This window comes from Bos mutus, chromosome 4 (assembly GCF_027580195.1).
Source record: "Bos mutus isolate GX-2022 chromosome 4, NWIPB_WYAK_1.1, whole genome shotgun sequence".
NCBI classification, from domain to species: domain Eukaryota; kingdom Metazoa; phylum Chordata; class Mammalia; order Artiodactyla; family Bovidae; genus Bos; species Bos mutus.
In genome coordinates this window covers 75,550,900-75,695,078 of record NC_091620.1, presented here as the reverse complement: position 1 = coordinate 75,695,078, position 144,179 = coordinate 75,550,900, and the positions used below count along the sequence as shown (strand labels likewise).

Genomic DNA, 144,179 nt, shown 5'->3' with positions numbered 1-144,179 from the left:
CCTATGCTATGCAGTAAACCTTTTTTGCTTGTGCACATCTATTTTTAAATTAGAAATGTAGCATTCTATTCATACTAAGTCAAAAGTAGAATCAAAATGTCCTAATTTGTTTATTTAGGCAAAAATTCCTGTTTTCTAAAATATATAATTATACATATTTTTATATATGTATACAAAAGCTTTTCTACACTTGATAAAGGTTTGAGAAAGAACATCCAAAAAAAAAAAAAGAAGAGATGGAGAAACTAGAGAACATAAACTAAATAAAATGGGAGCACTGAAAATGAAATAGAAAAAAGTGAGACAAACTAGATAGAAATAAAAGCTCATCATACAGTCCAGCTGTTTTTAAACATGACTGCTGGTTAGAAACCTAGCTGGAACATATCAAGATAATTCTGATATGCATCTGGATTTTAAAAAGTGATTACAGGTCTTTCTATTAGATCTTGGTTTTGGTGATACAGAGTACTATTATTTTTCTGTTAACAATGGTATTAAGTAATAGTTACTTAATCACAATAGTAAAAGATGTTTATCAGTTTTCACAATCAATAGCCAGACAAAAAAAAAAAAGATAGTTACAAGTGCAAGCCATAATGGCAACATGATTAACCAAACCTCTTGATGAAAGTGAAAGTGGAGAGTGAAAAAGCTGGCTTAAAGCTCAACATTCAGAAAACGAAGATCATGGCATCCGGCCCATCACTTCATGGGAAATAGTGGAAACAGTGGCTGACTTTATTTTTCTGGGCTCCAAAATCACTGCAGATGGTGACTGCAGCCATGAAATTAAAAGACGCTTACTCCTTGGAAGGAAACTTATGACCAACCTAGATAGCATATTCAAAAGCAGAGACATTACTTTGCCAACAAAGGTCCATCTAGTCAAGGCTATGGTTTTTCCTGTGGTCATGTATGGATGTGAGTTGGACTGTGAAGAAGGCTGAGCGCTGAAGAATTGATGCTTTTGGACTGTGGTGTTGGAGAAGACTCTTGAGAGTCCCTTGGACTGCAAGGAGATCCAACAAGTCCATTCTGAAGGAGATCAGCCCTGGGATTTCTTTGGAAGGAATGATGCTAAAGCTGAAACTCCAGTACTTCGGCCACCTCATGCGAAGAGTTGACTTACTGGAAAAGACTCTGGTGCTGGGAGGGATTGGGGGCAGGAGGAGAAGGGGACAACAGAGGATGAGATGGCTGGATGGCATCACTGACTCGATGGACGTGAGTCTGAGTGAACTCTGGGAGTTGGTGATGGACAGGGAGGCCTGGCGTGCTGCGATTCATGGGGTCGCAAAGAGTCGGACACGACTGAACGACTGATCTGATCTGATCCGATTAAAAAATCACATACAACTTGGGGGAGGGGGTCGAGCAGAGTGGTGTGCAAGTGGAAGTGCACACGTGCACACGTTTCATCCACCCAGCCAGTCTATGTCTTTTGGTTGGTGCATTTAATCCATTTACATTTAAGAGAATTATTGATATGTATGATCCTATTACCATTCTCTTAACTGTTTTGGGTTTATTTTCTTTAGTAGGGCTTTTCCTTCTCTTGTTTTCTGTCTAGAGAATTTCCTTTAGCATTTTTTGTAAAGCTAAGGTTTGGTGATGCTGAATTCTCTTAACTTTTGCTTGTTTGGAAAACTTTTGTTTTCTCCATCAAATCTTAAGGAGCCTCTTGCTGGGTAGAGTATTCTTGGCTGGTATTCTTAGTATTCTAGGTTATTTCCTTTCACCACTTTAAATATATCACCCCATTCCCCTCTGACTTGCAGAGTTTCTGTTGAGAAATCAGCTGACAGCCTGATGGGAGTTCCTTTGTATGTTATTTGTCATTTTTCCCTGTTGCTTTTAATATTTTATCTCTGTCTTTAGTTTTTGTCAGTTTGATTACCATGTGTCTCAGTGTGTTTCTCCTTGGGTTCATCCTTCCTGGGACTCTCTGTGCTTCCTGAACTTGGGTGACTATTTCCTTTTCCATGCTCAGGAAGTTTTCCGCTATTATCTCTTCAAATGTTTTCTCAGGTCCTTTCTCTCTCTTTTCTCCTTCTGGGACCCCTACAACGCGAATGTTGGTATGTTTAATGTTGTCCCAAAGGTCTCTTAGGCTGTCTTCATTTCTCTTAATTCTTTTCTCTATATTCTGTTCTGCAGAAGTGACTTCCACCATTCTGTCCTCCAGGTCACTTATCTGTTCCTAGAAAAAACTTTTGACAAAAATCAATACCTATTTACAAAAAAAAAATAAATCTCCAGAAAGTGGACACAGAGGGAACCTACCTCAACATAACAAAGGCCATATGTGACAAATTCACAGCACACATCATTCTCAATGGTGAAAAACTGAAAGCATTTCCTCTAAGATCAGGAACAAGGCAAGGATGTCCACTCTCACTATTATTATTCAACATAGTTATAGAAGCCCTAGCCACAGCACTCAGAGAAGGAAAAGAAATAAAATGAATGAATCCAAATTGGAAAAGAAGAAGTGAAAACTGTCACTGCAGATGACATGATATGATACATAGAAAATCCTAAATATTCTAACAGAAAACTACTAGAACTCAACAGAGAATCTAGTAAAGTTGCAGGATACAAAATTAAGGCACAAAAATCTCTTGTATTCCTATACACTAACAATGATAAGTCAGTAACAGAAAGTAAGGAAACAATCCCATTCACTACTGCAACAAAAATAAAATACTTAGGAATAAGCCTACCTAAGGAGACAAAAGATCTCTATGCAGAAAACTGTAAGATACAGACTAAAGAAGTCAAAGGCATCACAGAGAAATATATCATGTTCTTGGACTGCAAGAATCAGTACTGTGAAAATGACTATAGCCCCAAAAGCAATCTACAGATTCAATGCAATCCTTATCAAATTACCAATGGCATTTTTCACAGAACAAAAATTTTTACAACTGTATGAAACACAAAAGACCTCAAATAACCAAAGCAATCCTAAGAAAGAAAAACGGAGCTGGAGGAATCAGGCTCCCTAACTTCAGACTATTCCACAAAGCTACAGTAATTAAGACAGTATGGTACTGGTACAAAAACAGAAATATATATCAATGGAACAGGAGAAAAAGCCCAGAGATAAACACACCTATAGTCACCTAATATGACAAAGGAGACAAGAATGTACAGTGTAGAAAAGATACCTTTTCAATAACTGGTGCTGGGAAAACTGGACAGCTATAGGTAAAAAGATAAAATTAGAACACTCCCTAACACAAAAATAAACTCAAAATGGATTAAAGATCTAAATGTAAGGCCAGATACTATAAACCTATTAGAGGAAAACATAGGCAGAAGACTGACATAAATCACAGCAAAATGATTTTTTTTAGACCTATGTACTAGAGTAATGAAAAAAAAAGGGGGGGGGGGGTACCTAATTAAACTTAGAAGCTTTTGCACAGCAAAGCAAACTATAAACAAGATGAAAAGACAACCCTGAGAATGGGAGAAAATAACTGCAAACAAAGCAGTTGACAAAGGGTTAATCTCCAAAATATACAGGTAGCTCATACAGTTCAATATCAGAAAAATGACCCAATTAAGAAGTGGGCAGAAGACCTAAACAGACATTTCTCCAAAGATGACATACACATGACCAATAAACCCATGAAAAGATGCTCAACACTCCTCATTATTAGAGAAGAGCAAATCAAAACTACAATGAGGTATCCCCTCACACCAGGCAGAATGACCATCACCAAAAAAATCTACAAAGAAATGCTGGAGAGGGTGTAGAGAAAAGAGAACTCTCTAACACTGTTGGTGGGAACGATACAGTCACTATGGAGAACAGTAAGGAGGTTCCTTAAACTAAAAGCAGAACTACCATATGATCCAGCAATCCTACTCCTGGGCATATACCAGGAGAAAACCGTAATTCCAAAAGACACATGCACCCCAATATTCAGAGTGGCACTATTTACAACACCCAGGACATGGAAGCAACCAAATGCCCATCAACAGAGGAATGGATAAAGAAGATGTGGTACACATGTAACAATGGAATATTAGTCATAAAAATGAATGAAACTGTGCCATTCACACAGACGTAGATGGACCTAGAGACTGTCATATAGAATGAAGTCTGTCAGAAAGAGGAAAATAAATATTGTATATAACTCACTTATGTGGAATCTATAAAAAAAAATAGTACAGACGAACTTGTTTGCAAAGCAGAAATTGAGACACAGACACAGAGAACAAATGTATGGACACAAAGTTGGGGGGTAGGGGATTGGGATTGACATCACACTACTGTGTATAAAATAATAGATAATTAACGAGAACCTACTGTATAGCACTACAGAAGGAAATGGCAACCCACTCCAGTACTCTTGCCTGGAATATTCCATGGACAGAGGAGCTTAGCAGTCCATGGGGTTACAAAGAGTCAGACACAACTGAGCGACTTCACTTTCTTTCTTTCACTGTATAGCACAAGGGGAAAATGAAGATACAATCTGTTTGCAAGATGAATATTAACTTTAAAAACACATTATAGAGTAGGTGCAAACAAATACTACTTGATTTCACTTACACAAGGTACCTAGAACAGTCAAATTCATAAAGTCAGAAAGTACACTGGTAGATGCCAGGCGCCAGGCTTAGGGGTCAGAATGGGGAATGCGGACTTAGTGTTTAATGAAGACAGTGTTTCAGTTTAAGAAAGTGGAAAACTCAGTAGACGGATGATGTTGAGAGCTGCACAACAATGTGAATGTATTTAGTGCCACTGAAATGTTAAATATGGTTAAAACAGTATATTTTATACTATGTGACTTTTACCACAATAAAAAACATTTAAAAAATTAAAGTGATCAAATAATAACAGGGACACTGTCAAAAGAATAAAACAAGAAACAACAAGTCTATACTAGTATGAATGAATGGGCAAATAAATAAGAGAATGAAGTTTTTTCTGTGGCAGAAAGTCAGCCTATAAACACAGAAGAAATCAGTGAACTGGGGAAAAAGAAAATCACCAATTTTCAACCATCTTTTCTCCCCCCAATTTTAATGAGATATAATTGCCCTAACATTGCATAAGCTTAAGCTCCACAACATAATGGTATGATACATGTATACAGAGCAAAATGATTACCACAGGAAGTTAACCATCACCTCACAGAGCTACATATTTTTTTCCCTTGTGACAAGAACTTTTATGAAACTATCCTGATAACTTATTCGTACAAGAATCATCAATAGATATTAAAGCCAATGGGGAAGTTAAGGCAATGGCACACCACTCCAGTACTCTGGAAAATCCTATGGACGGAGGAGCCTGGTAGGCTGCAGTCCATGGGGTCACTAAGAGTCAGACATGACTGAGCAACTTCACTTTCACTTTTCACTTTCATGCATTGGAGAAGGAAATGGCAACCCCCTCCAGTGTTCGTGCGAGGAGAATCCCAGGGACGGCGGGGCCTGGTGGACTGCCGTCTATGGGGTCGCACAGAGTCGGACACAATCGAAGCGACTCAGCAGCAGCAGCAGCAGGATATTTACATAATCAAAGGATCTCTCCACAAGGTACTTATTAGTTGCAAAGAGTAAAATAATTACTTGACCTTGGAGAAACCTGGCAGATATCATCAGAACTAAATGATAAAAATTATCATCATCAGTTAATAGGAGAAATTGCAACATTTGCTTCTTGATATAATGTACAGGGAAGCAGTGGAAACAGGGTCAGACTTTCTTTTTTTGGGCTCCAAAATCACTGCAGATGGTGACTGCAGCCATGAAATTAAAAGACGCTTACTCCTTGGAAAGAAAGTTAGGACCAACCTAGATAGCATATTCAAAAGCAGAGACATTACTTTGCCAACAAAGGTCCATCTAGTCAAGGCTATGGTTTTTCCAGTGGTCATGTATGGATGTGAGAGTTGGAGTGTGAAGAAAGCTGAGGGCAGAAGAATTGATGCTTTTGAACTGTGGTGTTGGAGAAGACTCCTGAGAGTCCCTTGGACTGCAAGGAGATTCAACCAGTCCATTCTAAAGGAGATCAGCCCTGGGTGTTCTTTGGAAGGAATGATGCCAAAGCTGAAACTCCAGTACTTTGGCCACCTCATGCGAAGAGTTGACTCATTGGAAAAGACCCTGATGCTGGGAGGGATTAGGGGCAGGAGGAGAAGGGGACGACAGAGGATGAGATGGCTGGATGGCATCACCGACTTGATGGACATGAGTCTGAGTGAACTCCAGGAGTTGGTGATGGACAGGGAGGCCTGGCGTGCTGCGGTTCATGGGGTCGCAAAGAGTCGGACACGACTGAGTGACTGAACTGAACTGATAATGTACAGAAAAGAACACAACATTAAATCTTTGATATTCCTGTCAAAAGTATATAACCTGACTCTAATCTTGAGAGAAAATCGACCAAACTAAAACTGAAGGACATTCAACAAAATGAATGGCCTCAAAGCTTTAGAAAAATGTCAGTATCATGAAACATAAAACATAGGCTCTAGAATTGTTCCAACTTAAATTAGAGAGACATGACAATTAAAGGCAGGATGTGAACCTGCACTTTCTTTTGCCAAAATGGACAGTATTATGAGAGTTGGTGAGATGTGAATAATATCTACAGATTATAGTATTATACCAAAGTTAATTTCCTGACTTTTTTTTTTTAAATCATTGTACAATGTTTATGGAGGAATGACCTTGTTTTCAGGAAATAAAACTCAAGTTCATAGAGACAGAGGAATATCCAGACTCAATGAGAGGGCAATGTCCCAGAATAATGCTAAAATTAGCCTTGTATTAAAGGATGCTCAGGATTCATCCAACAAAGCTTAAAAAGCATGCTTTGAAGAACTGTTTTCAAGTAACTTAACTGTGTCCCAAAACAAATCTCAAAATATTGAAAAGAATACAAAAAAAAAAAAAAAAAGATAGCTCCAAACAACAAAATTCACAATGTCTGGCATCCAACAAAAATTAGCAGGAACACAAACAAAAAGGAAAATATAACCCATATAAGGAGAAAAATCAGTTATAAGAAATGGATCTAGAAATGACAGAAGTGATAATGACTAAAACAGCTATTGTACACAAAATACGATATGTGTATATATATGTTGCATGTATACATATACAGACACACACACACAAAGAAATGCATGTTCATGGATTAGAGACTTAATATGTCCATACTCAAAATAATCTATAGATTCAATGCAATCTCTATCAAAATTTCAAAGGCATTTTTTTTCCAGAAATAGAAAAATCCATCCTGAAATTCACATAGAATCTTGAGGGATCCCAGGTGCCCAAAATAATTCTGTAAAAACAAAAATTGGAGAAGTCACACTTTCTGATTTCAAAACATACTACAAAGCTACAGTGTACTACTGGCATAAAGACAAACAAACTACTGGAACAGAACAGAGCTCAGAGATAAACTCTTGCATATGTGGCCAAATAATCTTTGATAAAAATGCTAAGATCATTTAATGGGGAAAGGACAGCCTCTTCAACAGCGTGTATGCAGAAAAATGGATATACACACGCAAATGAATGAAGGTGGGCCCTTAATTAACACCACATACAAAAATTAACTCAAAGTGGATTAAAGACCTAAAAATAAAACCTAAAGCTATAAAACTCCTAGAAGAAAATTTATGGTTAAACTTCATGACACTGTACTTGGCAGTGATTTACTTGGTTGTGACACCTAAGGCACAACCTAAGACAGTAAAAGTAAAAATACACAAATGAGACTATATAAAACTTAAAAGTTTTGTGCATCAATGCATATAATCAATAGAGTGAAAGGCAACTTATGGATGAACGAGAATATTTGCAAACTATATACATGATAGTGGGTTAATATCCAGAATATATAAAAAACTACAACTTAAGAGCAAAAAATCAAATATCTCAATTTACAAATGGTGAAGGACTTGAATAGACATTTCTCCAATGATACAGAAATAGCCACCAAGCATATGAAAAGATGCTCAACATCACCAATCATTCGGTTCAGTTCAGTCACTCAGTCATGTCCGACTCTTTTCAACCCCATGAATCGCAGCACGCCAGGCCTCCCTGTCCATCACCAACTCCCGGAGTTCACTCAGACTCATGTCCATCGAGTCAGTGATGCCATCCAGCCATCTCATCCTCTGTCGTCCCCTTCTCCTCCTGCCCCCAATCCCTCCCAGCATCAGGGTCTTTTCCAATGAGTCAACTCTTCGCATCATTAGGTAAATGTAAATTAAAACCATAATGAGATATCAGTTTTATATCCATTATGATACCTAGTATCAGCAAAATAGAAAATAACAAGTGTTGACAAAGATGTGAAAAAGTCGGAAACCATGTACACTATTGGTGCAATGCTGAAGTGGCACAATCACTACAGAAAATAGTATGGAGATTCCTCAAAAAATTTGAAAATAGAACTACCAAATGATCCAGCAATTTTGCTTTTGGAAAGTAAAAGTGTTAGTTGCTCTGTCATGCCTGACTCTTTGCAACCCCATGGACTGCAACTCACCAGGCTCCTTTACCCATGGGATTTTCCAGGCAAGGACATTGGAACGGTTTGCCATTTCCTTCTCCAGGGATCTTCCCAACCCAGGGATGGAACCTGAGTCTTCTGCACTACAGGCAGATTCTTTACCGACTGAGCTTTGCTTTTGGGGATATATCCGAAAGAAGCATGGTCTTGAAGACATATTCACATATCCATGTTTACAGCAGTAATATTCATAACAGCCAAGCAATGAAAATAACCCACATGGCCACCAATGGATGAATGAATAAAGAAAATTATACAATAGAATATTATTTAGCCTTAAAGGAAATCCTGCCACACATCACAACATGGATGAATCTTTAGGACATTAAACTAAGTGAAATAGTGAAAGTGAAGTCGCTCAGTCGTGTCCGACTCTGCGACCCCGTGGACTGTAGCTCACCAACCTCCTTCGTCCATGGGATTCTCCAGGCAAGTATACTGGAGTGGGTTGCCATTTCCTTCTCCAAGTGAAATAAGCCAGACACGAAAAGACCAATGCCGTGTTACCCCATTAATTTGAGGTACCTAGCATAGCCAAGTTCATAGAGACAGAAAACAGAATGGCTTCCTGGGACTGGAGGAAAGAGTAAATAGTAGTGTTTTTAAGTTGTTTAATGGTTACAGAGTTTCATATTTGCAAGATGAGAAGTTCTGAAAAGCTGTTTCAAGACAACATTAATGTAATTAACACTACCAAACTGTATATTGACTGAGATGGTAAATTTTATGTACTTTTTAATTACAATAAAATAAAAAAAAAACCTCAGTATAAACTCCATGTATACAGTTGACCCTCAAAAAACATAGTTTGAATTGTGTAGTTTCTCTTAAACACAATTTAAAAAAATTACATTACTACATGATCTGTGATTGGTTAAATCTGCACATGCAGAACCATGACATGGAGTGTTATAAAGTTATACAAAGATTTTTGATTGTGTGAACAGTCACCATCACTAACCCCCACATCATGCAAGGATCGATTTTATTCAAGAAAGGAGAAGAAAGCCTGAACATATAAAGGAGAAACATTTAAGATACAGACAAGATTCAAATCAAACTTCTAGAAATGAAAATGCCTATTGAGAAAAATACCGTGGGGCTTCAGTGGTGCTTTACTGCTCTACTGGCCGACACAGGAGACTCAGGTTCAGTCCCTGGTCCAGGAAGATCCCAAATGCTATGAAGCAAGTAAGTCTGTGCTCCACAAATATTCAGCCTGTGCTCCAGAGCCTGGGAGCCGCAACTACTGAGGCCCCAAGTCCTAGAACCCATGCTGCACAACCGGTGACGCCACCACAATGAGAAGCCCACACACCCCAAATAAAGAGGAGCTGCTGCTTGCTGCGACCAGAGAAAAGCCCAAGCACAGCAACAAAGACCCAGTGCGGCCAAAAGTTAAAAAAAGTTTAAAAAGAAAATTTGCTGAATGAGATAATAGCAAATCAGAAAGTGAAAAGATTAGTAATCTTGAGGACAGAGCAAGAGACACTGTCCAAGTTGAAACAAGGAGAGAAAAAAAAAGGGGGGAAGAAAGCATCAGTTAGCTGTGGGACATTATCAAGAAGCATAATATATAAATAACTAGTACCAGAATGGGGAGAAGGCAATGGCACCCCACTCCAGTATGCTTGCTTGGAAAATCCCATGGACGGAGGAGCCTGGCAGGCTGCCGTCTATGGGGTCGCACAGAGTCGGACATGACTGAAGTGACTTAGCAGCAGCAGTACCAAAATGAGAAGAATGAAGAAACAAAAAAAAAAATATATCTGAAGAAATAATGGACAAATTTCTTCTACATTTGATAAAAACAGTAAAGCTGCAAACCAAGAAGTTCAACAAACCCCAAACCTAAGAAACATAAAGTACCTAGGTACATCTTACTACAAGTGCTTAAAACAAATGATAAAGAGATCTTAAAAGCAGCCAGAGGAAAAAAACAATTTCAGTATAGTGAAATAAGGATAACAGATTTCACATTGGAAAAATGCAATGAGATGACAGTGGTGCAATATTGTTATACTCCTGGGGAAAGAAACAGAAAAAAAAAAAAAAGGTTTTGATCTAAATTTCTATACCTGGCAAAAATATATTTTAAAGTATTTTTTCAGACATACAAAAGCTGAAAAAAATTTCATCAGTGATATAGCATTACAACCATTACAATAAATACTAAAGTAAGTACTTCAGGAAAAAGGAAAATACCAGATGGAAAAAGAATTCCAAAGGAAAGAAGGGCCCTAAAAATGGTAAACATGTGGGTAAATGTAAGAGATTTAAAAAAAAAAAAAAGTTCACTGTACTTAATTGGTCAGTCATGTCCAACTCTTTGTGACCCCATGGACTGCAGCCCGCCAGGCTCCTCTGTCCGTGGGGATTCTCCAGGCAAGAATACTGGAGTGGGTTCCCATGCCCTCCTCCAGGGGATCTTCAAACCCACGGATCAAATCCAGGTCTCCAGCATTGCAGGTGGATTATTTACCATCTGAGCCACCAATCCCCTTAAAAGACAACTGACCACGTAAAGCTGAAAAAGTAGAAATACACTGTGGAACTTTAAACACATGTAAAACCAAAATGTATGACAATAGCACACAAGCTGAAAAGAGAAAATCCAAGTGTACCGTTACAAGGCGCTTACATGAAATGAAGAGTGGCGTTTTACTCAAAGTAGATGTGATAAACTAAAGATATATATAGCCACTACAAACAAGCAGCAAAAATTTTTTTAAAGCTACAGATAATTAATTCTCCAATAAAGTATTTATTGAGTATCATAAAAATACTCAAATACAAAAGAAGGTAAAGAAAAAGAACAAAGAACAGATGTAACAAATAAGAAACACATTACCAAGAAGGAAGATTTAAACCCAACAAAATAATCACATTAAATGTAAATGGTCTAAATTAACAGCAGAGATTAGAAAGCTGGATTTGAAAGAAAGAAAAGAAAAAGCAAGGTCCAACTATATCCCATGTACCATAAATCCAGCTTAAATACAAATAGGTAAAAAGTTTTCAAATGGAAAAAGAGAAATAACACTAACACTACTCAAAACAAAGCTAGAGTGGCAATACAAACAAAGTAGACTTCAGAGAAAAGCATATTACCAAAGGTCCATTTCACAATGACAAAAAGATTCATCAAAAGATAACAATCGTAAATATGCATGCATCGAGTAACAGAACTTCAAACTACCAATATATGAAGCCAAACTGATCAAACTACAAGGAGAAATTGGCAAGGCCACAATTATAGTCAGAGATTTCAACACCCTTCTCTCAAAAATGAAGAGAACAAGCAGACATAAAATATGTAAGGATACAAAAGGCTTGAAAATTTTGTCAGTCAACTTGATCTGATTAGTATTTACAGAACACTCCACCCAACATTCTTTTCAAGCACACACGAATCATTTACCAAGAGAGATGATACTCTCATAAAACAAGTCTCAATAAATTTAAAATGACTCAAATCATGCCATGTACGTTCTCTGACCACAGTGAAATTAAATCAGAAGTCAACCTCTGAAAAATACCTCAATATTGGGAAATTTGTGTACATACCTTTAAATAACCAACAGATTCAATGAAGAAACCACAAACAAAATCAACAAGGATTTCTGAATTGAACAAAAATGAAAACACGAATATAAACATTTGTGAGATGCACTCCAATCACTATTTAGAGGGAAATTTTATAGCATTAAACATTTGTATTAGAAGACAATAACAGAATAAGTTTACATTTTAAGATTCTAACAAATCAAAAGCAAATAAAATACAAAGTAAACAACAAAATGGAAATAAGAACAGAAATCACTGAAACTGAAAACACAAAATCAATTAAAAAAAAAAAATCTGGCTCTTTGAGAATATCAACAAAACAAATTTGTAGCCAGACTGAACAGGAAAAAAAGTGAGAAAATACACAAATTAACAGTCAGGAATGAGAAAGAAAACATTACTACAGATCTTAGAGATATAAAAAATATAATAAATGAATATTATGAACATGTATGCCCCTGAATTTAACAATTTAAATTAACAAGTTCCTTGAAAGATACAAACAACTGATGCTTACTCAAAAGAAATAAATAAAAGAAATAAAAAGAAATAATCAATTAAATAAATAGAATTTAAAGGTAAAATCTTTCCTATAAAGAAAACTCCAGGTTTAAGTATGCTAGCCACTTAAATTCATCTTAAGTTTAAGATATCAATACATGGAGAGATCAGGTATTTATTAACTATCATGTACAAGCATTACAGATAGAAATTAGATATGGTTATGTTAGTATTTCAGTAAAATCATTCTGGAAGGAAGCTGTGTAGAGAATTGGTTAATATGAGGCCAAATTAAAATCAGAGAGACCTGGGACTTCCTTGGTGGTTCAGTGGTTAAGACTCTGCACTTCTGCAGGGGGCCCAGGTTTGATCTCTGGTCAGGGAACTAAGATCCTGAATGCCTCAAGGTCAAAAAAAAAAAAAAAGGTAAAGAGACTAGAGACCATAATGAAATGATGAGGACATGAAGTAAGTCAGTGGCAATGAGCATTTTTATTAACTCAGAGTAGGTGTTGGGATAGGGCATTAATAAAATAGATAACTAGTAGAGAGAATAAGCAGATGCAGTGACTGACTGGACATGAAAGGTATGGGGAATAACAGAGTAAGGATATTCCATGATTCCCGGCCTGAACATTAGAAAAGCCATTGACTAGAATAGACAATACAAGAGGAGAAAAGATGATATGTTTATTCTTCAACATATGGCACATTTACGACAGCAAACTCACTCACATACAGCCAGACATCTTGGGAGTATGAAGTCAAGTGGGCCTTAGGAAGCATCACTACAAACAAAGATAGTGGAGGTGATGGGATTCCAGTTAAGCTATTTCAAATCCTAAAAGATGATGCTCTTAAAGCACTGCACTCAATATACCAGCAAATTTGGAAAACTCAGCAGTGGCCACAGGACTGGAAAAGGTTAGTTTTCATTCCAATCCCAAAGAAGGGCAATGCCAAAGAATGTACAGACTACCACACAATTGCATTCATTTCACATGCTAGCAAAGTAACACGCAGAATTCTCCAAGCTAGGCTTCAACAGTACACGAACCAAAAACTTCCAGGTGTTCAAGCTGAATTGGAAAAGGCCGAGGAACCAGAGATTACATTGCCAACATCCACTGCATCACAGAAAAAGCAAGCGAATTCCAGAAGAATATTTACTTCTGCTTCACTGACTACGCTAAAGCTTTTGACTGTGTGGAAGACAACAAATTGGAAAATTCTTAAAGAGAGGGGAATACCACACCACCTTACCTGTCTCCTAAGAAACCTACATGCAAGTTAAGAAGCAACAGAACTGGACATGGAACAACAGACTGATTCCAAATCGGGAAAGGAGTACGTCAAGGCTGAATACTGTCACCCTGCTTATTTAACTTATTCGCAGTGTATATCATGTGAAATGCCAGGCTGGATGAAGCACAAGCAGGAATCAAGATTGCTGGGAGAAATATCAATAACCTCAGATATGCAGATGACACCACCCTTATGGCAGAGAGTGAAGAGAAACTAAAGAGCCTCTTGATGAAGGTGAAAGAGGAGAGTGAAAAAGCTGGCTTAAAGCTCAACATTCAAAAAACAAAGAGATCACAGCATCCAGTCCCATCACGAATAGGCAGGCACACAATGGAAACAGTGACAGAGTGATTTTCTTGGGCTCCAAAATCACTGCAGATGGCGACTGCAATCGCCATCTGAAATTAAAAGACTCTAATTCTTTGGAAGGAAAGCTATGATCAACTTAGACAGCATGTTAAAAAGCAGAGACATTACTTTGCTGACAAAGGTCCATCTAGTCAAAGCTATGGTTTTTCCAGTACTCACATATGGATGTGAGAGTTGAACCATAAAGAAGGCTGAGCGCCACAGAATTGAGGCTTTTGAACTGTGGTGCTGGAGAAGACTCTTGAGGGTCCCTTGGACTGCAAGGAGATCAAACTAGTCAATGCTCAAGGAAATCAGTCTTGAATATTCACTGGAAGGACTGATGTTGAAGCTCCAATACTTGGGCCCCCTGATGCAAAGAACTGACTCATTTGAAAAGACCCTGATGTGGGAGAGATTGAAGGCAGGAGGAGAAGGGGACAACAGAGGACGAGATGGTTGGGTGGCATCATCGGAGATTGAAGGCAGGAGGAGAAGGGGACAACAGAGGACGAGATGGTTGGATGGCATCATCGACTCAATGGACATGAGCTAGAGCAAGCTCTGGGAGATGGTGAAGGACAGGGAAGCCTAGTGTGCTGCAGTTCACTGGGTGGCAAAGAGTCAGACATGACTAAACGACAACCATGGTACATGTAAACTTTCAGAGGCCAAAAGGTAGACTCTTGTGTGTGTGTGTGTATGTGTGTGTGCACTCAATTGCTCAGTCGTGTCCAATTCTTTGTGATCCCATGCATTGTAGCCCTCCAGGCTCCTCTATCCATGGGATTCTCTAGGCAAGAACACTAAAGTGGGTTGACACTTTCTCCTCCAGGTGATCTTCCCAACTCAGGGATCAAACCCATGTGTCCTGCAGTTTCTGCATTAGTGAGTGGATTCTTACTGAGACACCTGGGAAGCCGAGCCTATTTATTTGCTCCATCTGGTTTAATGAGTCTGACCTACTTTCTTCAGAAAAAGATTGGGGAATGTGAAGCTCTCCCCCTACCTTTTCCCTTTTTTGTTGTATGTGGCTGTAATGATTCAATTCTTTACTGAATTCTGCTTATTACCTATGTAACATCCTTTGCCTCCTTTTAAAGTTTTCACTATTTGTCATTTTCTGGCTTTCCTGTTATTTTTTTACATTTTTAATATTTATATTATTTTATTTGGCTGTGCTAACTCTTCATTGCACCATGCGGGATCTTTACTTGGGCATGTGGGATCTACTTCCCTGACCAGAGATTGAACTCGAGCCCCTTACTTCGGGATTTCAGAGTCCTAGCCATTGGACCACAAGGGAAATCCCAAGAATTGTTCTTTTATTTTCTTAAGTACATCCTTTTCAACTTGGTTGAACTGCAGCAACTTTTTTTTTTGGCCAGTCTTATAAGCCAGCCCATGTATCAAGTGTTTCACATGTATCAGTTCATCTCATTTTCAAAATTTTGCAAAGTATCTGCATTTTATGATTAAATAAAACTAAAACTGTGAAGAAAGCTGAGCACCGAAGAATTGATGCTTTTGAACTGTGGTGTTGGAGAAGACTCTTGAGAGTCCCTTGGACTGCAAGGAGATCCAACCAGTCCATTCTGAAGGAGATCAGCCCTGGGATTTCTTTGGAAGGAATGATGCTAAAGCTGAAACTCTAATACTTTGGCCACCTCATGTGAAGAGTTGACTCATTGGAAAAGACCCTGATGCTGGGAGGGATTGGGGGCAGGAGGAGAAGGGGACGACGGAGGATGAGATGGCTGGATGGCATCACCGACTCGATGGACGTGAGTCTGAGTGAACTCCGGGAGTTGGTGATGGACAGGGAGGCCTGGCGTGCTGCGATTCATAGGATTGCAAAGAGTCAGACACGACTGAGCAACTCAACTGAACTGAACTGAAACCTGAAAAAGATTGCATAGTGAGCCGAAAATTAAGACAACTGGTGGACTGCAGAATTGAAATTAGAACCTAGATCTGTAGAGCACCAAAACTTGTGACACATAACTTTCATAAGCTTTCTGCTACCTTTAAGAGGCCTCTTGCTGAATGTTTGACCAAGGTGATTTCATTCATGAACAAATGTGCCTACTGCATGTCTTCAAAATTTCTGTAGATACACTTCTAATAGCCCCTTTCCCTACTGCTTCTAAAACTGGAAAGCTGCATACAGTGCACTTTTTCTCCTTTACTTCCTCTCATTAAATGTCAAATTTAATCATGTTATGATTATTATCAGGTAGTGGTTCAGCCACAGCCATTTCCTGCCCCAGTTTCTGTTCAAAATGAAGTCCAACATATTTTCTTTCCTAGTCTTCTAAAATTACCTGTTTAAGGAAGCCATTTTTTTCATCTGAAAGCTCACCTCTATTATTTTGTGTCATTTACGCATCCACATGACACTTAACAAGTTGGACTAAAAAGGCAGCTTTCCCAAACATCATTTGACTAAGTATTTTCAACTTAGTCATATGATTTTGGTTATCAAGTGATCCACATTTATAAATTCAACGTGAGTATTTATGGTTCTGTGCTGTCCTGAGGAGAAGACATAAGCATGGGAATTTTTCTCAGGTTTTCAAGGACAGTCTCAATTTAAAACATTCTGTTAGACTGTCACATCTCAAGTTTTGGGTCAGAAAAGATGGTAACATATATGCCAAGGGTAATGTGCAATATTGACTCTACATGGCAACGGGGTAGGTCAGGTTAAGGAAAGGCAATCACTTAATTAAGACTATTTTACTTTAATTTCTTTGGTGGCACTCCTCATCCTACAGAATCTTAGTTCCCAACTAGGGATACAACACGCACCTCCTGCACTGGAAGTGTACCACTGGACATCCAGGGAATTCTCAAGATTATTTTTCTTTTTAAAATAATCCCAAAATACTTCCCTTGAATTAGGCACAGCTGCCTTAGTCTTCTTTTACTGGTTAGGATGAAATATCATAATGAAATAATGAAATAGTTGCTTGCCTGAACACATTTGGAAATCAGTATTAGTAAGTATTAAAAAGTAAATATAAATATTAAATAAAAAAGTAACAATTCACACTCTTGAGATATTCTTATAAACTATATAATTTCTAACTACTAAAATTGCCCAGCCACATTTCTACACAATTATCATTTACATTTGGCCTTTGCAAATACTTTGTATACAGAGCCACAATTACTTGCCATTCCCATAACAATCCATATTCCCGTTCTGAGACCCTGCCTCTGGTTCTGTGTGTTCTATCTGTGTTGATGCCCTTCCTCCCCACTAATAAAAGTTATCAGTCACCCTGTAAGGCTCCAGAGATAAAGTTACCAGTCACCCTGGTAAACCTCCAACCCATCTCAACTCTTCAATTTATTTGTTTCTTATTCTTCATTCAGGACTTTATTCATCCACATACCAATAAGCCAGTACTTTACATATTTTGCTTAATATTAATACTCCCCTTTGAAGTATTATTCTCTCCACTTAACAGATAAGGAAACTAAACATGAATGAAATTTGATATCATGTTCCAGGTCACAAAGCAAAACAGGAATTCAAATGCTGGTCTGAACTTTAACTCAATTCTCCTTCCATGAAACCACAGACTTTATGGCACTCTCTTATAGTACAATATACACTGTATTGTATTACCATTATTTGTTCACATCTCTCTCTCTCACTAAAGGGATGTTCCTCAAAGACAGGGAAGGACTCCACCCTTACATTCCAGCAATAGTCAACAGTGCTTATTGTACAGTAATCGCAAAGTGTTACCAAATATTAAGTTTATTCTGCAGCATTATTTTCCACTGATCAGTCGCCTTCAACCAAATCTGTATGAAGCCATTTTTAGGCTTTGTAATTAGACTGCTTAGATGTGAATTCCACCTCTAAACTTATCTGAGAAATCTTGAACACGTGTTAACTACGTTAACTCATAGGAGGACAGTAATCACTGTAGCCACCTCTTTTAGGATTATAACAATTAAATGAGGCAACACAGAGGCAAATGAACTATTTTTTTGATCCTCATTTTTTTCTACATGCTACCCTAAATTTTCTTCAGCTCAGTCTAGGGAATCCTTTTTCATTATAAATTCTTGAAATGTTGGTATTACTCAAGTCATAAAGAAATAATAATTCCATTTGCAGCAACATGGATGGACCTACAGACCGTCATACTGAGTGAAGTCAGACAGAGAAAAACAAATACCACATGATATCACTTATATGTGGAATATTTAAAAAGGGTACAAATGAACTTATCAACGGAACAGAAATAGTTACAGATGTAGAAGACAACTTATGGTTATTGGGTGTAAAGGGGAGGGATAAATTAGAAAATTGAGACTGACATATAGACACTACTACATATAAAATAGGTAATAAGGATTTACTGAACAGCACAGGAAACTCTACTCAATACTTATAATAGCCTACACAGGAAAAGCGTCTAAAAAAGAGTGGATATATGTAAAACTGATTCACTTTGCTGTACACCTGAAACTAACAACATTGTAAATCAACTATATCCAATAAAAACTTAAAAAAAAAAAAAATTCCTTGCAATTTTGAATGAAATGGACTAGCCAAAAAGGTTCATGGCTTAAAAATTGGTCAGGTCACTTAACTTGACTTTTATAGCCAACTGGCCAGTGCCAGTTTGGATTCAAAAAAAAGTTTATTCTTGGAAGCTTGACCATGCAAGAGTGTCCCCATTGTATACTTTATTTGCTCACCTCATTTTCAAGCCCTACCAGAAACTTTGAAAATTAGAACACAGACACTTTCTACTTTATTACCACCTAACTTAATACTGCCACCTCATGCGAAGAGGTGACTCATTGGAAAAGACCCTGATGCTGGGAGGGATTGGGGGCAGAAGGAGAAGGGGACGACAGAGTATGAGATGGCTGGATGGTATCACTGACTCGATGGACCTGAGTCTGGGTGAACTCAGGGAGTTGGTGATGGACAGGGAGGCCTGGCGTGCTTCGATTCATGGGGTCGCAAAGTCGGACACAACTGAGCGACTGAACTGAACTGAACTTAATACTATCTAGAATGCACACAGACAACTAAATTGTGAGGGAGGCATGTTATTTTCCCAACAAGAAAACGCTCCTGGAACCACCTGTGTTCTGGCCTCAGACATAACTCATTCTCCCCACACCTGCAAGATTTCTCTGGAATCTAGAGGATAAGTCACCGCACCGGACAGGGACTATCCACTGCCATCCCTTAAACTTAGCAGCGGTTACTCCAAAAAGTTAGGATTTTATATTGTTATGCTATTTTTATGGATCTTTAGGCTAAAGTGTGTAATTTCCAAATTTTTAGAATTTCCCCCTTAAAGCTTTTAAAAGCTATCAGTTTGGGGGAAAAAAAGTTTTTAAAAATACATAACCTCTTGAAATAAGAGCAAATACTAAAGCTACAGCCACAATCTCAAAGGGGGCGGGGGGGACAAATTTTCAAAAGTCTAGTTGGCTAAAGCTAAACAAAAATTATAAAATCAAAGTACCACAAATACCAGACTAATATCAAAGTAAGCAGGATATACTATTAACAAACTAAGCAAGTGTAAATGACAAAACACTTAATACAGTCACACGAATTTTTAAATTACTTGGTACATGTCAACAGATACTGAGATTAAGAAATTGTCCCAGATTCTGTAGTTCCCTACTCAGTACATGTTGTTTGTTATAAAGCAGGTCCTTTTTTGAGGGGGAGGGGGACGACACTAAAAATTAAAAGGGTATCAGATTACCGACAGAATACTCTCCAAAGTTCTAAAAGGAGACACTGCATTAGAAAGCCATGACCTGAAGGAACAATACCAAAACACTGGCTGTCAATATGAGACAGAATAAAATAAGAAAATGTGAAGCACGCCGATGGACCGCGGCATTGTTTCCAGACAAGAAATACCCTTTAAGGCCCACGCCAAGGATTTCAGCACCCGCTCCGCAGTCAGTCCTGGAATCAGAAAACTGTTGCCCTCTCAGTGAGGGCAGGGCAGCGACCCCCGCCAGCCGGCTTTCAGCGCGCAGAGTCGCCCCCTTCTTCCGAGCTCGCTCCTCCGGCCGCTAGCTGGCCGCTCCCCTCTGGCCGGGACTCGGCCACCCGCTGGCCGCACACGCCCTCGGACCCGACGCGCCCCCAACAGAACGCCACGGGAAGGAAGCGAAGGAGAGGGGCCTTGAGAAGGGGCGGGAGGGGCGGGAGGGGCGAGAGGCGGCGCTGAGATTCGGGCCGTCACCATCCAAGCTCGAGAACTACCCGGGTTCAGGAGGAGGAAAACTGAGCCTCCGCCGCCGGCCAAATGATCGGATCCCGGAGCGCAGGTGCCGGCGGCTGCCCGACGAAGTCACGGCCGGGAGGACGATGCGTTGACCCCGGAGCCCCCACCTCCATCCCACTCGCCGCTCTCCTCCCTCATCCACCTTCATCTTCGGCTTATGTCAGAACCCAACGACCTCCACACGGCCCGCCCGAGCGTGGAGGTGATGCCGGCTCTTACCTTAGGAAAGGGCGCGGCGCCGCGCCGCTAGAGGCGGCTAGGGTGCGCGCGGGAGACACCGAGGCGAGCGCCACCGCCGTCGCGGGAGCCTGAGGAGTCACAACGAAGCTGCCCGCGGGCGCGCCGCCTCCAGATCCGCCGCCCCACCCCCTCTCCCGCAGGATTTAGCGCCGGAGCCTGCAGTCTCCGGGCTCTGACTGGTAGAGCCAGAGGAGGGGCGGGGCGCCCCGCGGGGGCGGGGCTGAGCGCTGCAAAGTCTAATTGGCATCTATAGGCCCAATGGGACCACGGACGCTCCCGGCTTTGCTTAGACTGACTTTCCTGCTAGCCCGTAGCAGTCAAGAGGCGGGCCCAGTGGCTTCTTTTATAGCCGTCATTTTGACAAACCGGATTGTACGAAAAAGTCGCTTGGTTTGCACTGGCGGCTGAATGGCCCAATTAATTCAGGGGAGGGAGCTTCTGAACTCTCCGATTGGCGTTCTCTCTACCTATAGGAGAGGCCCAGGCGGTTAGACCCTGCCCCGGATGTGGGCGCGGCTCTGAGGTACACCCGAGAGAGCCTGTACTGTGGTCGTTTGAGGAGGAGGAATTGAGGTCCCTTTTTCTTGACTATCATGTGATGGCTTCTGGATTTAATGGGGGGAGAAGTGTGGAAAAGGCCAAGGATCCAAACTGGCGAATTTCCTGATCTTCGATCCCCTCTCCGCTCTCCAGACAGCGGAACTGCCGGGTGAGTCCAGGGCTCCGACGAGCCAGCATACCCCGAAGTGCACTGGCCCCCCGCCCCCTACCCTGTGTCTGCCTCCCTCGTCGCCGCGCCCATCCCCTCACCCTCCAGCCCCAAATACACCGAAGTGGCACCAGGCTTCTGTTTGCGTTGTGGATCATATCGTACAAGAACTGCGTTCAACTCCAAAATGTATTGGGCCCGCAGTGCAGAATGGGGGAAGTTAGGATAGGGCGCCGCTGTCGGACCGTCGGCGTTTGAAGTTGAAGGGTAAGGATAGTTTAGGAACCCCCTTAGGAATGCCCTGAAGTTCTAGAGACAAGTAGGCCCGAAATCAGGTAAATGTAAGCAGAACGCTGTTCCTTTGAAGGATGGTCAGGTTGGCCAAGGTTGTTGAAGTAGGTACCTTTCGAAAGTGACTCATTATCTGGAGGAATTCTTTGTTGTGGGCTCATTAAGCAAAACTGTCTTTGGGATAGGACGAGTTCATATGGAAGTGTACTGGCAGTCGCGAGAAGGGAAATGCAAATAGTGTGGCAAGCACCACGGACAAGTTATCGGGTCCACCCACACCTGATACCGAGATGCTGGACCTGTGTGGGGGCAGGGCCCTTTAGATTTCCATTTAGGGGCAGCGCAGGTGTTAGGCGGATAGGCGGTATATACTTAACTGTCTTCAGGTGCAAAACATAATCACGAATGAAAAATACTTAAAAATTTTTTGGAGTATGCAGCTTCCCCACCCTCCTTAAAAGAGAAAGAAGAGAAGTAGTAGGAAACAAATATAATAAATTAATGGAGATTTATTAATAAATCGGAGTTTTTTGTCATCATTGTACCCCAGCACCCATGATCCTTCAAGCATCATTTAAATATCAATAGAGTGCTTTTAGTGAAAGTGCACACAAAACTTTGTTGCATCCCACATAAAAAAAACTTGCAGCCACAAGGTTGTGTTTTTTTGCAGTCTTTTGACCTCCGATCTTAAAGCACCTGTTTTGAATGCAGTTACCCTTATTGAGTTACTACTCAGACCTATGTTGAGGGGGGAGGCGGAAAGCTTGACTCATTTAATGGCTGGCTGATAGAAGTTATGTTTAAGCAAATGTATTATCATAAACTTTTTTAAAAGTTAACAAAAACGGCCAGAGGGATTGGAAACTGGAATTGAGCAAATTCAATTTACAGTATGAAACCCATTTGTAGTTAATAACCAGTACACACCTCTCCACCTCTTCTTCCAAATTTGGTTCCACATCCCATTATAGCAGCCTCTGGCCAGGAAAGGACCAGCACAGAAAATGCCTTCCTGGGAGCAAAAGCATCTGTTTTTCATACTGCAGTATGAAGTATCTTCAAGCTAAGTAAACAAATTGAGTGCAAGCAGATGGGTTGTATAGAGGAAAGAAGGGAGCTCGGAGACTCAGATCATTACTGAAATGAAACAGATATATATATACTCTTGCACCATGATAGCTACCCACTGTTTAAAGTAGTAAAGATGTAACAATCAAAGTTAGTCCTAAAATATAACTACTTAAAGATGATAGGCTAGGACATTTGATTTATCTAGCCAGTTTCCTCCCTTTTTCCTTATTTCTTATCTTCCTGCATTTTTACTCCTGTCACCCATACTTCTGTTACCATCCCCATTACCTGCTTATCTTTTCCTCTTGCCATCTCCTATGCTGTCTCATCCTCAATCTATCATTCCCCAGTGGCTTATTTCCTTTTGTTTATAATTTCTCTCCTTTACTGAAAATCTCTTCTTGATCCTTCATCATCATCATTGTAAGTCTTACCTTTCATTTTCTCTTCTCCTAGTGTTTCAGAGGAATTTATTCACCTGTTTGCATTTCATTATCTTCTGTTAGCTCCTCACCCAACTTCATGCAACCTTGCTTCTGACTTGCCATTCTGTTTACCCTTTTTCCAGATGGTCACAAGACTGATATAAAAATTGGAATAAATATGGAACATACTGTAAACCTGTATGTGAAGATTAAATGTGTTTATACTTAAGTATTACAGATTGATGGATTCCTATCAAAATTCCGAGTTTTTTAAATTTAGTGATTTTAGCATTGAAAACCTGGAAGGGCCAAATAAGAGAAAATATTTTGGAGAAGAAAATAGTAAGTAGATACTAGGCCTCCCAGATATTAGAATGTATCTAGTAACAGTGATACAGTACTAGTGCAAAACAGACATTGATCAGTAAGACAGATAGGAAGGTAAGAAATAGCTCCAATTATTAAACAATTTAGCATCTAATAATCACAAGTTTTTTAAGTGGTTTTGATTATTGAGTAGCAAGTAGTAAAAAAGCTATATACCACAAACCAAAAAATGGGTATTACTAAAAAGTTTTAGACTAAGAAAATAGGTATTCATAACAACTTTGAGAAAATTTGATTAAAAAATGTAAGACCCATGGATTAAGCTATGCGAAAATCCAGTGTTACCAATGTGTTCTATGTTACTTAGCCCAGTGAACTCTGTACAATCATAGTTCTACTTAATGTTGTAATTTTTTTTAACTGTTCCCTCCTTACTAAAACTCCTCTCCTGGCTTTATACCACCCTTTCTTTGATTTTGAATGCTTTTTCTTAGTATTCCTTGATAATGAAAATTAATAGGTGTGCAAATATATAACCTTTCTTTGAAAGGTTAATTAAGAACATCCCTGAGGTACAGGAAAAAGATCCTGAGTGCCTGCATTTGTGTGAAAAACAAGAAAAGCAGGCTGTTTTTAAAACATCTTGAATAGAACTTATACCCAGTGGATATACTAAAAATTGTATTTTGTCACAGCTGTATGGAATGATGGATGTGATGTTGTCAAAGATGGCTACAAATTTGATGGATTATGAAAGGGAGATGATAAAGTGTTTTCAAAATTAGGAAATCTATGAGAGAAAAAGAGCCAGCTTTGTAAACCAGGAATAGAAATAATTTTTTTTTTTTCTGGTACCAAAATTTAAGATCTTGACTTTTTTTTTTTTTCCCTTCTCTTAGGGTATATTTTCCTTTTTTCGACCCTGCAACAGCTTCTTTAAATTGTTTAAATGAGAATGTCCTTGGCTCAGAGAGTACTACTCACCTGGCTTTTCACATTACTCTTCTTGATCATGTTGGTGTTGAAACTGGATGAGAAGGCACCTTGGAACTGGTTCCTCATATTTATTCCAGTCTGGATATTTGATACTATCCTTCTTGTCATGCTGATTGTGAAAATGGCTGGGCGATGTAAGTCTGGCTTTGACCCTCGACATGGATCACACAATATTAAAAAAAAAGCCTGGTACCTCATTGCAATGTTACTTAAATTAGCCTTCTGTCTTGCACTCTGTGCTAAACTGGAACAGTTTACTACCATGAATCTGTCCTATGTCTTCATTCCTTTATGGGCCTTACTGGCTGGGGCTTTGATAGAGCTTGGATATAACGTCTTTTTTGTGAGAGACTGACTTCTAAGGACATCAGCTCATTTTATTGCTGTTCAGCAAGCTATTATTAAAGTGTACTGAATCTTTGCAAGCTTGAAGAATGCCAGAGAACTGAGAAAAATACCAAATGTAATTTTATACTGCTCCCATTAAAATAGTCTTGGTGACTTCTAGTTGACCCCAAACTTAATCATTCAATATTTGAGTTATTAATACCCTTATTGTTCTATATGAATAAAGTTTGTTTTGGATCTTATGTTTCTACTTGACTCTTGAATAATCTGTTTTAAGTATGTGGTCAATATTAAAAGTACGTAAACTAAGTAAAAGCCTTTAGTAAGTAAAGTAAAAGTAAGTAAAAGCCTTTAAAGTAAGTAAAAAGCCTTTAGGCTACACATTTGAATAGACATTTAATATATCATGGCCCCATTATGACCATGTAAATAGTCATTTGTGCTTCTCAATTATGAAGAAAACCTAGTTACTGAAATAACTGGGGTGCCACTTAAGGTTTATATTCAGAAAGAATCTAAAAGTTTTGAGTTTTTTCGTTTTTTTTATCTAGGCTACCTTCATTGTTATCTTCGCCTTCCATCTGGAACAAATAAATTAGAGATAGAATATTAAAAACTGAGCAGAAGCTTGCCTCTTCCTCATGTTAGGGGAACCATCCATCCCATTTATGTCAGGACAGTCCAGGTTATGCCTATTGGTCTGGGGTCTCAGGGACGTAGTTCCCCTTTAATTCTTACAAGTGTCTTGGTTTGAAAAATTACAGATGCCCCTACCATAGTACTTAAACAATTCCAGTGAAACATAGGTGGCAGTAGGGCTTCCCCAGTGGCTCAGAATCTGCCTGTAGTGCAAGAGCTGCAAGAGATGCAGGGTTGGATCCCTGGGTCAGGGAATATCCCCTGGAGAAGGAAATGGCAATTCACTCCAGTATTCTTGCCTGGAGAATCCCATGGAAGCAACTTAGCAGGCACATAGGTGGCAGTACTTAAAAGAATTCCGGAGTCCACAACCCTAAAGCAGGGTCAGGGTTATACAGCCCTCTTAGCTTTGGGAGTCTCTAAAGTAGTATTATGTTCATTTTAAAAATATCTAACAAGAAAATGATTTCTGGCTGTTAGTACTTGAGGGTGTTACTAGCTCAGTCGTGCCCAACTCTTTGTGACCCCATGGACAGTAGCCTGCAAGTCTACTCTGTCCATGGAATTGTCCATGCAAGAATACTGGATTGGGCTGCCATTCCCTTCTCCAGGGGATCTTCCTGACCCAGGGATCAAGCCCAGGTCTCCGCATTGCAGGCAGATTGTGTACCATCTGAGCCACCAAGGAAGCTTGAGAAGATTGCTTAGAGAATTGTGATCTAGTTCTCCCTGGTGGTTTAGAGGGTAAAGCGTCAGCCTGCAATGCAGAAGACCCAGGTTCGATCTCTGAGTCACGAAGATTCCCTGGAGAAGGCAATGGCAACCCACTCCAGTACTCTTGCCTGGAAAATCCCCTGGACGGAATAGCCTGGGAGGCTGCAGTCCATGGGGGTCGCAAAGAGTCAGACACGACTGAGCGAGTTCACTTTCCTTTCCTTTCTTCTTTGTGGACCGATAACGTGACAAAGTTTCAGACACAACACTACAAATTAATACTGCTTAACTCTTCATTTGAAACTACAGAGCTAGGTTAAATGAAAAAAAAAAAAAAAAACTGATTACAAATGTTTTCCTATCTTATAATTGGTATGTATTAGTATTTTGGATATGTAAAAATAGGATTAAGAAGGATAGTTAATATGGGGAACATAATGTTCCAAGACTTAACTAGGTATTCCTAATTCAGTTGAGAGATCTAAACTATTTGTCCCTGGAATCTATTAATTGGGTACATTCGAAGTAGAAGAAAGCTTTTGTGTATGAGAAACCAGATAAGATTTTGTAGTTTAGGAAAACCTGTATTTGTGAAAGCATCACAAAGTATAATCTCTCATAGAGAAAAGGAGAAGAAACAGCATCACATGCAAAGAATCAGCTAGGCCAGGAGTCAGTAAGGTTATTTTGTAAAGGGCTGTATAGTAAATACTTAAACCTTTTGTAGGCCATATAGGTTTGTCACACCTATTCAGCTTAATTCATGTGGTAAGAAAGCAGCCAGACCCTAGCTCTGTTCCAATAAAAGTTTATGGACAATGAAATTTAACATTCTATGATTGCCACATATCAAAATATTCTTTTGATTTTTGTTTCAACTATTTAAAACTGCAAAAACCATTCTTACCTTACAGGCTATACAAAAAGCAGGTAGTGCTCTAGATGTGACCCATGGGCAAAGTAGTTTGCTGACCTCTGAGCTATAGGCCATAAAATAAGCAAAAGTAGAAATTTTTATGACACTACTAAGAGGAGAGGTGGGGCTGGTCTCCAAGGAAAGGAAAAGAGGTTTAGGTAAGATTTGTATGTAAAAGGCAGCACAATAAGCAACTTGTTTACACTTAAGTATCAACCAATCTTAAAGTGTCTGAAAGAATCCCAGAAAGTAGAACTCCTCTTTCTTAATTTGCTCAGTCATGTCTAACTCTTTGCAACTCCATGGAGTGGAGGCTGCCAGGCTCCTCTGTCCATGGAATTCTCCAGGCAAGAATATTGGAGTGGGTTGCCATTTCCTTCTCCATAATTTGGTCTACTGCCACACTAAATAAGCAACTTGACATAGCAGTATTATTGATGTGTGCCTCCCTGATCTGGACACCAGATATTTTTGTTTTTTCCTCACATCACCAAGGAATTAACTCAGTTCTGACACTATGTGGAGATAGAAGATAGAATCATATCCCATAAGCTAAGGTTCAGTCTCAGAAGACTGCACATTTTCCTTCCCCTCCCAACTTCAGATGCCAATCACATTCAGGTGGTCACCTTGCTTCTGACCTACTTGCTCTAAATTGCAGGTTCCTATGACCCTCTCAAGTTTAATTAATTTACCAGAACAGCTCACGTAACTCAGAAAAACATTTTACTTACTAGAACACCAGTTTATTATAGGATATTAACTCAGGAACAGCCAGATGGAAGAGATTCACCGGGCAAGGTATGGAGAAGGGGTGCAGAGTTTCCATGCTCTCTGTGCACACTACTCTTCCCCCATCTCTTCATGTTCACCAACCTAGAAGCATTCTGAACCCTGTACTTTTGGGATGTTATGGAAGCTTGATTACATAGGCATGATTAATTAAATCATTAGCCACTGGTGATTGAAATCATCTCCAGCCCTGGGGGAGAGAAGGGGACTGAAAGTTTCAACTCTAATCACTAGGTTGGTTCCCCTGGCAACTGGCCTCAAACCTAGGACCTTTCCAAAAGTCTTCTCATTAACATCAATTCAAAAGACACATTATTTACAGTTATCACTTGGGAAATTACAAGGGTGTCCAATTCCTGTGCAAGAAACAGGGATGAAAACTAGATATATATTACTTCTTAAAAGTCATATCACCACAGTCTCAGTAATTGGGATATACTTTAAAACATTAATGAAAGACACAGACATGAAATTATACTTAAAGGAAAAGCAAAACTAATGTAGTAATACAGCAAGTATTGCAGAAAGCTATCTTCTAGATTTTAGCTACAGGATACTTTATAGTAGAGATGTTTACTGATGGTATTTATAAAAAGAACACACTTTGCTTTGAGAAAGAAGCTTGAAATAGTGAAGCCATTAATTACCAGGTGGTGATATAACAGGTTTGGAGAAGGCAATGGCACACCACTCCAGTACTGTTGCCTGGAGAATCCCATGGATGGAGGAGCCTGGTGGGCTACAGTCCATGGGGTTGTGAAGAGTCGGACACGACTGAGCGACTTCGCTTTCACTTTTCACTTTAATGCATTGGAGAAGAAAATGGCAACCCACTCCAGTGTTCTTGCCTGGAGAATCCCAGGGATGGAGGAGTCTGGTGGGCTGCCATCTATGGGGTCGCACAGAGTTGGACACGACTGAAGTGACTTAGCAGCAACCTAACAGGTTGGAATAGGGGTAGAGGCAGAGGACTGCAGGCAGCCTAGAACAGTTTATGCTATTTTAAGAATCTAGATGAGATGAAGATCTGTGACTGTGAACATCTACTATAACAAAGAGCAGACAAATTATAAACAGTTCTGGGGTCAACACAAGAAAATATTTAAGGATACATTGTAGAGCTGATCCTTGAACAATGTGGGGTTTGGAGCACTGACCTCCATGCTGGCAAATCCACCTATAATTTACAGTTGGCTCTCTGGCCCTCCACATCCAAGATTCCACATTCTTGGATTCAATAACAGGTTGTGTAGGAATATGGTACAGGTTGAAAAATGTGTATTAGTGGACCCTCACAGTTCAAACCTGTATTGTCCAAGAATCAACTGTACACAGAGAAAAAAATATAGAAATCAGATTACCATGAGATGACTGTGTAGAGTGATACAACAGCAAAACTAGGAGGGAATGAAACAGCTAATTCTTGGGGACAAGGGTAAAGAGAATTTAGATTTGATAGCATGGATCATTAGGTAGCTCAGATGGTAAAGCGTCTGCCTGCAATTCGGGAGACCCAGGTTCAATCCCTGAGTCGGGAAGATCCTCTGGAGAAGGAAATGGCAAATCACTCCAGTATTCTTGCCTGGAAAAATCTCATGGTTGGAGCCTGGTAGGCTACAGCCTACAGGGTTGCAAAGAGTCGAACACGACTGAGCGACTTCACTTCAAGAAACCAAGGCTGACTGAAGTCACGGTGTCATGAAGATAGTTCAAGGACATAACCTAAAGACCTAAAGGGAAGAATCACAGAGACCCCCTTAAATGGTGGTGGTGGTTTAGTTGCTCAGTCATGTCTGACTCTTGCAAACCCATGGACTGTAGCCCACCAGGCTCCTCTGTCCATGGGGTTCTCCAGGCAAGAATACTGGGGAGGGTTGCCATTTCCTTCTCTAGGGGCTTTAAATAGTAGTGGATAGGTAAAAGACGCCATCCAAAAAAACCAATGAAAAACCCCACAACGGGTCATGAAGAGTTTTACTGAGTAAATGATCGATAACAAGTGTTACAGGGGTTAAATGGAAGTATTAAGACATGGAGCCACTGGATTTGATAGTCAACAGTTGGGAGAATCACTTCAGTTGAACAATTAAGAGAATTAAAATGAAATTGTAGTGAGATGAGGAAGTGAAGCAGAAGATTTCCAAAAACGTTGTTAGGAAGACAGAGGGAACAAGAGCATAAAGTCAGACTCAAAGTTTTTTTTGTTTAAGACAGACTTGAGATTTTTCACATAAGAATCTAATACAGTTAAAAACCAAAATTTCGGGATTTCCCTGTCATTCCAGTGGTTGAGAATCTGCCTTGCAATGCAGAGGACGCAGGTTCGGTCCCTGATCAGGTAACTAAGATCCCACATGCCTTGAGGCAACTAAGCCTGTGCACCACAACTACTGAACCCAAGCACCACAACAAAGACCAATGTAGTCAAATAAATAAATTTTTTTTTAAAAAAATTCAACCAAAGAAGAAACTGGGCAGAGTGGAGTGGGAATCGAACTGTCTAAAAATTTTAAAACACTGTTAACATAAAATATTAGCAAGTATATTGACTTGCCTCTGAGTCTGCACACTTAGTAGTATTCAGCAGTACAGTAGCAATGAACTTTATAGGGAAGTGTAAAGATTTAACATTTTAGGGACTCCCATGGTGGTCCAGTGACTAAGACCCCACATTCCCAATGCAGGGGCCCCAGCTTTGATCCCTGGTCAGGGAACTAGATCCAACATGCTACAACTAAGGTTCACAGTCTGCAACTAAAAAGAAAACAAACAAAAAAAAATCGTACATGCCACAGCTTAAAGATCCTGCATGCCCTGCAATGAAGACTGATGGCAACTAAAAGCTGGGGGAGCCAAATAAACATAAAAATATTTTTTAATTAACATTTAAAAACACAAATGCGTAAAATCTAAATCTCAAAATGTGTTGAAGATCCAGAGTTTCATATTTTAATAGTACAGTTCTTAGAAGGTAGAAAATAGTAATAGAGCATACAAGGTGTACAAATTCTACTTTTAATTTCTAGTTAACATAATTCAGTTTCCTACATTTTGTTCTCAGGTCATTCACATTCCCTGTTTGGGTCTGAAGTCCTGAAGGGAAGATATATGTAAAATTTTTAGCAAGATGTATTCCCCTTTCTTTCCCTGTTCTCCCAGTAGAGATGATACACATCTGTAAACTTAAAGGAGACATCACTGCTTTTAGGTTCCTTGTGCTTAACATTCTAAAAAACTCATTCCCATCTGCAGTATGCAGTGGGTTACAGGAAGAGCTGAACAGAAAAGCCAGGACAGAGATAGGATTTTATAGCTCTCCTGAGTTGTCCTCCTCGGAGAGGGCAATGGCACTCCACTCCAGTACTCTCGCCTGGAAAATCCCATGGACAGAGGAGCCTGGTAGGCTGCAGTCCATGGGTTCCCTAAGAGTCGGACACGACTGAGTGACTTCACTTTCACTTTTCACTTTCATGCATTGGAGAAGGAAATGGCAACCCACTCCAGTGTTCTTGCCTGGAGAATCCCAGGGACGGGGGAGCCTGGTGGGCTGCCATCTATGGGGTCGCACAGAGTCGGACATGACTGAAGGGACTTAGCAGCAGCAGAGTTGTCCTCCTTTCTTATTTGAGGTATACTGTCAGAGCCAAATCTTACCAAACATAACTCTTTCTTATGCACATTCTAATATAACTCTTTCATAGGACATTCTAAAACCAGTAAAATTTTGTTTACATACCAACAGAAGTTAAACAAGAGGAAAGAAGATTAAGAATGAGCTACATATAAAACCCATCAAGTAACACTTTACCAGGCTAAAAGTATTTTGAAAACAATGGCACTTTTGTCCTTTCTGCCTGAAGATAAAAACAATCATGTCTACAGGAAAAAGAGGCAATTTACCATTACACCCCAGCACCCATACCTTCCTAGTTTAGCAACCTTTTTTAAAGTGAGCTTTACCATTCTTTTCTCTGTTGACAGAAGTCAACTTTTCATAGTTTTTAAGAGAAAAAACAGTTTTCGGATTTGAATCACTTTCAAGATCTTATGGTTTCTGTTGAAGATAAACAAGAACTTTCAAATATGGTAAGATGAAAATAAAATGTCAAGTATAAGAATAATTACAAAACAAATTTAAAATATTACAATTATCAATTTTAGTATTTATTAAAAGATGGAAGACAAGGAAAATTCCTCTCCAACTTCAAAAATAAATCCTGCACCTTTGCTAAATGCAAAATAAACTGATATTTGCTTTACATGACAATGAAATTACCCCAAAAAATAACCCAAGTATACCAGAAGAGTGCTAATCTATTATTTACAAAGACGATCTTACCTGCTCTAAGTATTCAAGAAAAACCTGTTTACATTCAGGAACACTAATGAAATAACCTTGAATACTTAACCCAAGAAATAAAATATTTCCTACTTTCCATGACCAACCCTCCCCACAGTTACAGAATGGATAAAAAAATGAATATATGTGGAAGCATAACAGTATTTCCAATAACTTTATAACACATGCACGCACACACACAACCACACACACACACAGTGCTGTGCTAGATCAACCTAATCTTTAAGGTCAATAGCTGTAGCGACAAAGAAGATAATAAATATGGCTTTAGTAAAAGTTTTCAACCAAAGATCACAAATGCTTAATTCTTTTGATAGCTAACCTGAGTATGGAATATATATTACTTACCAAAAAGGATATGACCAAAAATAATTAAAAAGAAAAAAAAAATCTCTGTAGCAGACACCATTGAGGTACCTTAGTTTTGCTTTTTTTTTTTTGTAAAGGTCTGTATAGCAATTTAATAATTTACATAATAACATTTATTCCATATAGTGTAGTTCATATAGAAACTATCTTATGTGCTTTATTGTTCTGGTCCAAGAAACTGGAAATAATAGCAGAAAAGTTTTGTTCCGATAAAGAACTGGAGTGGACTAGCTAGGAAAACTTTAATACAATATTGAAATAAGAATTATTTGTGTGTAGCAAATGGAGCCAGTAAACTCTCAGGTTGCGTCTGGAGAGAATTTTAAAATTATAATCTGTAAGACAGGAAGATAAGCATGACTCAACGTAACAAGGCTGAATCTTGAAAATCTGGGTTCACTGACTTGTATTTCACCTCTACGGGGATGTATGCATTTTACAAAACAATTAAATTTTCAAAATATGGAGAAGTTTGACAATAGGTTAAATAGGAAACTACACTTAAAAAGTAACCACTCTGGTTGTTTTACATATGTCTCTAAAAGTTTAAGGCTCATATATTTTGGAGGGATATCCTAAAGACATTTTCTTACAGTATGGTCTCATGCATCTATGCATGTGACACTGGAAAACTGGAGCTAAAACAAACCTTGTTAAATATGCCACCCTTCACTTAAAAAAAGAAAAACCTAAACATTTTAATCACATTCTCTCTCAATTTTCAATACTGGTTTATTATAAACTTCTGTCTCTCCCCAAAGTAGGTGTAAATACATAAATTTAGCTTAAAATTGAAGATAAAGGTAGCGAGAAGCAAGATAAGAAAGTTATAAAACAAAAACCCTATTTACATTTCGATGATTTACATTTGATGATTACATTTGATGATGATTCCTTCCTCCATGAAAATTCATATGCTGCAAATAGATTGATTTCTTACAAACCACTGATATTTCTGTATAATATTTGCCTGCCCTTTTAAATTGGAGGTCAGAAATGACACCATTGCTACAGTTTATGATTTCTAGCGAAATGCCTTTAAGTGGCTTCTCCCTAATCAGAGAGATAAGCAGCTTTATGGGCCAGAGTAGAAGCCACTGAATGGGAATAGCTACACAAGCTCAAAAGGCAGCAGCACAAAGAACTCCAGCTGAAAGTAATCAACCAAAGCATGTGCCCAGAAAAATACCAAATTCAAATAGAAGAAAATAAATTGCAAATGCAGAGTTCTTAACATCAAAGCAAACAATAGAGACATTTGCTTGACTTTTATTACAATAATGAAAGCAATTTGAAACAGTGCTAAAGTCCATCATTGAAGAGATTTGTTTTAATCATCTTTGGCGAGGCACTGGCAATCTTGTTTCCTATGCCAGTTTTACTTTCCAGAGCTTCTTTTCAAAGAAAAAAAATCTAAGTTGTTTACTTTAGTAAGGTAGGGAGAGGGATGCTTAGAAAGATCAGGTAACAAATTTTATTTTGTTAATTATACTTCTGTATATGGCAGTTAAGTCACTGCTCTTATTTTAATATGCTATATTTGCCATCTTTTTCTCCTGTTCCTCAAGAAATATGTAATAAAATATTTTAACTGCACACAATTAAACTTTCTGTAACTGAACATTTTTTTCCCAGCTACTATTAGATACAGTATAGGTGCTGATTAATAAGAAAATTTTCTCAACTTCTTATTCCACACACTACAAAGAAAATTCACGTTAATAGGGCTATATAATCTGGCCACATAACTTCATTAGTTAGAAGGGTTAGATACCACTAAAATACCTTTTTTCTCCCAACTTATAACATTTTTCTATTACCTAAACTGCTTTCTTAACATTGAAATATTTTAAAATATATTCCAGGGAGTATAGGAAGTTTCACATACTCATTCAGCAATTTAAGAAGTTATGCAAAATATGGTAACACATATATATATTCCCATACATACACACACACACATAAATATACTTTCGTAACTGAATCTTGGTTTTAAAAATGCTTGCACAGTGTGGGAAACTTAAATATTAACTAGATTTGAATACATACACTTGCATTCCATTAGCACTTGATATACCAGCAAAAACGTAACAGGTGAAATAAATGATTTAAATGAATGGGTTTTTTTTTTTTTGGCAGACCCAACAGAAAACATATTTATTGTTATGAACCTTTATTAAGTGGCTCACATTTCAGTATAAATCACACTAAAAAGATTTTTTAAAAGCTATTTACACTACAGTGCTGACACATTTAAAGTGAAAAAAAAAAAAAACTGGTATAAATAAACTCTATGGAAAAGGCTTAATTGTCAAAAAGAATTCTGGCTCATATTACAAAAAATATATATATATATATATATATGGTAATGTCAGCTCTATTCTAAAACCTACAACTCCACTCAAATGATTTTTCAAAGACTGCTTTTGTTTAAACCTGCAGTGTTTTCAGTGCATCTGGCCCTAAGTGCTTTGCTACTTCACAGTTATGGACAGGCACTGAGGAATGTTACAAAGCTACTTAAACTATATTTTGTAACAGACTTGGGAGCAAGTCCTTGGCTTGCTTTCAGAATTCATGAATCTTTATTACACCATTCAGTTTAAGAAAAAAATTTTAAATGGTATGTACAAATTTAACACAAAATGTCATCGTCTTTTCTCTCTTGATTTGAACGTGTTGAACTATGTTGCCTTGTATCAACCAGACTTATGAGACTTCCAGGACACAATTCTTCCTTTAAATCTTTGTTGCTATTTTCAAATTTAGAGTCCACTTCAACCTTAAATTCTGTAAATTGAACATGATCCAATTTTGCTTTAACATTCTTGCTATCCATATTATTCGGTGCTCCAGTCTTTTCAGGAATATAAACATTCACAGGTTCTTCCTTGATTCTTACAGATGCAACAGGTTCATGTTTAATCTGCTGTAATTCATATTTAGAATGAAGTTTGTCTGAAAAAATAGAATCCAAGGAGGTTTTGCTTACAGCACAAATCGTGCTGTCAGTGTGAGGTCCAAGAACTGATGATGTAGAATCTGGTGATGTGCCTGTTTCATGAGTAACTGTATTCTGAGCAGGGTCCTCCTCTGAATGATACAACTTGAGCCGAACATGCCATGCTAAACTGCATACAGCTGAAACTGTCTTGAACTGATGAACAACATTTCTTGGAATAAAATAAATGTCATTATCATACAGCTGAATCCTGGCATAGCGAATGCCTTCCCTCCTCAGTTGATTAAGTTTTGCATCATCAACCCATTGGACACACTAAAACAAAACACAAAATACCAATAAGTCTTTTCCACAATAAAAATTAAATTGAGGATAATAATAGTTTTAAATATACCTGGGACAGTGGAGGTTCATGTAAATCTAACTGCATTCGTTGAACTACTTCTAAGAAATCTTCAGCATGAAAACAGATTACATCTTTGGTTATTCGGGGTTGATCAGGCCTAAAAAAGAACAAGAGACAATGAAGAGTCTGCCATTAATGTTTCACTCGGCTAAGTCCTTATTAAATTCAAAGCAAAAGGGACTTCCGTGGTGGTCCACTGCTTAAGAAGAATCCACCTGGCAATGCAGGAGACGTGAGTTCCATTCATAGTCAGGATCCCACATGCCATGGAGCAACTAAGCCCGCATACCACAACTACTGAGCCCACACACTCCGGAGCCTATGTGCCACAACTCCTGAGCCCGTGCACCACAACTAGAGAGTCTATGTGCGGAGATGAAGGATCCTGCATGATCCAAAAGATCCTGCTTGCTGCAACTCAATGCAGCCATATATATATATACACATACATGTGTGTATATATGTGTGTGTGTGTGTGTGTCCATATATATATGGACACACACACATATATATATTAATTCAAAGCAAAACTAGTTTAGGTCAAAAATCAAAGTATTATCTTAGAAATAAATTGTAATTAGAAGACCACTTTACATATTTAAACAAAGGATAACACTATGAGATTTAACCTAAATATGGATAAAAACAACTCATTTTATTATTTCTATAATATACAGGCATAACAGAGCAGAAACTTTATTCATTGATCAAGGAAAGGAGAAGAACAAAGGAAATTTTAAGGGGTAGAAGGAAGACATGTCATCAGGACTCTTGGAAAGAGGTGGGGATTTCCAGGAGCAGCCTCATCTCATTTTATTATGGCTATATGTAACGATGTTTTGAAAAATTAAATTGACTTGACTTGGTTAAATTATGCAAATCAAAAACCTAACTGTTTATAGTTAAGGTCAGTACTTCAACAAATTAAGTATGAAATTTAAAACACAACACAGAAGTCAGAGGTAAATATGGAGAGGAAGGGAATACATTCTTTCAATCTAGACGTATAACTGCAATGATACAGTAATCCCTAAACTCTTTTTAGTGCTTATAAAATAAACTGTTACCATTCTACTTGCGGAGGTTAATAGTATCTTTAATTATACTTCTAAAAACCCCCAAACTCTTCAATTAATTAAGAATATACACATACATGTTTATAAAAGATGCTCAAAATAGATTCTGGAATAAAATTCCAAGCAAAATAAATACCACCCCCCCAATCATACTGAGGCAAATCATAACCAATTTATTTTAATAAACTAGTGATAAAGAGAATATCTAAAACTTATGTGTCATATTAATATACAGGGAAAGAGCGTAAGAATGATTGCAGGCTATGTCAGAGACAATGCAAACCAGAAGAAAGCTGACTATCTTTAAAGTATTTGAAATAAAAGGTAAATCTAGAATTCTATACCCCAAAAAATATCCTTAAGAAAGTCTGAGATAAAATCATTTTCAGATAAGGACAAAGAATCTGTCACCAGAAGACTGCACAACAAAGAATGTTAAAGAACTTCTTCAGGCTGAAGGAAAATGATATTTCAATGAAAATGTAGATCTATTCAAAGGAATGTAGAATGCAAGTAACAGTAAATATAAAGTTATTTTATTCTTTTTAAAAATATTTTCAGAAATATATCCTTAATGCCAAAGTAAGCAACATATTGTGGGGGGGGGGTGAAATTATAGAATATAGAAAGCAAAATGTATAATAATAATTAGCACAGAGACCATAATTGGGGGCATGGAAAGATGGCAGTACACTGTTGAAAATTCTTACACATTACATAGAAAGGTATAATATTATTTAAAGATACACTATGATAACTTTAGGGCAACCACTACTAAACAAATAGTGGAGGTATAACAGTGCATGCTCAGTTGTGTCCAACTGTTTGCAGCTCCATGGACTGAAGCCCACAAGGTTCCTCTGTCCATGGAATTTTCCAGGCAAGAATACTGGAGCAGGTTGCCATTTCCTACTCCATGGGATCTTCTCAACCCAGAGATGGAACCCACGGCTCTTGTGTCTCCTGCCTTGGCAGGTGGATTCTTTACCACTGTACCACCTGCAAAGTCAGTGGAGGTATAATGAAAACACTAAAAAAGGTAAGAAAGAAAAGTGGGGAAAAAGAATGAACTGACATATGATATGGAGTCTTTCAATCCATAAACAAGGTGTATCTTTAACATTTCTATAAATCTTATTTTTCTCATTGGTTCTTTGTAGTTTTTAGTGTAAGTCACTTATTTAAAAAAATTAATCTAAGTATTTTATAATTTTTATTTTACTATAAGCTGGCATTTTTTCTTTTCATTTTCAAAATGTTTCCAAGTATTTACTGCTAAAATATAGTTATATACAACTAACTTTTCAATATTGTCTTATTTTATGACTTAGATAAATTCTAGTACTTCTTTTGTAGACTTAGTATTATCTCTACACACAATTATTTTACCTTATTCTAAGACCCTGTAATTCCATGTCTATGTATTTACTGAAATGAAGTTATATGTGCACACAAAGTCTTGTAAGGAAATGTTCATAAGAACTTTATTCATAAAAACCCCAAACTGGAAACAATTCAAATGTGTATCATCAGGTGACTGGATAAATCAATTGTGATATATCCATACAATGATATACCACTCAGCAACAAGAAGGAATGAACTACTAAGACACCTAACACTAAATTTTAGATTTTAGATAAATCTAAAAACCATCATGATGAGTGAAAGAAGTCAGACAATATATGATTCTATTTACATGAGATTCTAGACTAGGCAATGCTAACCTACAAAGACAAAAAATAGGTTAATAAATGTCTCAAGTTAGAGTAAGAATGGGGAGAGATTAACTGTCAAGGGATACAAGAAAAACAAAATGGTCTATATTTTAGTTCTGAAAGTGGTTAACATGGCTGTATATATTAGTGAAAACACATCTAACTGTATATTTATAACAAGTTTTGTATTATTGAATATAAATTATATTCCAGTAGTTGATTTTTCAAAAAACTGAATTCAAAGAGGCAACCTTAAATTTATAAATCTATGTGAATTCTGTCTTACTAATACTAAAAAGTGATATAAAATTGACCAACACTTCACAAGTCTATCTAGTTTAAGATCTCTTTATGAAAGTGAAAGTGAAGTCGTGTCAGACTCTTTGCGACCCCATGGACTGTAGCCTACCAGGCTTCTCCATCCATGGGATTTTCCAGGCAAGAATACTGGAGTGGGTTACCATTTCCTTCTCCAAAGATCTCTTTATAGTCTAAATCAATTGAAGTCTTTTATCTCAAATTCTGTTAAGCCAGGCTCTAAGATAAAATCAAGAATCTAATACCTAATGTCTCCTTGAGAAAAAAAGAACTCAAAATGCTAAGTTAAGAACACTAAGACAGTGCTCCAATTTCCTTAGTATAGCTTAAGTTAACAGCAAGAATCAATAATAAAGCGATCATAAACCGTGTTTGCATCAGAGCCATGAAACCATCTTAAAGTATCAACCAAATTATTTTCTTACCATCTTTAGTATAATACTAAGAGATCAAAGCAGCACTGGTAGATAAAGTAAACTGTATTTTACAAAAGTGAGAAAATTCATAACTAGCAACATCTCATTCCAAAATCTATCTCAAGAATATTCTTAAATCTGGTCCCTAATATATTTATAATTTGACAATAGGCTTTTTCACTGTGAAATTGCTAGATTCAAGTACTTTTTAGTTCAGTCACTATAGTGAACTATGATGGACCTATGAAGGACAGGAAACAATCTCCAACATCAAATCACATATAAAGTGGAGAAAAAGCAAACACGAACAATAATTAAACTTGAAAGAGATTTAAATAAAGTTAAGGCCAAGAAGCAAGAACATTTATCTCTGAGGAAAAATATAAATATGTGGCTAACTTTATTGAGTACTATCTATAAATCAGATTTCACTCTAATAAATTTTGATGCCACTCTTAAATCTTTTTACCAAACATTCAAGAAAAATCCCGTTAATTTGAAATGGGTTTGTTGTAATGATTTCCACAAACAAATTTGCCTTTACTCTTTGACAAAATTAGCATTTTAAACCAGATTATAGTAAGAGCTTTGAAACTGTATGGGAATCACCATAGATATTACCATTTAACTTAAACACAATTATAAATTATTATTATTGAATCATAAACTAATAAATTATTAACATCATTTTCCTAAAGAACTCATAGCGTTAGCTTGGTACTAGCTACTTTGCATATCTGAAATTGATAAAGCTTCCTTCATTTATGTTAAGGAAAAAAGTCAGTTTACACTGGCTTCCCCATTCAGTATTAATTTATAACACATTACTTTAAATTTTCTCTTTTGAACATAGGGTCAATTTTGTATTCACAACTCCTGAAAATACAATTTCCTCATGTAGAAAATACAGGCCATATTATTCAAAACATCTTAGAAATCTATGCAACAATATTGACACTTTATATTTTCAGAATTAGTTTGTTTTTACTTAGAAAACTTTCTTACATTCTAATTATTTAATTCAACTGCTTTAATAAGCAAAATAGCATATTTCAACTTAAGTTTCATACCCAAACAATACCCAATTTGAAAATAAAACCTAATTGACCAAAGTTACCTTATAGTATAAATATAGCTTTGCTCTACAGGTTTGATCAATTTAGTAAATGGAAATTCTCTTAATGTATGAGACAACCACCTTAAGTATATTACCCATTTTCCTTAAGAAAATTATCCATTTTTTCTAATCTATCAAAAGATTTAGTAACATTTGCAAGCAAAGCTGGATTGTTTACCTTAATATACTAAGGTAAACAAACACTTAATAGATACCAAACCTGAAAAAGACAGCAAGTTAAAACAGTATAAAGAAAAAACACAAGAAGCTAGAGTCAGTTCTGAAATCAGACTGAGCTCTACCACTTATGAGCTATATGACTATGATACTACTTGATAGTCCTGAGTCCTTAGTCTCTTTGTGTAAAAACTATGAGCCAAAAAGCAGAGAAAATTAACTGAACATTTGTAAATGGACATATAGTAAGCACCAAGTGAACCTTGGGTTTTCCATTACTGTATGTAAGACAACTGTTTTCAACTCCAGTCACGTAGAAAATCAAACTATTTCAGTCAAATCCAAAAGACAGAATCTAGATTCTATCAGCTGAAAATCTTTAGTGCAATTACACAAAAACAATATCCAAATACAGGAAAATTAAATCTTTTTCCCCACATTAGGAAGAATTACTGAAAAACTTCTCAAGAAAAAGTTTCGAAGCCATTAAATAGCAGTAGTTAACATATACCACTCTCCGCAGTGCACAGCCTTCAACACTCCAACAGCAGCTGTAGTCTGTCGTTCAAAACCTTGTCCTATATGATCTGCATGAGCTCTTGTTCTGTCTTCAAAGAGCATTTCACGGGGCTCACTAGTTCGAGGTAGGTACTGCAGGTTTTTTATTTCATTGGTAGTTCTGTTTAAAAAAAAATTACATATATATATGTAGATAAAGAGACAGAGGTAGGCTTAAATATTAAGGCTTAACTGCCTTCAAACGTTTGTATTAAGGCATTCACAGGTTTAACTTTTTAAAATGCATTAATATTTACCTACTGTAAGTCAGGTACTACCTGGGCATTAGACCTAGTCAACAAAACAGCAGTGAATAAGACAAATTCCTTATTCTTGAGGGAGTTTATATTCTTATGGGAGAAATACCGAAATATAAACAGCAAGAAAACACTTGGCAATAAGTGCTTCCATAAAACACACATAGTTTACCAGAAGTAGGAGGGAACAGAAAACACTTTAGCTCCACTGTGGAGAACAGACATCTTCCACTGGCCCTCTCCTCCACCACGCACCTTCTAGAATCCATACGTATACAGAAACTGTTTACCACCTAGCCTCACGCACTGCAGAAACCCTCTCAAATTTTGCTGCAGAAGGGGAACAGGGTGAGAAGAATTTACTTTGGGAGTCATCATCTTATTTATCAGCCTGTATGATTTTTCTTTTGCTCACACAGACAAATCAGGATTGCCCCCATTATTTTCTTATCTCATCCTAGTCTATCCCCTAGAGTCACTCTTCCTTTTGTTTCTCTTTATTTCCCACCCTCAATCTCTACTACTTCACTGCTCTTTGCGCACTCTTGTCTTAAAAGTTTTATACAAACATTCACAGAGACACACAGACACATATGCAATGCTTTAATATCCTTTTTTCCTGTTTGTGATTAATGTTTTACAGATATCAGAAAGCTAGACGATGATGTTGCTTTCTGTGAAAAGCTAACAGGTTTTCAAACAAGCAAGTCTGCTCTCATTATACCACATTCTAATGAATTGAGACTTATTAAAAGCATTTGCAAAAAACAAAAGCATTTGGCACAGTGCCTAAGGCAATGTTCTCATCAGTTGGTAAGACTATAATGTGATGGGAAATGACCATATATACCATGGATTTTAATCCTTGAGTTCCTCAAGGGGCTGGTGAACTCCCTTAAATTACATGTAACAGTCTATGTACATCTGCATTGTTCTGGGGAGAGGCCTTTGGATTCTCTAAATGATTGATAAATTTAAATTAATCATTGAAATACATACCAAGTTTACCATTTACTCCCAACTTAAAAATGAACTTGTAAAAATTTGATTCAACAAAAATTTATTTATTAACCACCAGGCATTTTGTTTTGGTGCTAGAGACATTAGTAACAAGCACAACATTGTCCATGCTCTCACGTAACCTACATTTCACTCTATCACCATTTTCCCCTATTTTTTTTTAAATAATAAAGAGAGATCATCTTTACATATGTAAAAAAAAAAAGATATTACTTCCCCCAGGATCACCTACTCCATTCCCAACAATGTTAACCTAATGTACATTTTTCTACACTTTTCTCTGTGCTTACATATATATACTCTTATACACGTTTTTTATTTCTTTTCATAACAATAGAATCTTACTTAACATATACTCTACATTTAGCTCTTTTCATCAGATATTCTTTCAGCGCAAAAGACAAAATTCATACTATGAAATTAACTATTTCATTGCGTTCTTCTATAAGTGAAAGTGAAAGTTACTCAGTTGTGTCCGACTCTTTGCAACCCCATGACTATATACAGTCCATGGAATTCTCCAGGCCAGAATACCAGAGTGGGTAGCTGTTCCCTTCTCCACGGGAATCTTCCCAACCCAGGAATCAAACCCAGGTCTCCCGCATTGCAGGCAGATTCTTTACCAGCTGAACCACCAGGGAAGCCCCATTCTTTCATAGGAATATACCAAAATGAATTCAACCATTCTAATAATGGACAATGAGATCATTTTATACTCAATCTCACTATAATAAATGGTGCAACTAACATTCTTATATATTTACCTTCAGTGCATTTATTTTTGGGGACAGAGTCCCAAAAGTATGGATCATAGTTCAAAGAGAAAGAGAGAGAGAGTGTGTGTGTGTGTTAAGCTTTATGAGCTATTTTACTTTTAAAAAATGATTTAAAAAAATTATTACAGAAGCTCACCCATTGACCAATAATATATATGACCCTGTTTCCTCACATACCTACCACCCTGTAATATAATCTCTATTAATAGTTTCTGCCAATGTAATGGGTAAAAACAATATCCCATAATTCTCTTAACATACACTTAATATACAATTGGAGAAGTAACTCCACACTTGACCTTAGCCAAAAGGCCGAGAAGCGATGAGAAATAACTCCAGAAAGAATGAAGGGATGGAGCCAAAGCAAAAACAATAGCCAGCTGTGGATGTGACTGGTGATAGAAGCAAGGTCCAATGCTCTAAAGAGCAATATTGCATAGGAACCTGGAATGTCAGGTCCATGAATCAAGGCAAATTGGAAGTGGTCAAACAGGAGATGCCAAGAGTGAACGTTGACATTCTAGGATCAGCACACTAAAATGGACTGGAATCGGTCAATTTAACTCAGATGACCATTATATCTACTACTGTGGGCAGGAATCCCTTAGAAGAAATGGAGTAGCCATCATGGTCAACAAAAGAGTCTGAAATGCAGTACTTTAATGCAATCTCAAAAATGACTGAATCATCTGTTCATTTCCAAGGCAAACCATTCAATATCACAGTAATCCAAGCCTATGCCCCAACTAGTACACTGAAGAAGCTGAAGTTGAACGGTTCTATGAAAACCTACCTACAAGACCTTTTAGAACGAACGCCCAAAAAACTGTCCTTTTCATTATAGGGGACTGGAATGCAAAAGTAGGAAGTCAAGAAACACCTGGAATAAAAGGCAATTTTGGCCTTGGAGTACGGAATGAAGCAGGGCAAAGGCTAATAGAGTTTTGCCAAGAGAATGCACTGGTCATAGCAAACACACTCTTTCAACAACACAAGAGAAGACTCTACACATGGACATCACCAGATGGTCAACACCAAAATCAGCTTGATTATATTCTTTGCAGCCAAAGATGGAAAAGCTCTATATCGTCAGCAAACACAAGACCAGGAGTTGACTGTGGCTCAGATCATGAACTCCTTATTGCCAAATTCAGACTTAAAAAAGTGGGGAAAACCACTAGACCATTCAGGTATGACCTAAATAAAATCCCTTATGATCATACAGTGGAAGTGAGAAATAGATTTAAGGGACTGGATCTGATAGATAGAGTGCCAGATGAACCACAGACAGAGGTTTGTGACATTGTACAGGAGACAGGGATCAAGACCATCCCCATGGAAAAGAAATGCAAAAAAGAAAAATGGCTGTCTGGGAAGGCCTTACAAATAGCTGTGAAAATAAGGGAAGCGAAAAGCAAAGGAGAAAAGGAAAGACATACCCATTTGAATGCAGAGTTCCAAAGAATAGCAAGGAGAGATAAGAAAGCCTTCCTCAGCGATCAATGCAAAGAAATAGAGGAAAACAACAGAATGGGAAAGACTAAAGGTCTCTTCAAGAAAATTAGAGATACCAAGGGAACATTTCATGCAAAGATGGGCTTGATAAAGGACAGAAATGGTATGGCCTAACAGAAGCAGAAGATATTAAGAAGAGGTAGCAAGAATACACAAAAGAACTGTACAAAAAAGAGCTTCATGACCCAGATAATCACAATGGTATGATCACTCACCTAGAGCCAGACATCCTGGAATGTGAAGTCAAGTGGGCCTTAGAAAGCATCACTACGAACAAAGCTAGTGGAGGTGATGGAATTCCAGTTGAGCTATTTCAAATCCTGAAAGATGATGCTGTGAAAATAAGGGAAGCGAAAAGCAAAGCAATATGCCAGCAAATTTGGAAAACTCAGCAGTGGCCACAGGACTGGAAAAGGTCAGTTTTCATTCCAATCCCAAAGAAAGGCAATGCTAAAGAATGCTTAAACTACTGCACAATTGCATTCATCTCACACTCTAGTAAAGTAATGCTCAAAATTCTCCAAGCCAGGCTTCAGCAATACGTGAACCATGAACTTCCAGATGTTCAAGCTGGTTTTAGAAAAGGCAGAGGAACCAGAGATCAAATTGCCAACATCTGCTGGATCATCGAAAAAGCAAGACAGTTCCAGAAAAACATCTATTTCTGCTTTATTGACTATGCCAAAGCCTTTGACTGTGTGGATGGATCACAATAAACTGCGGAAAATTCTGAAAGAGATGGGAATACCAGACCACCTGATCTGCCTCTTGAGAAACCTATATGTAGGTCAGGAAGCAACAGTTAGAACTTGACATGGAACAACACACTGGTTCCAAATAGGAAAAGGAGTATATCAAGGCTGTATATTGTCACCCTGCTTATTTAACTTATATGTGGAGTACATCATGAGAAACACTGGACTGGAAGAAGCACAAGCTGGAATCAAGATTGCTGGGAGAAATATCAATAAGCTCAGATATGCAGATGACACCACCCTTATGGCAGAGAGTCAAGAGGAACTAAAAAGCCTCTTGATGAAAGTGAAAGAGGAGAGTGATAAAGCTCAACATTCAGAAAACAAAGATCATAGCATCTGGTCCCATCACTTCATGGGAAATAGATGGGGAAACAGTGGAAACAGCGTCAGACTTTATCTTTGGGGGCTCCAAAATCACTGCAGACGGTGACTGCAGCCATGAAATTAAAAGACGCTTACTGCTTGGAAGGAAACTTATGACCAACCTAGATAGCATATTCAAAAGCAGAGACATTACTTTGCCAACAAAGGTCCATCTAGTCAAGGCTATGGTTTTTCCTGTGGTCATGTATGGATGTGAGAGTTGGACTGCAAAGAAAGCTGAGCGCTGAAGAATTGATGGTTTTGAACTGTGGTGTTGGAGAAGACTCTTAAAAGTCCCCTGGACTGCAAGGAGATCCAAACAGTCCATCCTAAAGGAGACTAGTCCTGGGTGTTCAATGGAAAGACTGATGCTAAAGCTGAAACTCCAATACTTTGGCCACCTCATGCAAAAAGCTGACTCATTGGAAAAGACCCTGATGCTCTGAGGGATTGGGGGCAGGAGGAGAAGGGGACGACAGAGGATGAGATGGCTGGTTGGCATCACTGACTCGATGGACGTGAGTCTGAGTGAACTCCGGGAGCTGGTGATGGACAGGGAGGCCTGGCATGCTGCGATTCATGGGGTCGCAAAGAGTCTGACACGACTGAGCGACTGAACTGAAGTGAATATACGATTGACTACCTAGGGCCTATTTATCTATTGGGTTTTTTTTTTTTTTCCCCACATTTTTCTTCTCATTTAGAAATGCTCTTTGTATATTATCTTTAGTCTGTCACATTACAAATATCCAGTTTTGAGCTTTGTTGTGTTGATGTCTTTTTTCTCACAATAGTATCACCATTACATTCTTGCATCTTTGTTTAGGAAGGTCTCTCTTAAGCTTTTTATTCTGATATTTTTATTCTTTTTTTTACTTATTATGTTCAAGTCCCTTACTTGCTATATAACACTGGGGTTATGGCTTGGTTTCCCTTCAAATGGACTTCCAATTATGCCAGCATTATTCATTAAATAAACTTTTTTTTCCCCATTTATCTTTTTTTAAGTTCCCATTATACTTTGATCTATTTGTGTACTCTATCCTATTCCAGTGATCTTTTTGACCTTTATGGTAATTTTTAACGTTGAGTAAGATGAGGTCCCCCCTCACATGTATCTTCTCTTTCACAGCTTTCTAGACTATTTGCTGACTTTGTTATTCCATATGAATTTTAAAATTATTTTATCCAGTGCTGGAAGTGTGAGTCCAAATGAATCCTAAAATTCTAAAGGACTACCATTTGTATTCAATTCAGAGTACAGATCTAAACATCTGCTTAGATCTTTTTTTATATTCTCCATAGATGTTTTATTTTCTTAAAATATTATTTAAATTTGTTTCTGAATATTTATTCAATTTATTCCAATACAGGTTATAATGTCCCTGTTGTGAATGACATTTTTTCCCATCTCTGGTTACAATTTGTCATTTGCCTGTATTTTTCATGTTTTATTTATATTTGATATTTATAAGAAATTATATCAGCATGGATAACCATTTTTGAATTTACATTTCAATTATGCTCTAAACTTTCCCTATCTTCTTCCTCCAACTTTAAACAAATGCATACATAACAATGTATAACCACTCATTCCCAGCAATAAACATTTGTATCCAACATACCTTTTCCTTTTGAAAGGTGACTTTGGCATGTCAGCCACAGGGATCATCTGTTCTCCCGGGCGCACCCACATGATGGGACCATCATCACTATCTTTCCGACTCTCTAATTTTAAACTAGATAGTGTCCCCCAGGGCAGTGTACACTAGAGGCAAATAATGACATAGAAATCGATTATTTTTTAAAACGAATCTTCAAATATACATTAAAGACTACTGTGTCCTTCACAAAATTTCATATATACATTTGAATTAGGTACCTGTTTTAAATATATTTCTATATATTCATAAGTTTACCTTCAAAATATTCTATTTCAGATACATCAAGAGAGTAATTATTCTTGGATGGTTTCCCCCACTTCTCCAATTCTGCAAGAGGTATGATTCACTGTATTCATCATTTGTTACTCTTTTTACCAAATATATGGGTCATATTGTTAAGCAGGAAGTTAAGCATGAGCACAAGGGGTGGCCTGGCTGAAAGGGATACAAGCTGATCTCTAAAACCCATACTCTTGCCTGGAAAATCCCATGGATGGAGGAGCCTGGTAGGCAGCAGTCCATGGGGTCGCTAAGAGTCGGACATGACTGAGCGACTTCGATTTCACTTTTCACTTTCACGCACTGGAGAAGGAAATGGCAACCCACTCCAGTGTTCTTGCCTGGAGAATCCCAGGGACGGGGGAGCCTGGTGGCTGCCGTCTATGGGGTCGCACAGAGTCGGACACAACTGAAGTGACTTAGCATAGCATAGCATAGCATAGACACACATAGGCGAGTGTACAGATATGCTACAAAATTAACCAGAGACTTTTCCAACTCCTGCACATGGGCACTAGGCCCACAGTGGATACAAAATAACCACAGGGTCTTCCCCAAGTAATCTTAGGCAGTTAGGAGCTCATTAAGGGTTCATAAAAATACTATATCTGATTTTAAGGGACTGAATTTTAGAAAGATATCAACAACACAGCCACTGTTATATGACTTGCAATTGTCAATCGGCCTTGTGTTGTGTTGTATGCCCATTTGCATTCCCTTTCATTGATTGGTGGTGAGTACAAGCCCTATTTTGCAGAGGGCATAACCCAAAGGAAGAAACTGGAAGTATAAAAAGGGGGAACCCAGATGGAAAAGGAAGACTCCTTTGGGGTGGGCCTGCTCTCATGGTTTGGGGGTGTCTGTCTAATAAAAGATCTGCCTGCTTGAGCTGAACTGAGCTGTAACTTGTCAGTTGTCTTAAACCCTTTACTCAGTCGTTGCAAATTTTTATTGCGACGAGGCAAGAACCAAGGAAGAAAAATAAATCAACCTGACAATATAATGTTAACAAATTGGCAAAATAAGCAAGTTATCTTCCATGACAATCTATAAAAATGACCAACTGAGTTTTAAAAAATGGATACCTCAGATAAAAGAGGGTTACCTCTTTGAGTAGTTAAAACCTAACAGAACAAAGAGGAAAACTAAACCAAAATTAAAATTTATTTCTATGTAGTAGTTTCTTAAAGAGGTTGCTGGTCTAAAACCAGGGATTAAAATCTTTGAAAACAGGAGCAACCGAGAAATGACCAAGAGTCACTGTCCATTGAATGGTGAAAAAATGGGTATTTATAAACTTTACCCCCCTTTTCAAAAAGGGGAGGTTGTCAAATTACATCTCTCCAGAAAGAATGCATTTATTTAGCTCATTTACTTTTAAAATTAAAATCTGAAATATAAATATTTAAATGATTTTTTTCTTCTTTATTTCTTAAATTATGAAAGTATGATAACATTTACAGGAGACTTAGAAAATACAGAACAAAGTTACATATAGTTCTAGTATATATTATAGTTTTTTAAGTAAATAAAGATTTTTAGTTGTAGTTTCAATATCAAACTCTCAAAAATTAATAAAATTAATAGACAGAAAAGTAGAAGAATACAGGAGACCTGAAAAGCACCATGAACCAATTCAAAATAATTAAGATTTATTGAATTTTCACACAATGAGATACAAATCCTATTCAAGTTCCCACAGACTATATAAACCAGGAGAAACTGGAACATATCCCAAGACATAAAACAGTGCAAAAATTTCATCATCTGAAAGTATTGAAATCATACATAATCTGTTCTCTTATCACTGTGGAATTATGTTAGAAATCAATATCAAAAGGTATCTGAAAATAACTCACATATTTTCAAGTACAATGTGATATTTACCAAGAGAAATCTTTGACTTACCATTGGAAAAGCCTCAATAAAGTTAAAAGATGGTGATTATAGGAAAAAAAGCATTTAAGTGAGAAATTAACATCAAACATACTTTTAAAAACCCATCTATTTGGAAATTAAGCATCCACTTTTAAATGACAGGTGTATCTAAGAAGCCATAACAAGGAAAATTAGAAAACATCTGTAACAAAATAAAAATGAAAAAAAGAATTTATCAGAATTTGCTGCATGCAGCGGTAGCTGCTCAATGCAATTAAATATGATGTGGACTCTTAAAAATAACGCATGAAAACAAATAATGGACACTAGCTTAAAATGTTCTGAAATTTGAACAAAATCTGTACTTTAGTTAAAAAAAACTGTATCGCATGTTAATTTCCTGTTTTCCAGATGCACAACTGAATTATCTTGTAATTTTTTTGTCAAATATAAATGCCCAGGCATTTTTTTTCCCCCTTCTCCAAAGTTCCAAATGTGATTCTAATGAAGCAGCCATATTTAAAAACAATAGTATGATGATCTTTAATTTTTATTTAGCTTGTTTCACTTTTTCTATTTCACATTTGGTGCTCCCATTTCAGTTTATGTTTCTAAACTATGTATATATATATTTTAGAAAACTTATGAATTTTTGCTTAACTAAAAGTTTCATGGCATTTTGGTTCCACTTGTTTGACTAAGTATGAATAGAATGCTAGGTCTAATTTATAGTCACTCAAAACTCTGATATAGTTCCATTTATTCTAGCATCTTGCATTGCAGCTACAAGTCTTGAAAGCTTATTATCTTAAGAAATTTTTAAAAATAAATTTGAACGAGGCTTGAAACTTCTAATTCAATTCTGAGAATATAAAGGAAATGCTATGTTGTAAAAGAAATGATGGTATTTTTAAAATACCACTCAAATGCAACCAAATTCCATGTCCCTAGCTGGGAGAAACAGACAAGGAACCAATGGTTTAAAAGGAACAAAAAAGGAAATAAAAGGAAAATGGAGTAGGATGAAAAAGGAAAAGATATATATACACACATAGGCTAGAAAATTGAGTGAGAAGTTAAAAAGACAGAGAGAGAGAGAGAAATGTTCTACAGAATATGTAGCAAGTATTAGAGATAAACTAATCTTGTCACACTTTGACCTCTGAATTACTGATTAAATAACTGACCTAACTACATAGTTCAGAGATTTTTCTCTCAATAGGACAGTGCTAGCAGCCCATAAGAAGAAATATTTTCTGGAATGTAGGAACTGCTGGGAAAAGAAAGAAAAAGGAAGAAAGGGAGGAAAAAATAAAGGAGGAAGGGAAAAAAGGAAGGGAGGAAAGGAAGAAAGAAAACAGAATCCGGCTCAAAATCATTTAAAGAATTTAAAGCGGTCTTAAAGCTGCATTGTTTAAATACCTTATTTTATTGATGAGGACACTGAAGCCCAGAAAGTTTAACTGGTTTGCCCAACCCAGCTAGGATCTCCAAAGCTGAAATACAGTTATACAACTTGCCAGGCCAGTTTTCCACACACCCAAACTGTCACTCCCCAGTTGCAAACACTGTGGGAAGCATCTATCCTGTACTTCTTAAATCCTCTGGCACTCAAGTTTATAAAAAGGTGATAAACCAATGGAACTTATTTTCCTAAAGTGGCAGCTACAGGCAAGTATCATTTTCTGATCTACCACTCAGCTTTGCTATTAGAATTAGTACCTGAGAGTTACACACACACACACACAAGAATTACTTTTAGTTTCTCACCTCTTCTTCCCTTCCTGCCAAATCAACTGAAATCAAAAATTTTATAATTCTGAAGAAGCCATGATTTGAATCACTTGTAGCATGAAAGTTAACACCCATGACTTAGACTGCTTCACATTGTTTTCTCTTACTTTTAAAAATGGTGAATCTTCCAACATGTCAAGGAACTCAGGGAAGTAATCTCCCACTTCTTCATCAACTGCTCCCACCAAGCTGATTTGTCTCATTGGGCCAGCTCTATAAGTACCGTGAGAATATGTTCTTTTTACCTGAAGGATATGGATTTAATTACATTAAACATAAGACAATTCCTGTTACCACTGCATAATCCTAAATTATGTATGCTGTCTCAGATTTTTAAAACAAAATGTGAGGCAAGCAAAATAAAACAAAAAAGCCTGTTACAAACAGTAAAACAAACAACAAAAAAAAAATCTACACAAAATTGAGGCATTTTACCTTCTCTAGTTATTACTACACACTGCTTATGAAAACAGAGTTGAGATAAACAGCATACTTCCCGACAATATAGTTCCTCCTTTCAACAGTTTATTATTTGATCTATAATGCTACTGAAATTATATTCAAAAGTTCCTATACCTATATTTTCCTAAATGGTTCATACCTTTTTGTTAGAATTTTCAAAAACAGACCCTCTGAAAACAGTGCATTTAACCATCATCAGTACTTTGTATGTCAAAAAGGAATTATGTTCCTTTCTAGATCTCAGCTTATTAATCTAAGATTCAGTTTATACTTCTCTGATGAAAACCTACTAGAGCTGGAGAACCAAAAGTCCTAGGCTCCAAATCTACATTTGCTATCTACCAGTTATGCTGGTAGAAATCAGTTAAATTCCTTCAGTTTTAGTTTCTTTAACTGGAAAGACTGATCTCAGATTTCTAAAGAAAACAGTAATTATGTAAAGCCACCTGTACAGTGTAAGCAAATGGTTATCATTCAAATTTAAACCAAAATAAAAGAGGCTATACCTCAAGAATCATTGGTCCTAAATTTCAAAAGTACATCCAGACCTTACAGAGAACCCTCACATGCTAACGCTAGTAAACACAAGTATCTTTAAAGCAAAACAAATTCCTTTCATAAATAAACATCTTTTTCTCTGGATTAGCCTTTATGGCCACTAACTTTAGGGAAATAACACTGTCTCAGTTTACCTGGGTCTATTCCAGTTTTAAAATGTGAAGTCCCATACACCAGGTAAATCTAGATGAGTAAATTTTCATCACATCAGGGACACAGACTCTAAAATATGTTCAGATCACAAGATGAATCCCTACACCCGCAGTTGGTAAACACATTATGTATCAAAGTATCTAAGCCCCCACCTACATCAAAAACGGGACAATTAAAGTTCTATCTTAACAGAATATTTGACTAAAACACTAGATAATTTTATTTTTTAGAATAATAAGCAAACCGGTGTTATCAATGATACATTATTTCCTTAATAAGTTCATTTACCAGAATTTCAAAGTTAAGTTTTCATGAAGTGCCATAAATTCACTTCTCAGAAATATAAAACGTTACCCAAATTCTTCAAGTTACAAAAAAAAAAAAAAAGCTGGGGTGTGTGTGCCCATTTTGTACTCATGGTCTGATCTTTCTCCTGCCTCCCAAAGTTCCCAGCGTCTCCAATACTGACAGAACTGAAAGTGAGTATCTGACGTTACAACAATATTTAGGCTCTAGATGTTTAGATATACTAACAGTACCACAAAAGTAAAATTAATCACTGTTATGCATTTCTGTAATGCAGTCTAACAAAGCCAAAAATATCAACTTAAAATTTAGCAAAATTATCAGGATTGGTATCAATTTTGTTAGCTGATTCTGAGATCGTGGCTTCAGTACTGGATCTGCAAATGAGCATGATTTTCTGAGAGACTGATTAAAATTAAAAGACTTGTATTAAAATTCATAAATACCTCACTGAAATCAAACACCTTCTGTTGTTAAACACAAGTTTTCAAGTGCTTTGAAATGTATCATTTGATTTACAAGACATATTTGAGAGGCAGGATTTACACTTCACACAATTAAGTTAATTTTCTGTGATTCAAACATCTTCGTCTTGTGTAAATTTCGATTACTGTCTAAACTGTTAACCAGTTCTAGAAAACCCAGAATCCAGTCTTTGCTATCCATCTGGGTCATTCTACTGTATCACAGTATCAACAATGATCAACTTAATGATTTGCGCAGTGACTCAATTATCAACGAATTAACTTGAAGAAGGAGGAATTTCCAGTGAGAGAATCCTTCTGCAACACAACTGAATATAAGACCTCTTACAAGGAAACGGGTACTTTTAACATACTCTTAAAACAAAAGTCAAATGAATGGATGGCCTGCTGGACTCTTTTCTTTCCAAGAGAGTATATGTAAGAATACACACATTCAGACCTGGAATACACACACTAGACCATTCAGGTATGACCTAAATAAAATCCCTTCTGTTTCTACGGTGAAAGTGAGAAATAGATTTAAGGGACTAGATCTGACAGACAGAGTGCCTGATGAATTATGGACAGATGTTCATGACATTGTACAGGAGACAGGGATCAAGACCATTCCCAAGAAAAAGAAATGCAAAAGAGCAAAATGGCTGTCTGAGAAGGCCTTGCAAATAGCTGTGAAAAGAAGAGAAGCAAAAGGCAAAGGAGAAAACTAAAGATATACCCATTTGAATGCAGAGTTCCAAAGAATAGCAAGGAGAGATAAGAAAGCCTTCCTCAGTGATCAGTGCATAGAAACAGAGGAAAACAATAGAATGGGAAAGATTAAAGATCTCTTCAAGAAAATTAGAGATACCAAGGGAACATTTCATGCAAAGATGGGCTCGATAAAGGACAGAAATGGTATGGACCTAACAGAAGCAGAAGATATTAAGAAGAGGTGGCAAGAATACACAGAAGAACTGTACAAAAGGGATCTTCATGACCCAGATGATCACGATGGTGTTATCACTCACCTAGAGCCAGAAATCCTGGAATGTGAAGTCAAGTGGACCTTAGGAAGCATCACTACGAACAAAGATAGTGGAGGAGATAGAATTCCAGTTGAGCTATTTCAAATCCTAAAAGATGATGCTGTCAAAGTGCTGCACTCCATATGCCAGCAAATTTGGAAAACTCAGCAGTGGCCACAGGACTGGAAAAGGTCCGTTTTCATTCCAATCCCTAAGAAAGGCAATGCCAAAGAATGCTCAAACTACTGCACAATTGCACTCATCTCACATGCTGGTAAAGTAATGCTCAAAATTCTCCAAGCCAGGCCTCAACAATACATGAGCCAAGAACTTATAGATGTTCAAGATGGTTTTAGAAAAGGCAGAGGAACCAGAGATCAAACTGCCAACATTCGGTGAATCATCAAAAAAGCAAGAGAGTTCTAGGAAAACTTCTATTTCTGCTTTATTGACTATGCCAAAGCCTTCACTGTGACAATCACAATAAACTGTGGAAAATTCTGAAAGAGATGGGAATACCAGACCACCTGACCTTCCTCTTGAGAAATCTGTATGCAGGTCAGGAAGCAACAGTTAGAACTGGACATGGAACAACAGACTGGTTCCAAATAGGAAAAGGAGCACGTCAAGGCTGGATATTGTCACCCTGCTTATTTAACTTATATGCAGAATACATCATGAGAAACACTGGGCTGGAAGAAGCACAAGCTGGAATCAAGATTGCCAGGAGAAATATCAATAAGCTCAGATATGCAGATAACACCACCCTTATGGCAGAAAGTGAAGAACTAAAGAGCCTCTTGATGAAAGAGTGAAAAAGTTGGCTTAAAACTCAACATTCAGAAAACGAAGATCATGGCATCCGGTCCCATCACTTCATAGTAAATGATGGGGAAACAGTGGAACAGTGACAGACTTTATTTTTGGGCTCCAAAATCACTGCAGATGGTGGAAGAAAAGTTACGACCGGTTTAACCTAGACAGCACATTAAAAAGCAGAGATATTACTTTGCCAACAAAGGTCCGTCTACTCAAGGCGATGGTTTTTCCAGTAGTCATGTATGGATGTGAGAGTTGGACTATAAAGAAAGCTGAGTGCCAAAGAATTGATGTTTTTGAACTGTGGTGTTGGAGAAGATTCTTGAGAGTCCCTTGGACTGCAAGGAGATCCAACCAGTCCATCCTAAAGAGATCAGTCCTGACTGTTCATTGGAAGGACTGATGTTGAAGCTGCAACTCCAATACTTTGGCCACCTGATGCGAAGAACTGACTCATTTGAAAAGACCCTGATGCTGGGAAAGACTGAAGGCAGGAGGAGAAGGGGACGACAGAGGAAGAGATAGTTGGATGGCATCACCAACTCAATGGACATGAGTCTGAGTAAACTACTGAAGCTGGTGATGGACAGGGAGGCCTGGGATGGTCATAGACAGTCGGACACGACTCAGCGACTGAACTGAACTGACACACATTCAAAAGACAGACTAATAAGGAAAGGATGCTCTTTAGTGCTTGGAGAGATTTAGGAGTCAGAGACAATCTTCTCTGAGGAAATATTAATCTGAAATATTACAGTTTATTTAATAGGTAAAAACAGGCCAAACTATACATGAAATAATTTATTTCTCTAACTGAAATAGACTTTGGAGTCTACCAAGTGGTTTCCATGCAATTCAAATAACTACTTCCATTCTAAAACATTAAAAAAAGAACCTACTATAACATTATTTAACTGTAGAGGAGGATAAATACTGTTAATAATTAGAAAAACAGAGCTACTATTAACAAGTTTAACATTCAGCCCTCTTTGAATAAAATTTCTGTGTTTAAATGTTAAGTAAAAACATGCAACATTTAGTAACAGCAAGAATGGGTAAAGCTTCTTTGGTGGTAATATTAAAGATATATTTTATAACTTAAGTACTTTGATTTATCCAGATGTTGCTATTTTAGATTGGAATGATTATTTCACTGACTGAAGAGAACATTACTGACCTAGCCATCTCATTTCATTCAAATTTCCACTTTTACATTAATTTCCAAGTTTACATATGTTGTTCTTTGTTTGAAAGTAAAATAAAAGGAAACACATGTCTAAATTAGTACAGATCTAAATGTTAAAAACTTTAACACAATAGATTAAAACAAATGTGATTTTTCCTCCTCTCCTATGTTTGACACCCCTAAAACAACACTATATTTGTTGATGATTTTTTGAAGTCTGTCCTATTAAAATTCATAAATATTTCAAAGGATATATGGAAAAAACTAAATTTTAAAGAATAAAGTAAATACAGACTCTACATGTTGGATTATAATGTTAAATATGGTACTTGAATCTTCATATTTCTTGTCATCTCATGGAAAAATACATATATATGTAAAATTCATTTACACATATAATTTGCTATAATAAAAGCACAAGTCCCTTCCCTTTTCACCAAAATGTGCTAAAACTGTAAAGTACTTTTGTTTGTCCACTACTAAAACCACAGATAAGTAATTCTCTGGTGGTCCAGTGGTTAGACTCCATGATCTCTCACTGCCAAGGGTCCAGGTTCAGTCCCTGATAGGGGAACCAAGACCCCTCACGTGAAACAGTTCACAGCAAAACCAAACAAACAAAAAGCAATCCACACATACATTCCACTAGAAAGTATGGCCTCTATATAAATTGCACATACTTAGCTATCGGGTTTAAAACAAAAAAGAATTTTCTTCTAAACATTGATTCTCCAAATATTAAAGACAATAATCTGATGCCTCAATAGAATGGATATAAATATATTTAAATTTAAAACTAAATTTTAAAAATTAAATTCATCACAATCTTAGCTTGAGAAAGTAATCTGCATTTTAAAATACAGTGTAACTCAATTAAAAAATGCCCAGACCTGAACTTACAAAAAAGATATATAGATGGCCAAAAGGCACAAGAAAAGATGTTCAACATCACTAATCATCAGGAAAAAGCAAATCAAAACTCCAGTGAAACATCACTTCACACCTGTCAAAAGGGCTATCATCAAAAAGATCAAAAATAACAAATGTTGGAGAGGATGTGAAGAAAAAGGAACCTTTGTACACTATTAATGTGAATGTAAATTGGTGTAGCCACTGTGGAAAACAGCAGAGGTTCCTCAAAAAACTAGCAATTTCATTCATGGGTATATATTAAAAAAAATGAAAACGCTAATTCAAAAAAATAAATGCATCCCAAGGTTGAAAGCAGCATTATTTACAACAGCCAAGATATGAATGCAACCCAAGTGTCCAACAACAGATGAATGGGTAACAAAGACATGGTGTGTGTATGTATATATGTACACATTCAAAGACACACACACACACACACACTGAACGCTATTCAGCTATAAAAAGAATACATTTTTTTCTATTTGCAACAACATGGATAGACTTGAGTGATATTACTAAGTAAAATAAGTCAGAGAAAGATAAATACTATGTATGTTATTAGTTATATAAGGAATCTAAAAAATTAATGAATATAACAAAAAAGAAAGACTCATAGATACAGAAAACTAGTGGTTACCTATGGGGTGGGGGGGGAGGGGGACGAGCAAGACTGAGGCAGGGAGTTAAGTACAAACTACTATGTATAAAATAAATAAGCTACAAGGGAATAATGTACACCATGTGCAATACAGACAATACTTTATAAGAGCTTTAAAATGGAATATAATCTAAAGAAACTGAAGCACTATTATGTCACTTGAAACTAATAATAATATAAATCAACTATACCCCAATTAGGGGCTTCCTAGGTGGCACTAGTGGTAAAGAAACCACCTGCCAATGCAGGAGACATTAAAAGATGTGAGTTCAATCCCTGGGTCAAGAAGATCCCTTGGAGGAGGGCATGGCAACTCACTCCAGTATTCTTGCCTGCAGAATCCCATGTCAGAGAAGCCTGACAGGCTACAGTCCACAGGGTCACAAACAGTCAGACACGACTGAAGTGACTTAGCATTCATGCATGCACACCGCCAATTAAAATAAAACACAGTGTAATGTAACTTTTAATTACATACCATTTAATACACACCATTTAATTCCTTCCTGGAGAAGGAAATGGCAACCCACTCCAATACTCTTGCCTAGAAAATGCTATGGACAGAGGAGCCTGATAGGCTCAGTCCATGGGTTCAGAACACAAAGAGTTGCACAAGACTGAGCAACTTCATATTAATACAACTTTTAATACTAATTGGGTAAAGAATCTACCTACACAGCAGGAAATACAGGTTCAATACCTGGGTTGGGAAGATGCCCTGGAAGGGGAAATAGCAACTCACTCTAATATTCTTGTGGCTTCCCTGGTGGCTCAGAATAATAAAGAACCATTATATCTATTACTGCGGGCAGGAATCCCTCAGAATGGAGTAGCCATCATGGTCAACAAAAGAGTCCGAAATGCAGTACTTGGATGCAATCTCAAAAACAACAGAATGATCTCTGTTCATTTCCAAGGCAAACCATTCAATATGACAGTAATCCAAGTCTGTGTCCCAACCAGTAACGCTGAAGAAGCTGAAGTTGAACGGTTCTATGAAGACCTACAAGACCTTTTAGAACTAACACCCAAAAAAGATGTCCTTTTCATTATAAGGGACTGGAATGCAAAAGTAGGAAGTCAAGAAACACCTGGAGTAACAGGCAAATTTGACCTTGGAATACGTAATGAAGCAGGGCAAACTCTAATAGAGTTTTGCCAAGAAAATGCACTGGTCATAACAAACACCCTCTTCCAAAAACACAAGAGAAGACGCTATACATGGACATCACCAGATGGTCAACACCGAAATCAGACTGATTATATTCTTTGCAGCCAAAGATGGAGAAGCTCTATACAGTCAGCAAAAACAAGACCAGGAGCTGACTGTGGCTCAGACCATGAACTCCTTATTGCCAAATTCAGACTTAAATTGAAGAAAGTAGGGAAAACCACTAGACCATTCAGGTATGACCTAAACCAAATCCCTTATGATTATACAGTGGAAGTAAGAAATAGATTTAAGGGCCTAGATCTGATAAATAGAGTGCCTGATGAACTATGGACTGAGGTTCGTGACATTGTACAGGAGACAGGGATCAAGACCATCCTCATGGAAAAGAAATGCAAAAAAGAAAAATGACTGTCTGCGGAGGCCTTACAAATAGCTGTGAAAAGAAGAGAAGCGAAAAGCAAAGGAGAAAAGGAAAGATAAAACATCTGAATGCAGAGTTCCAAAGAATAGCAAGGAGAGATAAGAAAGCCTTCTTCAGTGATCAATGCAAAGAAATAGAGGAAAACAATAGGGAAAGACTAGAGATCTCTTCAAGAAAATCAGAGATACCAAAGGAACATTTCATTCAAAGATGGGCTCGATAAAGGACAGAAATGGTATGGACCTAACAGAAGCAGAAGATATTAAGAAGAGGTGGCAAGAATACACAGAAGAACTGTACAAAAAAGAGCTTCATGACCCAGATAATCACTTTGGTGTGATCACTGACCTAGAGCCAGACATCCTGGAATGTGAAGTCAAGTGGGCCTTAGAAAGCATCATTACAAACAAAGCTAGTGGAGGTGATGGAATTCCAGTTGAGCTATTCCAAATCCTGAAAGATGATGCTGTGAAAGTGCTGCACTCCATATGCCAGCAAATGTGGAAAACGCAGCAGTGGCCACAGGACTGGAAAAGGTCAGTTTTCATTCCAATCCCAAAGAAAGGCAATGCCAAAGAATGCTCAAACTACCGCACAATTGCACTCATCTCACACGCTAGTAAAGTAATGCTCAAAATTCTCCAAGAGCAATATGTGAACCGTGAACTTCCTGATGCTCAAGCTGGTTTTAGAAAAGGCAGAGGAACCAGAGATCAAATTGCCAACATCTGCTGGATCATCGAAAAAGCAAGACAGTTCCAGAAAAACATCTATTTCTGCTTGACTGACTATGCCAAAGCCTTTGACTGTGTGGATCACAATAAACTGTGGAAAATTCTGAAAGAGATGGGAATACCAGACCACCTGATCTGCCTCTTGAAAAATTTGTATGGAGGTCAGGAAGCAACAGATAGAACTGGACATGGAACAACAGACTGGTTCCAAATAGGAAAAGGACTACGTCAAGGCTGTATATTGTCACCCTCTTTATTTAACTTATATGCAGAGTACATCATGAGAAACGCTGGACTGGAAGAAACACAAGCTGGAATCAATATTGCCGGGAGAAATATCAATAAACTCAGATATGCAGATGATACCACCCTTATGGCAGAAAGTGAAGAGGAACTAAAACGCCTCTTGATGAAAGTGAAAGTGGAGAGTGAAAAAGTTGGCTTAAAGCTCAACATTCAGAAAACGAAGATCATGGCATCTGGTCCCATCACTTCATGGGAAATAGATGGGGAAACAGTGGAAACGGTGTCAGACTTTATTTTTTTGGGCTCCAAAATCACTGCAGATGGTGACTGCAGCCATGAAATTAAAAGACGCTTACTCCTTGGAAGGAAAGTTATGACCAACCTAGATAGCATATTCAAAAGCAGAGACATTACTTTGCCAACAAAGGTCCGTTTAGTCAAGGCTATGGTTTTTCCTGTGGTCATGTATGGATGTGAGAGTTGGACCATAAAGAAGGCTGAATGCCAAAGAATGGACGCTTTTGGACTGTGGTGCTGGAGAGGACTCTTGAGAGTCCCTTGGACTGCAAGGAGATCCAACCAGTCCATTCTAAAGGAGATCAGCCCTGGGATTTCTTTGGAAGGAATGATGCTAAAGCTGAAACTCCAGTACTTCGGCCACCTCATGCGAAGAGTTGACTCATTGGAAAAGACTCTGATGCTGGGAGGGATTGGGGGCAGAAGGAGAAGGGGACGAGAGAGGATGAGATGGCTGGTTGGCATCACTGACTCGATGGACGTCAGTCTGAGTGAACTCCAGGAGTTGGTGATGGACAGGGAGGCCTGGCGTGCTGCGATTCATGGGGTCACAAAGAGTCGGACACGACTGAGCAACTGATCTGATCTGATATGATTACTGGTAAAGAATTTATAATTTGCAATTGGTAAATAATTACCAATTATTAATCGTAAAAAACTTGCACTGCAGGATACCCGGGGTTTGATTCCTGGTTGGGGAAGATCCCCTGGAGAAGGGCATGGCAACTCACTCCAGTATTCTTGCCTGGAGAATTCCATAGACAGAGGGGCCTGGCGGGCTACAGTCCATAGGGTCAAGGAGTGGGACATGACTGAGCAACTAACACTTACACTTTCTAGATTAATAACCCAATAATTCAAACATAAAATAAATTTATTTGAACAATTAATGTTTCAAACATGGAAATCTACACATATTCAAACTCAAACATATATACTTCTTGATGAAACTTGAGATATAAGAATATAATCACACACTTCTCACAAAAAAAAATAGTATGCTTTGATTTACATGACATCTGTAATAATGAAATATTATACAGCAAATAATTAAGTTTCCTCTGTAGCATGGAACAAAAAGAAATCTACAATAATCATTAGAAAAAAAGTCTCAATTATCCAAAAATAATTTATCCAACAGTTACAATTCAAGAGCAGTGGGATGGGAAAAGGAAAAAGGTAAGAGCTGAAAGAATATCTAAATAGTTAAAATAAATGTCACAAAGTCCATGATTCATATGAGGATACTCTTCTTACATATATGTTTCTACACTTGGCATAATTCCAGTTAATATCAAAAATCATTAAGGATAAGAAACCACAATTACAAGGGAAAGGAGTGGCAAGAGGTATACACAACTGCAGCTGCCCTAGCTCATCGAAATTATAATACCATAAGGACAAATCTAAATGGAAATAAAAACATAAATTATGTTGAATATGCTCAGTCATGAAATTAAAAGACACTTGCTCCTTGGAAGAAAATGACAAGCCTAGACAGCGTATTAAAAAGCAGTGACATCACTTTGCTGACAAAGGTCCCCACAGTCAAAGGTATGGTTTTTCCAGTAGTCATGTATGGATGTGGGAGTTGGACCATAAAGAAGGCTGAATGCCAAAGAATGGACGCTTTTGGACTGTGGTGCTGGAGAAGAGTCCCTTGGACTGCAAGGAGATCAAACCAGTCAATCCTAAAGGAAATCAACCCTGAATATTCACTGGAAGGACTGATGCTGATGCTGAAGCTGAAGCTCCAATACTTTGGCCACCTAATGTGTAGAGCTGACTCATTGGAAAAGACCCTGATGCTGGAAAAGACTGAAGGCAGGAGGAGAAGAGGGCGACAGAGGATGAGATGGTTGGATGGCATCACTGACTCAGAGAGTCTGAGCAAGCTCTGGCAGACAGTGAAGGACAGAGAAGCCTAGCATGCTGCAGTCCTTAGGGTCTCAAAGAGTCAGACTCAACTTAGTAACTGCACAACAACAATCCTCAGTCAAAAGGGTATCTTCAATAAAATCTTGGTCCTTAAAACTGTATGCTTCCATTATTCAAAAAATCCACTTATCTGGAAATACTCACATCCTGATGACACTTTGCATAAGATCACTGTATTTGCTTCAGTAAACATTAATCAAATTATTAGTTTTCTGATGCAGTTAAAAAATTGAAAATATGAACATACACCACTGCATTAAAACATATCCTATATGCTTCCTTTAAAGGTATACCTTAAAAGGTATATATATATTCCTTAAAAGGTATACCTCTCAGAAGACAACATAATAAAAGGCAGAAAGGATACTTATTTTTATATTTGTAAAAGCTATCAACAGATGTAACATTTTTAACCTAAACCTCCCCTAGAGTCCTCCACTCCACAAAAAACCTACCACCATCATGACTACACTTTCATACTTCCCTTTATTTACTCCATTTATTCTCTATAAATGTTATGAAGGGAAGTAAGGGGAATGGGAGAGGAGGAAATAGTAGACTTTTCTTACCCACTGTCAGTAACTGTCAATAACATAATCTCAGTTTTGGTTAATGGGAAAGGGACTGTTCAATTAGATTATGTTTAAAAGCCTATTCATTATTCCTCACATAATCTTTAAAAACAAAAACAAAAAACACATTTGGCTTGCTACAAAAGAAAAAAGTAGCCTTTATGACAGGAAATACATTGCCAAAAATATACTGCTTTCTCTTATTTTAGTTATAAAAATTGCTGCAACAAGGGAAGCAAATTGGACATATGTAATTTAAAAAACCACTAGGAATGACTCACTTGAAATAATGCTGTTTCCCAAAATGTGCTCCCTGATATGCCAGTTCCTGAAGAGAAGGCTCTATAGTCCAGTAAGTTTGGAAAGCTCTTCTGGTTGGGAGGTTCACCACACACTATTAAACGCTATAAAGGCTGTGAGAAGACTCAAAATAAACAAACTTATTTCGCCCAGCATTAGACAAACTGTTTTAATTTCAAAATCTGTTTCTCTTATTTACCTGTTTTCTTTTAGTGTGCCTATCAACATCCCAAGATATTAAAAATTCCACAGAATACTTTACAGTATGTGCTTAGTCGCTCAGTTGTGTATGACTCTTTGCAACCTTTTGGACTGGAGCCCGCGAGGTTACCTGTCCATGGAATTCTCCAGGCAAGAACACTGGAGTGCACTGTCATTTCCTTCTCCAGGGTACAGTATATATTATAGTTAACTCATGCTAAATAGAGAAGATATAATAGATGCTTCTAGCAAGTATCATCATCAATCCAAAAAAAACAAACAAACAAACAAGAGGATAGTTACTATAGTAAAAAAAAAAAATGTGGGAGTGAGAGCAGAAGAAACTACTGGTTCAATTCTGGTGAATTTTTATTAAAAAAAACAAACAAAAAGTCGAGCTCACCATGGCAATCTAAGCATCTAACAAAAATAAATGTGCCACAAGGGGGAGCTATTCCCCATCACATCTAGTATATATCCTTCCAAAGTAAAACATGTAACAGGTAATGACATTCAATCAATATTTTATTTCAAAAATATCCTTATAACTAAAATAAGAATAAAAGTGTTATTATTTATTATTTAAATTAGTACAATAAAGGAAAAAGTCTCCGTTCTCAATTAGAGCATCTGATACCTGCCTGCCACCTGCCATAACAGATCAGGTCAAACATTTAAGTTGTATATGTCAAGCACAATTAGTCAAAATGAAAATTCAGTACAAAGGCAGGCAATGGTCAAAGATGCCATGATGAATCATTTTCATCGGCCTAGCACGATAAATGAATGACCCCAGATGAATTCAATAATTGTTAGTTTTCTCCCCTCATTTTGAAGAGCCAAGGCTAAGATTCAAATTAGATTTAATAACTTGACTTTCAGATGTTCAAGCTGGTTTTAGAAAAGGAAGAGGAACCAGAGATCAAATTGCCAGTATCTGCTGGATCATCGAAAAAGCAAGAGAGTTCCAGAAAAACATCTATTTCTGCTTTATTGACTATGCCAAAGCCTTTGACTGTGTGGATCACAATAAACTGTGGAAAATTCTGAAAGAGATGGGAATACCAGACCACCTGACCTGCCTCTTGAGAAACCTGTATGCAGGTGAGGAACCAACAGTCAGAACTGGACATGGTTCCAAATAGGAAAAGGAGTACATCAAGGCTGGATATTGTCACCCTGCTTATTTAACTTACATGCAGAGTACATCATGAGAAACGCTGGGCTGGAAGAAGCACAAGCTGGAATCAAGATTGCCGGGAGAAATATCAATAACCTCAGATATGCAGATGATACCACCCTTACGGCAGAAAGTGAAGAAGAACTAAAGAGCCGCTTGATGAAAGTGAAAGAGGAGAGTGAAAAAGTTGGCTTAACGCTCAACATTCTGAAAACTAAGATCATGTTATCCGGTCCCATCACTTCATGGCAAATAGATGGGGAAACACTGGAAACAGTGACTGACTGACTTTATTTTGGGGACTCCAAAATCACTGCAGATGGTGACTGCAGACATGAAATTAAAAGATGCTTGCTCCTTGGAAGGCAAGTTATGACCAACCTAGACAGCATATTAAAAAGCAGAGACATTACTTTGCCAACAAAGGTCCATCTACTCAAGGCTATGGTTTTTCCAATAGTCATGTATGGATGTGAGAGTTGGACTATAAAGAAAGCTGAGCGCCAAAGAATTGATGCTTTTGACTGTGGTGTTGGAGAGGACTCTTGAGAGTCCCTTGGACTGCAAAGAGATCCAACCAGCCCATTCTAAAGGAAATCGGTCATGAGTGTTCACTGGAAGGACTGATGCTGAAGCTGAAACTCCAATATGTTGGCCACCTGATGATAAGAGCTGACTCATTTGAAAAGACCCTGATGCTGGGAAAGATTGAAGGCGGGAGAAGGGGATGACATGAGATGGTTGGATGGCATCACTGACTCAATGGACATGAGTCTGAGTAAACTCTGGGAGCTGGTGATGGACAGGGAGGCCTGGCGTGCTACAGTCCATGGGGTTGCAAAGAGTTGGACACAACTGAGCAACTGAACTGAACTCGCTATTAAAATATTGGTAGATTTAATCATGAGTTAACAGCTGATGTAAGTTATTTGCCTTCAGTAACTCAGAACCAGGTTTGAGGGAGGGAAAAAGGTGACTGGAAGATAACTGCCCCAGTTTTCATATTCTTACAGTAGTAAGTTCTTACTACAGGGTTTGGAGTGCACACTGATTAAATACTGTGTGTCAAGACAGAAATCTCAATTATTCCTTGACAGATAAAAATCCTGTCTTACTTGCCTTTCTGTTCCCCTACCATGAAAAACAGGAGAATGATAAATGTCCAAATGACTATTTGAACAAAATAGAGATGGTAGACTAAGACAGATGTGAAAAAGTGAAAGTGTTAGCCACTCAGTCGTGTCTTACTCTTTGTGACCCCACAGACTGTAGCCCTCCAGGGTCCTCACCGTTCAATTCTCCAGTCAAGAACCCTGGAGTAGGTAGCCATTCCCTTCTTTAGGGGATCTTTTTGACCCAGGCATCAAACCCGGGTCCTCCTGCCTTGCAGGCAGATTCTTTACTGTCTGAGACACAAGGGAAGCCCGAGAGAGATGTGGGTGATTGCACATGGCCAAAATCCCTTCCCAAGCATGTAACTCACTTCTGAGCAACGTGACTCTGCCACTCCCACTATCAAGAAGTGAATCTGGGTGTGGCTTCATGACTTCCTTTGGCCAGTGGGACATTAGCAAACACAAAACAAGCAGAGGCTCACTCTTTCTGCTCTATAAATCCTACAACTACCACCATGGATACAAGCCCAAGTTAACTTGCAAAAACGTGATCATCACCCCAACTGACACTGCCTCACAACACCAGACATATAAGCAAGGTCTCCTAAGAACAACTGATCTGAAAACCGCAAGACATGAATGAAGCTATCCAGTCACCAATAGAGCTGACAAAGACTTTCCAGAGAGGCCAATGAATTGTGAGAAATACCTTTAAGCCACTTAGTTTTGAGGCTTTTCGATCTGATCTGTGGCAAAATATCTGATATAGATAGGTTACAAGCTTTCCATAAAAATCCATTTTTATTCTCAAACAGAATTCTATCATACAGTTTGACTGATATTATATCACTAACCTCAGAGTCACATCAGAAAAATGACATAACCTATAAGACAATACGTAATTCCACCATATTTTCAAATTTTTCAGGCAATCTGCAGGGATATAGATGAAGATGAGAAACAGAATTATACAAGTAAAAAGAATTCCAAAACCAATGAGCAAAGAACAGGATGTCTTGTGCCTTGATCCGTTTTGGCAGTGCCATGTGTCTGTGTGTGTCTGTGTGTGTACACAGATATACACCGATACATACACCAAAAAATCTTTAAATTAACATGATTCAAGAATAAAGGCTAAACAGATATAAAAATGAAGTTTTGTGAAAACTACAGAGTAATATTACAAAGATAAACCTTATCACTATAAAGATCATAGAAATAGCTACATCTTACTTACATTGTCATCGTTTAGTGTCTACAGATATAGGGCAAATGATTTTGGCTGCTCTGATTTTAATTAAATATTCAGAAAACTAGTCTGCAGAAAACAACTTCCTCAGTCTTCTAAGCTCTTAAAAAAACAAAGAATCTGGTTTGGCGAAACATCAAATGAGCAGCTCAGGGAAGCTTTTTGCTAAATATTCTTTCTCACACCACGGGAATGGCTGGATCTGGAGGACCATGGGGTAAAGGCACATGGACCTTGCACAGGCAATTTCCTGCCACCCATCTAAAGTTAAAGTAAAAGCAGTCCCTGTAGCTGGCGAATCACACAGATACAGGGCCAGAGGCACAACTGGTAACAAAGGCTGCAACTGTATGTGGTATCCAAGAGCTCTAACAGGTAATGGCAATCAGGGTAGGTGGCTCTACAAGGACTTGAGACTCACTACATAGTCACACACCGGCCTGATTAACAAGTCCCAGCAAAATATTGCATTAGCAACAGAAGTATGGTTTCGTGTTGTATGTATTACACAAGTTAGGATGAAAATGCTTATCATTTAATAAATAACAAGGAATAAAAAATTAATACTTCCTAACCTTAAAAGCTATCTGAAAAGCAAATATATGTATTGTGACATTTAAAAGATGATTGAAATAACTTGCATTGTATGGCAAAAGAAAGTTTATGATACAGTGGAAACAAATTACATTGGAAGCTAAGAGGTCTATCATAAAACCTAGCACTTAGCAGACATAAAATAAATGAAAAACAAATCAATGATCTAATACCAAAGGTTTCTGGGTAGTTATTTCTTCTCTGTCCTCATTGCTAAAATTAAATGGTAATGGAGATTAAATGGGTTATTACATATAAAGTACTTAAAACAGTTCCTGGTAGTCAATAGGCAGTACTCAATAAATAGTAGACACTATTACTAGATGCCAGTCTACTAACCATTATGAAATTTATAAAATGACAGAGCAAGTGACAAATGCTCTACAGCTCACTTTCAGCTCTAAAAAATATTTAAATTCTAATTCTCCAACAGTAAGTAGCCCCTCCCCCCAACACACACATATTAAAATGTTAAATACAAGCACATTATCCAGACTTCAGTATATTATAGAATACACATCAAACATACTGTGGGGTGGGGAGGTTGGTATGTGAGGGTGTGACTGAATGTCCAGACTATCATTTAAAGTGGAAACTATAACTTGAACAGATATTAAACAAACACACAAAAAAGATACACACTCAAAATAAGGAAAAGGGTCTTGGGTGAAGATAAAGGAGACTGTTCTACTTCTGGCACTGCTGCCAACCTTAAAATCTTAAATGGCTCCTATCTGTGTTTGTTTAAGTTGAGAAAGATTGGGACAGATGATCACTAAGATCTCTCTGAAACTTTCTTCACTTTTTTTCCTCTTTTCAAACCAGAATATCAATTATTACTTAGAATACTGGAAACTTTAGCACAGATAAACATGAAAATTGCTGATCTTCGGCCTAAGCAGTCTCTGATCTGAGAATGAATAATGATGCACCAGCCTTTAGATGGGCCTACATTCACTTCTAAAAGCCAGTGGACTGGATTCTTCCTCTGCTTTCTAAAATAATGTATATTCAGGAATTCTCTGGCGGTCCAATGGTTAGCATTCCAGTCTTTCACTGTTCAATCCTAGTCAGGGAACTAAGACCCCACAAGTTGCATGATGCAGCCAAAATTAATTAATTAATTAATTTAAAATAATGTATATTCTACAATGAGAAGGGTAGGAAATAGAAATTAGCTCAATATATGCACTGATATGCTAATATTCTCACATAATCACATATTTAACTAATGATTCCTTTGTACCACAATATACTGAATACCCAACATTTATTCAGCACCTTCCATATGATGAATCCAATGCTATGCACTTTTAAAGCACTATTTCATAAAGCAAGAAGACAATTTTAAGTGATGTTCAGGCAGGAGAACTAGTATATGGACTGGAATAATAAATAGGCAAATTCATTTCACTCGCAAAATAAATCCAAGGAAAAAAGGACAACAGAATCTTAATTATTTCACTATCTTTAAGAAAATACAGACAAATAGAAGCTGAAATTTAAACTCTAGTGTTCACATCCAGAGAGTAATTTATTCTTAATATCTCCAAGAGGTTTCATTATATCCTTACCTTTTTTTATTGCAAACCTGTAAGAAAATGAGGATCAAAGAACATAATAAACTTGTCTAAAACATATAATTAAAAGTTAAATTAAACTTTAACAACTAAAACCTCTTACCTGAGCATGAAAATTGGACATAGTCGTTGTCTCTATATCCTTCTTTCCCAATATCTCCATTTTCACTGGTGAATTGGGAAAATTAAATGAAAAGTAGTCTAAAAAATCAGGTAAATAAGTAGCTGCCCCATGAACAATACCCATTACATAGAAAGCTGCAGAGTTCTCATTTTCACTGAACACCAGATCCACAAACTCTTCTGCAAACCTCTCCATCTCCACAGGAGACAGATGGGAGAGTTCATTGCTGTAGGCATGGATAACTGATGCACCTCCGTTAGGCTGGTGCTCAATATGAATGAGCTGTTTGAACCGCAAAGTGTCCAGCCTTCTGAGGTTGTTCTGAACCCGTGGCTCCTTTAATGAGACAAATGGAAACTCACTGTTTTCTGGAATTTTGGAATCATAATTCTTGGTATCCAAACTCTTTCCACTGTAATCCTTTATGGTATCATTTAGGATACCTCTGGCTTCTTGATCTTCAACATCAGACAGCAATCCTGAGCAGATAGTTTGAATAGATTTGCTATACATTTTTGGACGCTTCCGTTTTTCATTCTCTTTGTGTTTCTTTTTCTTTTTCTTCTTTACCTTCTTAATTTGTAAGTCTTCTACACTTGTTTTTGGTTTCTCCTTCCCACCTGTTGGGAAAAATTTTTTTTGAAACTACGCATTTTAGTTTCTTTTAATATCATGCTTCAGGAACTGTTTTATAACAAATAAGCAAAGTTTACACAAAATGAAGTTTATATTTGGGACTTGTTTTACACAGTATTGATAATCATAATTTAGTCAGGCTTTTTCCCTCTCTCCACACACATAGGCACACATACACACAGAGGAAGACTTAAGACAGTTATGCTTACAGTGAGTAGTACCATTCTAACATGAAGTAGATGCTCAATCAGTATTTAATGAAGTAATGAAATTAGTGTTTTAGAAATCATAGTCTTCAAATTTTAAATACAGAAAATCAGAAATGGAAAGCTGAACAAAAGTCAATGTGAACAATGAATGCCCTGCAGATATTTCCCATTGATATGTATCTTTTTTACTTTAAGTTCTTACACATTATATACAGGTGTCAAGATTTACAAATCAGCAAAGGAGAAAAACACTTGCATAGTATATAAGCAACAAACACAGAAATTCTCCTTAGCTCTTTACATACTTCCTTTTCCATAAACTACTCTTTAATCTAAAATGGGCTATTCTAGATCTACTAGAGTCTACAAAATTCCCAGTGAAAACTCAGCAACGTATCATAAGAGATGACAAAATCAGAATAATTTCTCATGTCCTAAGTACAAATGATATCCATGTACTGGTAAAGAGAGAAATTAAAGAAAAGAAAAAGAAATGGGTCAATAATAAGTTTATATATTAATGAACCTCTGTAACCAAAGGTAAGTAGACACTAGGCTCAGAAATTTAGAAATTCAAAGAATTAAAGATTAATCTACAGTGGCTATACAGCTATAGAATTTAAGCGTACATATTAAATACAATATTATCACAGTATATTTATTTCTAGACAATAAAAAACACAGAAAAGAACAAACATCCTCACAAGAAAATACTGTGGTTCCTAAGACAAAATAAAAAAAGTTATTAAAATGACAATTGAGAAAAACAAGCATTCACTGTTTCCGTCTGTTATTTCACCTTTACAGATAACCAGTCATGAATTAAATCTTCGCAACCTGCTTCTTTATCTAAATTTTTCCATCTTCACATATCTCTAGTATTCTTTTCTGTCTCTGGTGAATGAGATGCCCTGCCTACTTTCCAAAAACAAGTCACTCCCACCAACTCCAAAACCCTTGCTTAAAGTTCTCTCCTCTTCTTTTGACCATCAAACTTCTCATAAAGAACCACTATACCCACCAGTGTCTTATCTTTATTACATGACTATTCCTATCCTTTAAATTCTGGGTCTGTTTCCAGTCTTCTCTATCCCAGATTGTTCAAATATCAAATCCAATGATATTCTCTCAAATCATTTTTCCTGATCTCTCCAAGGTTCTATGTAATCACCCACATCATCCTTGATTATTTTTAACTTCCATGATACTACTGCCTTAGCTTCTGATCTGAGCTTCTGTTCATCCCTTGATTCAACTGTTTTCAAGGGTTCTCAATGACTACCAAGTAAAATACAGTCTCTTCAGTCTGGAATCCAAACTCAGTGTCCTCAAGTACCCCCATGCTCTGGTCAACTACACTACTTACAATTTCTTATGAAACATACCTAATCCTACTTTATCTTTCTACTACTAGTAAAGTTATTTCCTTTCCCCAAAACATCTTTGCCTTGCCCCAGTACTCACTACTGGACTTTCTTACCCATCCTATAAAGACAACTCTTAGGTTATTTTCATTTTTCTTTGGAACTGAAATATCTTCACTCTAAATTAATAAACTGTTATTATTCTATATATATGAATATATATGATATAGTCATACAAAGTCATTATTTTTTTCATTCACAGGATGTCTGTATAACATATATCCTTCAGGATAATGTATGAGTGAAACAAATAACTTTAATGAATTCATAGTGAAACCCTTTTTTTCACCAATCATTGAATCCCTCCTGGCATTTCTGGCATCTAGTACATTGCTATATATGAACATTTAACAAATACAAAGATTTCTCTCACCAACAGACTACCTGACGTTTACAGGCTTATCCCGTTTGCAGTTCAGTCAGTTTTTCACCACATCCTAACCTTGAAACAAAAAGCATAAAAATTCTCTCAAGTTCACAGCAATTCTTAAAAATGGAAAGTTTAATGTTAATAATTAACCATCTCTTCTGAAAATTCATAAGTATGAAATGAAGGCCAAACTGGTATCACTGTGAAAAGCAAAACTAAAAATCTGCTAACATTATTGATTGCACAAGTTTGCAAATTCATAAAATGCAAAGTGTTAATTTTCTCAAGAGTCTATATGTAAGTAAGTTAAAAATATATTAACAAATTCATACTTGCTACCCAAGTATAAATGATCAAAACATCAGATTCAGTTAATAGCAACAAAATTAGTAATAAAAAAGTTAAAACAGGGAGTTAATCAAAATGAAAGATAAAAATAAGTTTATATATGTAAGTGAAATCCAAATGAGTCAAGGAAAAAGACAGTAGTGAATTAGAAGAGAACTTAAAAAAAATAAAATCAATAATGAAAAAAAAAACCTAGAACTTAAAACAGTTTAATTGTTCTAGGTATAATTAATAACTAAACTGGAAACAAATGTAAAATTGCACAAATTAAATAGCTTGCCAATACAAGCAAAATTTCATTTGAATTAAAATATAACCTTAATACCCTATTACATTTACAGCTAATACATTTTTTAAAAGTTAAAATAGAAAATATTCAAATACATGTTACATTAAAATAAAACAGGTACAATAGTTCATTTCTTAGTCATAAAGATGGATGAAAATAGTTGTAGTATAATAGTCAGAAACTGAGAAAGGCTAGCTAATAACAAATTAGTCAAAAGATTATTATATTGAAAATCAAATAATTAAACTTACATGACAAATTATAATTAAATACTAAAGTGAGCACCATGAGCAGAAGAGAATTAACATAAAATGCCCAAGAGTGCTATCCTTAGAAAGGCCTGCTTGCAAGGTTGGCCCTTGGTTGGCACCTGAGAACTTGTATTTTGGGAAGGTTATTACTATTCTCTGATAAAAGTGGCTCATTGTGCCTAAACTGTTTCTGCAAATAATATGGTTTACGTTGAGCACCTGTTTTCCTTCTGGGAGCCTTGGATTTTGCTACAACTAGACAGGGGGTGGGAGAAGGCAATGGCACCCCACTCCAGTACTTTTGCCTGGAAAATCCTATGGACGGAGGAGCCTAGTAGGCTGCAGCCCATGGGATCGCCAAGAGTCGATTACGACTGAGCGACTTCACTTTCACTTTTCACTTTCATGCATTGGAGAAAGAACTGGCAACCCACTCCAGTGTTCTTGCCTGGAGAATCCCAGGGATGGTGGAGCCTGGTGGGCTGCCGTCTATGGGGTCACACAGAGTCAGACACGACTGAAGTGACTTAGCAGACAGGGGGTGCCTACGTGACCAGTTCCCAACAGAAACCTTAATTATTGAGTTTCTAATGAGCTTCCCTGGTAGACAACATTTCATATATGTTGTCACAATTCACTGCTGGAAGAACTAAGTGCATCCTGTGTGACTCCACTACGAGAGGACTCTTAGAAACTTGTGCCTAGCTTCCTCCAGAAATTGCCACATGTGCCTTTTGTCCTTACTGATTGTACTTTGTATCCTCTACCATAATAAGTCATAGCCATGAGTACAAATTTATGCCGAGTCCTATGAGTCCTCCTAGCAAATCATCAAATCTGGGGGTAGTCTTTGGGACCCCTCCCCTCCAATGAATACAGATAAAATGCATTCTTTACATTTAAAACAAATCAAACACTAGCCTTCACTAGATAGATTTTTAAGTTTTATATAATCATGCATTTCCTGTCTTGGAATGATGCATGAAATGCAACAGATACATATGTAGGAAATTTTTAAATACTTAAGGTGGTAAGACTATTTTGAATATCAATGTTCTTCTCTTATACTAAAAGGTATTTAAAGTACATATTTACTCTAAATTCATAATTCTTCGAACAGAGCCTAATACATCAGAACTGTAGTGTTTTACTAGAGGATCCTGGTAAATACCCGCAACAGAAAGAATTGCTAAGTAATTTGGACCCTCAAAAAGTATAGAAATGTAGTTGATGGGAGACCCTCCCCTTGAAGATCCATAGACATATGAACAGTAGATCTCAAACACACATTCCCCGCCCCCTCCCCACATGCACAGATAGCCAAAGGGAGAATCGGACACAAAGAGAAATGGAGATACACACACAGCCAGAAGAGACACTCTGATAGAGACAGGAAAAAAATCACAAACACAGATAAAAAAGAAAAACCAGTATGTGTTACTAATGGCAAGTTATTTTTTAAAAATCTTTAAAAATTACAAAATCACTAGAATTCCCATTCCTAACCTTAGTATATTTTTAGTGTTAATAAAGGTTGCCAGAAACATTGGATCTGATTTCATATTTAATATGTGAAGTAATAGGGGCTTCCCTGGTGGCTCAGAGGTTAAAGCGTCTGCCTCCATTGCAGGAGACCCGGGTTCAATCCCTGGGTTGGGAAGATCCCCTGGAGAAGGAAATGGTAACCCACTCCAGTATTCTTGCCTGGAAAATCCCATGGATGGAGAAGCCTGGTAGGCTACAGTCCACAGGGTTGCAAAGAGTCAGACGCGACTATGGGAAGTAATACACATAATTTCATTATCATACACAGAAACAAAGTAGTAATTAGCTTAGCTATTTTCAGCCTGTGGTCTCTGGGAATGACTTTCCTTTTATGCACAGCAATATTTTCACTCTTCCTTTCAAGAATTACCTACCCGTGACCTTTAGTACACTAACAATAACCTTGAACATTGGCTTCTTTTAATGCCCTTTTCACCTGCTCACCATCAAGCTCCTTGATACGCTATAATGACAAAATTTACTCTCAAAAATACTATACTGGTAACATCCATGTTCTTATACCTTTATCAATAAAGAACATAAAAATGACTAGAACATATAAGTATATTCAGAAAAAGTAATTGGTAGACATTAGAAATTTTAAAAAATGAGCTAAATAAGCTTATGTTTCACATTTATTTGTTCCTTTAAACTGTTTCTAATAAAGCAAACTCCTATTTTATCAGTGAAAAACACTTATAAGATTTCTCCATTAATAATACCTTTCTGCTATGTATATAATCATGTATGTAACTCTAGTCATACTCGATGCAGTTTTAATGAAAATCTGGAGGAAATAAGATTGGTGTGGAGAAACAGTTAGCATCTATTTCAGATATTCAAGGGTCATTACCCACTCCATGCCTGCGTCTGCCATAAGTTGCAATGTTAGCATCATCAGAAGGAGAAACTTATAAAGAGAAGAAAAGTTAAAAACCATAAAACGGGGCACAAGGCAGTAAAGAACAGCATACTTACTCCCCAACCTAACTGATTTTTCTGTTGCTTCAGGTCACCAATGACAAAGGATGCCTTTCCCTGGTCATAACGCTCACTTGGCAAATGGCTGGCCACACATGCAGGACAAACTGTGCTGATAATAACAACAGCTAATACTCACTCACTGCTTACCATGGGACAGGCACAATCTCACAAGTTAATCATGTTTTTATTCCAGCTGGTAAAGAATCCGCCTGCAGTGCAGGAAACCTGGGTTCGATCCCTGGGTTGGGAAGATCCCCTGGAGAAGGGAACGGCTACCCACTCCAGCATTCTGGCCTGGAGAATTCCATGGATTGTATAGACCGTGGGGTCCCAGAGTCAGACACAACTGAGCGACTTTCACGTTCACTTTTTTTTACCCTCCGAGGAGAGATAAGTTTTCTCATTGTTTTTAAGCACAAGAGTTCATCTTTCGTACACGTTAACAAGAAAGATTCCTATCTGTTTACTGAATATCTGTGGACTAGACACTGTACTTGGTACTTCCCCTATACTTAACGTCATTTAATCTCCACAACCCTGAAAGGCAGTAATTATTTACCTCCATTTCACAGGAAGTATATTTTCCTACGTCATCCCAGAGATCAATTTATTTCCAAATGTCTTTTATTCCCCTCTATCATCACTAGGTTTCAGTTTAGCTTAATTATCTCTTAAGCTTTTCATTTATTTCAAAATCAAGGTTACCATTGTATATTACTAAAAAAATCTCCACTTCTTAGGTTATTTAAAATTCTGCTTGCTTATGTAATTTCAAGGTTCACATATTTCACATTAATGGTATGCAAGCAATTTAACATTCAACCCAGTCATAGGAATTTACAACACTGTACACTCAAATGAATAATAAAATGACTATGTGACTAAAGCAATTTAAAAAATGAGTAAACCAATATGGTAAAGAAAAGAAAACTTTTCAAGTGTTAATCATAAGCTGCTGTACAGCACTAGTGTGATTATATTCAATTCCTGCCTCAGAGGCTTACAATCTATTTGGACAACACACATCAAACACACTGGCAAAGAAACAAGACGAAGGCCTGTGAGCTTTACCAAGTAGTCACCAATCTTAGCTCTGTCGTGTTTCTTCAGGGTCTAAAGAATTTTTTAGAAAATAAAGTTCTGACAAGTAGAAAATAAGAGCTTAGCCAAAGTGCACCAAAGAACATGTGGAAACAGGACAAAGAGTTAAATGAAATCATAGAATCTAAAAGTCTATGTACCTTAAATTATGTAATTAATTTCATTGCACCTACAGTGCTACGGACTTCTCTCCCATATGTAGACAGAAAGGCTTATGCACATGTAAACTCAATATGAAATTAATAAAAGTCAACGTGTTATGATCAACAAATTGTTGACTTGATGAGGCAGTTAATGAATTTGCTGGCTATCAAGCAAGCAAATGCCATTAATTCTTCTTACCTCCTATCTGAGTGAATTTAAAACTATCTATCACAAATTCTCCCTCGAAGAGTTCATATTTATTGATAGGATCTATATTATTACCTAACCATCCACCCCCACATAATAACTAACTAAAACAGTTATTTTAGTTATTTAGTTATTTTTCTCATTTTTTTATGAGAAAAAAATAGGAAACAAAAAGAGGATATTCTTCAGCTTGCAAGAACATACAGTAAAACAGAACATCTTGTTATTTAGCTCAGAGTAAAATACTCCCTGTAAACTATGCATAGCGATTATCATCAAACACTGGTAAGATCACTGCCTCTGCCATACCTCTCTATCATGGTTAAAATTGCTTTAGTCTCTTCTTTTAGATTATCCAAATACCCATAAACTAGTAATGTAAACACAGAATTACATAACCTATTTTTAAATGATTCAAGGAACCTAATAATTACCTTTACTACTTCCAATAACTCACTAAATAAATATACTAAAGACATATTACTAAACAGATTAGAAAAGTCCACTATTAACTTTTCATACCTTGACCACAAATGTTTATTCTCAGTAAAATTCAGCACCAAGTAACATTTCTTATTTTAATCACTAAGCCAATAAGTACACTGAACAATATAATATCGTACAACTGAAATCACTGAATATATACTTACTTTTCAGTAAAATCTTTACTTCTCCATTTTCTTTCTTGATCTCATTCATTACTTTATGCTTCTTTTTTTCTCTCTCCTTTTCTTTATCTCTCTCTTTAATTTTGTCTTTGATTTTATCTAAAAGACAAAATAAATACTTCAAAACATTATACAATTTTCTTTCATGAACTACAGTGCAATTTCTCAAATTACAATACACCAAGGAAATCAGAAAGAAAAAAAGATGTAATTGTTCTTTCTCTAAGTTTTTAGGAAGTATTTTTAAATTTCCTTTCATACATTAAACACTGGAATATATACATCATAAGCTGTCAAAATGTAGCATTACAAATTTTATTCTATAGATTATTCTTCACCTACTTCATTTCCAACACAACATCAGCCTAACTTCAAATCACTTAAAATAACTGGCTAACTTTAATCAGGAGAGTAAACTACAGTGGAAAAAGGGCTAGTTTTGAAGTTGGGCATATTTGTTACAACACTGGAAAAAATACTCATTCTCAATGGCCTAATGTATAAAATAATGAAATTGATGATAAATTTTCATAGGTTACACCAGGGCTAAATGAAGGAAGATATAAAAAGACTACCCAGAGTTTGATATATCTATATAATATATACATATATATGTATCTATATACATATATATATATGTACATATACATGTACATATATATATATGTGTATATATATATATATATAAAAGACTAGATATTAAGTTGCCTTACCCTTGTATCTTTTAAAAAAGACATGACTGACTTGGCTAACTAGTGATACTATGATATTAAAATAAAGCATATAGGAACGCAAAGAATCATTGGTTCACATTCTAAAATTCAAACTTTGTATTTGCAAAATTATTTGATGTCCTTTTAATTCTTGTTTGTTCAACCAAGCTCCTATGCACTCAGCAACAACAATGTAGAGGAGAATTTTAAAATAGTGATGAAGTCCTTGTCCTCAAAAAGCTCACTACAATTACAAAGTTATGACACAAAACTTCACACAAAACTGCAAAACATCCTGTAACAGCCAAGATTATACACCACATATGCCAATGGCATAATTCCTTCAAATCCCTTCATACTTCTCTTTCTATAAGTACTACTCTAAATTCAGGTATTAATCATCTAATGTCTATTTAGATTACTGTCTAGATCAGTTTTGTCAAATAGAAATATAAGGGTTACCACATAAGTAAATTTACATTTTTAGCAGTCACATTAGAAACAAAAGGAAACTAGTGAAATTAATTTTAATAATATATTTTTCAACAGGGAACCAATACTAAAAAACTGTTATTGAGATATTTCACATTCTTTTATTCATAATAAGATTAAAAATTCAGTCTACAGTTTAAACTTATGGCACATCTCAATACAAAGTAGCTCAACTTTAACTGTTCAATAGCTATGTGAGACTAGGGGCTACCATACCGAACCACTCTCTGGACTACTAAAACAGATAATTCCTAAAAAACATCAAATCTATGTACTTAACAAATATTTTGAAACGTATTAATTTTAAAAATACCAATTTGAGGACTTCCCTGGTAGCTCATTGGTAAAGAATCCACTTGTAAATCCAGGAGATACAAGTTTGATCCCTCATCTGGGAAGATCCCACACGCCACGGAGCAACTAAGCTCAAGTGCCACAACTATCGAGCCTCTGCTCTAGAGTCTGGGAGTAGCAACTACTGAACCCTGTGCACCCTGGAGCCCGTGCTCTGCAGCAAGAGAAGCCACGGCAATTAGAAGCCTTGTGTGCTGCAACTACAGAAAGCCCGTGCACAGCAACAAAGACCCAACACGGCCAAAAATAAATAAATAAAACTACTTTTTAAAAAGAATCAATGTCTTTTCCAAGGAGTCGGCTCTTTGAATCAGGTGGCCGAAGTATTGGAGCTTCACCTTCAGCATGAGTCCTTCCAGTGAATATTCTGGGTTGATTTCCTTTAGGATTGATTGGTCTGATCTCCTTGCAGTCCAAGGGACTTTGATGAGTCTTCTCCAGCATCACAGTTTGCAAGCATCAATTCTTTAGCACTTAGCCTTCTTTATGGACCAACTCTCACATCCATTAAACGACTACTGGGAAGACCACAGCTTTGACTATACAGACATTTGTGGGCAAAGTGATGTCTTTACTTTTTAATACACTAAGTCTGTCATAGTTTTTTCTTTTCCTAAGGAGCAAGCGTCTTTTAATTTCATGGCTGCAGTCACCATCGGCTTTATTTTGGAGCCCAAGAAAATAAAGTCTGTCACTGTTTCCATTATTTCCCCATTTACTTGCCATGAAGTGACAGGACCAGATGCCGTGATCTTCGTTTTTTGAATGCTGAATTTTAAGCCAACTTTTTCAGTCTCCTCTTTCACCTTCATCAAGAGGCTCCTTAGTTTCTCTTTGCTTTCTGCCATTAGGGTGGTTTCATTTGTGTATCTGAGGTTGTTAACATTTCTCCCTAAAATCTTCATTCCAGCTTGTGATTTACCCAGCCCGGTATATCACATGATACATTCTGCACATAAGTTAAATAAACAGGTTGACAATGTACAGCCTTAACATACTCCTTTCCCAATTTTCAACCAGTCCATTGCTGCATGTCCGGTCCTAACAGTTTTCTCAGGAGACAGGTAAATTGGTCTGGTATTCCTATCTCTTGAAGAATTTTCCAGTTTGTTGTGATCTACAGTCAAAGGCTCTAGCATACCCAATGAAACGCATGTTTTTTCTGGAATTCCCTTGCTTTTTCCATTTGATCAATGGCTGTTGGAATTTGATCTCTGATTCCTGTGCCTTGTCTAAATCCAGCTTGAAGGATCTTGAGTATTGCCTTGCTAGCATGTGAAATGAGGACAATTATGCGGTAGTTCGAATATTCTATGTCATTGCCCTTCCTTAGGTTTGGAATGAAAACTAACCTTTTCCAGTTCTGATATATGCTCATATACAACTTATTCTAAAGTTCTAGAATTGATTAAACTGTTCTCATACTTCAGATTAGCTCACTACTCTTACTTTTTGATGTTTTAAAATCCTTGAAATCATATCACAGGCTGTCATTCAGCCATAAAATGTCAGCACAAATAGCTGGAGCCTAGAAACATATATAAGTTAATATTGCGTAAGTAATCACACTTTTTTTAAATGAACTAGTTACATATCACTTAAAATCACAACTGAAGAAAACACTTATCTGTAATGTCTCCACATTTCTTTTCCCAATTACCCCTAAATATTTATTAACCTAAAAGTATTTTTCAATAACTATTAAACTTTTAAAAGCTTATTAAAGTATAATATACATACAGGAAAAAAAGCATGTAAGTACCATAAACTGCTCAATTTTCACAAAAATAAACAGCACCCAGTACCCCTGTGTTCCCTTCAGTCTTTATGCAGTACTGCAAAGGGTAACCATGATCCTGACTTCTAACACCAAAGATTAAAACAACTACAGAATTTTAATGGCAAAAAAAGAATATGAAAAAAAAAAAAAGAATATGAGCTATAAACCTACAACAGAATATATTTTTGCAAAGTAAAATTAAACTAGTTTGCAGGAAATAAAACTGTAATATAGCATGATCCAATTTTTATAGACTTTATAAATATATTTTCTTACTGATTTTTTAAGTAGTTTTCTGTTCAAAGAAAAATGGAACAGAAGGCAAAGAGATTTCTCTATGTACCTCCTGCCTCTAAACATCACAATTTTTAAGAATTTATAATTAATATACATACATTCAAAAAACAGACTGAAAGATAATGCAAATCATTAAAAGCCATTACTTTAAAGTGGCAAAAAGTTTCTAAGCTTCTGCAGTAGGAGTATATCAGTTGTGTAATACAGGAAATGGCAAGAGTGAACATTGACATTTTAGGAATCAGTGAACTAAAATGGACTGGAATGGGCAAATTTAATTCAAATGACCATTATCTCTACTACTGTGGGCAAGAATACCTTATCAGAAATGGAGTAGCCCTCACTGTCAACAAGAGTCCAAAATACAGTACTTGGGTGCAATTTCAAAAATGACAGAATGATCTCTGTTCATTTCCAAGGCAAACCATTCAATATCACAGTAATCCAAGTCTATGCCCCAACCAGTAATGCTGAAGAAGCTGAAGTTGAAAGGTTCTATGAAGACCTACAAGACCTTCTAGGACTAACACCCAAAAAAGATGTCCTTTTCATTATAGGGGACTGGAATGCAGAAGTAGGAAGTCAAGTGATACCTGGAGTAACAGGCAAATTTGGCCTTGGAGTACAAAATGAAGCAGGGCAAAGGCAAACAGTGTTTGCCAAGAGAACTCACTGGTCATAGCAAACACCCTCTTCCAACAACACAAGAGAAGACTCACATGTGGACATCACCAGATGGTCAACACCGAAATCAGATTGATTATATTCTTTGCAGCTAAAGATGGAGAAGCTCTATACAGTCAGCAAAAACAAGACCAGGAGCTGACTGTGGCTCAAATCATGAACTCCTTATTGTCAAATTCAGACTTAAATTGAAGAAAGTAGGCAAAACCACTAGACCATTCAGGTATGACCTAAATCAAAATCCTTATGATTATATAGTGGAAGTGACAAATATATTCAAGGTATTAGATCTGACAGACACAGTGCCTGAAGAACTATGGATGGAAGTTCATGACACTGTACAGGAGACAGTGATCAAGACCATCCCCAAGAAAAAGAAATGCAAAAAGATAATATGGTTGTCTGAAGAGGCCTTACAAATAGCTGAGAAAAGAAGAGAAGCAAAAGGCAAAGGAGAAAAGGAAAGATACACCCATTTGAATGCAGAGTTCCAAAGAATAGCAAGGAAAGATAAGAAAGCCTTCCTCAGTGATCAATGCAAAGAATAGAGGAAAACAATAGAATGGGAAGGACTAGAGATCTCTTCAAGAAAATTAGAGATACCAAGGGAATATTTCATGCAAAGATGGGCACAATAAAGGACAGAAATGGTATGGATCTAATAGAAGTAGAAGATATTAAGAAGAGGTGGCATGAATACACAGAAGAACTATACAAAAAATATCTGCATGACCCAGATAACCATGATGATGTGATCACTAACCTGGAGCCAGACATCCTGGAGTGCAAAGTCAAGTGGGCCTTAGGAAGCATCACTACGAACAAAGCTAGGGGAGGTGACAGAATTCCAGTTGAGCTATTTCAAATCCTAAAAGATGATGCTGTGCTGCACTCAATATGCCAGCAAATTTGGAAAACTCAGCAGTGGCCACAGGTCTGGAAGAGGTCAGTTTTCATTCCAAACCTAAAGAAGAGCAATGCCAAAGAATGTTCAAACTACCGGACAATTGCACTCATCTCACATGCTAGCAAAGTAATGCTCAAAATTCTCTAAGCCAGGCTTCAACAGTACGTGAAACATGAACTTCCAGATGTTCAAGCTGGATTTAGAAAAGACAGAGGAACCAGAGACCAAATTGTTAACATCTGCTGGATCATTGAAAAAGCAAGAGAGTTCCAGAAAAAGCCTTTGATTGTGCAGATCACAATAAAATGTGGAAAATTCTGAAAGAGATGGGAATACCAGACCACCTGACCGGCCTCTTGAGAAATCTGTATACAGGTTAAGAAGCAACAGTTAGAACCAGACATGGAACAACAGCCTGTTCTCAAATTAAGGAAAGAGAACGTCAAGGCTGCATATTGTCACCCTGCTTATTTAACTTATATGCACAAGCTGGAATCAAGACTGCTGGAGAAATATCAGTAACTTCAGATACGCAGATGACACCACCCTTATGGCAGAAAGTGAAGAGGAACTAAAGAGTTTCTTGATGAAAGTGAAAGAGAGTGAAAAAACTTGCTTAAAACTCCACATTGAAAAAACTAAGATCATGGCATCTGGTCCCATCACTTCATGGCAAATAGATGGGGAAACAATGGAAACAGTGAGAGACTATTTTTGGGGGCTCCAATATCACTGCAGATGGGGACTGCAGCCATGAAATTAGAAGATGTTTGCTTCCTGGAAGAAAAGCTATGACCACCCTAGACAGCATATTTAAAAGCAGACATTACTTTGCTAACCACGGTCCATCCAGTCAAAGCTATGATTTTTCCAGTAGTCATGTATGGATGCGAGAGTTGGACTATAAAGAAAGCTGAGCGCCAAAGAACTGATGAACTGTGGGGTTGGAGAAGATTCTTGAGAGTCCCTTGGACTGCAAGGAGGTCCAACCAGTCAATGCTCAAGGAAATCAGTCCTGAATATTCAGTGGAAGGACTGATGCTGAAGCTGAAGTTCTAATACTTTGGCTACCTGATGCAAAGAACTGACTCATCAGAAAAGACCCTGATTCTGGGAAAGACTGAAGGCAGGAGAAGGGGGCAAGAGGATGAGATGGCTGGATGGTACCACCGACTTGATGGACACGAGTTTGAGCAAGCTCCAGGAGTTGGTGATGTACAGGGAAGCCTGGCATGCTGCAGTCCATGGGGTTGCAAAAAGTTGTACATGACTGAGCGACTGAACTGAACTGAATACACAAAAAGGGGTCTTGAAATATGCCCTCAAGTACAGTATTAAATAGTTCAAGTAAAAGTAAGGTAAGTGTGAAGTCATTATATGAAAGACACCTATGGAAACAAAACAATGACATAGCCAAGAGAGCAAGAGTGACTGACAACCTAACTGCATTTACCGCCTATCCTATACCCTCAAAACAAAGGAAACAAAAAAACAAATAAGCCTATATATACACAGTAGAAAAGCCTTTTTGTGGCATAACTGTTGTCCCAACATACACATCTATCTCAGTCTCGACCTCACTCACTCTTCCAGGAATTTTTTGCTTCCTGTCAGAGCACATCCTTTTTTCAAAATCCAACTTAAAGTACATTCATTAAATTTTCTGTTGTCATATTACAGATAGTATAAAGATGCTATGTTAGGTATTTACTTGTTACAGGCAAACATGTAACAGCTATGAGAAAGTGGGAAACCCACAAGCTAAGAAGACCCAGGTTCAAATTTAAGCTCTATGCTGCTGCTGCTGCTGCTGCTGCTGCTGCTAAGTCGCTTCAGTCGTGTCCGACTCTGTGCGACCCCATAGACGGCAGCCCACCAGGCTCCCCCGTCCCTGGGATTCTCCAGGCAAGAATACTGGAGTGGGTTGCCATTTCCTTCTCCAATGCATGAAAGTGAAAAGTGAAAGTGAAGTCGCTCAGTCATGTCTGACTCTCAGCGACCCCATGGACTGCAGAGCACTAGGCTCCTCCATCCATGGGATTTTCCAGGCAAGAGTACTGGAGTGGGTTGCCATTGCCTTCTCCGTAAGCTCTGTAACCCTGATAACTAACATACTTTCAGATCTCCAGTTTCAGCTGTAAAATGGAGTTTAGGTAAGATTAAATAGAAGTATATACAAAAACATTTTATAAAATAAATATGCCTTATAAATATAGACTATTATTATCTATCTACCCATACTACTGAGGTATAATAAACATTTCGGACCATAACAATTGAGAACTCCACTGTCTATACAACCTCAAGTCTGCTACTACTACACAGTAATGCATTTTTATTTATAAAGGCCACTTCTAGGTCTTTTCACACACACACAAAAAAGACTCCCTGGCATCTAGTTTACTGAATAGGTTGTTCTTTAACGATCATCATTCTTAAGTTTTTATTTCTTTCCATGACCAAGAATTTGTACAGTTTTAACCTTCAGGGTTTAATCTAAGGCTTGGAAAGAATTTCTAGCTCACCTTCCCATCACAATTCTTAGAATAAAAGTAAGAATTATTCCATCATAAGAACAACAAAAGTATTTGTTTAGCAAAGTCCAATTTAACATAAGGACAAGTTTTATTTTAAAATAAAAAGGGGGAATACAGGACAGATGGAACACAGATGCTAAGAGACCCACAAAAACAATTTAAACCTAAAGAGGCCAAAGGAATAGAAGAATGAAGGAAAAAAGAAGGAATAAGTAAGTCATTATCAACTCACAACATACTATAAATTATGTATGTGGGAAAACACACATGGGCTAAAGACATTTCTCATATGGAAAAGTTAAGACATAAAAAGGAAAGCTAATGAAAATAGTTTCAAACAAAATATAAATGGGATTCGTCAAACATATGGTCAACTTATGGTTTATTCACGTAAACCATATATGCACAATGTATAATAACATACATTTCATTCACCCAATACATTTCTATTGAGCACTTATGTTTAAGAGGCAAAAACGAATTCTAGTGCTTGACTAAAGAACCTTAAAACTGATAAGGTATCAGTTGATTCTTACGTTAAGCACCAGTTTGGAAATGCGTTTTTTTTTTTTTAAAGCTTTTACTGAATTTGCCACAATACTGTTTCTGTTCTACATTTTTTGGCCACAAGACATATGGGAAGCCAGCTCCCCAAACAGGAATCGAACCCACACCCCCTGCATTGGAAGGTGAAGTCTCAACCACTGGACCTCTAGGGAAGTCCCCTGGAAACCAGCTCTTAAATAATAAAATGACTGTTTTCGCCTGGTTATAATCAAATTCAGTAGTCTCCACAAGTATTGATGTTATTATAATAATGTAAGGATGAAAACACACACACACACAAATATTACATGAACTGCTCCAGTAAGAAAGCAAAACTTAGAAAAAGCACTGTGAATACCTTTAAGAAACTGATCAAATATATCAATAAGCCATTCACCTGGAATCTTCAAATTAATTCACAGATTTCCAGATAACACACAATTGCCACCTATGTTTTAACAGTTCTAATTACATTTCTACATACATCACTGCTTTCAAAAATACAATTCATTTTAACTTTCACTGTCATATTCATACTGACTTCAAAAACAGAAGAAAAAACAGCAATCGAGAATCATTTTTATTGTTTCACCTGTCATTTATCACCCAGGGAAAAGAGGTGGCAGCTCTAACTTCGGGCAGTCACTGATGGGCTCATTCTCATTTGTTCTGTGCTAAGAAACTAGACCAGGTCCACTAACACTATACTGAATAATACCGCAAGCAGGTTCTCGATCTCATGCTGTATTCTAGTTAGCTACAAGCATATCTTTCTTCTCAGCATCATTCCTGCTCCCACCAGTGTACATTCCTTGAGGCAGAGATGGTTCTCCCTCAATAAATGCTTGTTTGATGCTGAAAGAAGTCCTGTAATAAAGTGAGATATTACTGTTATTTTCTATGGTTTATCACGACTTTCTCTCCAGTAAGGTACTCTAGGTTGATCTTTGTTAACTCTTCCTTCTCTTCCACGGCAAGAAAGGGAATTCTTAGTCCTGAAAACCTTTCAGGATTAGTTCTTCAAATGTATATATATCCCTTTTCTAAGTGACCTGGTCATTTTTGACAAACAGTTTTAAGATTTAATGAAGCTATTCTTCAACAACAGCAGGAATCCAAAACTTTTCTGGATTAGCCTCAATAAAGACAAATAATTTTTCCCAAAAGACAATGGGGTTATTTCTTTTTTACAAAAAGCTGCTTTTACACAAAGAACTCTTACACTTTAACACCAAGAAAAGAAAATATTATAAACAGAAAAATAAAAATCTTAAAAAGAAAATAGTAAACAGAAAAAGGTACAAAGCACATAAAACAAGCACATTTCAAACAATGTTAATATCCCATAAACATGAAGAAAAACTCAATTAAAATAATGTAAATTCATTTTTTTCACCTATCAAACTGACCGGTTTTATTGGGATATTCATATATCACTGAATAGTAAGTTTAAGGTGTATACAGCATAATGATTTGATTTACATGTATCACAAACTGTCCATCATCTTATATAAACACAAAATTTTTTCTTAACTAGTGCTGCTTGGCAAAGGTGAAGTAAATAGGTACTTCTGCACAATGATAATGAGCATAAACTGACAGCCTTCAGTTCAGTTCAGTCGCTCAGTCGTGTCCGACTCTTTGCGACCCCATGAATCGCAGCACGCCAGGCCTCCCTGTCCATCACCAACTCCCGGAGTTCACTGAGACTCACGTCCATCGAGTTGGTGATGCCATCCAGCCATCTCATCCTCTGTCGTCCCCTTCTCCTCCTGCCCGCAATCCCTCCCAGCATCAGAGTCTTTTCCAATGAGTCAACTGGAGGGCAATTTAACAACACACTGAACAAATATTAAAACCCATCATTCCTTTTATCCCACAATTCCACAACTAGGATTTAATAAAAAGAAAGCCAAGTTTGCACAAAAATGCTCATGCAAGGGCCTTCACCCCATATTATTCTTTTCCTATATTATTTTTAATAGTAAAAACCTATAAATAACATGTTTAATAATGAAAATTAGTTAAATTTGGGTATATTAAGAAATGGAAGATTATGAAGTCATTAAAAATTATGTTTGTGTGCATACATGCTAAGTCACTTTAGTCATGTGCGACTCTGCAACTCCACGGACTGTAGCCCACCAGGCTCCTCTGTCCATGGGATTCTCCAGGTAAAAACACTGGAGTGGGTTGCCATGCCCTCCTCCAGAGAGTCTTGCCAAGCCAAGGACTGAACTCATGTCTCTTATATCTGCTGCACTGGCAAGTGGGTTCTTTACGACCAGCGCCACCTGGGAAGCCCCCCCAGAATCATATTTAAATAATAGTTAACTTCACAGGCAAAATTTTCAAGATACGTTAGAGGAAAACTGCAAGTTGATATATATGTGTAAACCTATAAAAGAATCCCAAGTTTGACATATAATATACTGTGTGTATATATATATGTAAACACACACATTTATGTGTATATATCTGTATATGTATGTATGTATTCACACAAATACAAACATAAAGGATCTTAAAACAAGAGAAATTGTTTATAAGTTTATATAAGAAAGAGTTTGATTTCCCAGTTCTCTTACCCTCACCCCAAACATTCAAGTGATCATTTCAATCTCACCCCTTAAGGCAAACACAGAACATTCATTTTCTGAAGAAAGTGAACAGGCCTAAGACTCGGAGATCCTGCTGCTGCTGCTGCTGCTAAGTCGCTCAGTCGTGTCCGACTTTTTGTGACCCCATGGACTGCAGCCTACCAGGCTCCTCTGCCCATGAGATTTTCTAGGCAAGAGTACTGGAGTGGGGTGCCATTGCCTTCTCCCAGGTACCCTAGGCAAGGTAAATACAAGCTGATTGTACTTACCTAAAATACTTTCTGAACTGCATCAGAAATTTTTTAAAAAGAGAACTTTTGAAAATTAAAAATACAACAGCAAAACTGATAGGCTTAATTAAAAGGCTAAAAGAGATCAAGTTTAGATATTCTTCCAGAAAGCAGAGCAACAGCAAAAGAAGTAAAAAATAGCAAAAAATAAAGCAACCCAAAGGATCTATTCAGGAGCTCCAATATCAAACGAACTGAAATTGCACAAAAAAGAAACAACTGTATAAGGAAGAAAAATATCAATCAATCAATAAATCCTCCCCCCCCAAAAATCAGTCTCCAAAATGCAGATTCTTTAACGGATGAGTACAAAGAATGGCATTCAGCACTGTAGCCCCCTTACCCTCACACCCTATGCCCCTTGCAGCAGCACACCCTCATGAAATTTCAGTACACTGGGGATAAAGAAAGATCCTAAAAGCCTCCAGAGTAGAGAAAAAAAAAAAAAAAAATATATATATATATATATCAGGTAACAATGTGTAACTGGACTCCAACGTAACACTAGACGCTAGAAAGCAGTACTGCAGCAGTGCCTTCACAATTCAGAATGAAAATGTTTTCTAACCTAGAACTTTTGAATCTGCAAAACTATGAATCAAGTATGTAGGAAGACATTTTCAGACAAGCAAAAGTTCAAAATTTTTATCATGTGTGCATCCTTTCTTAGGAAGTTACTTGAGGGTATACTGAAGTAAACGAGTACACAAAGAAGGAAGAAGACTTGAGACATAGGAAACAGGACCCAGAGCACAGAAGAGCAACACGAGAAAGTATCAGTATGAAAGCTGTGCAGTAAGCTCCAAGGGTAACAGGATGGGTCAGAAATAAGAATGGAGAACTGTAGAAAAAATATTCCCAGGAATAAAGGAGAATCACCAGATTACCTCATCACAGAACAGAGAAGACAGAAAATGAAGTAATAAGTATGTGTGTAAATGAAAAAGAGGCAATTTTTAGCTTTCTGAAAACCAAGAAAGAACTTCTGATCTGCACTGAACAGTATTTGCAAAGTCAATAAGGCCTGATTATTGCTTAATAATCTTAATAACCTTAGTTAGGTTTATGAAATTATTAGAGATAAGAAGGAAGCTAAATTATAGAAATGATCAATTCGTATTTATCCTAACAAGAATAACGTCAGATATGCAGATGACACCACACTTGATGAAAGTGAAAGAGGAGAGTGAAAAAGTTGGCTTAAAGGTCAACATTCAGAAAAGGAAGATCATGACATCCAGTCCCATCAATGCATGGCAAATAGATGGGGAAAGAGTGGAAACAGTGGCTGACTTTGTTTTCCTGGGCTCCAAAATCACTGTGGATGGTGACTGCAGCCATGAAATTAAAAGACGCTTGCTCCTTGGAAGCAAAGTTATGACCAACCTAGATAGCATATTGAAAAGCAGAGACATTACTTTGTCAACAAAGGTCCGTCTACTCAAGGCTATGGTTTTTCCAGTAGTCATGTATGGATGTGAGAGTTGGACTATAAAGAAAGCTGAGCACCGAAGAATTCATGCTTTTGAACTGTGGTGTTGGAGAGGACTCCTGAGAGCCCCTTGGACTGCAAGGAGATCCAACCAGTCCCTCCTAAAGGAGATCAGTCCCGGGTGTTCATTGGAGGGACTGATGCTGAAGCTGAAACTCCAATACTTTGGCCACTTCATGCAAAGAGCTGACTCATTTGAAAAGACCCTGATGCTGGGAAAGATTGAGGGCAGGAGGAGAAGGGGACGACAGAGGATGAGAAGGTTGGATGGCATCACCGACACAATGGACATGGGTTTGGGTGAACTCCGGGAGATGGTAATGGACAGGGAGGCCTGGCATACTGAAGTTCATGGGGTCGCAAAGAGTTGGACACGACTGAGCAACTGAACTGAATGCAATATATGTCTAAAACTGATCAATTAAAAAATAAAAGGTAATGAACATTTTATTCAGAAGTTTGAAATTAAAAGGAGATGAGAATTAAGAATTACACCTGTGGGAGAGATGAATCAGGAGTTTGGATTAGTACATGCAGATTATTATGGATAGAATGGATAAACAACAAAGTCCCACCATATAACACAGGGAACTATATTCAACATCTTATAATAAGCATTAATGGACAGAATATGAAAAAATATATATATCTATATCTGAATCACACATCTGTATAGCAGAAATTAACACAACATTGTAAATCAGCTATATGGCAATAAAAAAATTTTTTTAAAGAGTTACAGCTGGACAGGGACAATGGAGAGAGCCTTGGCCATTTTTTATTATAAACTTTTCAGTACTGTGTTTTTTTAAACTGGAGGATGGTTCTTTTATAAAATACTGTGCTGGTTTCTTCCATATATCAACATTATTTGATTTTTTTAATTAAACTTCATTTTTAAAACTTACAAAGTCATGATCTTCCTCCCATACCCATTGTTGTTGTTGTTCATTCGCTAAGTTGCGTCCAACTCTTTGTGACCCCGTGGACTGCAGAGCGCCAGGCTTCCCTGTCCTTCACTCTCTCTTAAGAGTTTGCGCACACTCATGTCCACTGAGTCAGTGATGCTATTCAATCTCATCCTCTGTCGTCCCCTTCTCCTCCTGCCCTCAATCTTTCCAGCATCAGGGTCTTTTCCAATGAGTCAGGTAATTACCTTAGTCTAACTATGAGGAAGACATCAGACAAATCCCACATGAGGGACATTTTACAAAATACCTAACCAATATTCCTCGAACTGTCAAGGTCATCAAAAGCAATAAAAGCCTAAGAAACTATCATAGCCAAGAGCAACCTAAATAGACATGACAACTAAATATAATGTGGTATCTTCAAGCACTCCAACGTTCACTGCAGTGCTGTTTACCATAGCCAAGACATGGAAGCAACCTAAATATCAACAGAAGAATGGATAAAGATGTGGTACAGATTTACAATGGAATATTAGCCATAAAAAGAGGTAAAACTGTGCCATTTGCAGAAATTTGGATGGACCTAGAGAATTTCACACAGAGCGAAATCAGAAAGAGAAAAACAAATACCATATATTAACTTATATATGTGGAATCTAGAGAAAACCAGAAATAGACACAGCTGTATGAATACCAAAGCGGAAGAGGGGAGTTGGATGAATTAGGACAGTGGGGTTCACATAAATACACTATTGATATTATGTATGAAATAAATGACTAAGGAGAACCTACTATACAGCACAGGAACTCTACTCAACGCTCTACGATGACCTACCTGGGAAGGAAATCTAAAAAAGAGGAGATATACGTAAAAATAGAGAATACTGGCAAAAAAAGAATGAAGTAATGCCATCTGCAGCAACATGGATGAATCTGGAGATTATTAAATGAAGTAAGTCAGACAAAGACAAACATCATGATACTGCTTATATGAGGAATCTAAAAGACAAAACGATACAAAAAAAAAAAAACTTATTTACAAACTGAAACAGACACAGGCTTAGAGAAGGAATTTATGGTTATGGTGGGGGGCAGAGAGGGAGCGAGGATTAGATTGGGAGTTTAGGATTGACATAAACACACTGCTATATTTAAAATAAATAATCAAAAAGGACCTGCTGTATAGCACAGAGAACCTGCTCAATAAATTATATGGGAAAAGAATTTGGGAAAAAAAGATATATGTATAACTAGAAAAAAAAACAGAGTAAAATTTTAAAAATAAACATCTCTAGATAGCAAATATTAATTTTTAAAATGTAATATCCTAAATAGGATCCTTGAACAGAAAAAGGAAATCAGGTAAAAAATAAGGATCTGGGACTTCCCTGGTAGTCAAGAGGTTAAGATTCTGCACTTCAAATGCAGGCGGCCCAGGTTTGATTCCTGGTCAAGGAACTAGATTCCACACATTGCAGCGAAGATTCTTTGTGCCACAACTAACACCAGATGCAGCCAAGTAAACAAATATTAAAAAAAAAAAAAAAAGGAAATCTGAATAAAATATGGACTTTAGTTAATGTATCAATAATGGTTCATTAATTATGACAAATATACTATACAAGTTTAAGATTTTAATAATATAAGAAAGTGATACAGTGTATATGGGAACTCATCCCCAACATGCCTGTACATTTAAAACTGCTCTAAAATTAAAAGCTTATTGAAATTTAGACTTCATATAAGTATATAACAACAAAACCTAGTTAATTAAAAGAAAAACACACAGTCACACACAAGTTGTGTACATGTGTACATAAACTGAACACTATGTAATGGACAGAGCTCCAAGACACACTATTAAGTTAAAAAGTACAAGTTACAGAAAAATGTAGATAGAATGTTTAGGCTTTTAAAAATAAACTACATATTCTTTTCTGTGAGTGTGTATGTATGTAAAAATGTATATATGTAAATGCATAGAAAAAGGTCTGGAAGGACAGACACAAACACCCAAGGAACAAAGGGAGCTCCTGGTTTTTATTTCATGCATTTTGAAATTATTTAACATTCCTGCAACAGAAACAGATTCATATTTATGCATTACATGTGTAAGTTGTTAAGCCTAAACCATGTCTCCCTGAAAGAAGAACTGATAATTATTTTCAAACAAATTATTTCTTAAGAAAAACTTAGAATCATTCCGGCATATTAGAAGGAAAGAGAAAAGAACACTTCAAAGTAAAACAATGAATTAATATGTGATGAAGTAATAAACATACATACAAATAATCTTACTTTTTTCAAAGTCCTCCCTTCATTATAACTATTCAAATGCATTTCTGTCTTACTTTACACACATTACCTCAAGATAACGTTATACTTCAGAAAGAGAATAAAAGGTGAAAACACAATACAATTATATTTATATATATATATTCTGAATATGTAAACATATATACACAATTTGTTAAATTTAAGGTTTTAACCAAAAAGAAATGCCATTCATTATGACTCATTAAAAGACACGGTTTGTGGTATAAAGAAGGATCTTCATACAGGCTCATTAGTTTTGTTTTTTTCTTTTAATAGAAAAGTCATAAAAATACACCAGAGTAGTTCTTATGAAATGCTGGGAGAAATTCATGCTAAAGCTATCAGCCACAATACATTCTTGTAGCACAAACCTCAAACAAGCTTCATGTAATGTTTTATTTGCTTTTAATATGTGCCATAATTCACAGTGCAATAATGCAGTCCACAAGATTGACTGGTCTGAGCAGTAACTGTCATCTCCTCCCCTATGACCATTCCCCACCCAGGGATAAGTATAGCTGGAAATAAGATCTGAGAAGCAGGAAGCAGAAGAGAAATGATACAGAATTGAAGGGGGGAAGCAGAAGGGAAAGTAAATTACAAAAATTATAAGAACATAAATGGAAAGAAAAAGGATACAATAAAGAGAAAATACTGTACATACAGTGGGATGGGAAAGAAGACATTTATCACACCCTCTCCCCAACAAAGTCAATCAAGACCACAGAATCCAGTGTCTTCTCAGCCCTTTTTCCTTAGCCCTTACTGCAACAGACATTATTAACCTCTTCCTCAAAAATTCTACTGAAGTTTCAGTGAAACTGAACTATCCTAATTCACTAACTCACTAATTCACAATTCACCATCCCAAATCTGCACATTCCCCTAGGGTCTATCCTAGGCATGTTTCCTCTCTTGGTTCTCTGTGTTTCCTCTAAAATGTAATCCTATAATTTAAACTATAACTTTAGGTAAAGAAACTCCAAATTAATCTCAATCCAACTCTTCTACCAAGCCCCTCACGCCTTCATCTCTATAAAAAATACTTAACAACAAAATTATCATCTTTCTCATATAAGTAAAGCTTAACCTCTTTTAATTCTCTCTTTATACTAATGGCACAACATCCTCCAACATTCAAATTCAAAAAATTCTCAGAAACCTTTATAACGTGTCCTTCTTCCATTTCCCCTTAACATTATGTCACCTGCTCAGTTCAGTCTATTTTTCTATTAAAATATGTCTATCTTTCTTCCCTTTCCATAGCTACCACAAACACTGATTCATTACCTTCTGAAAAAAGTGATCTTCCTACCTAGAGTTTCTTTTCACTCCACCAATCCACTTAGCACAGAGTGGCCAAATATTCTTTGAAATTAGTTTTTCACTAATTTCACTTGTCACTCTCTTCTGCTTTAAACAAACAAATCCTACCAAAAAAAGAAAATTTCCAATCTATGGCATTCCAGAACCTTAGTCAAAGCTCATTTTATCTTTTAATAACTTATTCTACTACTCAACCACATGCAAGATTCCAGAATGTCTGATTCATTATTATTCAAATGTCTTACTCTAATATTTTTGCTAATACCATTTAGCTGGAATGTCTTCGCCCATTCCATCTCTGCCTAAAAATCCTATATGTCCTGTAAGATCTAGGTGAAATTCAGCTTCTTTGATTAAGCCCTCCTAGATCCCCACAACTATTAATAAAAATTATCACTGCCTCTCTGTCTTATGATTCAAATTCTGACTATGTAGCTACTCCATCTGCCCTGCTGGATTATAAACTTTTTTGTAGTTATCACATGTTACTCATCTTTGTTATCTTCTACAGAACCTAGAAATGTTTTGCATACAAACAATGTTCAATATGAATGAAGTTTCCAGTGGGCAAAAGAAGAAAACGGTTCAAGTAAATAGAAACAAGTTACTAGTAATAAGCATCTAAAGGATCAGCAGTCACAGAAGACCAAAAAAAAAGGTCAATATGCAGAAAAAGAAATAAACAAGATGAATAACAAATGCAGAGTGTCATTTACATTACAGCTAATTATCTCTCCAATTAAATTATAAATATTCTAATAAAAACAAGTAATATATACAGTTTTCCTCTTTGCATCCCCCCCCAACTGGACCAAGGGTACAGCAAGCAGTAAATGCTTGTTGAATCCACGTAAGAAAGCAGTAGAGGATAAATTAGAGAAACAATGATGTAATATAAGAATGTACATACACTATTTTATAAAAAGCAATAAATATAAACAGAATTATTTACCACAAATGTTTTTTTGGTACTTAAACCTGCACATATAAAAGCACTGGTTCTAGCTCTTCTGCATCGTCTTCCCCAGTAGATAGAGTTGTATGATAAGGCAAGAAATGTATAAATAGGCTTCAGAAACTTGGAAGGAAAAGAAGAAAACTTTTCCTTCCTGATTAAGGGATGACTGAGATCTGACAGACATGAGGCAGATGGTATTTAAACACCTGACTCCTCTAGAGTTGTTGACCCGTCCACACTGAGGGAAATTCCTGAAATCAGGGTGAACTGTCCTTATGGGTGTAACTGTAAACACTGATATGTTAAAAATTCTGAGATTTGAAAGAAACACGCAGATCCAGTCAACTAAGAACACAGGGACTTGTGAACTGCTGAACTGAGGGAGAGCTGTGGAGCTTCTGCTGCTTCTTACATAATCAGGGGCAATAAAAACTGATCTCTGAAGACTCCTCCTTTTCTGGTATTCCTTAATTCTATGTTTCTTTTTTTTTTCCATAAAGGGAAAATATTTAGTACAATGACTTATACAGTAACAACATCCTATGTTTTGTACAATAATGCAAAAAATGTTTCTACATGAAGATATTAAGAGGAAGTTCAAACTACAATTCTTACGTCTCCTTCAGGAGGGGATTAAGAAACTTCAAACAGATTATCATACAGTAGTCTCCCCATATCCTGGGGGCTGTGGTACAAAACCAGTTGGATACCTGAAATCACAGATAGTACTGAACTCTATGTATACGATGTTTTTCCTATATGTACATACATATCTACAATGAAGTTTAATTTATAAATTAGCGAGAGAGCATGTGAATTGCCAGCTCACTACTCTTATACTTTGGGGCCATTGTTAAGTAAAATAAGGGCTACTTGAACACAAGTACCGTGATACCACAAGAGTAGATCTGATAAATGAGACGGCTGCTAAGTGACTAACAGGTGGGTAGTGAGTGTGGTGTGTGGATATGCTGGACAAAAGCATGATTCACCATCTAGGAGGGATGCAGCAGGATGCTGCAAGATTTCATCACACTACTCAGAACAGCACACAATTAAAACTTATCAATTGTTTATTTCTGGAATTTTCCATTTAACATTTTCAGACGGTGGTTGACCACAAGTAACTGAAACTGCAGAAACTGAAACCTCAAACAGAGTGGTCTGCTATACAGTCAAAACGGCTCAGGCTTTGCCGTTAGACATATTAAGTTCAAATGCCAGCTCTACCACCAACTGACCAAGGCATATAAAACAAACTACTGAATTGTGTTGTCACAGCATTCTCATCTGTCAAAGGTAACAGCACTTATCTTTTAGACTGCTTTTGGAAGAATTAAAGGCAACATGTGCTTATTTCCAACACTATGCCCAGTATATTAAAGGCACTTGATAAATTTAGCCATTATTATTAAAGGCAAATAGTGGAATTTTATTAGGGAAGCATCTAGTAACATGCGTGTGTGTGTGTGTGTTAAGTCACTTCAGTTGTGTCTGACTCTTTGCGACCCTAGGATTATAGCCCGCCAAGCTCCTCTGTCCATTGGATTCCCCAGGCACCGGAGAATTCTGGTATTCTCTAGAATACCAGAGTGGTTGCCATGCCTTCCTCTAGGGGATCTTCCCAACCCAGGGATCAAACCCGTCCCTCTTCTGTCTCTGCACTGGCAGGCGGGTTCTTTACCACAGAATGTATGCTACATTCTGTGTAGCATACACAGAATGACAAATTAGTATAGCAACAGCAGTCCCAAGAACACCAAAAGAAAAATAACAGGAAAGAAAAATAAATACTTATATACCTACATGAAAGCCAAGCCAGGCATACCATGGAAAAGAAATTTGGGCCTCCTTTTCTTCCATTAAAAAAAAAAAAAATTCAGGTCAAGGTTTCTTCAATGACCTAGCAGGAAAAATTTGCTTCTAAAGCAGTACAGTCACTTCTTTTTTCCAATATATTGTAAAACAAAGATATGAAGTAGTGAGATATTATAATTGGTACCTAGGTGACAGAATTAAATCACTCTAGTCACTGAATCTTATACTACAGCTGTCATATAAAATGTGACACACAGAACCTGGGACATTCTAGACCTCTTAAGTCAACATTATACAATCATTTAATAAAAATTATACTCTATAATGCAAATAGTAAATTCTATAGTTCTTTCTGGTTAATGTAATAACATGTGGGAACAACTGCTCTAATTATATTTTTTCATACAATCAACCAATTAAGGTTCTAAATTTTTTAAGTTACACAGTTAGCTAATACCAGTAAATACTGTCCTATAGGTATTTTATGTATTTCAGTTCAATGTAGGATATCCTCTAAATAAAATTTTACAAAACAAATTTATCTATTAAGGTCCTTATAAGTACACAGGGTGGAACTGTTTCAGACTTTCAAAGCTATGCTAGAAAAGCTTGCTGTTTCTACCCAGGTGTCTTGGTCTCTTTCTGCCACGTAAAAATCCTACTATCCTGATGCAGAGAAGATCATGTAAAATGGCTCTGAGAGGACAAGAGAGGGGGCCCAGCTCAGCATCTCATTATCCCTCACAAAGCAACAGGTACATTACTAAATCATCTTGGATTCACCAGATGAGTAAGTACCAAATAAATACAACTAAACAACCCCAGTCAGCCCTGAAGGTAATAAAAGTAGGCAATCCTGCTGAATTCCTAACCCACAACATCATTAGACTCACTAAAACAACTGTTCTTTTAAGTCTGCAAGTTTTAGGTTTGTTACACAGCAATAGCTACTGCAGCCTTCACAAAATCTTATGGTCAAGAGAATTCAGTAAATTACGTATATACAAGACATGCACTGGCTTCACAGAAATGCTGAGGCAGAATATCATACAAACACACTGATATTTTAAAATCCAAGATGAAGGGCTAGGATATAAAGACGCTTAGCAGTATACAATGTCAAAGCTATGAAGAGAACCAAACATCTAGAAATTATCTCCTGCTTCAGTATCTGTGACACTGCATAGTTCAGTTTGCCTACAGAGCTCCATAAACATTATACTTCATATAATGCTCTACCTAGAGCTTCTTTTTCTCTTTATTGAAATCCTACCACTTTGTCTTTCGAAGTTTCTCTCAAACATCCCTCCCTCCCTCCTGCATCTTCTCTCCCTTTCTTAATATCTGCCTGCCCCCACTCCCACTAGGTACCACCATTACTTTTCATATGTCTTGTGGTATTTAACTTATTGTACTAAATTCTATAATTACTTTTTCTAGTACCCTGATAGAGAGTTTAAGCTACTTGAAGGCAGAGATTATGTGTTACTGATTTAGTCATTTTTCTTAACACCTGCCATAGCATATAAATACTAAAAATGTTTAAGCTGAAGAGTTATAATCTATTACTAGAGATCTCAGATTTAAAGACAAACACAATGCTTGATGTACCACAATGAAATCATTCTGAACATTACAAAGCAATCCTATTGTAATTCAATCTGTTCCTAATTATAAATAGTTGATAACCTTTCACTGCTCCAAAACTATATACCCAGTTATCAAGTACATGTAGGAAAATCAAGTTTTCTATATATACCAGTAATAATCTGGAAAAAACTCCCCAAAATAAAGCAAAATACAAGAAAACTCATAGACTGTATTAACTATCAAAAAATTTTACAGAGACAGAAAAGAATATAATAGGTAAAAATACACATATATCTTTAAAAAAAAATTACTTGGCTGCTCTGGGTCTTAGTTGCAACAGCATGTGGGATCTACCTAGTTCCCTAAGCAGGGATTGAACCCGAGACCCCTGCATTGGCAGTGCAGACTCAGCCACTGGACACCAGGGAAGTTCCCACATGTAGCTTTTAAGTATAAAGGTAGTTCTGTAATAATTACAATTTGCCCTTATTTGATTAAAATCTCTATGAGATTAGGGTGGGAGGGAGAAGGATTCTTAACAAAATAATTCTCTAGTTATTCAAAAAGGAAAGATAAGAGTAAAGGAACCTTGATCCGATCCAAACCTCACATACAAAAATTTTTCAATTGCATCACAGACCCAAATGTAAAACCTGAAATTATAAAGTATCTAAAAGAAAACACAGGAGAAAACCTGGATGACCTTGGGTTAGGCAAAGCTCCCTTAGTTAAGACACAAAAAGCACAAATATAAAAGAAATAAATTATAAAGTGAACCTCATCAAAACTATCATGTTTTGCTGTGAAAAAGTGTAAAGGACAGTGTTAAGAGAATGAAAAGCCACAGAACTGGAGAACACATTTGCAAAAATACATATCTCATAAAGAACTTGTTCACAGAATACATAGAGAACTTTCACAATTCAGTAAGAAGAGAACACCCAATAACAGACAATTTGAACAGACAGTGCACCAAAAAGAGATAGGGATGGAAAATAAGCACATGAAAAGATGTTCAACATCACGAGTCATCAGGAATTGCAAATTAAAACCACAATGAAACACTACCACATGTCCACCAGGATGACTAAAATTTAGTAAACTGACAATAGCAATGGGCTGTGGGAATGAAAAATGAATGGTACAACCACTTTACAAAAGTCTGACAGTTCCTTATGAAGTCAAACATACACCGAGCCATGTGTGTGTATGCTCAGTCGTGTCTGACTCTTTGAGATCCCATGGACTGTCACCCACCAGGCTCTTCTGTCCATGGGATTTCCCAGGCAAGAATACTGGAGTGGGTTTCCCTTTCCTTTTCCAGGGGATTTTCTTGACCTGAGGATCCAACTTGTGTCTCTTGTGTTTCCTGCACTGACAGGTGGATTCTTCAGCACTGTACCACCTGGGACACCTGCACTTAGCCACACAACCAGAAAGTCTACTTCTAGGTATTTACTGAAGAGAAAGGAAACATATGCCCATTCCAAGATTTGTATGTGAATGTTTACAGCAGGCTTATTCATAATTATCAAAAACCAGGAATAATCCAAATGTCCATCAACTGGCAAATGGAAAAACAAAGTGCAGTGTATCCATTCAAAGGACTGCTAGAAACAGAAAAGATTGAATAGATTAATGGAACACCTCAAAAGGAATATACTAAGTGAAAAAAGCCAAATATGAAAAAATTAGATAGTTCAATTTAAATGACATTCTGGAAAAGGCAAAATCATTGGAACATAAAACAGATCAGTCCCAGACTGGAAGAAGTGGGAGAGTACTGAGTGGCAACAGGGAACTTTTTTTCTTAACTGAAGTGGAGTTGCTCTACAGTGTTGTGTTAATTTCACAACTACTGTTGCTGTACTTTGTGTACAGCAAAGAGACTCAATTTTATATATATGTATATATATTTTCATATTCTTTCCCATTATGGTCTAATCACAGAATACTGAATATAGTTAGTTTCCTGTGCTATACAGCAGGACCTTGTTTATCCATCTCGCACAGAACAGTCTGTTTCTGCTAATCCCAAACTCATCCCTTCCCCCTGGCAACCACAAGTCTGTTCTCTGTCTGTAAGTCTGTTTCTCTTTGGGAGATATTCATTTGTGTCATATGTTAGATTCCACATATAAATGACATCATATGCTATTTGTCTTTCAGATTAACTTCACTTAGTATAATCCTTACGTCCACCCATGTTGCTGCAAATGGCATTATTTCGTTCTTTCTAATGGCTGAGTAATATTCCATTGTAGTTACATACCATATCTTCTTTATCTAATCATCTGCTGATGGACATTTAGGTTGTTTCCAATCCTTAGCTATTGTAAATAGTGCTTCTATGAACATAAGGGTGCATTTATCTTTTCTAATTACAATTTTGTTATAATATGGTAATTGTGATCATTCAAGGTTAGTCCAACATTAAATCAGTATCACCCACACAGTTCATCTTTTCTGTTTCTCACGCCACCAATACCTGTCTCTTGTGCTCATCTGACAACCTACCCATTGTTGGCGAGCTGCTCGTCAACTTCTCATCTCATTATCACTTTTCTGCTGTTTTCACATTTGAAATAACCTGCGAAAACTTTCCTAAACTACAATCAGACATCTCTTCTGAGCAGGCAAAAACCGCTGAAATGTAGTGCAACTCATTCATTTCCCAAATTACAGAGTACCCAGAGGTTGAAGGCCTGACCTGAAACAAGATAATCACAGCCCCAGATTCCAGAGAGCTTACAGTCCAGTGAAGAAGACAATTAAACAAGAAACTGAAAACACAACCCTCAGAATGGGAAAAAAAAAATATTTGCAAATGAAGTAACTGACAAGGGGATTAATCTCCAAAACACACAAACATCCCAGGCAGCTCAGTATCACGAAAAGAAACAATCCAATAAAAAAAAAAAATGGACAAAAGGTCCAAACAGACATTTCTCCAGATAAGACATACAGATGATTAAAAAGCATATGAAAAGATGCTCAACGTCACTATTACAGAAATGCAAATCAAAACTGCAATGAAGTATTAATATTACCTCACATTGGTCAGAATGTCCATCACTAAAAAATCTAAAAACAATAAACACTGGAGAGGGTCTGGAGAAAAGGGAACCCTCCTACACTGTTGGTGGGAATGTAGAGCGATACAAGCAGTACGGAGGATAGTATGGAGGTTCCTCAAAAAGCTAAAAATAGGGCTACCACAGGATCCAGCAATCCCACTCCTGGGCATATATTGGGAGAAAACCGTAATTTGCAAATCTGAAAAGATGCAAGCACCACAGTGTTCACAGTAGCCAGGACATGGAAGCAACATTTAAATGTGCATCAAAAGAGGAATGGATAAAGAAGACATGGTACATATATACAATGGAGTATTATTCATCCATTAAAAAAAATGAAAGAATGCCATTTGCAGCATCATGGATAGATCTAGAGATTATCACAGTAAGTGAAGTCAGACAGAGAAAAACAAATACATGATACTGCTTAATGTAGAATCTAAAGGCTACAAATGAACTTACCTACAAAACAGAAACAGAAATACAATTACAGAAAACAAACTTATGGTTATTAGGAGGTAAGTGGGGTAGGGGGAGGAATACATTGGAAAATGGACTGACAGGCACACACTGCTATATGTAAAACAGAAAACTAATGAGGACCGACTGTAGAGCACAGGGCACTCTATTCAATACCTCTCTTAATGGTCTATATGGGAAAAAAAATCTAAAAAAGTGGATATACGTAAAACAGATTCACATATACCTGAAATTAACACCAAACTGTAAACCAACTATACTCCAATAAAAATTAAAAAAAAAAAAAGTGAAGAAACTCAGGACAGGATGCAAAGAGACATGAGAAGAGACAGCAAGGAAACCTAATGTGGTTTAGAGTAGCAAAGGCATCTCTTTCAAGTTGAGTCTGAAAAGATGAGTATGTGGAGTAGAAGTGTGGAACTAGGGATGGAAGGATAATGGATGGAGAAAGTTCTAGGCAGCAAGGAGCACAGAGCAGAAGCTAAAGATTAAATGAGAATATAAATTATCCAGAACCTTAGAAGACATTTTAAAGAATTTTAACATTATCTTATAAACAAGAAAGTGACATGATCAAACACGCATTTAGATCCCTAGTTATAACTTAGGCTGTAGAATGAAGAATGAATTCAAATATCATAGATGTGAGGTACAGAACCCAATGCGGAAGGAGTTATACAATAATTTAGGTTAGAGCTAATTAGGTTTGAGATTAATTAGCCTTCAACTAATTCTAATAGAAAGGAAGGAGTAAAAGTAGATAGATGTGAAAGAGTGGCTAGAAGTGAAAAGACTTATCTTCAAGTCTGATAAAGGAGAAGTGCAGAATCAAGTTTTCAAACTTGAGCATTAAGATAAGGTGCATACACAGAAAGACAAATGTGGGTAAGGAAAAAAACTGAGGTGTGAACATATTACTCTTACAGTTAGTTCTATGGAACATCTAATAGTGGTGATGTGAAGGAGACAACTGAATACACAGATCTAAAACTCTGGACTAAGCTAAAATTTGAGGAGTGCCAACAAGAGACACTAGAAAACTAACAGGGTCATGAACAAAGCCAGAGAGATTACTGTAAAACGGTTTTACATTAAGTAAAAAAGATAACTGTAAAAACTAAAGCAAATGTTAAAACGGCTACAGCAGAGATAAGGAAAATGGCAGGGGAGGCTAAAAGGGGAAGGACAAATGGAACGTAAATGGTTAAACTGAGGACCAGAGTAAAGGTAAAGGGACCATGTCTAATCTTGGGGTCTTCAGAAGCCTTTTCAAAACTGGACAGCTGGTTACCTGAGATCTAACGATCTTAGATTATTTACTCCTCACAGAAAAAGCCCTCCATGTACATATACAAAAGCACACACATGCTAACTGGACAAACTCTCCAATCTGCGTAACAACATTTTTAAACCTTATTCATGGACTCACTACTAATTTGAGATGCATCTGATAACAGAACTCTAACAGGGTACTTGCCTGCATCTTAAACTCACATTCATCTTTGTGGACCAGTTCTGTTACAGGGGTACCCAACATTTTTCAATAAATGCTCATTCTCTTCATCTGAAACCATATAACAACATGTAAATCCTGCTATATATTTGAAAACCATGATGTCCTATCACACATTCCCTCTTAAACTTTTTTTTGCCTTTTCATGTCCAGGAGTATCAATCATTTTACCACTAAAGTCACTTCAATTCTCTACTACAATTGTCTCAAATATTCCTGACTCTAATTTTCCCAGCTGACCCATCCTATACAATGCTACCAAATTAATGTCCCTAAAATACCAATTTGAATATATTATCCTCCTACTTAAACAATTTTTCATCAAAACCCAGTTCATTTACTTGGCAAACTATCTCAACAATGCAAAGTACAATTCTGGATCAAGGAGATATTGAAAACATAAACACAGTTTACACAGTAGTTTAGAGCTACATCTTTGAAGTCAAACTATCTAAAGACCTATTTTATATTCCTCAGCAAGTTACTTACTCTGAGCTTCCATAAAGCACTTTCAAAAGGTTACTATCTAACTAAACTCTAAAAATGTAAAATTTAAATCTATGTAAAGTATAGTATGGAGAAGGCAATGGCATCCCACTCTAGTGCTCTTGCCTGGAGAGTACAGTATAGTTCTAAGTTGCTAAGTATAGTTCTATAAATGGTAACTCTTGTCCTTATTACTGTTGTTTCTGTACTCAAGAAGTTTATATTCTAGCTCAAATTGCACCTAAGTACGCATTGCATCAGCTTGCAGTCTGTCTCAAAAAAGGCAGACAGAATTTATTAATTCTGATATTTTCATTATCCTCAAAAGAGAAAACTGAAAAATGCTATTTATTCCCTTAAGATATAAAGTTCATCAGCAAATTATGCCAGAAAATAAATCAAGGACATGCGCTTTCCAGAATATTACTTCACATGTCAAAGCAGACAAAGTGGCTCTGAATTAAATAATATGTAAAGAAAATATATATATCTGTTCTTTAAAAAAGCTGACAAGAACAGCTACTGAAATTTACACTGCGAAGAGGACAGATAAAAGTAATTTCTTAATGAAAAAGTACTATTTACTTTCTTTAATCAGATACAAGGCAAAGATCATAAAATGGCTAAAACAATAGCTGTTGTGAAGGAACTAACATAATCAAATTAATAAACAGGAACTCATATAGGCATATACTCAATTCATATTAACCCAAAGAGGACATAATGGAATAGAGATTATAATTTTGAAATATATATATTTAACCCTATTAATGTTACAGTTATTATGTTTAAAAAAACAAGGCTTTTCTACTATACTTGATAAAGGCTTGAAAAGAACAAAAAAGACAGAGAAATTGGAAAACATAAACTAAATGAAATGCAAGCACTAAATATAAAAAGGAAAAAGGCAAACAAACTACACTCATCATAGTCTAATTGCCTTTAAGTAGAGTTGTTCATTAGAAATCACATCTGGAGCTTTAGAGAAAAAAAGCACCACCACCACCGGGGCATTTGTTATTTTTCAGAAAATTCCAAGATAACTCAAATGTGCATCTGGAAAATAGGAAACTAAGATGTATATAGTATTACTGACTAAACTCCAGATTTTGTTCAAATTTCACAACTTTTTATGCTACTGTCCATTATTTTGTTCTCATAACTTGACCAAGTTTCCACATTTTATTTAGTTGCATTGAGCAGCTTCAGCTGCATGCAACAAATGCTGATAAAACTCTTTTCATTTTTATCCTGTTACAAACATTTTCTGATTTTCTTTGTTATGGCTTCTTAGATACAGACATCATTTAAAGGTGGACATTTAATTTCCAAACACATGGGTTTTTTAAGCATCTTTGGTGTTAATTTCACATTTAAATGCTTTCATTTTTATAATCACCCACTGTGGTTTTTGGTCTTTTAACTTTACTGAGGTTTTTTTCAATAGCTAAGTCAAAGATCTCTCTGGGTAAATGTCACATTGCTGGAAAAATGTGGGTTTATTTCAAATATCTTTTGATACTGATTTCTAACATAATTCCACAGTGATATGAGAAGCAGGCTCTGTATGATATCAATACCTTTAGACCATGAAATATTTGCACCTTGCTTTATGTCCCTGGATATGTTCCAGTGTCTCCTGGTTTACAGTCAATGGGAACTTGAATAGAATTTGTATCCTGCTGTTGTGTGAAAATTCTATACATCTTAATTATGTTGAATTGGGTCCCAGTGCTTTTACTATATCCTTCTACTTTTCTATTCATATCTATTACCTTTGGAGAGTCTGATATTGAAACTCCGACTAAAAATCTTTATTTGTCTACTTAAAAATATTGTAATATATATTGGAACTATATGTAACTTTGTTCTGTATGTTCCAAGTTTCCTGTAAATGTGTTATCAAACTTTCATAATTTAAAAAATAATTTTTATAAAGTCAATAGGGGCTGTTTATTTTTGGTTCATTTACCAATACTGTAACAGATTATCAATTACAGTAACCAGATGATAACAATCAATATTTAAATAAAAGCATTCTGAAAGCAGTTTTCCAAAATTTAAACTATTATGAATTAAGAATTCAAGAAAGGTATTTACCATAAGATTCTATTCATATCGACGGATTTACAGTATTTACCTTGGCACACAAAGCACCCAAAGTATATAAAAATAGACAGCCAAATTTTAACCTAAATATAAGAGTAGCAATTTACTCTGAATTTACCACCCCCAAAACTAATTTATTTTTTATTTAGAAATAGTTTGGCATCATTTTAACCCCCAATGAAATGGCTAAAAAATAGAGGAAAACAATAGAATGGGAAAGACTACAGATCTCTTCAAGAAAATAAGACATACCAAGGGAACTTTTCATGCAAAGATGGGCTCAATAAAGGACAGAAATGGTATGGACCGCACAGAAGCAGAAGATATTAAGAAGAGGTGACAAGAATACACAGAAGAACTGTACAAAAAAGATCTCACAACCCAGATATTCACAATGGTGTGATCACTCACCTAGAGCCACACATCCTGGAATGTGAAATCAAGTGGGCCTTAGAAAGCATCACTACGAACAAAGCTAGTGGAGGTGATGGAATTCCAGTTGAGCTATTTCAAATCCTAAAAGATGATGCTGTGAAAGTGCTGCACTCAATATGCCAGCAAATTTGGAAAACTCAACAGTGGCCACAGGACTGGAAAAAGTCAGTTTTCATTCCAATCCCAAAGAAAGGCAATGCCAAAGAATGCTCAAACTACCACACAATTGCACTCATCTCACATGCTAGTAAAGTAATGCTCAAAATTCTCCAAGCCAGGCTTCAGCAATACGTGAACCGTGAACTTCCAGATGTTCAAGCTGGTTTTAGAAAAGGCAGAGGAACCAGAGATCAAATTGCCAACATCCACTGGATCACTGAAAAAGCAAAAGAGTTCCAGAAAAACATCTATTTCTGCTTTATTGACTATGCCAAAGCCTTTGACTGTGTGGATCACCACAAACTGTGGAAAATTCTGAAAGAGATGGGAATACCAGACCACCTGGCCTGCCTCTTGAGAAACCTGTATGCAGGTCAGGAAGCAACAGTTAGAACTGGACATGGAACAACAGACTGATTCCAAATAGGAAAAGGAGTATGTCAAGGCTGTATATTGTCACACTGCTTATTTAACTTTTATGCAGAGTACATCATGAGAAACACTGGGCTGGATGAAGCACAAGCTGGAATCAAATTGCCAGGAGAAATATCAATAACCTCAGATATGCAGATGACACCACCCTTATGGCAGAGAGTGAAGAGGAACTAAAGAGCCTCTTGATGAAAGTGAAAGAGGAGAGTGAAAAAGTTGGCTTAAAGCTCAACATTCAGAAAACTAGGAAAATGGCATCCGGTCCCATCACTTCATGGCAAATAGATGGGGAAACAGTGGAAACAGTGACTGACTTTATTTTTTAGGGCTCCAAAATCACTGCAAATGGTGACCTGAGCCATGAAATTAAAAGACGCTTGCTCCTTGGAAGGAAAGTTATGACCAACCTAGATAGCATATTGAAAAGCAGAGACATTACTTTGTCAACAAAGGTCCATCTAGTCAAGGCTATGGTTTTTCCAGTAGTCGTGTATGGATGTGAGAGTTGGACTATAAAGAAAGCTGAGTGCCAAAGAATTGATGCTTTTGAACTGTGGTATTGGAGAAGACTCTTGAGAGTCCCCTGGACTGCAAGGAGATCCGACCAGTCCATCTAAAGGAGATCAGTCCTGGGTGTTCATTGGAAGCTGAGGCTGAAGCTGAAAACTCCAATATTTTAGCCACCTGATGTGAAGAGCTGACTCCTTTGAAAAGACCCTGATGCTGGGAAAGACTGAGGGCAGGAGGAGAAGGGGACAACAGAGGATGAGATGGTTGGATGGCATCACCGACTCAATGGACATCAGTTTGGGTAAACTCCGGGAGATGGTGATGGACAGGGAGGCCTGGCGTGTTGCAGTTCATGGGATCACAAAGAATTGGACACGACTGAGAGACTGAACTGAACTGAAATGGCTAATTCAAGCAGGGATCATGAAGTAATACTAAAGTCATTAGGTAAAAGACAATTGGCAAAGTAAGTATTTGCAAAGTTTCACCCCACAGATTATAAACTAAATACAAGGTGAAAAATAAACGATTAAAATGGTGACACTGGTCATCTCAACCAAGTGATTAAATGTAACATGATTACTTACAGCAAAATCTGAATATTGCAGGCCTCCTGATGGGCTACAATACGAAGCACATCTGTGAAATATTCTTACCAAATCTATTTAATCTGAAATCAATCATGCCTGTAAACCTCACTTTCAGTTTATAAGAAATACAAAGGAACAAATTCAATACTACCACAATAAAGCAACTCTTTAAAAATCATAAAAATAGAAAAATCTATAACAAATATCTTAAACTAGTATTTTCAAAAAGTCAACTTATCATATAAAAAAGTAACCAGAATAATTTTAGATTAAAAAAAGAAAACAGAAAATGTTTCAGTACAATGAGGGGTTTGAGGGAAATTGGAAGAATTTGTAAATGGACTGGCTATATTAAGTTTCTTAACTGTTCTATTATTATGGTTATGTAGTTAATTGTAGGACATGAGGGCTGGAATATTTAAGAATGTAGTGTCATGATGTCTACAATTCAGTTTCAAATGATTCAGTGAAAATATATGATAAAATATTAACAGAAGGAACGCAGTAAGGAAAATCTATACAATATCATCATGTTGTTCTTTCAACTTCTCTGAATTCTAAATTTTTTCATAATAAAAAGTTAGGGGAAAAATAATTTGTAAAAATAAAGTTCATCTTTACTCTCTTCCTGTTATCACAGTCTAAAAGGAAAAAAAATCAAGTTAACTGTGTAAAAAAGTAGGCTCAGATCTTAGCAGAGACAGGGTTGATTCAAATTCTTCACACATTAGCTATGCAATTCTGAAAAAGATAAACAAATCTCCAAGTATTAATGGAAAAATATTAAGCTAACACCATGGTACCCGATAAGCACTCAGTAAAAGCCTTTTCTTTCTCCCACCAAACCCCTCATTTTTTTTTTCCCCCTATACTGATGTGGTTGAATGCACACTGACTTTGCAAGTATCTACATCAATTAGCTGTTATTGGAGTTTGTTTTCTTACTTATTTAGTTTTCAGATACTACAGAGTTAACCTTAAAAATAACAACAATAAAACAACAAACCTAACCTAACATCTGGGGACTGCTGATGAAAATGTAAAATGGTGCGACTGATATAAAAAATACTTATGGGCAAATATAAATGTAACAATAATAATAATAAAATTATTATAGCATTCAACAATTCTACTTCTGAGGTATACACCCAAAAGAATTGAAAGCAGAGATTCAATTGGGTATCTGTACACCCTGCTCATAGCAGCATTATTCATTATAGCCAAAAAAACAGAAGAACTCAGGCATCTATCAAAGAATGAATGCATAAACCCAATGTGTTATATACATATAATGGAATATTACTCAGCCTTCAGAAAGGAAATTCTGACACATGCTGCAACATGGATGAACTCTGAAGACATTATGCTAAATGAAGTAAGTCTGTCACAAAAGGACAAATACTTCGATTCCACTCATACGAGGTACTTAAGAGTTATCACATTCAGACAGACACAAAGTAGAATGGTGGTGGGCTGGGGCTGGGGTGAGCAGTGGGGAAGAGAAAGAGGAGTAATTCTTTAAAGGGTATGGAGTTTCAATTTGGCAAGAAGAAAAAAGTTCTGAAAATGGCTGGTGCAGTGGTGGTAGTTGTATAACAATTTGAGTGTACTTAATGCAGTAAACTATACACTTAAGTATGACTAAAACTCTTGTATGCAAGACAGCAAATGAGACACAGATGTATAGAACAGTCTTCTGGACTCCGTGGGAGAGGGCGAGGGCGGGATGGTTTGGGAGAACGGCACTGAAACATGTAGAATATCATATGTGAAACAAACCGCCAGTCCAGGTTCGATGCAGGATACAGGATGCTCGGGGCTGGTGCACTGGGATGACTCAGAGGGATGGTATGGGGAGGGACATGGGAGGGGGGTTCAGGATGGGGAACACGTGTACCCCCGTGGCAGATTCATGTCAACGTATGGCAAAACCAATACAATATTGTAAAGTAATTAGCCTCCAAAAATTAAATTATTAATTTAGAAAAAAGAATGTTAATTTCATGTTCTGTGTATTTTACTAGCATTTTGAAAAATAATTTTTGAAAAAGAATCTAAAAAATACATAAGCTTATTTATTTCAGGAGATACTGAAATACTGTTTCTGATAGTTTGGGAGTGGAAGAAAACTGCAGTCTTTAAAGTATTTGTTAAGTCACTCAGTCATGTCCAACTCTTTGCAGCCCCAGGGACTGTAATCCGCCAGGCTCCTGTGCCTATGGAATTTTCCAGGCAAGAATACTGGAGTGGCTTGCCATTTCCTACTCCACAGTATCTTCCTGACCCAGAGATCCAATCCACATCTCTTAGGACTCCTGCATTGGCAGGCAGATTCTTTACCACTAGCACCACCTAGGAAGCCCCTCTTTAAAGTACCAATATATATACTGAATTGTTGAAATTTTACAAGCATTATTCTATAATGAAAAGAAAATTCAATGCTAATTATCTGGGGGTCAATGATATATATTCAGCATATGCTTTAAAATACTTGAGCAAAAAACAAACAGAAGTAGAGGAGAAGTAACAAAGCATGAATTGTAAATTGTTGGTAACTGTTGAAAACAGGATGATGGATAGACCCAGAAGACATATGGCTCTGGTTTCCTTAGTATTAAATTTTTTCATGATAAAAAGTTAAATATTTTCAACCTACAATTCAAAAAAATAATATGTATAAAGTTTAAAGTATTTAAAATAATGTTTAAAGAAATAAAAAATTACTTTTGTTGGTAAGAATGTACTTTTATTATTAATTCTCCTTAATGACACACACACAAAAATTTTACAGAAGCCACAATTATTTCATCAGAATTCTTTTTACTGTAGCTCAGTCGCTCAGTCATGTCTGACTCTTTGCAACTCCATGGACTGCAGCAAGCCAGGCCTCCCTGTCCATCACCAACTCCCAGAGCTTACTCAAACTCATGTCCATTGAGTCGGTGACACCATCCAACCATCTCATCCTCTGTCATCCCCTTCTCCTCCTGCCTTCAATCTTTCCCAGCATCAGGGTCTTTTCCAACAAATCCGTTCTTCACATCAAGGGGCCAAAGTATTGGAGTTTCAGCTTCAGCATCAGTCCTTCCAATGAATATTCAGGACTGATCTCCTTTAGGATGGACTGGTTGGATCTCCTTGCAGTCCAAGGGACTCTCAAAAGTCTCCTCCAATACCACAGTTCAAAAGCATCAATTCTTCGGTGCTCAGCTTTCTTTATAGTCCAACTCTCACATCCATACATGACTACTGGAAAAACCATAGCTTTGACTAGACAGACCTTTGTTGGCAAAGTAATGTCTCTGCTTTTTAATATACCAAGTTGGTCATAGCTTTTCTTCCAAGGAGTAAACGTCTTTAATTTCATGGCTGCAGTCACCATCTGCAATGATTTTGGAGCCCCCAAAAACAGTCTCTCATTGTTTCCATTGTTTCCCCATCTATTTGCCATGAAGTGATGGGACCAGATGCCATGATCTTAGTTTTCTGAATGTTGAGTTTTAAACCAACTTTTTCACTCCCCTGTTTCACTTTTATCAAGAGGCTCTTTAGTTCTTCTTTGCTTTCTGCCATAAGGGTGGTGTCATCTGCATATCTGAGGTTATTGATATTTCTCCTGGCAATCTTGATTTACTCTAAAACCAAGTACTATTTTTTCAATATCCTATTTATATAGTTTATCTGTAATTTGAAATTTTTTTTTGATAGAAATGTGTTTGTTTATTTGGAATTTAAATTACACTGGTGAACCTGTATTTAATCTAGCTATCTTGCTGCTGTTGCTGCTAAGTCGCTTCAGTCATGTCCGACTCTGTGCAGCCCCATAGATCGCAGCCCACCAGGCTCCCCCATCCCTGGGATTCTCCAGGCAAAAACACTGGAGTGGGTTACCATTTCCTTCTCTAATGCATGAAAGTGAAAAGTGAAAGTGAAGTCGCTCAGTCGTGTCTGACTCTTAGCGACCCCATGGACTGTAGCCCACCAGGCCCCTCCATCCATGGGATTTTCCAGGTAAGAGTACTGGAGTGGAGTGCCATTGCCTTCTCCATAATTTGAAATTTTTAATTCATTTGAGGATGGTGAAAAATGAATGAGTTACTGTTAACTGTAATATAAACTTCTGAAATATAAACTTCTTTGAACAAGTTAGTACGGCTCATACTAATACCAAAAATTCTCAGAAACCTGGATACCAATGGGAAAACTATATAGGTTATACCTACCCATGAATTAAGTGAAACTAAATGTCTCCAATGTCTTCTATAGGAAAGAAGAGTTAGGGACTAACATCCCTATAAATGCCTACAATATGCCAGGTTCATGTAATTTCACACTGTGAAAAGGAATATCTATAGTAACAGAAGAGTATGAGCTCAAAAAGATTAAGTCATTTCACTAGTGTCCCACAAATAGGCACAAATCAAAATTAAGGCTAAAATTTAAGATCTTTTCTTGAAAAACAGACCCTAACGATAAAGGGAAGAAAAAAAAATTCTAAAATATAAATTCCATTTTTAATATAACTATGTGAAATTATAATTGTAACCTGAAATACAACTTACAAAGATAGAAAGCCGATGGTGGAATAAATGACCTGGCATAATGAAAGAAGGTTAATACAAATCCCTATAGAAAGAAATAATAAGAAACAACTCTGTTTACACCACAGTACCTCAGAAAGGCTTAGAAATTTGAGGTGCTGGGAGAGGCAAGATGACAGAACCATACTGCCTCACCCTCCCACCTCTCCACACGCCCCTCTCCCCCTCACACACACACTCCTAAGGGAATGAGAGGTATTCCGCAAAACTGAATAAAGAGTGTGGCTCCAGTCTCAGGGATGCCACACACAGAAAAAGGGAAAAATGACATGCTGGTATGAAAACAAGCAGATAAACTGAAAATTTATAAATCAGTGAGATTTGTAGCTTTCTTCTCATATCCGGCATTAGAACCCTAACATCAAAACTCATTACTTCTGCCAATCCTCTCCTCTCTCCATTATCCCATTTATATAGATGAACAGAAAAATGAAGGAAGAAACTGAAAAAGCCTTCTTACCCACCACCTAGAGGAAAACAGACAAAGAAAAGATAAAAAACAAGGGAGTTCATTAGTCACTAAGCTATGAGAGGGCTTCCCAGGTGGCTCAACAGTAAAAAAAATTCTGCCTGCGAATGCTAGAGACACAGATTCAATCCCTGGATCGGGAAGAACCCCTGTAGGAGCAAATGGCAACTCACTCCAGTATTCTTGCCTGGAAAATCCCATGGACAGAGAAGCCTGGGGGGCTACACAGTCTATGGGTTGCAAAGAGTCAGACAGGACTTAGTGACTGGGCACTCACACATGCTCATGCGTGCCCAGTGAGCTTTCAATCATTCTCCTGATTATACAGGACTGCTAAGGATCATACAGATCTGAAGAAAGCTCTGAGCAAAAAGAAAGAGACCAAAACAAACAGAAAAAAAAGTTAGAGGAAGCAGATACAATGCAAGGCATGGAAGAACATGCCAAAGAAACTGTAATTCATATCCTTGAAGAGGTAACAGAAGATGCTGTACCTGTGAAAAAGAAATAAAATGCTATAATACGGACAGAGAAGAGTTCATAAAACATTTTTTTAAAAAAAGACATCTGAAATTTTAAAACTTGGTTAAAGGATTGAAATCTCCCAAATAGAACAGATGACAGCTGTTTGGAGATCAAAGTTCTCAACGTCAATACTGGAAGCCAGGCAATAAGGTAACACTTCCAAACTTTTAAGGGAAAATAATTTCCAATACAGAAATCTCTCAACAGTCCAACCGTCAAGTGTGAGGGTAGAAATAAACCTTCCCAAGCCAAAATGAAGGAACAAACCAAAAGGAAGGCATGGGATCCAGGAAAAAAGGACTCAACAAAAGTGAAACAAACTCCCAGAATGTCCCAAGATGACAGCTTTGAGGCAGGCTTAAACACAGAACAAACCAGAATAAAGCGGGAAGAAAGACAGCTATAGAAGGGATGACTACAGGAATAAATGGAACTGCTAAGTTTATCTGACAGATTTGACCATGTGGAAAATTGTACTGAGAAGCATTTTATAGAGCTGCTAGAGGGCAGAGAGAGACAAACCTTAGCAAATGAAAAAACAAAGTATGGAAAACAAAAGGTTACACGATAAAATAAAAATCACAGTAAACTACTATCTCACCAGTGACAAATATTTGGTCAGAATAATTCAGGTTAAGAGTATATAAGAATACTCTTAACCTGAATTTAATCTAAAATTGCAGAATAAGAGTATTAGAAAGATAAAGAAAAAGCCTAGTTTGAAAAATCTTTGAACATCTATCCCTTTAAAATCACTGATATTTACATATATCAAATTATTCAATTCTAAGGAAAGCCTCTATTTTCATTAAATTCTGTAACTACACTTTCAAGGCAAAAAATTAGTGAAATGCCCTGATTTTGTCTTGGGATCCTTTGCAAGGTCATTCTTAAGGAAGTAAGTTAATAAAGGCAAAGCAAAAATGCTAACAAAAATCAGAAAATTAATACAAGTTTTATTGGTTACCAGATTCAGTTAAAGCAGCTTACTATCTAGTAATATGCCTGTTCTATTTTTTGCTATAAGTTAAATGGCGGACACCAGCAAATATTCATTTTTATCTTCTACACTTATCAGTTAATAATTTATTCAGTCTTACAGGAAAATGGGCTGTGACCTCTTTAGTAGATTACGTCTTTATACAGCAAAACTTGGTTATTCATAGTTTTAAAAATCTACGATGTTTTCCACTTTTTATAAGAAAGAAATTTAACTTTTACTTGATGACTCAGGCTATCATGCAAGTCAGCTCCAGCACTATGACAAGATGGCCTCAGAGTTTTTAGGTGTGTGAGGCATCAGTCCTCATACTTAATGGACCTAGACTGGTAAATTTTTATAATCCCCCTGTCCATCACTTTTAACTTTCAGATATGCTGTCAACGGATATGTCCTCAATCTGGACTGACCCATCTTTTATAAAGGGTTTAAAAAAAAATCATGCTTCTGACTCAAGTAACATTAAAATGCCCTACTTTTCACACACACACATACACACACTTTCATTTAATCCAAATAACTTCTGCTGGAATGGTAGCCAATGTGAAAATGCAGCAGTTCTGACTGAAAACTTATAAAAAAAAAATTCTACTAATAAATACAGGAGCTTAATTGTTTAATGGAGTTTGGGGGCTCGATCAGATTTTCATCATGAAATTTACCATCAAGACACTAAAAGCAATCCTCCTCACTGACTTAGTTTTTTCTCTATAAAAACAGCATTTCCATCCAAGAAAGAGAAGAAAATTTTACCATAGTGTTACTATCTAGTCACTACTCAAAAAACCTATAAATCATGAAAAAACATCTTAATGTAAAAGCTATCATTGCTTATATTCAGGCTTAACAATGTAAGCTATAGCCTTCAACAGAGGATTCTAAATGCAATTTAAGATTAGAAAACATTTTCTTTAACAGCCATTTCACTTTAAAAGTGATTTATGTGCTCCATTTTTTGAATCAGAATTATTAAAGAATGCTTATTTATTTTCAGCCATTCCATGTCATATCCATATTCACTTCCTCAAAAAACTTAGAAGTGCAATTACACTGTTTACACATTACAAGTAAGACTAATATTGAGCTGTAAACGCGGACTTCCAGGCACTTTCAACTTTTAAACATAATTATTCAAACAAAATTGCTTTAAAACAAAAATCACCTAAAATCTCAGACTAAAAGTAGTATAAATCCCATCCTCAAAACCCCTTTTCTAGAAACAAAACTCTCCAAAGCTGTGAGATCCTTTATCTTGTGCCAGAGTACCTGATGGCTATGCTGAGATATCAAAAATGTACTACAGGCAGACCATCGACGTAACACTGTTGTTACATACTCATGTGCAGCATTTTGTAAAACTGTGAAAAAATACAGAGAACTTTTCATGATCTAAGGTACCATTAGATTAGTAATGTTAAAAGTGCTTGACATTTCATTTTTTTCCTAAAACATACTTTGACAATACCGTGTACCAATGTACATTTATAATAAAGATCATTACATGCTTTCAGCTTTTGATCACATAAAAACCTAATTTTCAACCAGTCTCCACGTGTACCACTCTCAAAACATTGTGCATGAAATGGCTAAACGGGACTATTTTACAAAAATACTTTCTGAAAATTATATATGCTTAGCCTACATTTTAAAAGAAGACAGTGTAGTCCTGTCTGCAAAGACTGCTTAAGAATGTGCCTTTCTCACAAGAGCGTAAAGCAATTATCCTCCATTTAAAAATAAATTTAAAAAAAAAAATAAAGAGTAAAGAATCTGCCATTCTCTGATGCTAAAACATTCTGCAGCCAAGTATATGGTCTGGCCAAAAAAAAGTCAATGTTCTTGATTTTATCACTTGCTGCAAGAAAGGGAAAAAAAAAAAGAATATGGCTGAAAATTCTTTTTGAAGGGTGGTATTTCAAACAGGACCACTCAAAATACTCAAGGGAGAGGAGTGTGGAGGGAGGGTACCTTATGAAACAGCACACTCCAGGCCCTGCACACTACCTCATTTCCCTAATAGGGATGAAAAGCTCAGGCCTCTGGTAGCTTCCAGCTGACGCCAATGCTCTCCACACCCCTTTTCTTGATAGGATTTTCTGGCGTTGGGAGCCAGTGTCACAAATATAAATTCGTGACCATGTCTAAACGGTCTAATAATCAAGTACATCTTTTACAAGACTAAACCTTTCCCGATCCCGTTCCCTCAAATCTCCCTCCATAGCCAAACACACCCAGGCGGGTCCTCTAGATCGAGTTCTACAAACCCTGCCGCGCATTAACTAGCAGGCAAAAACGATACAGAAAATGAGTTTCGGCCATTCCCCACTCTGCGACCGAAATTACAGGCTCCATTTCCTGTCCCCACGGGGACCGCAAAACAGCCTGCAGTGAACGGGAAGCCCCCCGCCCGCTCCCGGCTGGCGCACGCGGCCCCCGCACGCCCCCAGCCCGCGCCCCGCGGGCGCGAGCTCGTGCCTGGGACCCCGGGCGCCCTCCCCTCCCCCCTGCCGGCTTCGGCACCCACCTCGCGGCAGCGCCTTCATCTCCCCGTTCTCCTCGCGGGAGGCCCCGCCAGCTTCGCCCGCGCCGCCGAGACCGTGCCTCCTTCTTTCCTTCTCTCGCTTCTCCTTGGGTCTGCGCGGCTTGGCGCTGGCCGAGGCGGCGGCGGCGGGCACCAGGAGATGGTGAGGCTGAGCGTGTAGCAGCGTAGGAGGCACCAGCAGTTTGCGCGGCACCGGCTGAGAGGAGGAAGCAGAGACAGAGGAGGGGACGGCCGTGCCAGCGGAGAAGGAGAAATTGCTCCGAGCAGACGACGGGGAGGGGGCAGCGGACAGAGCGGCAAAGCTCCAAGACCCAGGGCTGCCATAGCTCTGAGGCGAAGGTGCGGCGGGAGACTGCAGCTGCCTGCTGTTACCGCTGCTCGCTCCTTCTCCGTTCAGTCTACGCGGCGCCTTCTTCTCCTCAGTCCGGATCTTCTTGGCGGACAGAGGACCCGGCGGGTCCCGGGATGGGGCTTGCAGTTTGCCAAACGATTCTTTCTCCGAGACGGCGGCGGGGGTGCCTTGCATTAGGCTCGGCGGTTCCGCCATTTTGCGCTCCTGTTGTATTTACTCTCCTCCGCTCCCGGGCGCGGGGCAGGGGCGGGCTCTCCTTGGGGGGCGGGGAAGGGGCGGAGCGGTCTGGCCCTCCATTGGGCGAGCCACGCTGAGGGATATCTCCAAGAACCAATCAAAAGCTCGAATTTCTAGCCGAAGTTGTGTGGGGAATCGCCTAGCATACCCGTTTTGGAGGTCACAGGTCCTTCGGGCGTAGTTAGTGGCGGAGCAAGCTGTGAGGGGAGGGTCTTCGAGTTGTCGCCCGCGTGAACTCGGGGGCCCAGTGAATGTCTGAGAGGAACCTTCACTCCAGACACCGAGTCAGTCCGAACCCAGGTCTCGCTCGTCTCTGCCTCGACGACTCTGTCTTGTACCGCTTTCCCCTCCTTTTCCCCTGGGGTCCTTTTGGTCCCTCCCCTCTTTTTTCCCCCTCTAAAAGCCGAATTTCGCAGATTCTCAGCTGTGAGGAGAAAATTTTGCCGGAAATTAAAACCCTTCCTTCTATTAGGCAGTAGTCGGTTGATGGGAGGGGCTAAAGATCGCTTGGTGTCCTGACAAGATGCGTTACTGTTTTGCTATGATCATCTTTAATGCTTTGAGGGAAATAACTTGCAAACCTAGAAGTTTCGGATTACTATCCAGCTTGAAGGTAAGACTCTCCTAGAGAAATTTCTTTTTTAACTATTATAATTCAGATACCCTTAAAACTTCAATAGCGATGTTTGAAAAGAAAGAGGATTTTGTGTGTATTTTAGCGTTTAGTTAGCATTCTGAGTGTTTGATGTTTTGTAAGTGTGTGCTTTGATTTGTAGCTTAGAAGATAAAGAATTTGAGGAGATGAGTTACAGTAATTGCAACCAAAGTGAATAGCACGATTATGAGACCCAAAAGTCAAAAAAATATATATATATATAAAAGTAGTCAAATGAGTAGATGACCAGAGAATATATTGAATCCCAAAAGGTGCCCTAAGTTGCCTGTAACTTTGTAGAAAACAATTAAAAGTAACTTTCCAGAATTCCCACTTCTTGTGAGTTCATGAAGTTGGAATTCTTAATTTTGTGTTCACTTTTGAGGGATAAAGGGGGTTGGTTTTAAGAATATTTTGGAGTCAAAACTTAATATTGCTTTATAGACTTTTTTGAGGTACCTCGAATTTTTAAAGTAATGAAAAGTATTTACTGTACTTTTTAAAAATGCAAAACAATAAAAGCAAGTGTAAACTTTTGGAGTTGACTGGCAGTAGATATCTACCTGAAAACTGACATTGGTGCAAGAGTGGACAAAGAGTATGGGACTGGAAATGATGTGGTATTGACTAGCTTTGTGATTTCTGTCAGGGTGCTCGTTTTCTGTCAGAACTTCTGGTTTACTTATTAAGTGAGAAAATTTTATTGGACCACCAAGATCCCTTCTGCACTCTAAACTTCTGCGATATTTAAGAAGCTTTTCAAAATCACATTGAAATCACTACAATTAAAATAACTGTTGGCCCTCCAGGAATAGGAAAGGGTCTCTTATATACATTAATATAGCACCTAGAAATTTATACCCATGCAAAAGTCTGGAAAGTCTTATCTCTTAAAGGGTCCAGCTAAAGTGAACTGTCATCTGAATATGTTACTGCTTGCACTATACTCTTTTATACTGTTAAACTCTCTTATCAGTTCTGACCCTAAATTTGTAGAGCCTGAGCAAGAGTATGGTTACAGATGCCCAAAGACCGTGTGTCTAAATATTTAAGTTATGAATCATCAAACTATTGTTAAAAATATATTCTATTCTACTACCTTCACAAATCTCCATAAATAATAATCTGGAAGCCAAGTTTACATTTAGAATTCTCAGACTTCTAGAGTCCTCAGACTGACACTATTCTTTTCCCATTCCAAGCTTCTTCACCCACCTCACTCAACATGTTCAAGCCATGTCCACATCCCTAAGTGAAGTCACTCAGTCGTGTCCAACTCTTTGCGACCCTGTGGACTGTAGCCCACCAGGCTCCTCCGTCCATGGGATTCTCCAGGCAAGAATACTGGAGTGGGTTGCCATTTCCTTCTCCAGGGGATCTTCCCGACCCAGGGATCGAACCTAGGTCTCCATCATTGCAGGCAGATGCTTTAACCTCTGAGCCACCAGGGAAGCCTGCCCCTCCCTAAACCCCCTGCAAATAGTGATGGGTAATCAGCTATTCCATCTGCCCTCAAATCTAGCCACTCTGAAAGAGGTGTGCAGACATGGCCCCTTGACCTCATGGACTCCCTGCCCTTTGTAGCAGGAGGAGGGTCCTTACCCAAGTCTAAGGCAGTACTGTTACAAAACATGCTCAGTTATCTCTTCTCTCCCCTGGAATCAGTCATTTCCTCACAACTAGATAATTCCTAACAACATTGAACTAGGAGAGAATTCCTACTTAATTAACACCAAATCCTACTGGCTTAATCTCTACTGCTGCTGCTGCTGCTAAGTCACTTCAGTCGTGTCTGACTCTGTGCAACCCCAGAGACAGCAGCCCACCAGCCTCCCCGGTCCCTGGGATTCTCCAGGCAAGAACACTGGAGTGGGTTGCCATTTCCTTCTCCAGTGCATGAAAGTGAAAAGTGAAAGTGAAGTCACTCAGTCCTGTCTGACTCTTAGCAACACCATGTACTGCAGCCCACCAGGCTCCTCCATCCATGGGATTTTCCAGGCAAGAGTACTGGAGTGGGGTGCCATCACCTTCTCCTTAATCTCTACTAGCACTAAGTATTAAGTGTTAGTTGCTCAGTTGTGTCCAACTCTTTGTGACCCCATGGACCATAGCCTGCCAGACTCCCCTGTCCATGGAATTCTCTAGGCAAGAATACTGGAGTAGGTAGCCATTCCCTTCTCCAGGGGATCTTCCCGACCCAGGGATTGAACCCAGGTCTCCTGCATTGCAGCTGAATTCTTTATTGTCTGAGCCACCAGGTCTCAGCAACTAGCACTAGTTGCTAGCAACTAGCACTGAAACCATCCACTTCTCTCCATGTCCAGTGTTGGTACCCTGTTTCAAGTACCACCCCTCTCACCTGGATAATTGCACTAGCCTTTTATCTGGTCGTCGTCTTTTCTAATTTTCTCAAATCTGCTGGCCATTCTACCCAGAATACACTTTTCGAAACATAAATCTGAACATGTCACTTTCCTGCTTCAGACCTGTGTATGGCTTCCATTGATCTTAAACAACAAAATCCTTAATTGACCTACAAAACCCATCATAATCTAGCCCCTTCCTCTTCTATTTCAAAGTAAATGGTCTTTAATTTCCAGAATGCACCATACTATCTTTCAATTTAGGAATATTGCATATGTTGTTTCCTCTACATAGAATGCTTTTCTCTTTGCCTGATGCTTATGTGATGATTTGGATAATGGATGTAATGGAGGCAGATATCACCAATACCTCCTATATTTCTAACCTGCATGACTTGACAGACAGTGGAACCATTCATTGAGCTAGGAAACACTGAAAATATGACAAGTGTGGGATGCTCTTTGATCTTGCAGCTGATGAAGATGAGATACCTGTAAGACATCACATCCTTTGGATCTCAGCTCAAGCTATGCTTCATTTATTTGGAAAAGCCTTCCCTCCCTGTCAGGACTAGATTAGTAACTTGTTTGTTCCTTTGCTTCTCATCCCCATTTCTTTCTGCCTGTTGTTTTTAACTCATATCTCTCCCATCTCTTTCACTCCTCTACAACAGCAGTTCTATGACAACATACTCCCTTTATCCAATTTCTCCATCTTCTTGTCTGACACTTGGCTGTCATGTGTCAGACAAGAATACAGACTATATATATATTTTTTTAATCTCTCCCATATTCTACTTTATTTTTTAATTATTAAAGACTTTGCTACATATTCATCCCCTTTATCCTCCAGCCATCATTTTAACTGAAGTCAGTGTCCATACTAATGAACCATGTACTGTTTCTCCTTGGACTTACATTTCCATTCTGTTTCAGCCACAAATTCCAATGGACCCCTTCTTGATCCTTTTCATCACTCTTCCATCTCTGAAATTCTGAACTGCAGTGTTTTAATATTCTGCTTTCTCAGTCCTCTACAATATGCCCTTGCCTTGTAACCTCAGAGAACTCCCATCTCTACATGTTTCCTTTTCAATTAATTATGATTGCCAGATAAAATACAGGACACTCAGTTAAATTTTCAGATATCCAGCAAGCAGTTAATCCCCTGCCCCCAGTTAATTTTGAATTCAATTAAACAGTGAATAAATTTTTAGTATAAGTATGTATTATACAATATTTGGGATATGTATACTTGAAAAAGTATTCTTTGTTTATCTGAAATTCAAATCTAGCTGAATGTCTCTTTTTTAGTTTCCAGTAAATCTGGCAACCCTACACAAATTCATCCTTTCTATATTTTCTTCTCTATCCAGCCTAAAATCTAGGTATATAATCTGCACCACACCTTTGCCATCACCTCAATTCCTGGTACTCTGATTCTCTTCATCTTTATACTGCTACCCCTGCCCCACATCTACCTGCTTCTCTGCTAAGCATTGCTCCCTCTCTTCCATGTAAGTGTTGGGGATTCTTAGGAATATGTAGTTGCTTTTTATCTAACTCTACACACCCCTCTATGATAGTATGCATCTTGGTGTCTTCTGATTTATCATAAATGCTGACAGTTTCCTAGTCTTTGTCTCCTGCCTTGGCCTTCCACATGATTCCTGACTCTTATCCAGATGCCAAATGGGTATCGCCACATTTGTAGCCACTTACACCTCAGATTTTATACCACCCATTTTCATCCTCCCATGCATTAATTCTCCTGCATTTTTTTTTATACACCTCATCATTCAAGTACAAGCTTGCGAGTAGTCTTTATTGACATTTTCCCCCCTTCATCTTCCTCGTTAGTCAGCCACTGTCTCTAGCCAGTTTCTCTTTTCCATTCCTATTGCTGCCTCTTGCCTTCAGGCCTCAAACCAGTTTGGATTTTGTCATTGATACCTTCCTAACTGGAAGTCTTCCATCAGAAACTGTCCTCCATGCTGCTTCCAAAATTATATTTCTGAAACATAAACCTGATTATGCCACAGTCTCTTCACTAATTCCTTTTGGCATATGGGATAAAAGTCACTCTTCCTAGTGTAAATACAAGCCATCCTTGATATAACCTTAGCACTCCTATCGCTCTCACCCTCCTGCATCTTTCCACTGATTGATCTATTCTGAACTATGCGTAATTGCCAAAAGAGTAGCATTCCTTGTTGCTCTGTCTATCTGCCTGGAATACCCCTCCAAGGTTGGGTCCAAGCATCTCCCTAGTACTGTGCTTCCTGACCTGCCGGAGTAGAGTTGATTGTTCCTTTGTGCTGTCATCATTCTGCCTAGGATCATTTAACGCATTGGTCTCAGCTTCTAGCCTGAGAGCTCCTCAAGGGCAGGGATGATGTGTTATTTGTATTTGTATGCATAGTATCTGGGACATGGTTAGAAAATAAATGTTGAAAAGAATTATATAAAGAACAGATTTATGATCTTTATGAAAAGATGAGGACCAGAGATTACAGACAAATGCTCTTGATAGGTTAAAAAAATAATAAGGCAGGCTGAATGTAATATAATAGGAAGTAGTGAAGACTGGAAACTGAGAATTATATGCCTTATCTATATCTACAAGGTACATTGCTGATTGTAGCAATATAGAAATGAAGCAAGCCTACTTGCTAAATATCTAGATTTTTTTCAAAATGTTTTAATGAATGGGAGTGTGCATTTATTTTTATTCATTTATATATATTTTTGGCCACACCATGCAGCATGTAGGATCTTAGTTCCTCAACCAGGGATCAAACCTGCACTCCCTGTGTTGGGAGCACAGAATCTACCACTGGACCACCAGGAAAGTCCCTTAATTTTTTTTTTTTTCTTATGAGGTATCCTAAGAAACTACCCAAGACAAGGTAAACATATCTGTGGGTCAGATAACTTCGTCTGACTTCTGACCTAAAAAAAAGTGAGTTGCTTTGGTTAAGGTAGCTTGGTTCCAAATAGGAAAAGGAGTATGTCAAGGCTGTATATTGTCACACTGCTTATTTAACTTCTATGCAGAGTACATCATGAGAAACACTGGGCTGGAAGAAGCACAAGCTGGAATCAAGATTGCCGGGAGAAATATCAATAACCTCAGATATGCAGATGACGCCACCCTTATGCCAGAAAGTGAAGAGGAACTAAAAAGCCTCTTGTTGAAAGTGAAAGAGGAGAGTGAAAAAGTTGGCTTAAAGCTCAACATTCAGAAAACTAAGATCATGGCATCTGGTTCCATCACTTCATGGGAAATAGATGGGGAAACAGTGGAAACAGTGTCAGTTTATTTTGGGGGGCTCCAAAATCACTGCAGATGGTGACTGCAGCCATGAAATTAAAAGACGCTTATTCCTTGGAAGGAAAGTTATGACCAACCTAGATAGCATATTAAAAAGCCGAGACATTACTTTGCCAACAAAGGTCCGTTTAGTCAAGGCTGTGGTTTTTCCAGTGGTCACGTATGGATGTGAGAGTTGGACTGTGAAGAAAGCTGAGCGCCGAAGAATTGATGCTTTTGAACTGTGGTGTTGGAGAAGACTCTTGAGAGTGCCTTGGACTGCAAGGAGATCCAACCAGTCCATTCTAAAGCATATCAGCCCTTGGATTTCTTTGGATGGAATGAAGCTAAAGCTGAAACTCCAGTACTTTGGCCACCTCATGCGAAGAGTTGACTCATTGGAAAAGACTCTGATGCTGGGAGGGATTGGGGGCAGGAGGAAAACGGGACAACAGAGGATGAGGTGGCTGGATGGCATCACTGACTTGATGGACGTGAGTTTGAGTGAACTCCGGGAGTTGGTGATGGACAGGGAGGCCTGGCGTGCTGCTGTTCATGGGGTCACAAAGAGTCGGACATGACTGATCGACTGAACTGAAGAGTTTTATTCATTTTTTAACTCACAGCCCTACCTTGTCAGTTGCTAAAAATGATAGATGCTAAGCAAATAAATGGGCTTCTCAGGTGGCTCGGTGGGTAAAGAATCTGCCTGTAATGAAGGAGATGCTGGAGCTGTGGGTTCGAGCCCGGGTCGGGACAATCTCATGGAGAAGAGCATGGCAGGCAACCTACTCCAGTATACTTGCCTGGAGAATCCCATGGACAGAGGAGCCTGGCGAGCTGTAGTTCAGGGAATCACAAAGAGGATACAACTGAAGTGACTGAGCACATATGCATGCAAAGAAATACATGCAAACTTCTAGCTGTAATAAATATATGTTAGCAGTGCTTAGTGTGTTTTCCTAGAATCTGATTTTTTCTTTATATAATGTCCTCCAGTACTCCTGAGCCTAACTGCATTTTTACTTTGCAGGTATACTATCCTCAGGCCTTGTCCAGGTTCTTGACCCGCTTGGATAAAAGGTCCTTGTGCTTTATGAAACCCTGTATTAATCTTAAAGACATCTCTTCTACCCTTCTGGAATGGAAATCTTAAACCCTACCTCTATAACATTAACCTGCTCATCTTTATGTGTTTTTCTTATGTGAATCAGCATATAAAGAGTGGTTCTATGCTTTAGGAAAGCCTGACTTTTTCAACTTTCATATTGTCAGTTGTAATTTACTCCACACTTAGTACAGGAGGCAGTAGACTTGTTCCATAAAGTGCCAGAGAGTAAATATTTCAGGCTTTGCATACTGCATGTCTCTGTAGCAACTACTGCTTGTTGCACAAAAGCACCATAGGCAATATATAAATGAATGGGCAGGGCAGTGTTCCAGTAAAACTATAAAAACAGGCAGGATAGATTTGACCTGCAATATATAGTTTGCTGACTCTTGGCTTTAGGATGTTGATTTGTACCTTTATACCATGTGAAAGGGTAAATGTCTCTTCCACACTCACCTTTGCTCCTGCTACATCAGTCACACGACTTGCTCTCTGATCCCTAATCATTCCCAGTCCTGCTTCAGTCCCTTGGCCCAGGCTATTTCCTTGCCTGGAATGCTTCCTCCCTCCCACCCCTACTCTCTTCTTTCAGATGTCATGACAGGCCTTCCTCTGTTCATTATTTTCTGACATTGCATTCTCTTTCTTTCTATCACAGATTATAACTATTTTACAGTTGTTACCTTTTTATCATCCGTCTCCTTCAGTAAACAGTAAGCTCTCTGGGGGCAAGGACCATGTCTTTCTTATTTACTTTTATTCACCAGTGTATCTCTGCCATTTAGCAATATCATGATCATATAGTGATTAGTACTCTGTGTTGTGGCTCTAGCAAAATGCCTTGTATGCATTAAACACTCACCAAATGTTTATTGAATGGATAAATCAATTAATGACTCAGCCTGAATTTTGATTAACCAACTTAGTTGTTCACCAGGAACTGATAGAATAGTTCTGTGATGATGCAATGGTATGTACACAAAGAAGTAAAAAATTTAGCTTTCTGATGAATCTGATTATACCTACATGTACATTTCAGTCATAGTGACTTTCTTAGTAAATGTTTCACTCTTTCTCAATGTGTTAGCACACTGATGCATTGCAAGTTTATACAACTCAGAATATCTTTCTATAACTCATTTCCAAAAGTGCAGAATAGCTCTAGCTGCAGATCTGAATAGGTCAAACAATGCCAAGTTTATACCGTGAGATTTTATGGATGTTTACCTCATATAAGGAAGGTCAGGACTCTAAGAAAAATACTGACATAGTTTTGTCTTTTAGGAGAAAAGGTCTATTTGGATAATAGAATAGTAAATAGGACTAAGAGGGTCAATTTTGATCCTTCCGTAACTATCTTCAGAATCTTGGCAGTTAAGCAACTCTGAATAAATTTCAAAAAGTTTTTTGTTTTTTTTGTTTTGTTTTTTTTTAGAAGTAAATCCCAATTTATAAGCATCAACAAATAATATAATAGATGAAATTATCTAGTTAAAAGATAAAGATTGTCAAATTCAAAAAGTTTTTTGAACTGGAACAAAACATAATATCTAAGACCAGTTTCTTTGTATTCATCTGAAAGCCTTCTGTTATACTACTGAAGTAAAAAAAAAAAACTATTGACAAGCATTGCATCCATCCACACCTAACCTGTTAAAAGGACTATTGGAATTAACTACAGAACAGGAAACTTGTTAAGTTATATAACATTACATTATTGCCTTTTCTGTTGACAAATAAGATTGTTATCAAGTTTGCATCCATATAAATATATGACAAGAGAACACATTGAACCACAGATTCACTATTAATTTCTCAGGCATGCATCAGCACTAGGCTTTGTGATGATTATGTAAATCCTTTCCCTTACCCTGATTATAATCTTTCTTAAATTTAAGAAGTAGAAAAGAACCTATTCGAGGTCCCAGGGTTGAGATATACCATATATTATAAGTAGAGTTGTTGCATATATAAATAATTAAAATAACTTTAAAAAATAAAAGACAATTAATTATTATGAGATTGGATTACATGAAAAAGTTAAAATACCCTAACAGCATTTGTTTAGCTGTATAGTTTATAACACCCTTGTGGCTTAGATGGTAAAGAATTTTCCTGCACTGCAGGAGACCTGGGTTCAATCACTGGGTTGGGAAGATCCCCTTGAAAAGGGAATGGCTACCTACTCCAGTATTCTTGCCTAGAGAATTCCATGGACAGAGGAGCCTGGAGGGCTGTAGTCTTGTGGGGTCTCAGATATGATTGAGTGACTAACACTTTCACTACTTTTACTTTCATAGTATCCAAAATAAAAATTTTTAATAAATAGAAGATGGATATGGGCACATCAGGAGAGAATTATCATTCAAATTCAGTTCAGTAACTCAATCATGTCCAACTCTTTGCGACCCCAAGGACTGCAGCACACCAGGCCTCCCTATCACCAACTCCCAGAGTTTACTCAGACTCATGTCCATTGAGTCGGTGATGCCATCCAACCATCTCATCCTCTGTTTTCCCCTTGTCATCCCGCCTTCAGTCTTTCCCAGCATCAGGGTCTTTTCAAACGAATCAGTTCTTCGCATCAGGTGGCCAAAGTATTGGAGTTTCAGCTTCAACATCAGTCCTTCAGTGAACATTCAGGATTGATTTCCTTTAGGATGGACTGGTTGGATTTCCTTGCACTCTCAAGAGTCTTCTCCAACACCCACAGTTCAAAAATATCAATTCTTTTGCACTCAACTTTCTTAATAGTCCAACTCTTACATCTGTACATGACCACTGGAAAAACCGTAGCTTTGACTAGACGGACCTTTGTTAGCAAAGTAATGTCTCTGCTTTTTAATATGGTATCTAGGTTGGTCATATCTTTTCTTCCAAGGAGTAAGCGTCTTTTAATTTCATGGCTGCAGTCACCATCTGCAGTGATTTTGGAGCCCCCAAAAATAAAGTCTGTCACTGTTTCCACTGTTTCCCCATCTGTTTCCCATGAAGTGATGGGACCGGATGCCATGATCTTAGTTTCATTCGAATTGAACTGCCTCTATTCACTTGTGTATCTCAAGAACAGTTCAGGCTCATTATATCAGCTCCTTCTCATGATAGTTTATAGGTGCCTCCTCTAGAGACTCTCAAGTTTCAATTTAAGGGTCTTTTTTCCCTCACATTATTCCTCTTCCTTATTGTTGTTTAGTCACTCAGTTGTGTCTGACTCTTTGAGACCCCATGAACTGGAGCATGCCAGGCTTCCCTGTCCTTCGCCATCTCCTGGAGCTTGCTCAAACTCAGGTCCATTGAGTCAGTGGTGCTATCAAACCATCTCGTCCTCTGTCATCCCCTTCTCCTCCTGCCTTCAGTGTTTCCCAGCATCCTGGTCTTTTCTAATAAGTGAGCTCTTTGCATCAGGTGGCCAAAGTATTGGAGCTTCAGCTTCAGTATCAGTCCTTCCAATGACTATTCAGGGTTGATTTCCTTTAGGATTGACTGGTCTGATCTCCTTGCAGTCCAAGGGACAAAAATGGCCATAATGTCAATAAATTATTTTTATAGTAACAGCTCCCCAATGTATATCTGTAAACCTCCTGGTCCTCTTGTGTTTGTGACCTAACCACCTTAGCATCTTCCACAGGTATGTCAAAAGCACCTCAAATTCAGTATGTCTGTAGTAGAGATGGCTAATATTTGTTCCCCTTTTTTCCTTACTACCCTAACTTTATTTCATTCAGGTGCAATGTGCCTAGTTTGAAAACAAAAAAAGCTTAGACTGCCCAACCTTCCTTATTCCTAGGGATACAGTGAGTATCCTGGGAAGTCTGGGCAAGGCTTTCAGGATAGCTATTTAAGAGGAGGAGAGGGCATTTAGCCTCTTTGCCCTTCCCCCTTTCTCTCCTGCCTGAAACTTGGATGTGAGGAAAAAGAAAGACCCTCAACTATCAAAATGTAAAACTTTCAGCCCATATTTTACTTACTCTACATTGTAGGCGAGTTGAACTCTTAACCATTAATATCACTTTACAACAAATGTGGCTTAACTGCTTGCCCAATCATGGTCTTTCCAGTTTGAGTATGTTCTTAAGTTTGGGGGAAGCTGATAATTGTAGATGAGAGAGTGCCCTCTGTTTAAAGGCTTCGTTGGGAGAGCCAGCAGCAACCACCAAGCAGGGAGAATGTAGAATAAAATGTAGAATAAAAGGGGCCAAATAGAGTAACTGAAAACCATCCATAACGTCTCTTGGGAGATTAATTTTGCTGCCAGAATTCTTGTTGGAAAGACATCAGATCATTTTGATGCTTATTTTTAGGAAAAGGATGGGAAGCCTGTAAAATGTATGACAGGAGCCTTACTCAGTGTTGTAAATCTCTGAAAAGAAAAGCATAAGTTTTGTAGTACTAGTCAGTTTTCTGAAAAGAGGGAACTTTTTAGCTAAGAATTGGTAGGTAAAGCATAAGGTAGATATTATAACCTTGAAACCTAAGTGTGGCAAAGAGGTGTAAAGGTGATAAACTCATAGAATTTCTAGATTGGAAATCCAACCCTGTATCCAATTCATGAGTCCTTTGCCACTTATCCTTTGCTTTGTTCTTGAACAGGGAAACTTTACCTCCAAAGTAAGTATGCTCTGCTTCATAAGTTTCAGCCACACCTTGAGACCATCACTGTAGGTAGGGGGATGATGTTTACTTAGTGTCTTGTGTAAGCCTCATGTTTGTGCACGTTTCATGTCAGCCTGTGTTTTGAAAATCCTTACAAGGTGTTTTTCAAAACTGAACTGGATTCTATATTTATTCTGACACTGAACTAATTTTCTAATGTGTGCTATCTTGTAAGAGGAAACAGAAGTCTTAAAACATCTTTTAAAAAAGTCTTTTAAACCTAAACATTGATCATACCATTTTAGAAATTTTGGTTACTTATGTTTAGGAAATAACACATTCAGAAAAGATGCAGTGTTTCTTTGGTTGCTGGTAGACACAAGTGCTTTTATCTCATACGAGGCCAAGAATATTTTTAGGAGAAGGAGTGAGAGTGGGAGAGGGTGTGGACAAACAGATCTATAAAAACAGTGGCTTGAACTCTCAAGACACTTTATGATTCAGTAGCAAAGTCCGGGTAACCTGAACATCCTGAAGCAGGTCTAACAGATTCCCAGAAGAGATGACCCACAGAAGAGCAGTTTTGTGCGTATGTCAGTAGAGCTAGAAAATTGCAAAACTTTGACTGTCATAAAGTGATCTTACTTTTTAGTTTCACAGATTCTAATTTGAAAAGCTTTTCTGAATATTTAATGAACAGAGCCATGAAGCAACATGTATCTTGCCTCAGATGCCACCACTGCTGGCTTTTCTTGATTCCCGTCAGATGAACTCTTGCTTCTGTATACCATTAGATTGAAAAATAGATGCATAACTGAAACAGCTAAACTAAAAATTAAAAAAACCATAAAATGCCCACTTTAAAGTTAACTTTTAAATCCAACACAAGCTCTAATTAAGTCTATTATAATTGCTATTTTTAGGATTTTGATCCTAGTCTCGTGTTTAATCCCTATATTTGATTCCAATGAGTAGAAAACACTAAGTTGTAAAATAATGTCACTGGGTGTTAGTGAAGGAGGACAGAAAAAGAAGGTACAAATCAGGTACCTGGAAACCTTGAATACCAAGGCATGAAACCTTGCCAGCATAGATGGACAAGTCCAAGTGCCAAGCAAAGAGGGTAAGCTCTCCTTGTATAATTCTTGTAACCTTGGGTTGAGTTTGTCCTGTAATCTTTATCTTGCCATCTGAGTTTACAAACTACCAGCGTAGCTTGCCCATTACCTTGATATATGAAAAGTGTGAGTGATAAAGACATTCAGTGATTTCTGTTTCTTCACAGTGGACTGTCAGTACATGGGGATCAATATTAGAGGTACACAGATCCTCTTAAATATTGTTTGATGATGATACTAAGTTAAGTGCTTCAGTATATCATAGGAAAGCAAGCCTAAAATAATGCAGCAGCAGTATAAAGTACAGGTATGCTGTCATGGGCTTCCCTGGTGGTTCAGATAGTAAAGAATCAGCCTGCAATGTGGGAGACCTGGATTCGATCCCTGGGTTGGGAAGATCCCCTGGAGAAGGGAATGGCTACCCATTTCAGTATTCATGCCTAGAGAATTCCATGGACAGAGGAGCCTGGCAGGCTACAGTCCCTGGGATCGCAAAGGGTTGGACACGAGTGGTATGGTATGCTTGTAAATGAACAACTAACTCCATTTGGAGATTAAGTACCATTTTGATGCCCAAAATAGAGGCATTAAGCAGGAAAACATAAATACATTAGTGGCAAAAGATACAGAATTTTTTGCAGATGTAAAGAACTGTTATTTATGTGGGCATGCTAATGTCTTTGACCACTCTAATTGAAAACATAAATCATATTTACATGAACTTATATTGACTCTTCCCCCAGTTCCTGTGTATATTTAGTAACTTTTTTGTGAAAATTTTGCTAATCAATGATCTTATTACTTTTTACAGCTTTTTTTTTTTTACAGCTTCTTTATTCCTTGATATAACTACCTCTTAAACTAGAGATACTTCTCTTACTACTTGTTTATAGATGCCCTTCTTCAGTTTATCTTCCATTATTAGATAGTCTGCTCTTTCTTATTTTCCATGTGTTTTAAGTATTTAGTTAGTGAATACTTACAGGCTCTGAAGGCAATCTGGCTGCAACATCTGTCACTCCTTTAATTGCCGAGGTTGTTTCAGCTGATCTGACTAGCTCGGCAAGTGTCCACTTCCTACTTCACCTCTCCGTGTGTGTCCCTCCCAAAGCTGCACACTCAGTCAAAGAGGACCACCTTCCCTAGTAAGGAAGACCATTCTTTGGTCAGGGGTATATGAGTAGTTACACTCCCCTGCTAGAACCTCCAAAGCACCCACATGGTACCAAGCAGTAGACTTAAATGCTAGGAATATAGCAATAGACAAGGTGGACTTCACTCTGTAGTCACAATTTCTGTTTCCAAATAAGCTTTTCATCAGTGCCTTGTTATTCCAGACTCTCACTTCATTTCTTACTAATTTATTTGTGTAACAAATGGCAGTAAGTATCTAGTGTACCCAGAACTGTGTGATAATATAATTGAGAAGATAAATGTCAACATTTAAATTATCACACTGTGGTTAAAATAATGCAATGATGGCATGCACTGGATACAGTGAAAATGCAGAAGACAGATCATCAACTCTAGCTGGAGGAGTGAGGGAGAAAATCCCAGAGATGATGATATTTGAGCTGAATTTTTAAAAATTAGAAGGCAAAAAGATGGAAAAAGACTTGAGGCTGAGCAAAGAGCACTTAGAAGAAGACATGAAATAATGACATGTTTAATGTGGTTTTCTTTGCAACAAGTGTTTTGTAATTTGAGTATAAGAAACATGAAGTGCCATAAAAGGAGAAGAGTCTCTACAGTGGATGAGAGCCAGACTCTCTGAACTGTGTTGCCCTTGACTGCCTTGGCATGCTGAAGACTCACTGCATGCATTTTGTTAACTTAAGTGCTTAATGAGGAAGCATGGAAAATGTTTATCTCTGTCTCACTTCCTGCTAATTTCTCCCAGGCTTCACCACGTCTTGCTTCCTAACTCTAGCTGAACACTTCTCCGTACCTTGCCTTTTAACTCTCCATGTAATACTTAAATGCTATTTCAGTTATCACAGCTTTTCTACAAACCAAATAATATGAAAAATTTGATATTCTGAAATTAGATTTATATTAGCTCTTACTAAAATATTGTTGGAATTTAAAATACCACACTTTATATAATTAATATCTTTATTTAGCTCTCCTGTTTATATTCCTTTTTTATGATTATGTTTTTTTCAAAAGCATAAAAGTATTTTGAAAGTAAAACAGTAAAGTTGTGAAATGTTTTTATATTGGCTTCAAACAAAACTTATATAGCTTCTTCTTTTTTTAAAAAAAAAGTGTTTCTCTTGAAGAGATTTCTGCATATACAGAGATACAAAAGCAAGGGAAAGTAACTTAAAATACTATTAACTAAATAAAGCCAATGAAACTCATATAGGATCAAGTCAATATCTACCCATTCTTGAACAGGAAAATCTGAAAATGGAAGGGGTGTGTAAGCCTTCCCTTAATTTCGAGAAGCATGTACTAAGGATATATATGCTTTTGTCAAACTCCATTATAGTCACTGGAAATATAAAAATGAAAAATACAGTCCATACTCTCAGTGGATTTGTTGTCAAGTATTAAGTTGAACCACATGAAATTGCATCTTTTTTAGGTCAAAATGTTCAAATATCAGTTCAATCTAAATATATGTGTGTGTTACATGTATATTAAATAGAAATTTACAATAATAGAGATATGAACAATGTGCCCTGAAAAAGTGCTTTGTGCTGTTCAGAACAGTCTGTGAAAGCTTTCCAGAGATGACATTTGAGCTGAATTTCAGAAAATGACTGGGAGTTCACTGTGTGTTCATGTGAAGTGAAGAGAATGAGCACATTTAACAATAGGAAACAGCCTGTGCAGAGTTGTTGAACCTCTAGAGAAAGGGTCTAGCTCATGCAAATACTTCAGATTGGTTGGAATGCCAGGTATGTGGTAGGTGACAGAAGAGGCAGGCTAAGTAAGCAGAGGGAAGATGTTAGAAGGTAGGAGGTACCAAGCCAAAGAGATGATACTGTCCTTGAAATTGGTGAACTGTGTATAATCCATAGAATGTGCAACACCACATGTTAGGGTTCATAAAGGAAATACTATTTATATCTATATTTTACCTGTCTTGTCTTTTCAAATTTTCTAATTGTATAAGGACTACAGTGTATATAATTCTTACTGCAGTACTGAATGTAAATAATTTCTAAATAAATAAATATATATGTATTACGGTGTGTTAGAGGCTGAATTGTGTCCCCCTCCCCACACACACACAGAATTTATGTTGAAATCCTAACCTCTAGTATTTCAGAATGTGACCTCAATTGAAAATAGAGTCATTACTGATGTAACTGGTCAAGATGAGGTCATATTAGTGTCAGTCACTCAGTCATGCGACTTTGCGACCCCATGGACTGTAGCCAGTCACACCTCTCTGTCCATGGAATTCTCCAGGCAAGAATACTAATGTGAATAGCTGTTGCCTTCTCCAGGGAATCTTCCCTACCCAGGGACTGAACCCGAGTCTCCTGCTTTGCCGGCAGATTCTTTACCATATGAGCTACCAAGGGAAGCCTCCATATTACAGTAGAGTGGGCCCCTAATTCACTTCGTTACAGCAACCCTAGAAAATGAGTACACGCTATGTGATCAGAAAGTTTAGAGGCTCTATACACTACTGCGTATAAAACAGGTAACTAATGATAACTTATTATATAGAGCTTTCTCAGTATTCTCCGTGGTACCCTAAATGGGAAGGAAATCCCAATAAGGGCAGATATACATGTAGCTGATTCACTTTGCTGTACAGCAGAAACTAACACTTTGTGAAACAACTATACTCCAATAAAAATTTATTTAAAAAAGGTTTAGAGGCCTTGATTAGATTATGAAAAGCAATAGAAGAGTTGGTTTATATTTTAAGATTTCAAATTATTTATGTCCTATAATTATTCAGTCTCAGGATTCAATAATTTACTTATGTTGAATTGATTTATTGACTTCCAGTACTTTACTTCTTTAAAACATTAAACTTTGCAAATAACTTTTTTTCATTTGTGTTTGGTATGCTGCTGCTGCTGCTGCTAAGTCGCTTCAGTCGTGTCCGACTCTGGGCAACCCCAGAGACAGCAGCCCACCAGGCTCCCCTGTCCCTGGGATTGGTATAGTTTATGTTAAAGGCAGAAGGAATTAGGAAATACTTAACCTGTAGCTCAAAATAGATACGGTGATAATTTTGCAGCAGTTTTAGGGGAAAAAAATATATTTAAGGAAAGTATTTAATCCCATTAGGCAGAAGTGGAACTAAAATCAGAAACAGGATCCTACCAAAAGAAGTCATAGCTGTGAAGAGTTTAACACTATATCATAATTGCAAGGAGTAATGCAGGTAAAACATGCCTTATTATAGCTACATAATCTTCAAGTATTAAGGACAACCAGTCCTTTTTATATATGACATATGTTAGTCACTTGCCCGAGGTTCCAAAACAGTTTTTAAGGTCAGGAATGATACCCTAAATTCAAATTACGCATTTGAAGCCTGTTTATACGTCAGCAAGATCCAAAAGTCAGCAATACATTGATTAATGAATATGTCAGTACAAAGTAGATATGTATATTTTATTTTGGGCATTTTAGATCTTTATGGGACATGGAATATTTGATAATTTTTGGCCTTATTTATGCAAATCAATAGTAGCACTTTGAAATGCTACTTTTTAAAAAAAATCTATATCATTGTAATAGTTCTTCTGTCCTTTAGACAAGTAGTTTTCAGACTTTCTAAAAGAATTTCTTCAAATGAATTATTATGTGGAAGCCCATTATACAATAATTATGCAGTTCACTCCATCAAAGAATACTTTATAGACCTTTTTTTGGTTTTGTTTTAAGATTGGAGGGGTGTGGTGGATCTTTGTTGCTGCACTAGTTTTATCGAGTTTTCTCTAGTCACTAGGAGCAGGGTCTACTCTTTTTGTGGTGTGCGAACTTACTGTGGTGACTTCTGTAGGGAAGCACGGGCTCTAAGCCACAGGCTTCAGTAGTTGCGGCTCAGGCTCTAGAACGCTGCTGGCTCAGTAGTTGTAACGCAGGGACTTAATTGCTTCCTGGCATGTGGGATCTTCCTGGGCCAGGAATTGAACCAATGTTCCTTGCATTGCAAAGTGAATGCTTAACCGCTGGACCACCAGGGTAGCGTGACTTTTGATGTTTTAAATCTTTGATTCTTATATCTAGCCTGGAAGTTCTGTATTTTGTGAATGTATGTTTTATATTCACTGTGTAATGTTAGAAGAATGAAAAGGAATTTACGTGATAGGAATAAAAAAATACGCTACTGACCTATCTATGATCATAGGGCCTATACCTGAAGTTGCTTTCCCACAGGGTAATTGGAATATAAGAATATATCTATTGTCTCTAATGTGGTCCCCTGGTTTGTGACCAGCACAGCAGTCTGCAACCTGTATCTACTTGGTCAAGGATATAATGTCCTCTGTTCTCATTAAGAGACTTCCCTTTCTCTGCGTTTACCCCAGTTCTTTTAACAGTTTTTGGTTTTGCTCTCTATTCATTTGACTACACTTTGCTACCTTTGGACTCAAAAACCTGTTTGTCCAGTTGAGTATCTGGTTATTTTTTCCCTCACCCATGACTTATAATCATATTGCTGTAAGCTGGTAAATATTTGAAACTATGTATACTTTTTATATGCTTACCTTGTTATAAAAATTAGCACCGTATAGAAAGGGGATAGCATTGGAGACTCAGAATTACAGTTTTTACATTCATAGCATTTATTAGACGACTAATGTTTTTAAGATCAAGATGTCAGGTGGTCAATCTGATAACACATAAATCACAATTTATTCTTTTAGCTAGTGCTTATTGAACCCCTATGATATGCTAACAGTCATTATGAAAAGTTTTAAGTGTATTTGTTATTTAGTCGCTAAGTCATGTCCGACTCTTTTGCTATCCCACGGACTGTACCCGCCAGGCTCTTCTGCCTGGTGAACTAAGTGAACATGATCCAGCTTTACAAAACAGATGTATTACACACAAAGAAACCTCCGTATGCACACACACACACACACACTCCCTGGTATAAGCTATGAAAGAAACAAATGGAGTTCCACTGCACAAGTAGAGAAACTACTTTAAATAGAACAGTCAGAAAAGGAACGGGAAGTGAAAAGAAAAGCATTCTAGGCAGGGAAGAGCTTGGGCAAAGGCCCTTGAGATGGGCTCAGGAGGGAGCTGGGCTTGTTCAAGCAACAAAAAGACATTAAGTTCTATGAGGAAAAGATCTTTCTCTTTTGTCTAAAACTGTGTTTTAGGACTTCTCTGGTGTCGCAGTGGGTTAAGAATCTGCCTGCCAGTGCAGGGGACATGAATTCAGTCCCGGGTCTGAGAAGATTCCACATAGCATGAAGCAGCTAACCCCGAGCACCACAACTACTGAGCCTGTGTGCCTCAGCTACGGAAGCCCACACACCCTAGAGCCCACACAGCACAGCTGCGGAGCCCACATGCCTACAGCCTGTGCTCTGCCACAAGAAGAGCCCCTGCAGTGAGAAGGCTGCACACTGCAACAGAGGAGCCTCCACTCACCACTAGAGAAAGCCCAAGTGCAGCAACAAAGACAATAAATTTTTAAAAAAATAATATAGAATAATGTGTTTAAAATTAAATAATAGGCACTGCAGAAATACTTGTGTGTGAATGAATAAATATCTGTATACCTATAAATAAATATCTGTATATAGGATGTAATGAGGACAGGCTGAAGTTCAAAAAGTAGGTAAGGACTAGACCTCACAAACCCTGTTTAAAAAAAAAAATGGGGGATCTGATTTCATAAAGCCTCACTCACAGGCATGTGAGGAATTGTTTGCTGGGGATTAAAAATGGAAGAAGGGAAACCCAGATTCATGAGTGCAGCAGAGGTGGAGAAAGTAGACCACAGAAATCACTAACTGTGTGTTAGGGCCAGGCCAGTGGGCCAATCTTGTTTCTTCAGCATCTTAGCAAAGGAAATGTATCTGATTTCTCTTTTTATCCCAGAACTACCATAGCCCCTCAACCCCCAGACCAAGCCTGGAAAGAAATTAACCTTTTGAGAATTTAATCAAGCCCTTGAGGAAAGTAATTTCAGAGTTTCTCCTAGGTCTTTGTATTATTGAGGAAGTGACTATCTTAAATTGAAGTCACAAAGAAAATGAAAAATACAGATTATTCTACAAGATAGACTTGGTCATATAAAAAAAGTCAATACCATGGAGAAAAAAGGCAGAGAAACATGCTGATTATGTACTACAGTATAGCAGCTGACTCCCAGTGAATATCCCTTTTGAAGACATTTTACCACATGTACAGAAGCACAAATGAGGGGAAAAATTTTTTTTAAATATGCTCAATAAAACCATTCAACTTAAACTAAAAAAAAAAACTTTTTTTTTAAGAAGGCTTGCCTCTCTCTTACCTCCTCTGGCGTGATTGTGAGGGGATAGCTTCTATTGTGAGGACTCTACCTCCAGTTCTAGGGGGTAAGTTGAGTAGGTACTCACAGGGAAGTCTTTGGGAAGCTAAAGAGTGATTGCTTGGTAGAGAACTCAGAAGGACATTAAGACAAAACTCTCTTTTCCCCAGCATATACTGAAAAGAACCTTGAGTGTAGCTATGAGTCTTAATGGTTGTTTTATATAACATTGATCAGCACATAGGTTCTCAATGAATGGAGATTTGTTACCTCCCAGAGGAGTCTGTTCTACTTTTGAATTCCCCCTAATTGTTAGGAAGTTATTTCTTTTAACCGAACCAAACATTTTCCCCATGTTATTCCCACCCTTGTATGTAGTTTTACCCTCTAGAATCTTGGCAAATAAAGCTGATTTCTTTTGTTGATTTTAATTTAATTTGGCATGGCTGCCTGGACCTCTTTTAATCTGTAAGAGAAAATGAAGCTGTAGCAAGAGTTAAATTTATTTGATGCAGTAGACCAAATTTTCCATGTGGAGGCAAATTTTGTCTTGGGATGTGCCAGTCACTAAAGCTTTTTTAATGAGGCAACTCAGTCTGTTCCTATAAACTGTCAATTTATTCTCCTGGATCTTAAAGGAACACTAGCTCCAGGTGGGCAGGCCTCTTCTGGAATAATAATAATAACCAAAATAATTAAAAACCAGATTACTGCCCTAGTCCCTTCCCGATCCCCCATTCCTAAGCCATCTACATAGCTAGTAGAGGAGTATCAAGATCATCCTTCTGAGTTTTAGGGTACTCATCCTTTCACTGGGCTTCCCTGCTGGTTCAGTTGATAAAGAATCTGCCTGCAATGCAGGAGACAGAGGTTCAGTCCCTGGGTTGGGAAGATCCCCCGGAGAAGGAAATGGCAACCCACTCCAGCATTCTTGCCTGAGAAATCCCGTGGACAGAGGAGCTTGGCAGGCTACAGTCCATGGGGTCACAGGAGCAGGACATGACTTAGTGACTAAACTACCACATACTGAGATACTTCCAGGTTCTGCAGAAAGTGTGGCTGTCCCCTCGACCACACTCTGCTTTTCTCTACTGTACTGTTCCCTGCCCTGTTGTTTCAGTAGCTAACGTCTCCACAAGTTTTCCTTCTCCTAGAAATGTACTTTCTCAGACATGTATGACCTCTAGCATTCTCTTCATACTGTGGTTTTACGAATTTTTATTATCATTGTGCTATGGCCTCTTGAGGGGAAAGAGATAAATATGCATTATCAGCTAATTTGAATCAGAATTGTGGTTGACGTATTTTAATATAAATCATACTCTATAGAGATTTTTGGCATATTAACAATTCAGTGATTTTTAGCATATTCACAAAGTTGTGTAACCATCCCAACAATCTAATTGCAGAACATTTTCATCACACCAGAGAAGTCACATACCATTAGCAGTCACCTCCTATTTCCTCTACTCTCCTGCCAGCCCTAATCAATCACTAATCTACTTTCTGTCCATAGATTTGTCATTATTGCTGTTTGTAGAGGGGACGATACCGACAGGGAGAAAGGTGAGCTCTGGTCTGAGGGGAGCTTCTACTTCTGATCTCTGCTTATCAGCCATCAGAAAATTTGAAGTTAAAAATCCCTGATTCTTTGAAGATTAATTTCTCCAAAGGTATTCACATACATTACCCATAAACATAGGTAGGTAGGTATGTAGGTAGATACCTAATCGTATTTCATAACTTTAATCTTATTTTGGGGGAATGAGTGACCCTAGTGTGCACACACATGCACACACACCCATCTTATCCTGAGTTGTGTTTCAAAGCCTTCCTGTTTGGACTGACAGTGATGGACACCATGGCTCAAACACTTTCCTCCAATTCCCTAATTCCTAGGTTTTTCAGATCAGGCTGCCCTACCTGTATCTTGCTGGTTTTAGGTAAGATATCCAAATACTAGGTGATGATAAAGGGTGGGAGTCAGTAGAATGAACCATAGGGAATGACTTAGAGAAAACATCCCTCTCTGCCTTGTGTACAACCAGAACATGGAGAGAGAAAGGGGTAGCAGGTCAGTGAGGAATGGCTCTTTACTGGGTACTTTTTCTAGCCAGGGCATGTGGGCCTCCCAGCACCTCTACCCCTCAGGAGTGGTCCTTTATGATGTATCAGCTCCCCAGAGCCGCCATTGGCTGTCGGGAGTGTCCTGATGACCAAATAAAGCAGAACAGGTGTGACTCCTCATTGTCCTGGGGAGAGGTATATATACAGAGGGCAGGCCTGGCAGATAGGCAGACAACTGAGTGGCTTCAACATGGCAAAAGTGACTGATCAATCTTGGGAGCCAAAAACCACAAGCACCAAGCGGTGGAAGAAAAGGAAGACCCTCTCTCAGCCTGGATCAAGAGGCAAGGTGAGATGACCCTACCCAAGCTCCTCCTCTTCTTTCCCATTTACACCCTCTGCCCCCTTCCCTCACCTCGAGATAATCCTGCCCCAGCCTGGCACAAACTTCCTCCTTAGTCCCTCACCCTTTCCCCCCACCCTTCTCCCAACCAGTGACCTCTGGGCTCACCGTTGCCTTAACAGGTGGTGAAGATATATAAGAAGGTAAAAAGACCACTCCATGTGTGTTCAAGAAAAAAATACTCCCCAAAAGTTATAACTACAAGAAGACAAAGGAGAACAAGAAGGGCCAAGCTTCAGCCAGTTCCATAGACTGAGCCAAAAGCAGCCAGGCCAGGCCTAACAGCCCCTGTAGAACGACACCACTCTGAGATAAGACCTAAGCAAATAGCGCCTGCAGAGCAAGCTTCAGAGACCTGAGAACAATCTGCTATATCGAGAGTCCTGGCTGCGGAGAAATGGCCAACCGCGTAGACACTGGCTCAGACACTGATGTGAAACATGGGACACAAATGCTGGTTATTAAAATCAGCAAAGTGTGAGAAGCCCCTCAAAAAAAAAAAAAAAAAAACAATAAAATTAGGCACTCTGCACAGAAATGAATCGTGTCACTTTGGTGTTGTCTGAGATTATTTCTTAAAGTGAGAGAGTGATGATAGAGAAGCTTAGCATCTTTGGTTCCCCCGTATCTACCTGAGGAGAAAATGTACATGCAGCTCTCCAAGAGTGGAAAATACCCTTTCTGCCAGGTTCTCCAGCTCTGGCAGACCAGTTTTTTTTTACCATTTCTGTACTTGGTGGTCAACACTCATTTTCAAGTGTGAGTGAAGTCAGCAGAACACAGCAGTGCCAAATTCACTCTAGTAGGTTAAAGGCAATGGAAAGGGAATGGGGGAGAAACAACAAGGAGAAGGCTCTGACTTTCTCAGTCATAACACAGAACTGAACTGCGCTGGTTGCCTGGGATAATTCGGTTGTGAGTTGAAGGCCCCTGATCCTCACAGCTCCCTCATCCTTTGCTGGCCTCGTGGTGAGTTTTGTAACAAAGGACAGGATGGCAGCAGTTCCAGCCACTAGGATGGGTAGTCACAAGGCCACACTGAGCAGGGCCTTCAGCAGATACTCGTTGCTGGCCTAGTTCTGCCTACCTTCCTTCGTCTCACCGTCCCACCAGTCTCTCCCACCCCCACCTCCCGCTTTAAGCCCAGAATGGAGTGCTCAAAGTCGCCCACAGAGGTGGAGATGATTGAGAGTCCAGTATTTATTGATTAGAAAGTGATTCTCAGGCATGTGTGTGTCTCTAAAAGAATTTGAAAAACTATTCACCTCCTTAGGGCTTCCCTGGTGGCTCAGAGGATAAAGCGTCTGCCTGCAATGCAGGAGACCCGGCTTCGATCCCTGGGTTGGGAAGATCCCCTGGAGAAGGAAATGGCAACCCACTCCAGTATTCTTGCCTGGAGAATCCCATGGACAGAGGAGCCTGGTGGGCTACAGTCCATGGGGTCTCAAAGAGTCGGACACGACTGAGCGACTTCACTTATTCACCTCCTTACATAACTTTTAAGTTGAAATTCAAAATTTCTATTTCATAAGTTTAAATATTTATTAAGGATATAATTTGTAATTTGTTGTAAACATTGCTATTGAAAATAAAACTGTTATATCAGTCTTTTTTAAATTTTTGTCTTCATAAATTCCACCCCAGAATTTATGCTATAGAATTAGACTAGAGAAGTGTCACTAGACAGGGTTATTATTTGGCCTG

At 37.6% G+C, this 144,179-nt stretch overlaps 3 protein-coding genes and 1 long non-coding RNA gene across 7 annotated transcripts in view; 2 read left to right on the top strand and 2 right to left on the bottom strand.

The window, feature by feature from the left end:
- PHTF2 (putative homeodomain transcription factor 2) overlaps nucleotides 1-20,984 on the bottom strand; it is a 136,941-nt gene extending 115,957 nt beyond the window's left edge. For 2 of the 4 annotated variants that reach the window (XM_070369685.1, XM_070369686.1), the window contains exon 1: nucleotides 20,797-20,984. The gene's annotated coding sequence lies outside the window, so the exon portion shown is untranslated. The remainder of the gene's footprint in view (nucleotides 1-20,796) is intronic. The other 2 variants (XM_070369682.1, XM_070369684.1) reach the window with 2 other exon arrangements.
- A 336-nt stretch (nucleotides 20,985-21,320) lies between these two features.
- Nucleotides 21,321-25,229, top strand: TMEM60 (transmembrane protein 60). The gene is made up of 2 exons (XM_005895260.3): nucleotides 21,321-21,526; nucleotides 24,543-25,229. The coding sequence occupies exon 2, from the start codon at nucleotides 24,593-24,595 to the stop codon at nucleotides 24,992-24,994; it is 402 nt and encodes a 133-aa protein (XP_005895322.1). The 5' UTR covers nucleotides 21,321-21,526; nucleotides 24,543-24,592; the 3' UTR covers nucleotides 24,995-25,229.
- Nucleotides 25,230-30,905: 5,676 nt separating this feature from the next.
- Nucleotides 30,906-119,398, bottom strand: RSBN1L (round spermatid basic protein 1 like). The gene is made up of 8 exons (XM_070369673.1): nucleotides 118,793-119,398; nucleotides 78,254-78,370; nucleotides 70,075-70,715; nucleotides 51,935-52,072; nucleotides 47,838-47,980; nucleotides 41,477-41,644; nucleotides 36,134-36,242; nucleotides 30,906-36,054 (listed from the first exon to the last, which is right to left on the bottom strand). Exons 1-8 carry the CDS (start codon nucleotides 119,355-119,357, stop codon nucleotides 35,413-35,415), a joined length of 2,523 nt encoding a protein of 840 aa, XP_070225774.1. The 5' UTR covers nucleotides 119,358-119,398; the 3' UTR covers nucleotides 30,906-35,412.
- A 141-nt stretch (nucleotides 119,399-119,539) lies between these two features.
- LOC106700818 (uncharacterized) lies at nucleotides 119,540-143,543 on the top strand. Its single transcript, XR_001351438.2, has 3 exons — nucleotides 119,540-120,012; nucleotides 138,864-142,421; nucleotides 142,598-143,543. It is a non-coding gene; the product is annotated as an uncharacterized lncRNA (long non-coding RNA).
- Nucleotides 143,544-144,179: the final 636 nt, after the last annotated feature.

Excerpts from the sequence above, each read along its gene's own strand:
- TMEM60 (XM_005895260.3), top strand. The coding sequence starts at position 24,593 with ATGAGAATGTCCTTGGCTCAGAGAGTACTACTCACCTGGCTTTTCACA.
- RSBN1L (XM_070369673.1), bottom strand. The coding sequence starts at position 119,357 with ATGGCGGAACCGCCGAGCCTAATGCAAGGCACCCCCGCCGCCGTCTCG. Across the intron at positions 70,716-78,253 it reads AGTAAAGATTTTACTGAAAA|GTGGGAAGGAGAAACCAAAA; the intron begins GTAAGTATATAT and ends TTTTCCCAACAG. Across the intron at positions 36,055-36,133 it reads ATGAACCTCCACTGTCCCAG|TGTGTCCAATGGGTTGATGA; the intron begins GTATATTTAAAA and ends GTTTTGTTTTAG.